At 33.6% G+C, this 106,392-nt stretch overlaps 2 protein-coding genes and 1 pseudogene across 2 annotated transcripts; 2 read left to right on the forward strand and 1 right to left on the reverse strand.

Annotated features, from left to right (window-relative positions):
* Positions 1 to 2,841: 2,841 nt before the first annotated feature.
* LOC145247558 (aly/REF export factor 2-like) lies at positions 2,842 to 39,651 on the forward strand. The gene is made up of 6 exons (XM_080109403.1): positions 2,842 to 3,176; positions 10,596 to 10,751; positions 20,298 to 20,445; positions 29,062 to 29,152; positions 32,701 to 32,887; positions 38,914 to 39,651. Exons 1-6 carry the CDS (start codon positions 2,943 to 2,945, stop codon positions 38,926 to 38,928), a joined length of 831 nt encoding a protein of 276 aa, XP_079965529.1. The 5' UTR covers positions 2,842 to 2,942; the 3' UTR covers positions 38,929 to 39,651.
* A 15,203-nt stretch (positions 39,652 to 54,854) lies between these two features.
* LOC145247559 (uncharacterized) lies at positions 54,855 to 97,703 on the reverse strand. Its single transcript, XM_080109404.1, has 6 exons — positions 97,589 to 97,703; positions 92,540 to 92,767; positions 75,393 to 75,580; positions 70,759 to 71,341; positions 61,183 to 61,498; positions 54,855 to 55,596 (listed from the first exon to the last, which is right to left on the reverse strand). Exons 2-6 carry the CDS (start codon positions 92,748 to 92,750, stop codon positions 55,161 to 55,163), a joined length of 1,734 nt encoding a protein of 577 aa, XP_079965530.1. The 5' UTR covers positions 92,751 to 92,767; positions 97,589 to 97,703; the 3' UTR covers positions 54,855 to 55,160.
* On the forward strand, positions 56,624 to 56,750 carry LOC145247638 (U2 spliceosomal RNA; annotated as a pseudogene).
* Positions 97,704 to 106,392: the final 8,689 nt, after the last annotated feature.

Here is a 106,392-nt window from a genome sequence, read left to right on the forward strand (position 1 = left end):
AGACGTTGACACTCTTCAGTGACTTTTTGCAATGTTATGTTAGGATCCGCCTCCATAATTGTTAGGATCCGTGAACGTATATCTTTGTCCCTTGGTGCTGTGAGACCTTGTACAAAGATTAAACATTTAAATTGGTCTGCGGAAATTTCATTCAATTTAAATGATTCGCATAAACAGTTCACAGTGCAAGCATATTCTAGATAGTCTTCAGCTTCTGCCTTCTGAATGTTCAAACATTTGTATCTAGAGTGAAATAGGCTATCCCTTTTATCAAATATTTTCGACAAGGTACTAATTGTTTCCTTGAACGAAACCTCCTCCGGTTTTTTTGGTAGAATTAGATTTGCATACTTGGTGTTTTCATCAGTACCCAGTTTTTGTAGTAGCAGGGTAACTTTTTCCTCATCGGTCCAGTCTAAACATCTTTTCGTAAAAATTGTTTCGTATCTTCTGTAGTATGCAGGGAAAGTAACACCAGTATCCGGGGAGTAACGAAATTCCGTTAGTGAATTTGAAATACCCTCGGCAGAAAAATTAGTCTTCTTCCCGGTCGACGTTAGAATTAGCTTTTCTAAATTCTTTTGCTGTGTCGACATTTGTCGTTGTAGTATGTTTGTTTGTTCTTGTTGTGCCTCTAAAGTTTTTTGTGTTCTTTCTTGTTGTTGTTGCAGCTGTTGCTGTAGCTGTTGTTGTTGAATTTGTTGTTGTTGTTGTTGTTGCGCTAAAAATTGTTGAGTCATTTTTGTCTGTTCCTGGATGCTAAGGGCTAGAGCCTTAGTTAACTCTGCTAATTGTTCCATGTTAGCTTCTAGTACAAAAATGTCTTTTCGAATTCTACACAATAATTCCAAAGAAAAATCGTAAATTTACGTATATCGTAAATTAGTAGCAATATGCAGACACAACACGTTTCAACAAAGTTCATCCATAGTAATTCAACAGGCTTTGTAAAATAATTCTTTTTTTTTTTTTTTTTTTTTTTTTCAACAACGTAAGTTCATACACAAAATATTTCTTACTTCCCACGACAAATAGTTCCAATTATTTATATAAAGGCAATAACAAACAATTAATTTTCCAAAAAAAAAAAAAATATATGGCTGCCGTTCCCACGTGGCATAAAATGGTACAATAGTCGTTGTATTTATATTTTTTCTTTCGAAACTCGTAATCCTTTAGTGTAGTTTCGAATTCAACTTGCGACCATTTTTTTTTTTTTTTTTTTTTTTTTTTTTACTTGTCAAAATAAATATAAATTCCACTTTACCTTGAACATGTTTCTATAATTTCTTGTGAGTTCTTTACGAAGAAAAATCCGTACTTTTCGCTACTTTAGGTAGGAAAAATTTTTAAATTCATTGACGCACGTGGTCAAAAATCCTTGTGTAGTTTGTTTTTTTCGTAAAACAAAAAATCCTTGCATTGTACACAGTCCTTGGTACGGTAATTTATCTCTGTTAAGAGAAAGAACATCCTTTCGTCGCCATTGTTATATTCCTAAATACTTAGGAAATAAAGACAAACGTGAGTTACACCGAGTGGTATGTGTAATGGGGTTTATTTATAATACAGAAACGTAAGGCTGCTCGCCTAAGGTAAATAGAAGTACATAGTAACAAGTATGGGGAAGAAAGTCTGATAATCAACACGTAAGACTATCCGTCTTACTGCGACTGCTTGTCTGCCGCTGTCTGCCGCTGTCTGCCAAACAGTCCAATATATATATACAGTTTGTAACCGGTGTATAGCCAGTTATGTTCCTTCACAACATTACTAAAACTCTATTGATCTTGATTTTTATCTTACTTCTTTCATTTTACCACAAGGTTGATTAATGTGTGTGTGTGTGGGGGGGGAGCATTAAACGTGTCAAAAAGGGGACATTCTGGTTGAGACAAGCATAAAAAAAAAATTCCCTCAATGGATTAGTATTTCTCCTCCTCTGACTGAGCACAAAAAAATTTACACTTCAGTCCCAGCTCAATGATCGAAGACCACATAGCCTGCTCGTGTTCATTTAAAACTTAATTTTTTACTTTTTACTTCTTCCCCACAAAGCAGAGTCAAAATGCAGATCATTGTGTAATTGTCAAGAATTTACTTAAAACTGGATGACTTCATAAAAGATAAATCGTTGTTGTCAAAAGTAGTGTGATGTCATAATAGATCTAATGTGGTTGCCAAAAGTTGTGAACATATTTGTTTTTTAAAAAAAATTTTTGTAGTGTTTGAGACCAACAGATATAACAGCTACTGACCCAACGGGTTAAGAGTGGGTTAGTTTAATTATAAAATCCCATTGTAATACCTCATTGTCATATAGTTTCTTATTGCAGTAGATTCTTTCCAAGAACTGCAAACTCTATTCCTGCTGACTGTTTTCCTCCTACCTACAACTGTGGTCTTTTAAAAAATAATGCCAATAAGCATCTCCTGTCTTTGCAAATAATCCGCTTTCGTCTCGGTCTCACCTTACATAGTTACATCACGCCTTATTTGGAGCGAATTCCATTAAAAAAAAAAAAGCATTCACTTTCTTAGTTTTATTAAATATTTTAATTTAATAGAACTAAGAAAGGTTTGTTTTTTTTTAAGCAAAGGGAGATAACTATTGATCATAAATTAATATTGATCAAGGGCAGATAATTCGAATCCTTAATAATCCCGCAAAGAAAAAAATCTCATTCACATGTGACTTTATTTATTATTATTATTTTAAATTATTAATTGCATTTTACTTTATTTTTTATTTTATTCATGCATGATATATTTGTTCCTATTTTATTCAAAATAATTTTTAATAGTTAAAATTGTTTTCTGAAATTTTTTTCCCATCATGCAACGCAAACGGTAAGCGCCATTTTTCTCCAAACCGTGCACGTTGTTCCGTTGGTAGGCTTCAGAAAGTACAGAAAAAAAAAGAAAAAACATATCTTGTAGAAATGGCCACTGTAGATAAGTTGGATATGAGTCTTGATGACATTATTAAGTTGGACAAAAAGAAAGGTGGTGGAACTGGAAGAAGGCGAGGTAGCGGTGTTCGAGGTGGTAATGCCGGCCGTTCTCGAGGCGCTGGTGGGAACCGAGGCCGGTCTTCTCGTGGCGGATTTGGATTCAGAAGTCGAGGTGCCATACAGAAAAGGAGAGGATCTACCAGACCGTCACCTTACGTTAGAGTAAGTAAAAAAAAAAAAAATATCAAAATATGTCTATATCGAAAGAATCAGGCCTTTGCCCTTTTTTTATTAGAAAAATAAAAACTATGGGTTCTAGCCGCAAAATGAGCCACGTATAGTTTTTGTGTTTCCACTTTAAACTTTAGGGCTTCACACACAAAAAAAGCAGGTATTTTTTTTTCTTTTTTTAAGTTTCTCTAATTATTTTTATAATCAAGTAAGTTTTATTAAATTTGTGCATCGCCTTTAATATTTTAACCTAAGCATTTTATTATTTATCGAAATTCAACTTTTTTAAACGTCGTGTTTTTTTTTTTTTTTTTTTTTTTTTTTTATTAAAAAAAAAAAAAAAAAAAAAAGCCGGTTACCCCCCCCCCCTCCTTTTGTTTCCTTATTTGTCTCTTATGAAAATATTAAAAACATTTTTTTTTCTAATGAATCGAATTTCTATAGGTTATTGTTTTGATGAATTATAGACTAAAATAACAATTATAATTTACTTTAAATCAACATTTCTACGCTAAGAAAATTAATCATTGTTTAAAGATTAACTGTTTTCCATTTGATTTCGAGTTTAACAATTTTCTTCCTGTTGGTAAAAATTTTTAGAGGCAAACTAATATATATATATATATATATATATAGGCTGGATTTTGGGACCCCATCTTGTTATATTAACCAGCTTGATTAATTAAAGAATAGTGATTTAAAACATGGTATTTATGCATTTGTTACCGCGCTGAAATAACGTTTAGAAAGCCATTCTTAATATGCGGAGGGGAGGATGTTTTGTAACTTTTCCTGTACTTTCACCTGGCAATTTAATAAACAAAAATATAAAAATTAAATTTAACATTTTGTTTTAAAATAGCGCAGTAACATAAGTGCATAAACACCGACGGATGTCGATCAACGCTCGGCTAAGATCGTGAAATCGGTGGGTAAAATACTGCAGGAGTACCAAAAATTAAATTTAACATTGTTTTAAAATAGCGCGGTAACATAAGTGCATAAACACCGAAAACATTGTTTGGGTTTAGCCAATTAAATAAGTGTTTATTCTGATTTTTTTTTTCTTTTCAAATTAGAGTTTGAGGTATTTTCGCAGAATAAGGACTTATTTGTTTGCTAGAATTTTTAAGTCAAATTCAATTTTACCTGTATTTTTAAATAGGCGAAAGGCAAAGGGTAAATTTTTGCCTGGTTTCCATCTTAACATTTTCCTTTAAAATGACAACTTTTAAGGTTTTCGGGTATGCTGAAAACGAATATCGCATTTACATTTTTTCGCAAATAAATAGTTTTCAGGGTATTAAACAATGTCATTTTTTACTGGTGACCATCTTCGTACGGCGTACGCGCGTGTGAACGCAACCCCGAGAAACTACGTGCAAGCACGCGCCTACCAAGATGGCCACCAGCAAAGCAATAACATAAGAAACGACATTGGTTAATATCCGGAAAACTACTTATTTGCGGAAAATGTTAAATGCTATATTCGTTTTTAGCATACTCGAAAACCTTTGTCATTTTAAAGGAAAACAAGGTGGAAACCAGGTAAAAAAAAACAAAAAAAACGGGTTTGTATTACTGTACACAGATTCGAAAAAGTTGTCAAAAAAACAATTATATAACAAATAAATGTTATCACAGGCAAGATAAGTTATTTTTTTTTTTTTTTTTTTTTTTTACCGAACTGGATCATTTTCTAGTGTTTTTATTTAATGTAACATGTTTATTCAGCTCGAAAAACAGTGTTTACTGATGTATTGGAAAATTTTAAATGGCGTCGGACTCTGTTGAACACAGTAAGTTTAGGAAAAGGAGTTATAAATAAAAAAAAACTAGAAAAAATACTATTAGAAACTCGCTCAATATATGTTACCATGACAGGCTGAGGCTGACATATATTCGGTGGGTTTTAACAGTATTTTGTATATTTTATTTTTAACTCCTTTTCCCAAACTTACCGTGTCAAAGAGAGCCGAGTGCCATTTTAAATTTTCCAATACATCAGTAAACACTGTTTTTCGAGCTTAATAAACATGCTACATTAAATTAAAACACTAAAAAGATTCGCAGTTAGGTAAAGTAACTTATCTTGCCTTTGATAACATTTATTTGTTATATATTTGGTTTTTGACAAATTTCTACAGTAATACAATAGGTGTCAGAAGCTAAAAAATATTGAATAATTAGACCCCCCCCCCGTCTTTCCAAGCTTATAACTACTCGAAAAATGTAATTCAACCCCTATTTTTATTTATTTTTTTCAATTAAAGGAGCAAGGACCAAGGTTTCATTTAAAAAGAAAAAAGTGATTAAAAAAAAAAAGTTTTAAACTTCTGACTTTACAAGTAAATTTCTAAAGAAAACTACTTTTTTTTTGTTGTTTTAAATTTGAATATATTATTTATTGATCTCTTATCTTCAATTTGTGATATATAAAACTTTGAATAAATTTACTTTTTAATAGACATTTCAAAATGGGGGGGGGTGAATTAAAAAAAAAACGTTTGTCTAAAATATATTCAGTTTATTGGAAAAGCATGAAATTTCACATTGACCCTGAAAAATAGAATCAATAGGAAAATTGATAGATTTTTAAAGTTTAAAAATTGAAAAATACTGAACTCGTAAAATTCAGTTAATTTCATTAGTTTTTTTTTTTTTTTTTTAAATAAAAAAATATTTCTATTTTTATACAACTTTAATAGTTTATTTTGGAAGTATAATCCATAAAGAAAACAAACAACCCACTTTTAAAAGTATTTTATTCGCAGTTTCGTGTTAGGGGTGTCAAAAATTCTTACAAAAATTCTGATACACACCTAGTAATACAAACCCAAAAAATTACAAGTGAAAATACAACAGAACGGTTCTTATACTGTATAAGTACTTTTTTGTTAATTAAAAAAGATTCACAAAAAAAGCACAAATATAGATTTCCTTGAACGTTCCTTTTTTTTTCATTAGATTTTTCTTTTTAATTTTTAACGGCTCTCTAAAACTAATCTTGTTTTGCGAAAATATTGTGACTTATTAAAGAGGAATATGCTAATTTGGTATTATTATACAAACACCGTGACAGCGAATTAGTAAAATCTTTTACGTAGTATTCTGTTACGTTTCGGTGTGCTGAACACGAATCTGAAAACTGGGTTAGGGTTAGGGTACATTTTTTTCTACTAATTCGCTGTCACGGTATTTGTATAAATTTACCGCTAATTTTTGTTGACTGATATTCAGGAGATCGTGTTATTAAAAATAAGAATTCCCATCTTGCTGGAAAATCTGTTATGTAGATAAATCCATTTTTTTTTTATATACTTGTAATTGATATTAGGAATTCGTTATGAAACTGAACTCCATTCTTGTCCGTCGGCCACGTGCTTTAAGTATTTCTTCTGATACTACACGTTCCTGTCCTCGGTCAGTAAAGGAGAAATCCTTCATGACTGAGACCATTTTTATTTTTGTTCCTATCCAAGGTGCCTCTTTTTTGGGAGCTGGATTTTCCCTACATGAAATACATAACTTGTGTCTAATTCTGCCCTCGTACGGAGACAGAAAGTAAACGAACACTGAACACGGTTTTATTTTATTTATTTTAAAGCATTTACTATTTCAGGCGCCTAAAGTAATTTTCATCATTATTACCAAACTTTTTTTAACTTTTTATTAAACTAGATAAATTAATGAAGTTATCGTTATGAAATTTTGTTTTTAATTTGCAATTGCGTTGTTGAAATATTTAATAGAAATTGTAAGCATTTTAAATTCCGTAAATATTTGGTCGTAATACAAAATTGTCATCTTTTGTTCAGTCAGTAAATGTGAACAAATGCTTACGTTACTTAGATCCGATATTTACTGAACTTAAAATGCAACTTCTATTAATTTTTTTTTTTTTTTTAACAGAATGTGACAAAATGCAACAAATGTATCAAAGAAAAGTTACTTTTCTATAGGCACGTTAAAAAAAATGGAAGAAAAACAATTTTTTTTTTTAACGAATTAAAGTCTATTAAAATCCAAATATAAAAGCCTAAATTTTTTTTTATGAAAAGAAGAATATAACACGTTTTATTTTTAATAGAATTTTAAATTTTCTAGAAAACACCATTCATCGCCATTTTTGTCTCGATGGATAACACATTTGAATATTTTTAAAAGGCTTTTGGGACCAATTTATTTATTTATTTTTTTTTTTTTTTTTGTATAAATAAGACTTAGTGATTTGTTATAAGAATATGCAAAAATATTATAAGTACCTGAATTTCGAATAATTCCATCTTTATCTTGCTCTATAGATTTTGCATGGCGAAATTTAAAAAATCCAAAATTTAATGATAGTTTGGAAGAAACTATGGTAGCCTTTACAAGATAAAATAAGTTCATTTAGTCCTGTAAATTTCCATGTATTTTTAACGTTTGTTTTGATGGTTAAGTGAAGAATCAACTTTATAAGGGTTTAATTCTTTTTTCATAAGCAACATATGTTGCCTACATAACCCCCGAAATTAAGCAGCAATGAAATTGGCCAGTACCAGATCGGTGACCATTTTGGGAATGCTAGGAGACAACTCCTTCGTCTAGTATCGTGCTTGATCGTCTTGACCCTGTCTTGCCATGAGGACCAAGTGTTTCTAGACGAGAGTGGTAAATGCAAGTCCCCCACACTTTAAACTAAGGTGCAAATCACAGCGAAAAGGGAGAGATGTGTAAATATGAACAACTGTGTGTATGGTCTTATGGTCTACCATAAGTGAAGCAATATCATGTAACAAATTGCCGAAATAAATTGTATTTTTAGCAAAATGCAGTTTAATTTATTTTTCTTTTTTGGTATCGATTCTTCAAAGCATTTCCTATTTAATGGTATATTAGCAATTATTAGGGTTTACTAAAAGAAATGTATTTTTCAAAGATTTAAAAGTAATGCTTTTCATAAAAATAATTTTTTTTTTTTTTCTAATCTGAAAGATAATTAACATATTCAACAAATTTCACACTTCAAAACACAAGATGAAAAATTAAACATCTTCAAAATTTTGATTTTCAACCTTAAAATCTTATATGTGCACAGTTTTTAAAAAATTTATCTACAATCCTCACTCTCCCCCACAATACAATATATTTTGTTTCGGCTGATTATTTTAAGCATATTTGTAACCACAAATAAAAAGGGGGTTTATAGTCAGAAAGACATAAATATCAATTATAAAAAAAAATACACTGTTATAAAGTTCATTCTTCACTTAATGTGGAGGGATAATTACTTGATTTTTGGTAGATTTTTTAAAGAGACTCCGTTAAAAAATACTCCCTCCTTCAGTTTTGGCTGTGCCTACCTTTTCTATCTACCTGAACAAGTTTGTGCTTTAACATATTTTCGCCCCCTCCCCCTTTTTTTTGTTTGTAACAAACCTAGTGTGCACTCCATATGAAAGGTCGCCCCAGAGGCAAAGATTAAACAAAATGCTGGTAGAAATACATAATAATGTCATCAATAGTGCGCAAATTTAATTTTCTATCATTTTGTTCGATTTTTGAGCGATTATCAAGGATCCTCATGTAATGTTTATGGTAACTATGGTTCCTTTTGAACTAAAAAAAAAAAAAAAACACTTAAAAGTTAGTTTATTTTTTAATCTTCAAATTTGAGATCAACAAAATTTAACATAGAAACAAGGGAGGCAATCCAATTGTTTGGAGTTAAAATTTAAATTATTTTTATTTGGAAAATAAGTATCTATTTTTCAAATAAAAAAAGAGAAAAGTTTCTGTCAAAATGTCTGTTATTGTCTTTGTCCTGAATGACTTTGAAAAGTTTGCATCTAAATTCTGCTAATTATTTAAGTATTGCTAAAACTATTTTGATAGGTTAAAATGCAAACCTTGAAAAACCAAGTATTTTTTTTTTTTTTTTTTAAACTAATCTATTTTATTTTAATTTCTCCAAGATTTTCAATAAAATCCACCTTAGTCATAGACTTTGCAATGTGTGTTTTTATGTGTGTTTAAGATTACCACCTACATGAAGGGGGGGGGCACATATTAGAAAGTCTATGATTAGGGTAGATTCTACTGAAAGTCAAATTATATAAAATGATTTTCATTTAATTTAAAATTACAGCATTGCTCGGGTTTCCAGTATTTACTTTATGAAATGATGCTTTCAAGAACGTGCTTGCTTCGATTCAAATTATAATTGTTTTTTGCTGTTCACGCTTTTACTGTGCATAGATGTCAAAATAAAGATGAAAAGAGGAAGTAAATTACAAATAAGAGGGGAGGGTAAAAGCAAACTCCTGATAATCAAGAAAAATATTTGAAAAGTCACAAAATGAGCTTTATTTTATTTTTCAATAGCATTCGAATTTCAGAACATGATTTTCAGGTAAACATTTTTTTTAAAGCAAAAATAAGACATTTCTGATTTTTTTAGATGACTACTGTTCTCATTTTGAGTGATTTTCAGAGCGTTTTAGTTACTGTAACCTTTGACCTTCTTAAGGTGTATCTTTATCCACTATACTTGCCAGTCCATGGTGTAGTGGATAAAGTACTTGGTAAAATTCAGTTTTACCTTCTAGAGGTTGAAGATTCAATCCTCAGTGCGGGTGACACTTACAATACAATTGCGAATTACTTAAAACATCCATGCAATCATGGTTGACAGAATGAGAGCATGTTACCCATGTGGATTAAGTAAAGCATTCCGTTTGAAATTCTGTGCAAATTCCAGAATCTTGCAAGATATACATGAAGGTTGTAGGTTATATCAACTGAAAGTATTTAAAAATCAGAACAGTAGTTCAAAGAATCCGAATGATGTTATCAACAAATGTGAAAGTTTTTACGTATATTTAATATATTCACCACAATATGTAAAAAATATATTAAATTGTATATTTAATATATTCACCACAATATATAAAAATATATATTAAATTGTATATTTAATATATTCGCCACAATATATAAAAAAAATATAAAAATATATATTAAATTGTATATTTAATATATTCACCACAATATATAAAAAAATATAAAAATATATATTAAATTGTATATTTAATATATCTAAGAAATATTAGTAAAAAAGTTCCCAAATGATAAAGTGATTAATAGAAATTCTCATGTCAGTTTTTCATTCTTCAGTTAATGGCTTTGATCAGCTAACAATGTTGGCATTGTATATTATTAAACTACTCAACTTTTTTATTTACTTTAAATTAGAATTCACTCAGTTTATATTGGATGTGGATCATTTTCAAATAAGGAAACTTTGAATTTTGTGTCAAGTTATATTTTCTGGATTCATTTAAAAATAAGCGTCTACATAACCAGTTACTCGATAGCAAAACCCATTTAATGTGTTGATTAAAACTATGATTTTTATTTTGTTTACAGCCGAAAGAACTTCCCGATGTCTGGCAACATGATCTTTTTGATGGTGGCACCGCTGGGCCAATCAAACGTGTCATTGGCGGTAGAATCAGCACAGCTGGACAAGGGAAATTGCTTATATCAAATTTGGATTTTGGTGTAAATGACTCGGACATACAGGTGAACTCAGTTTTTTATTTTGATTTGTTTATTAAATGTTTAGTTTTGTTCACAGAATTCCCCACAATTTCACATATCAAATTGGCGGAATTAGAATCTTTTTTTTTTTTTTTTTTTTTTTTTTTAAGAAATAACACAATTTAGTGGAGAGAGTGGTAGGGGATCACAAATATTCCACCCGTAATGTTGCCCCCGCCCCATTCTATATGGTAGGCCTAGAGAGGATAACTTTAGAATTAGAGGTATAATCAGGTTCAAATTTGTTTTTAGTGGTTAACGGCTCGTTGGAAACATGAAGACATTCATTGCAATCAAGTTAAAATTTTATGATTGGGAAAAAGATTGGCTTATTTTGCATCATGATCATCAACAGAAAAGAGACATGGAGTCGGAAGAATGTCAAGCAACAATCCTGTTAGCAGATGAGAATTTAATGATTTTATAGCGCCAACACTTTTGCAACAGAACAAGTTCAACAAATCAATCTCAAAAAAAATCTACGAGACTGGCATATTGTTTTAAGCAAATTACTCTGAGACGAAACAATGTGATCAATAGAATCGCATTCACGCTGAAAGACCAAGAGATGCATGACACGGTCAGATTATTTGTAACATCGAGCTAGATCATTTTCTGGAGAGCCAGTTGCAGTTCCATACGAAGATTCAACATCTGCCTTGATGGTGTGGAGCAATATCCGAGCAATATCCAATATTTGAGGTTGCATATTAAAAACGTCAAGTAATCAAGGTGTTGATAATTCAGATCAACAAATTTAAACGTTTGTTGATATAATGTAAAAAAATGTTCTCTTTTGACGTGAAAACTCTTGAATTTGATAAAGCTTACTGTTGATTCAGTTTGTAGCTCCCTTTCTCTGCAAAGATGCACTTTTGCAGCTTGGTCTAGAATAAGTATCTTTTTTTTTTTTTTTTTCCTTTGACTTCAACGGCAGGTAATGTGATGATGCTGCCTTGAAGAAATTAATTCCATCGAAATTAAGTTCATTCCTGCCTCCTTTCTCCCATGTATAATTAGCTTGTACTTGTAGCGGCTATCATCCTAGTCAGATTGAACCAGCTTCCTCCTGAGCACGAACTGTATCCTGAATCATCAGTTCTGTTTTATTGATCCTGGCTTAGGTCACACGATATGGCTAATCGATCCTGATTCTATCACTGGAGACAGACGTTTGCTCGATCGTACTGCCAGGTCATCCTTAATTGTTGTTACCAGGTCTTCAGCTGCTCATTAAAACCTTTGCCACAGCCAGAGGGTTGAAGAGGACTTTGGTTGACGAGCTGCACGGTCTGCTGCCTTCTGTCTCAACCAAGTTCTGGTCTCAATTAAGAAATAGGCTTGGCCATGAAGGAACGATAGTAAGGACCATCCTTTTCTATGGCTGTGAAATGTGACCTATGAAAGCTGCAGATCTGCACAAACTAGAAGTTTATGACGACTGTCTTTGCAGCATTTTGCATTGCTGCCGTAGAGATTTTGTTCCGGTTTCTACTTTCCGCCGAAGACTAAACCTATGCCCCCTCATTACCGTCCTTCAACAACGTCTCTAGTGGTTTGGATATAATAAACTACATTGTTTGAGCTAACCTGGTAGATGCTTTCCAAATCCTGATGTTAAGTGACAAGAACTGTAGTATCTCTGTTGCAAATTTTACTAATAATCTTGGAAAGGTGTTAATTATCGACATTAACAATAAGTTTTTAAGAAAATCCTCCCAAAGGTATAACAAAGTAAATAAATCTACCTTGGCAACACGATTGATTTCACTTGATAAATTGATACGATTACCGATATTCCCCATGTAGCGTCTTTAGGCAGTTGTTGATAATTTTGCAAAATGCAACAATTCTATTTTATGTGAGAACGTCAGCACATGACACATTTTTGACGTGTAATCTTGTAAAGCTGTGATAATCATGTAGAGGATTAACAGACGAAATGGTAACAAATGGAAAGTTCATCATAAAACATCTAACCTTAAGTTGAAAAATGAAATTGAAAAGATTTTACATTGTTGGTAAGAAATGAAAAAGAAAAAAAATGCCAAGTATCTTTTACACCTGATCAAAAAAAAATTTTTTTTTTTTTTTTTTTTTTTTTTACATGGTAGTCACCACTTATCAAGGCCCGGAAGCCACTCAGGGATAAGGGTTATTGCATGTCCAGTAATCAATGGGATAATATTGTAGTAATTGTTAGTAATGGAGACTTGATAAAGTGTCTTACTTAAGGGGGTGGTTTATCAGGAATTTGTTTATGTTGGACTTGCAGACATCCAAGTTGTAGTCAGGTGGGAAACAGGCAAGCAGAAGAGAGTTCCACAGGTGTGCACTTCTAAGAAAGAAGCTTTGTTCATGGAATCTTATGTTTTGATTTAGGCACAGATAAAGAATGGGGAAAGTTGACAGTGGTTTCAGCTAGACAGGTGTTTACCGTGAAAGATTGACGGATTGGAGCTCAGACGAACACTTGCCATGGAAATAACGATAAAACAAAGCTTTGATAATGTTTTTGAACCATTGTTAGGGTGTTTGGATTTAGGCGAACATCAAAAGATTTTGCAGCTTTAAATCGCTTTGCTGATTCAGGTGCAGCTCATAGCTAATATCAAGTCTATAACAGCATTCTTATATTTTATGCATGTGGAGCTTAGATTTTGAGTTTAGTATATACGGCATTAACTAACTTTAAAAAAAAAATTATGCTTATTGAAACTTGGTTAAAGAAAATGCTAAGAATAGCATAGCAAATAAGATTTTAAAGGGCTTATAACCTATATTTAAAAGAAAGTGTAAACATTAAAGGTTGTGGTTAGAAGAATGCAAGAAAAAATTTGAATCTGCTGCAAATGTTTGTTATATAATTAATATTTAAAATCCATTTCTGCATGTAAAATTGAAAAGCATTTTATTTTTAGATAAACATGACACCAGATAAAATTTATCGTTTTACTTGGACTTATTCACAATGTTGACCAATTTTCAAGTGTGGTTTTCTCTATTTTTACATGCATAATATTGGATGGATTTTAAATGGAAATGATTTAGTAATACATAACACAAACAATTGTTTGTAAAGAAATTTTTGTTGCTTTCATCTCTGATCACAACTGTTAATGTTAACCAAAAATTTTGTACTTTTCTATGTGAATCTTTTTTTCTTTTTTCTTTTTTTTTTTTTATGATTTATAAAATGAAGTCTTTTTCCTTAAAAAAATATTTTAGGAAAAATAACTTTTTCTGTAACTTGCAACATTTTGCAAAATTGTTGGCATCACTTTAGACATTTTTTTTTTTTTTTCCCCCTTTGATGTTAAGTTTTAATTGAACCCCTCCCCCCTTTAAAAACTCGAAATTTTGTCTATTTTACCAGATTTGTGAAACTTATGTTTTTTAAATTTGTGTTCTCTTATAATATAGGTGATTGATTTAAGAAAGAATAAACGGTGAACATATTTTTATCAGAAACCTTTTTAGATTTTTGAAAGCAAGCAACGTTTATAAAATGGATACAAAGTGAAGAACAAGCATCTGCATTATGAATTGAACTTTTGCTGTATTCTTCCATGTTACAAATCATTGAAACCGATTTGTAGTTTCGTATCTCACTATTGTACATGGAAAATAAACTTTGAATAGTATTTCAGTTTTTTATTTGTATATGTGTATATATATATATAACACACACACACACACACACTAGCTGTATATACCTAGCGTTGCCCGATCGAAACAGGTGGATGGATTATTCACATACTATTTAAGATACACCAGATAGCCTAACTTGTTACGAAAAGTGACCACAGATTAGAACATGTTTCTTAGAACTTTTTATATACTCCCTAGATTATAATATTTCCAATTTACGAAAGGAGGTCGTGTCTATCTTTTATTTGAGTGACTTCGGGTTCGAGCCTACCTGCCTACCAAAACTTTTCTTTTACACTTCCAAACATCCGGCAATGCCGGGCACCCCCAATTAGTCTATAATATAAATCTCACCTGTCTGTTTAAATGTATGTTTGTATGTCTCAGCAGAGGCGACTGATTTTTACGAGATCGGTACCGCTTTGAAGCTCAACCCTTCGGATGACAAATATCGGGAAATTGGCTAAAAACGTTAATTTCTTCACCCTCAACTGAGCACTTTTTTTACAGGGGTCACTTTTTCGATATTTTTGAAAGTCATCCCCACTTTTTCGATTGACTAGCCTTAATTTAAACCTATGTCACTTCCATTTTGGCGATGGGCGCAACAGCAAAGATGTCACTTTTTTTAAAGTTCCTTTCCTCTTTCGTGGTACGGGTTCGAGCATGCCTGCCTACTACCATTTTTTTTTTTTTTTTTTCCTAAACACACACCTCCAAACACTCGGGCACCCAGGCTAGTATATATATATATATATATTAGTAATTTATAAAATATATATGGCGATTAAGCTGCACTGAATATTCCATGTTTCATCCACTCTAGGACTCCTCAGGCTTATGCGCATAAATAAACCTGAGGAGTCCTAGAGTGGATGAAACGCGGAATATTCAGTGTAGCTTAATCGCCATATATATTTTATAAATTACTAACTAGCTCTACCTACGTATTGAGCACTTTTGAAGTAAATACTTAAAGTTTACACATATCTATACTTTCGTTTATTAATTTTATGTGAGTAAATGAAGTAGTTATATATATATATAAATCATACTGGAATGAAAGTGTATTATATAAGTCCGTTTTCAGAATGAAAATTTGTGAAACGGAGTACCTTTTGTACATATTAATTGCATTTGAACAACCAGACAGGAATATGACTTTATTATCTCTACTTTTATATAAAAGGAACTTTGTGAGTTGGTTCCCTATGGACTTGAAAACGGCTAGGTCAATTTTTATGAAATTTCACACAAATGTACTTTGTCTTAAATGTTTTGTATCGGAATGTCTTCGATGCGTATCGATAATTGAAATAATCCGATCAAAGAAGGAACAGGCGATGTTGACCGAAGTTAACACCTTACACAGCCTAACATCACAAGTGCATTTGTAAAGTTTTATTACCACACAAGCCGAAAGGCCTGGCATATATAATCAACAGCAAGTTCTTCGATATGACAGGGGGTGCATTAGAAACGAATGTTTCTATTTTGAGCACAATTGAAGCATGATACTTGACTTTTGCATTTTAAGCATTAATTCAAGCTGTTATATAAAAAAATAATTCTATAAAATCAACAGTAGGTTCTCTACAATGTATTGTGAACTAAGTCACTGTGAGAGGCATGTGAAGCTTCCTCCAGGTGCACCGCGAGGGGTCCCCAATTAGATTGGACAATCAATCGATTTGATTAAAAAATAGGCGATTTCACCGATTTCAATGACAATACAAATATGGGAGCGTGAAACATTCGTTGATTATCATTTAAATCTGGACAACATTTGGTCACTCTGTTAGTGATAAATTAGAAAAATGTAAGTTAAAAAAAATTCATTTTGCTGGCGTATAGTGATTATCATCACCTTGTGATAAATAGAAAATGTGCTAAAAATTAAATTTTTTATTATAAAACTGGTACGAAAAAAGCCATAACTAGTCGAATCATAGACTGGAATTGCAATAAAAGGAGCTCTCATTTAGCTATCTGCTCTTAAACCCCTGGTATACGTACTACGAAACATGTTTCAGAACGAGACATGGAGAAACGATGATGCACATAAGTTTGTCATTTTATCAAGGAATGCAGAATTTTTTATGTATATGCCCAAGTGTGGTTGCTAAAAAAAAAATGGATTTTAAGAAATTTGTCAAAACCATAAAAATAGGCGGTTCTTTTCTTTGAATTTGACTTAATTAAAAAAAAAAAAAAAAAAAAATACAGATAAATCTTTTTACATACTCATCACAATGAAAATGCCATATTCCAAAAATCCTATGAATTGATCGAGTTTTTTTTTTTTTTTTTAACCAAGAAAATCCAAAATTTACGATCTTTGGCATTTAATTTGAATACAAAGTCTCAGTATCCAAATTGAATTGTCACCCTTAAATTTTAAAACATCGCTCTTGTCTCACTCATCCAAAAATGTTATTTTCTTAAGTAAAAAAAATTTATCATGATTTTGGAATATGACATTTTAGTTGTGAGTACGTACATCATAAAGATTTAAATTTACTTTTTTTTTTTTTTTTTTTTTTTTTTTTTTTTTTTTTTTTTTTTTTTTTTTTTTTTTTTTTTTTTTTTTTTTTAGCCAAATTCTAAATAAGAACTAAATACTTTCATTTTTATTCAAAATATTTTTTTTTATTCAATTTCAGTTTTCGCCCCAAACAAGGCACAGTGTCACTTTGAAGTGGGGGGCTACTATCGGGGACGTAAGTTGCAAGGATATTATGAAGGGAGATAAGTAGCAAGATGTCTGTTCACATTACACTTTAACTTCTGCATGTCAGTACAGTTGGGAAAGCAGAATCTCGGAAGGGAGTTCCAAAGTGTAGCAGTTTTGGGGAAAAAACTATTTCAGTAGAAGGCTTTCTTACACCTAGGGATCTCTACTGTGATGGGGTGGGATTTAGCTTATATATGTCCAAATATAGGCATATGGATTCATACTCTTGAAAAATTTTATCTTTTTAAAAAAAAAAAATTCTTGTGAAGACACAATTATGCTGCCAATGAGTCTTAACTGTCTGGTAATTATTTTTAAAGTTATGGATTTCATATTTGCCAATCTGGGCACACAACATGAATTGTTTTGATATGAGTGAATCTGTTTTTCTCTCGATGTGAAAGTTAATTATTTTCCATAAATAAGCGAGCTTCTGTAAATATCATGGGAACGTGCTTGGTTGGTGATTCCTATGATTCTATCCCATATTGTGTGCTTTCATCACAGAATGATGCTAGTTGTTCAATAGTTAGACTGCTTGGATGTTCTAGTGCATTTCCCTAGCTAAGGCAACACCATATCCATTATGTCATTTCGTAACATCAAAATCTTGACGAAAACTTATAAAAACATTTATCGTGTAGAAACAAAAAAATAGGGATTAACTGAAATTTTTTTTTTTTTTTTTTTTTTTAACTTTAGAAGAATCTTAAACTCTTGCGGGGATTGTTTCAAAACAATATTTTTATATTGATAAAATTACATTTTTGTTTTTATACATGTAAATATAGTAAACCTTTTATTTAAAATTGAACATAAAGCATTTTAAGTTTTATTTATATGTATGTCAAGGCTTTTTGTTGCAAGTGATTTTCCCACGTGGCGACTAGAAATAAACGCTCATCTTTTGATGATTGTTTTCTTTTATTTACTGACAATTTTCCAAAGTTCATTACTGGGTGAAAATGTCTTTTCAACCTTTACTTTTTGTTAATAAAACTAACAAAGTCAAATTATTTAAATAAAAGTTTAATAGAACAATTTTTTATTTTTTTTAAAGAAGGCTGTTAAAAAAAAAAATCTGAATGTTTATAACTTCAAGTCTCAACATAAAATTCAGTGCATATTTAGAATTACATTTATTTAAAAAAAAAAAAAAAAGATACAGAAAAACTTTATGTATTCATCACCAGACAAAGATGTCATATTCCAAAAATCATAGTAACTTATCTATTTTGCCAGTAAACGAAAAAAAAAATTTAGTTGACAAAGGTCAACTAAAGATAAATTTGTCCGTAGTCCTGAATGGTGAAACATAAGTACATGTGCAATACGAAGCCGAACTAGATTGTTTTTACTGGACGATCAGATTTCACTTTTGTAATCCTTGATCTACGTATTCTTAATCGCTTACTTATGCAAATACTATATCCCCAAATCACCAGAGATTACTAGAAACTTAAATGCTGATGGACAAATGAAATTTGATGGAAATAGACCAACGTTTATATTTTATACCACAACCGTCACGTGAATTTATCTTAGAAAGTATAACTAGGATTAAATTCAAACAAAATCATAATCTCAAAATGAAAGACTACCACCAGCGGGTGCATGCACATTAAGCAAACAAACTGATGTTACATGGCCATTTGTTTGCGGTCAAGTAAACTAGTCGGGTGACTACTATATCAGGCTTTTTGAATATATCTGCTTCCTGACTTCAATGCACCAAACCTTGATGTTTCCCCTTTCCCTTTGCAAAACTCATGTTCTGCAAAGCCAAGAAAAATTTTTCTCTACAAAATGACGAAGCTAAACATTCTGGATAAATATTTGAAGATGTATAAAGAATTTAAAGCATAAAAACTTTTGCCAAAATGATGGACCTGACCTGAAAAGGGTTGATATGCCATTAAAAAAAGACAACCAAATTAAACAACTTCAAGCAAAAATAATTTTTTTTTTTTTTTTTTTTTTTTTTTTTACAATGTACTAAATTCGCCATTGAATAACCTGAAAAGGTTGATATGCCATGTAAAACAACCAAACCAAATAGTTCAGTGACTATAGGATTCATCAAGTTCCCACGCGTGGTTTTGTCTGTATTAAAGCATATGTGTTGGAAAATCTGTTCATCTGTATTTTTTAATGGGGAGATTTCAATCATTAAATGGCATTTTTAATAGATTTTTAATGTTCAAATACTTTTATTACTTTTAGTCAGTATCTTTTACACTTTATAAATTAATCTATGTCGTCAAATGCATGTAACTAAATATTAGCCGACTATTGAATCCCTGTGAATGATCATAAACTAACTAGCAGGGAAACCCAGCATTGCGGAGGTAAAAGTGTAATATATTTCTCGGAAAACTTCTCTCTATCCGTCCTATCTTACTCTTTTCCTCCAACTCCAATTTGCCCACCTCTCCCACTCTTTCTTCACCACCCAGCCCATTCCTTTCTCTGAACATAGACACACACATAAATTTCTGAAGGAATATGTCATTGTAATAATCCTCATCTCGATTCCAAAACAAACCTAAATAATTTTGATCTTGAAAAGTTTTCATTTGTATGTTATTGATGTTTAGCTCATGTTTTTTTTTTCTTTTTAATTTATAAAAATCGTGCACATGTAAACTTACATTGTTTCTGCATTTTTGAGATATGGCTTGATAATTCATTTGCATTATACAAATTACTGTTCTCATCTTGAGTGTTATATGTAGTGACAAGTAGTAAGATTATAGATCTAAAAATAAGAATAGGTTTAGAATTGTCTGCAAAGACTTGTGGCGTAATGCTAATAATGAAAGTACTTTGTAAATTCAGTTGTAAGTTGAACTTTTCTGAAGCTTGAAGGTTCAATCCTCGGTGTTGGCAATAATCAAAATATAATTACAAAATATTTAAAACTTATACCCAGTCATGGCTGATGGGACGAGGGAAAGCTACCTCTAGAAATTGAGGGTTCCATTCAAAATCCAAAGTTTGACATGATATACTTAAAGAAGTTTGAGGGTTAAATGGAGCGAAACATAGAAAATAACACTAAAAATGAGAACAGTAATCTAAATAAAGTATTTATTGAGTTAATATCTGACGTTTCTTAAGTCTATGTAATATATCTTTTCCAGGAACTTTTTGCCGAATTTGGTCCTTTAAAAAAAGCAGCAGTTCATTATGACAGATCAGGCCGATCTTTGGGAACTGCTGAAGTAATTTATGAGCGAAGATCTGATGGCGTGAAAGCATTGAAACAATACAACAATGTTCCGTTGGATGGTGAGCTTTTTTTTTTCTACCCTTCCTCTCGTCCACAGTTTCTGGATTTTCACTGATGAAATCAAGAAATCCAATCTCTAACACCTGTCACTGATGACATGCATTCGTTAAACGTAAAAACGCAGGTAACTTCATTTACCTAATTATTCTTCGTGACATTTCTTTAACTTTTTTAAAACTACGCAATACATTGGTTATTATTCTTGTTGAATGAAAGAAAATAGAATTCTGTTGGATCTTGATTTTTGGATGGCAACAACAAAGCTAATTCAGAAACAAACTCATTAGAATTAGTAATTGATAAGTTTTTAAGATTTTCTTTCATTTAAAAAGTGAACTTTAAAAAATCACAATTATAGGGGGAAAACCACAAAATAAACAAAGTAAAGTTGCAGTTATAGTTAAGACAAATTTAAAAAATATATAAAAACTAGCAAGCTGTCTGGCATTGCCCAATCATAAAATATGCATAAATATATTTTAATACAGAATTTTTATTTATATAAACAAAAATACCACAGGTATTAAATGTAATGTTAAATTTTTTTTTTTTTTTTTTTTAAATGAATTTAAAAAAACAAAACAAATGAAACTGAGACATGTGCATGCAAGTATTATGTGTTTTCAAAGTTAACTCATAAGTAAAAAAAAAAAAATTGAGCTAAGATCAAATAAAGACAGTGAGTCAAGTATGATAACCATTCACGATCTTTAAAGTGTTTTCAAACTTACTTATTCTTAACATAAGTAACCTCATATGAATGATTCATGCATGTGCATTCGTGAAACGGTTGACAGATAAAAATCTGATGGACCCCCCCCCCCCCCATGTACTCATTTTTCCATTTTTACTCCTTAGCAGCCCTTTTTTCTGGATGAAAACTGAATACCCTATATACCAAATTTCAAGTCTGTAGATCAAAAATTTGTTGAGTATATAGGTTGAAAAGTGTCTTCGCACATTCTCGCTTTTATAGATATAGATTACAATTAATATCTTTCACCAAACATCTTCAAATTTAATTTTCTACCAACCTGTATACTTTTAAAGTGAGAGATTGTAAGATTTGTCTGATTTTTATCAAAAGAAGTTTTTTTTCTTACGCTGTTCACTTCATTACTATTTTTTCAGTCTGAAATTAAGTAAATTATCCTACCCCTTAAGTTTTTAGTGCTGGCGGAAGTTTTATTTTATGTTTTTAATGAAGCTCCGTAGGGTCCAGCAGCTATTGTTTCTTGTAGACTCAAAAAGATTCTTTTGGTTAGGAGAAAAGGGCAAAGTTCTTAAGTGATATGAAAGTCTTAGTGAAAAAATTGTGACATGGAAGAAACTGGTTATTTTCATAACGAAATCATGAAACCCATCTCTTAACAGCTGTCACAATGACATGCATTGCTTAAACAAAAAAATGCAGGTAACTTGATTTACCTAATTATTATTGTGACAGTTCTTTGACTTTTTTTTTTTTTAACCAAACATTAATTACTATTGTTGAATGGAAGATTTGTTAAACAAGACAAACTTTGGTTTGATGTATTGAAACGAAATAAAGCTAAATTAGCAAAAAGAATCGTCATTAGAATTGGCTATAAAGTTTTAAGACGTTCTTGCATGTAAAATAAAAAAAAATAAAATCACAAGATAAACTAGGTAAAGTTTCAGTATAGGTGACAGCTAAGAAATTAAAGAAAAATAAAAATTACAATTAATAACTGTAAGAATCCGTAACATAGTGAATAAGGTACTTGATAAAATTCATTTGTAAAGTTACTCCTTTGGAGGTTGAAGGTTCAATCCTCAGTGCGGGCAATACTCAAAATACAATTGCAAATTACTTAGGACTTCTACCCAGCCATGACTACTCTCATGTATTAACTGAAGGGTTTCGTTCAAATTTCTGTGCAGATTTCTGAGTTGAGTTTTTTTTTTTTTTTTTTTTTTTTTTTTAACTAAAAGTCTAGAAGGTGCTGAAGCAGTATCTGATAGAGCTGTAAGAATTGTGAAAGAAATGGTAAGAGAAACTATAAGATGGAGAAGGGTATGGTTGCACGACACTCGAGTGTTGCAGAAATGTTAAAGGCTGCAGGCGAAATGATCACGCACTTGACAAATCAGATAATAAAAAAAAAAACATTATCCTGAACAACTTGAATCGTGGTATGAATGTGAATTGTTACAAACGTTAATGGTAAGCACTAGAATGGTTTTAAATTAAAAGATTAAGTCCATGCCTGGACAAAGTCCCACGTGTGCTATGTTTATCCTGTGACAAATTCAAGAAGTACGTTGGTAAGAATAACCTGAATCTGTTGTGCATCTGGAGAAAGCTTTTGACAATGCCAAGAGAAGTTGTATCAGTGAAATAATGTGCAAAAATGCTTAAAGTTGGGTTAGAATCACATTTAGTGACATGTTTAGTGTTCAAATTATTACTATATCAAGTTCTGTACTGACTCTTGTTTTTTATTTGTGTCTTAGAAGCATCGTTTCGTATGGGTTGTGTGAAAGATGCTGATGAATTAGTACTTTCCTTAGAAACAATTGATGGCCTACTTAAGAACTTGGAGGAATGCTATGGAAGTGAATGTTTGCAAAGACCAAAATGATGAGTGGTTATAGTATTGGAAAACTCACAAAGGTTATCCAGCTCGGTTTGTAGAAAGGGAGTTGGATGTAATTCAATATTTGGGGGACCGGAAGAATCTTGCTCCACTCTTTTTTTTTTTTTTTTTTTGTCATTTTTTCGTCTTTTTTTATTTTTTAAACTCCAAAAAGGCTACATTTGAGAAATTTGACCTAATACGTTCTAAAATGGATGATTGATTTGCTCAAACATTGCATTAGAAACTGAGCCCCCCCCCCCCCCCCCAAATATGTAAATATTGACTTTTTTTTTTAATAATCTGGTAGATTAGCATCCGTTCGATAATCCACTAAAAAAAAATAAAATAAAAATAGGAAGGGGCAAGATTCTTCAGGTCTGCAGTTTTTTTCTCCTGTAGCAGTTGATTATATAAGAAATGCACTGGAATTGTAAGTCAAAGTGATAACCATTTGTGTGTCAGAAGCATAATCCAATGGGGGTGGATGAGAACTCTGGTGTGGAGAAAATATATCTGGATGTTGCAGCTAATGAAGTTGAAATTTTGTTATGGTGAGTGGAGCAGATGCTAGTGTGATTGCAAGAATTAGAATTTCAGAACTTGTGCAATTATTAATCAGAATGTTACCACTGTCAGTCAAGGGAAGAGTATCAGGCATATGGAAGCGAATCCTGGACAGTGAAGGGATGATTGTATGTGTTATATGGGAATAAACAATGGATGTGTAATGTAAGACTTGAAGCCAGGCTTTGTTCTGCTGACTTCAGAGAACCATTAGGTTGATGGTATAGGGAGATGTGTGCAGAAGAGTAGACTTAGATGGTATGGTCACGTTGAAAGACTGGATGAGTTCTTTGGTAAGTAGATGTAGAACAGTTGAGATAACAGGTTCAATTCACAAGGAAAACATGGGGAAGTTATTAAAATAGATCTGAGAGATGAATAAAAACCTGGTCAGAGCTAGATTAGTTTGGAAATTGATTTTTTTAAATCACTCAGTGCATGTAAAATGTTAAACCAATGTGTTGAAAAAAATCTTCGGACAAAATTTAATTTTGAAGAAAAAAAAATGAGAATAGTTTTAGAATGTTTAAAGTATACAGGTTATTAAAAATTAAATTTAAATGTATTTGGTGAAAGTAAAGTTTTTATTTTATTTTTTTAAAGATCTTTGAACAAAATCTAATTTGAAGAAAATAATTTGAAAAGTTTCAAAATGTTTAAATTGTACAAGTTGTTAAAAATTAAATTCAAATTTGGTAAAAAAAATTTATGACTTTGCTGTTTTTCTACTAAATCTTTATATAAATTGTCTTGAATATAAGACGATATGAAGATGTCATTTTGATTGTCTTTTTGTTGTGTATGGCTGTCATACTTTTGCTCATTAAAGAACGATCATTATGAATATATACTTAGAACTCTACATGTGGCCTTTTGTCATTTTATAAGGTGGCCACTATTAATGGCAAGATAATTTGAGAGGAAGGAGTCTTCACCAACGTTAGTTTTGTTTTACATCTGAACTCTATAAAAATGACATGTTGTTAAATAGCTGTAAAAGGTGCAGGAACCAAATTAATTCTTTGGTATCCGACTTTGGCTTTTTTGGCTCTGAGCAAAGTATCTGATACTACACTTTGTCTTTTGGCAGTGAAGGAGAAATCTTTCTAGACTTGAGACTTAATTTTTGTCCTAGTTTTTGGTACACTGTCAAAGGAGGGATTGGACCTAGTAATTCACTCCTGTTCGTTTGTTCAAACTTTTCTCAATAACCACGCCTTAGATTTTTTGGAAATTTTACACAAACATTAGTCATGGTGAAAGTAAATTTTTTACTTGTGACTTGCATGCTCAACTTGTTCAGGGCCACATCTGGGTAACTGGATTGCCTCCACTTTAAAACTACCCTTGTGTCTAAATCTGCCTTAAAAGAACATGTTATGAAATAACTGTGCTATCTTGAATATTGGAAACTGAAACTTGAAAAATCTGAATCATATTTGGTGATTCCTTGTGCTGTAAATCATGGTTTCCCCTTTCCATACATTTATTCTGGATGTTGGGGGTTTAATGTGTTGCAATTTCTCGTTGAATGATTTTTATTCAATTGGATTTTAATTCGTTTAGTTATCCGGGAATCTTTTTTCTTTTTTTCAGCTGAAATTCAAATTTTGATCCCAAAAAGCAGTTTGTTGGCAGACGGAACATATCAGAAATTGATGCGCTGCACAAACTAATTTGATTTTTAATTTGATAGCAAAGCTCATCGTAAAAGCTTTTTTTAAACCCATTTCACTTTTTGAATCCTATTTTCTGTCTTTCTTAAACTGTTTTTCTATAAATTCAGGTTTGAAATGTAATTTCATAAAAATTAAAGCAACATTAACTAAAGGTTGATAAAAAGATTACATGACCCATAAACTGATGTTGTTTATTAGTAAAACCTTTAGTGCCCATAACTTAGAAGTACATCTATTTATTGTACAACACGTATATTAATTTTCTAATTATTTACAAAAGAATCTTCAAAGTTAAAAATTTTAAATTCATATTTTGTCATTTTTAGATAAAATGAAAATTACTGCCTGTGATAAACTCTGACTTTTCAAATACATTTTTTTTACCCATCAGTCCCTGAACTTTTGAAAATGGGGGTGGGGGGAGGTCCTAGTGACCTTGATCCTTATTTTAGAAAAATTTTTAGAGCAAAATTACTTTAAAAGATTTACTTGATTTTATAAGATGGGTAGAGCATTCATCCATCTAAATGAACAAATGCAAGAGTTTTTTTTTTTTTTTTTTTCCACTCTTATATCGACGTCGGAACGGGTTAAATCAATAATACAACGTAATTTAAAATCCTCTATAATAAAACAATTCCAAGACACTTATGGGGGATGATCTGTAGATTTTAGTTTTACTATTAGTTTTAAAATCACTAAATATTTTATCTTTTCTACTGGCAGCATTAGATTTTGTTTTTAACAAAATCTAATTAAAAAAGAATTTAAAAAATCGTTTCTGGCATCGGAAAATATGCACAAACTTTTTTGATTCCAATACCCTAAAAAGTTCATATATATATAATATATATATTTTTAATCATCTCAACACGATTGAAAAGTTATTCTTTGTATAATGTTTAGATTTTTGTCTTTTTTATTACAATTTTTAGTTTTACTAAATTTTCTTTAATATTATTCTAATAGTGACATTAAGTGTATTTTAAACTAGCAGACTGCCCGGCGTTGCCCGTTTTTAAAATATGTATAAATATAATTTAATTAATGCAGATTTCTATTTTTATAAACAGAAATATAAGTATTACATGTAATGTTAAATTCTTTTATAAAAAGACGTAAAAAAATGGAAAGAAACTGAGATGTGCATGCAAGTATGTTTTTCTAAACAGTTAATTTGTAAATAAATTAAAAAAAAAAAAAACTCCAGCGGAGATCAAAATCGAAAGACAGTGAATCAGGTACAATAACTATTAGACCAGCTTGCCACGATCTTTAAAATGTGTTTTCAAACCTACTTATTAACATAAGGAAGCTGTCGTGTTTCAGGACCACGCATGCACAATCGTGAAACAGAGATAAAAATCCGATGATACCCATGTGCCAATTTTTCACTTTTGACCCCTTAGCAGCCCTTTTTTTCCGGGTGAAAACCAGTTAAAGTTTTCCACATGTCTGAATACTCTATATACCAAATTTCAAGTGTGTAGATAAAAATTTGTTGAGTATATAGGTTGAGAAGTGTCCTCGCACACACATTTTCACTTTCATAGATAGATTTGTCTATATTTAGTGATAGAAGATATGAAAAAAATGTTTGGTTTTTTTTCTTCTTTAACTATTTAGGACAATTTGCAAGGATATTATATAGGGAGTTAAGCAGCGAGATATCTGTTAACATTATACTTGATTTTAAGCAAGAACCCCAAAGTGTAACAGTTTGAGGGAAGAAACTATTTGAGTAAAAGAATTTCTGGCATCTTGGAGTCTCTACAGCATAAGGGTGGGATTTTGCTGCTTGTCAGGTTAGTTGAGGGTATATTTACCTACAATGTGAGTTTGTGTGGCTAGTTGGCTTCTGTAATAAAAAAAATACTGCACTATTTTTGGCAATTTAAATCTGTTTCTGGTTAATGTTTGACTACCATCGATTTTGTTCTTTTTTTTTTTTTTTTTTTTTTTTTTTTTTTTTTACACAGAGATCACCACTTATCAAGGCCCGGAAGCCACTCAGGGATAAGGGTTATTGCAAGTACATTACGTTAGTGAGGAGATTTGATGAAGTGTTTACTTAAGGGGGCGGTTCATTAGGAATTTGTTAACATTAGACTTGAAGACATCCAAGTTGTAGTCCGGAGGGAAGCAGGCAGACGGAACAGAGTTCCACAGGAGTGCAGTTCTAAGAAAGAAGCTTTGTTCATGAAATCCGCGTTTTGATTTAGGCACAGATATAGAGTGGGGGAAATTTTTCACAGTGGATTCAGCTAGACGGGTGTTTTTCGTGAAAGATTGGCGAGGGGGGACCAGAGATTGGAGTTCAGACGAGCACCTGCCATGAAAATAACGATAAACGATTGTTCTTTCTACTTAATTAGCGAATGCCTTCCTTTGATCGTTTATTTTTATTAGACAAGGGCCACATGATGATGAATGAACATATAATACACTGACCGCCAAAGGTGAAAGGAATGCTCGAGATGATGATTTCACGATAAATGAACACTATCCATACTAACCGGAGTTAATGCCTGGGAGAATATATGATGACAGAAAATACCCCCACCCTATAAAAACTCGTCTCATGACAATAGAACAAATACTACAGTACATCCTCATTGAAAGGAGGATGCAATAGCTGAGATTAGCCACACTCACCTTAAAGAGGAGGTAATTCCAGGGATGTTGGTCTTATGACAACAGAATCAATATTGCCTGTACTTATGAAAAGATATCATGATAGATTAAATCATGGTTTTTTTATTTGTTTATTTAAAAATGCCTCGCCATAAAACTTTTTATTGTTCTTTGGCCTTCTTGTAAAATCAAAGTGTAATATCTGTTCTCTGCATCTCAACCACAGGCATTTTATCATCAATAAAAATGACAATGCAAATTATAAATGTATACTACAGAATATATTAATTTATTAGAAACTTTTTTTTTTAAGAAAGTAAAAGAAAACATGTAAATTAGCAATACTTTTATCAGTTTTGTGTGTTTGCAGTTTACTATATATACAGATGGGCTGGTGCATCTACCACTAGTCTCTCCCTCTTGTATAGGATCCAAAAAAGTCTTCAATCTAATAGGTCCCACTTTGTCAACTAAACTCCACCCCTGTCCCATCTCTGTAATGTTGCATCCCTGTGCCTGTTTTACAAGTATTTTAATGGAATATGCTGATGAACTCATTGCGCTTGTGCCCCCTCAAGGTACATATCCCCAACAAACATGCTTAGCAACAAAATCACACCCCTTCGCTGTTGAGCTTCCTAAATGTCAGAAAGCTTTCTCCTCTAATAGTTTCTTCCTTTGAGAAACTTTGAAATTCCTTACCTGCTTCCCTGACTGCACTGATAAGCAGGAGTTTAAATGTAATGTAAATCAACATCTTAATATTTCCTAGGCATGATCGCAAATAGTAGCCTCTTGCGTCCAAGTGGTGAAATGCCTTGTTAGAGGTGAACGTGAGTTAAAAAAAAGTATTTCTAAATCTTGCGTTACATCATACAATGAACCATGCATAACCTTTTTTTGATGTTAAGAAAAACCTTTTGCATTTATTTATTTAGATCGGGCTTTATCTTTTACTGTTTTGTTCTCAAAAGCAATTACAAATAGGTTGATTTCTGGAATCTAAACGATTTTATGCGTATATTCTAATTTTTAGCTCTTAAGATTCTTAATGCGAAAAATTTTAATTGATGTTAATCTGACTACTTGATTGTCATAAGTTTTTTTTATAACTTTTTTTCTTCTCCCTGTGCAGGTCGTGCAATGAACATTCAGTTAGTAGGTGCTGTCGCAACTGAGGGAACAAATAGACTTGGTATTAGTGGTCTTACAAACCGAAGAGCAGCGTAAGTTTTTCTTTTTTTTTTTTTTTTTTTTTAATAGCCTATCTGGTGTTGCTTGGTTGAAAAGTGTAACCTATTACTATTAAAACTTCTATCCATCTCTCTCTACCCAATCCATTCCTCTCTAGCTGGACATACATACACACACACAAACAACTCTCTTATAATTAATGAGTTAGTATTTTCTTTCCAAATAAGCACATAACACTGAAAAAAAAAAAAAAAAAAAAAAAAAAAACCCTTGAGGACACCTAGCCAAGTTGACTCCCAGAGAATATTTTTTCTACAGTTTAGATATTATTCATCCGGGGCAATGCCAATAAACAATATACCAACATTGTGGGTGTTTGTTTTGTAGTTTTTGACTTTTTAGCTGGACATAAGGACGTAAGCACTGACAACTGCCCTTTATATGATAGAAGACCAACAGGACTACCTGGCCTTGTCCATAGCTATAAAGCCTAAATGCTTAGAAAATGTTAAGTTTGTCACCTACCCTAGAAAAGAAATTTCTTTATGTAAAGGGTGACGTGGTAAAACTTAAAACCTCCAGAGCGCTAATCAATTAGCATCTTTTAATTTGAAAAAAAAACAAAAAACAAAAAAAAAAACTTGTTTCCTAGTGAAAATTGTATTTAATTCTTGATAACATTCAATTATTTCTTCAGGATTACAAATTAAATACATACCAACTTTGTAGAGATTTGTTGTGTATTTTTGGAGTTTTAGCTGAACATACAAACACAACCTTTTATGTAATGCTAGCAGGACCCGTTAACTGACGTTGCCCGGTTGTAGCATTATCCCCACGTAAAAAATGAAAGTATGATTAATGTTGTTGTTGTAGTCAAACCACCAACCTCCTCTTAAGAACTGCATCAGAATGAACACCCCCAACCTACCTATGTTAATTAAGAATGCAGATATCCCATTTTGTGGGTGTGGTTGGTAGGAAAGTAGCCCGAAATGTGACCTATTTGGGTCAAAAATTAATAACAAAACCTTCAATAATAGTTATAATAGATAAAAGTATGCACAAATAGTTTTAGACTTCAATGATATTTTGCTTTATGACGTATTTGTGTGTAAAAATAAAAAGGAAACATTTAATAAGAGGTAATCTCAGTGCGAGGTCTCCGAAAAGAAAAAATCTAATAAGAAGTAAACTCTTATAAAGAAATGTAAATAGCAGTGCTTACCCATAAAAATAAAAACTTAAAAAGGAAAAAATAGGGGGGGGGGTATCTGCATTATTGTTAGGTGAGAGTACATAATAGTTATAAAATACCTTCCCGTCCCCAGGTTAAGAATTGCTTTCTAAAAAATAACGTTATTTCAGCACGGATCAATAAGTGCAAACCATTCTCATTGGTTCTTTGATTTCACATGTACATGTGAAATTCGTATTATATACTGCATTTAGTGTGTGGTGGGATATCTATTTAAAAATCCGTAATATGTATGTGACTGGGTGACATTTATAAACAATTATAAACACTTTAAACATTGGAGGAGACACTTAAACCATAAAAAAATTAATCACTGTAACATAAGTGCATAGCAACATTGTCTGTTTGAAAGTTGTATGTTTGTAAAATCTGGCAAAAAAAATAAATTAATAAAATAAATAAAATAAAAAAATTAATAAATAAAAATAAATAAAATAATAAATAAATAAAATAATAAATAAATAAATAAAATAATAAATAAAATAATAAATAAATAAAATAATAAATAAAATAATAAATAAATAAAATAATAAATAAATAAAATAATAAATAAATAAAATAATAAATAAAATAATAAATAAAATAATAAATAAATAAATAAAATAAATTAAAAAAATAAATAAAACCATATAACAAAATAGGAAATTGCAAAGTTAAAGCCAAATTGAAAATTGTAATTTTTGATTATTGAATAAAAAATAATTATTAGAAAAAGAGCAGTCGTGTTGTCATGGAGCCTTTTTTTTTTTCTTTTTCTTTAAACAATAAAATAAAATTTCAGTTTTTCGGTATGAGCAGAAAGGGAACGATGCCTGCAACATGCTGCATAAAGCATTGTAGTCGGTGCATATTTCTCAATGGGGGCCTCACTCATGTACGTTCGGCCCGAATGTGTTCAGAATTAAACAAATAGGAAGGAAAAAAATCTTATTTTTGTAGTAGAAGTTTTTCACAAACAGAATTACGATTTTGAGGGGGGAAAAAAGGGGGATAATGTTTTGTAAGGAAAAAGGTATTTCCAGATCTGTTTTCGTAATATAATAAAGTATCAACATTTGTAAATGAAAACACGTGAAGAGGTTTAAATAGAAAAAAAAAAAATGCATAAATTACATCTTGTACATAAGAGGCGCAATTTTACAAAATCTTATTTTATAAATTTGTTTTGATTAAATCTTAACTAAGTTTAACTATTAGCTTACTTTGTAACAACATTCGATCTGTACTTCCACGACTTATTTTGTTTATTTGTGATAAAAGTATTCTGCAAAAAAATAGAATAGATTATCTCCTTTCTAAATAGTTAATAACGTTTACCATTTGTTTACGTGTGACAACAAAATCCGTAAAAGATTTACAACAATTAAAAGACATCTACACAAAATGAAAGAAGGATTCCTGACGAAAGGAAAACAGGAAAACAAACAGATTAGGAAATATCGGTGTTGTTTTTCTGTAAAAATAAATGATACTTCAGTGCGTGTTTCTCAATGTGGGCCTCAGTCGTGTACGTTCGGTCCGAACATGTTCCGGAGCAAACAAATAAAAAGGAAAAACTTATTTTTATTTATTTATTTATTTATTTTTTGTGAATAAACAAGATTTTGAAGAGAAAAAAAAAAGTATTTATTTGTCTATTGTTGTGTTCGCGTCAAGTACTTGAATTTCAAAAATTAAAATTAATGGTAATGTTTACGTATGGAAAATGGTGGCAAGTATTATAGTAGCAAACTTTTTATTTAATGGTGGTATGATTGAATAGAGGAATTTTAGAATGTATACTTCTCAACCAATCAGCTTGCAAGGGTTTCTGGATGGGAGAGATCATTGCGACTGTGTAGGATTTTCCTAGTCAGTTAATGACTGATAACATCCAGGAGAGTAAGATAAAGTATAAATGCACACGGTGTAGGAGGAGGGCGTAAGAGGACTTGTTGGTGTGGTGGTGAAAATTTAGCTACTTCCTCTGAAGGTTACGACAATGATGATAGTGATGTTTATCGGAATAAATTTAACGTTTTATTATAAAATAATGTCTGAAATTGCGGTCTATAGTTAAATAACGTAATGCATAATGGCGTAAACTTAATTTTTATGTGCCATCTGTTGTCAGCAACGTACAGTAATTTCGACCAGAGCGTAAAGATTGCACCTCTTTTCTTATATACAAGATAACAAGGATAGTCATATTTTTTTTCCTTGTCATTTTATGAAATAAAATCTTTTGAAATTTTATCAGCCAAATAATAAAAAAAAAAATTAGATTAATTTGTAAACTTGTATATTTTATTATTTGAAAAAAAATTTTTTTTCTTTTTCCAGTTACGGTGGTGGTATGAATTCAGGTGGCGGTGGCGGCGGCATGACTGGTGTCAGTCGAGGGCGTGGCAGGGGACGAGGAGGCAGAGGTCGCGGCCGAGGTGGTGGCAGGGGTGACAGTGGTGGACAGGACAGAAAAACACCTACAGCTGAAGAATTGGATGCACAGCTTGATGCATACAATGCAAGAGTAAGTTCTTGTAATTTCACTGACTTTGGTGCCACTAAAATTGCTTTGACATTTGTTATTTGTTGCCTAAAGGATGACCTTTTACGCCATTTATTTAGAAAAGGTCATCCGTAATTAATGCTTTAGTCACTTTAAACATCATACTCCGCATTGCTGTCACTAGCATGGTTGCTATCCTCCGAGGCCTAAATTCATGTAGTTATCTAAATCAAACACTGCTGTGTACATTTTGCACTGAATATAATTAAACTTTTTGTCATGTCAAACAATCAACCACTGGCCTGTAAAAGTTATGATTTGTGCATATGTTAGAAGGCAAAAGAGGCAGAGGGAGGTGGAGAGGAAATGTTTTTGATTGGACAACCTTCAACAGTTGGGGGTCCAGCCATCGACTTTCTCTGGACGGGAAGAAATGTTGAAACAAAAGTAATGTGGGTTCACAATCTGCACCAAACGGAAGAAACTGCTTTTGATAATTGTTCGATAAATTTAAACGGCATAGGGAAAAGATAACAAAATACCAACGTCTAATGTATGACAGGTAAAGAACTTGAAATCTTGGGAAGATCTCCATAATTCCAGTAATTATACGGCCAAGCGGACTCCTGAAAAAGAATTTCAAAAACTGTTTGGCAAATATACCCAGTGAACCAAGTGTCAGAAATACATGCAATTGCATTTAAAGAGATAGTTAGAATCTTAAAAAGATCTGTTAAATGTCTGAAATATCGACTGAATGTCTAACATTTGGTAAGATGCCCATCCCCAACTGGAATAAACATTTTTTTAAAGTCATAAATAACAATCAACACTTATCAAGGCAGAAATCTATTCAAGGAAAAAGATTAACGAGGTTAATGAACTGACAGTTTAATGTAAAAAAAATTACTGTTCTTTGATTTATGTTGGAGAGAAAAAAAACTTTTATTGTATTATTTTCCATGTTTTTTTTTTCAATTGGTTCTCCCGACAAAGGAGGGATCGGACTTAGTAATTCACTCCCGTTTGTACGTTCATTTGTTTGCACTTTTCACAATAACCACACCTTGGATTTATTTATTTTATTATATTTTTTTTTTTTTTTTTTTTTTTTTTTTGCACAAACATTAATCATGGTTAAAGTAAATTTTTCACTCGAGGAGGACCCTACATGCTTGGCTTGTTTTTTATAACGGAACTCACTAAATTAAAAATGAACCACAGTCCTTTTGTTTAAGGAAGAATATTTAGAAGATTGAAAATGATCAATTTAATGAATGAAGTTGGATTACTTATGGGAACTTGGATTTGAAGACACCATGTTGTAGTCTGGAGGGGAGCAGTTGTGGTAATAAGTTATAGAGATAGAAAATACTTGCAAAGGAATTCTGTTCATGGAAAATTCTATGTACGACTCTTATGTACATAAACTCTTGAAGTTCGTTGCGTTGTGGTAAAAATATGTTGAGAAACCGACTGAATCTTGCCTATCATTTTGCCTGGAAAGATGATAGAAAATGATTGTAAGAAAGGAATTCGAGAAAATAAAAAAGAATTACTCTTTGATGTTGGAGAGAACAAAAGTATGTTTTTTATAACAGGACTCCTTAAATTAAAGATCTATCACAGTCTCTCTCTCATATATATATATATATATATATATATATATATATATGAGAGAGAGATAAGAGAATGGTGATTTTCTTGGGCATTACTGGTGAATATCAGTATTTATGAATGCTGATAGCAATGGAGAAAGAAATGAACAAAAACAATTTTTTTTTTTTTAGATCTTTCACATATTTTTAACAGTAAATGTAAGATTTACTGCTAAATGATAAAATATCCGGGATAGAAAATTTTGTAATATGCTCCTGTAAATTTTTATTTTATTTTTTTTGTATTGATATTCATATTAAAATCTTTTTTTTTTTTTTTTTTTTTTTTTTTTCTATTCATTTAAAAAGAAAATACAACTTTATGTATTGATTGTGGAATTGCATTTATCTGCAAAATATCTTAACTAATGTGCATATTCTTTTAAACATTCATTCTAATTAATTCCCTATTAGTTTTTTCAGTTTTCGTATAGGATGATCATCTTTTAGTTAATTATTACATGTGATTATATTCATGCAGATATACATGATTTATACTTGTGTAATATTTGCGTAAAAAGATTATAGTAAACACAAACCTCTTTCTTTATGTATGCATATGTTTTAAAAAATTTTGCCAACCAAACTCTTGTCAGTTTTTGGTCTACATACATAAAACTTGATATATAAGATAGTCAAACCAGGCGAAATTGTTTGGGTTTTAGCCAGGGAAAATCAGTGAAAATCTAAAGAAAAAAAAAATAAAATAAATAAAAATGCAATTTGCCAGGTGAAGGTTTAACGTTGGCATTACAAATATACATGCGTAACGTAGTAGCTATTGGTTCATGTTTTTAATTTTTAGCTTTGCAGCAAACATGTCTTCATATCTCTGGCATTAACGTTAAAGAAAAAAGTAAATCATAAACTGTTTTGGTTTTCAGTTGTTGCACACAAGTCTTTTTTTTTTTTTTTTTTTTTTTCTTTAAGTCATTATTATAAATTGGGTCCAATATAATATAATTAGCATGAGTACCTAGCATTGCCCAGGTGTGGAGAGGTGGTATAGTAAGGCTATTTAGCAACCAAACGGCTAAAAAATTGAAAAAAAATGAAAATAGCAAGTATCCGTGTGAGCACAGAAAAAAAGTTCAACATAAATAAATTCCTGATAAACCGCCCCCTTAAGTAATCCACTCCATTACTAACAATTACTACGATATCATCCCATTGATTACTGTACACGTAATAACCCTTATCCCCGAGTGGCTTCCAGGCCTTGATTAAGTGTTGTCTACCATGTAAAAAAAAATAAAATAGCCGTAGTAGCCCACGCAACTTGTGATGTTACAGGCTTTCAAAATAACACGTTTTATACATACGTTGAGATCGTGAGGCATGAATGACTTTGCAAAAAATGTCAAAACTAAAACTGACCCCTCCTTGCAAAAAAAAAAAAAAAAAATGGCCTAGTTGACGAGCAAAGAACTTATATTAGGGACCAATTTTTCGATATTTGCTGTCTGAGATCGATCTTTCTAACAATACCAATTTTGTCAGTGTGGCGTGTGTCAAAAGTCTTTGCGAGACATACAAACACACAAACAAGTTTCATTTTCTATAATAGACTAGTGGGGGTGCCTGGGTGTTTGTAGACCTTTTTAAAAATAAAAAAGGTGGAAGCCATAGCGCGAAGGAGGAAAAGAAGGTGAAAGAGAGTTGGTAATTAACTTTTGCCCAAGTGGAGGAGACAAAGTAAAAAAAACGAAAAAGATAAGAGAGAGAAAGGTTTTTCTCGCTAACCATTACGCAACAGCGGATAGCAAAATGAATGAGTTGGTAATTAAGTTAAGAATTATGTCTTGCTGGAGACCAGTTAAGCTTCCCGCTTTCTGCCCTATTTGTTTCCCCACGATGTTGAGGAAAACCAGCTCCACCCAAAAAGAGGGAACTCTGGCAGTGTCCAAATAAATGGCAATTGTCTGATATGAAGGGTTTACCCCACATAGATCAAACCTAATTGCCTTCAAAACGTCCCCGCTAGGAAGGCCAGGCAGATGCCTTTGCTTTGATCAGTTTCGCTTTATTAATATGAGAAAGATAAAGAACACTTGAGATGAGCAAAGTTTTTAAAACTCAATCAAAATAAAAATAGACGATGGCTGTCTGCAAATTGGAGATATTACGATCTAAGAAGTATAAGAAAATTTTTCCATAATTGTAACTGACGCAAGAACCCCGACGAAAAAAGAAAAAAAAAGCCTTTCGCGGACATACACAACTGCGTGCGGCCATTTTGCCTTTTATATCATAAATAATTATAGATGATAAATACAAAATCTGCGTTAATCAAAATATATTAACCATATTTTACAACTGGACAATGCCAGGCGGCCTGCTATTGTTTGATAAAAAGTAAAATTTTTATGTCCAAGGGAGATAATTAGTCATGGTTATCTCCCTTTAATTATCATAAGCTAAATAAAAGGAAATATTAAGATAGTTTTAATTTGATTATATCTGACAATTATTTTTTTACTTTTTCTTCTCCCCCCCCCCCCAGTTTATAAATGGTACTAAATAGTTAAAAAAAAATTTTATTTTATTTATTTTTTTTTTTTTTTATCCAGAAAGAAAATATATTAAACACTAATGGCTGAACCTACACACCCTAAAACACTTTCACAAAATAAGTATATGTGTACACAGTATATATATATATATACATACATATCAGATAAAACATAAAAATAATACACAAAGTAACAATATTTTCTCAGTCTTGTTATCTGTTTGAGAGATTTTTTTGTTCTATCTGATTTGCAGCCATGTTAGATCTTACACTTTTGTTTTATTTAGAAATTGGTGGTGGTAGATCTCCCGAAATTTTTAAAAGTTGTTCCACTATCCTGAATATTTTAATATTTCACAAATCATATTTACTGATGTGCAAAGATTTTTGCTCAAATATAATTTTTTTTTTTTTTTTTCTCTGCATTGGTATCTGCCTTTATAAATATCTACATGCATATATAAGTAAAACAGATGTAAGTGTCCATCTGTAAATATTTAACCAATAAACTCTTAAACTACTGATCATATAACACTAAAATTAATAGCAAATACGAATTGTATGCCAATCATGGTTTATAACGAGTAAAATCCTTGTATGGATAAATAACACGTACAGACATATCAGCAAGTTGAAATGCAAACTTTTCACTTCAATTTGCACTATAATATTGAACAGAGAATTGGCTTTGTAATAATAAATATGAAATCTGCATGAATTAAAATATATTTTACGACCCGGCAAATGTATATTTTTTTTATTGGAATCCTTTGAGATGAGTAATTTATTTATTTGCGGACTGTTACCCTCCTCTTCATAGGTTTTTTTTTTTTTTTTTTTTATCACGTCTGACCTTCTTCAGGTGGTTAACTGCGACAAGATAGGAATGTTGAGTCATGACTTTCAGCAGCAGTTAGCACACACGGTTGATGGTGGCGCTACCATTCTCCATGCATGCTTTTTTTTTTTTTTTTTTTTTTTTTTAACATGAATCCGTGTTTATGGGGATGGCTGACCAGCTTCTTTCACACTGCCCTCTTAACTGTATCCTCAGTAATTACTGCCTTCCATGTTTTCTCCCCACATTTTGGCAAACTAATTCTCTAACCTGCTTTGGGTAGGATTGAAACTGCTATCACCTGGAACTGTAGAGACTCAGTGCCTCTATCCACTGTGCCACAGACCCTGTGGATAGAGGGGTTGAATTTCTATGGTTCCAGGCGAGAATTGTCTGAAGATAGCAATCCTACCCAAAAGAGGTCAGAGGATTAGTTGGCCAAAAAATGTGGTGAGACGACTATGAAGATGAGGATAAGTCTGCAAATAAACTGTCAAACATATGCTTTAATTTGTGTTAAATATCGAACTTGTCTGTCGTAATTGGAATTCGATCTTGTGAATCCGTCTGATCTGTAATATGCAATTTCAATTTAAAAAAAAAATTTTTTGTTGGTTTTATTAATAGATTAGCAAGCAAAGCTGAAATTTTTATTTTCGTTTTCCCTAATAGTTAAGCTTTAAGAATGAACAAAAAGAAAAATTTCATATTTAAAAGAATATAAATTTGAATTAAAAAAATAAATTTTGTTTTTTTATTTTCGTTTTCCCTAATAGTTAAGCTTTAAGAATGAACAAAAAGAAAAATTTCATATTTAAAAGAATATAAATTTGAATTAAAAAAATAAATTTTTTTTTCCAGTTTGCTGACATATTTTCACTTTATGAATTGAAAACATTAGATTTCTTTTTTTCTTTTCAATTTCCCTTATTGAAATAAATGTATATTATGCCTATGTTAGATCTTTATTTTGCCAGTGTTATTTTTAATAATACAAAAGTGTGATTGAAATTATTGATGTGCAAATTTTCTTTTGTAGATGGATACCAACTGAATCGACTGATTTGTATTAATGTGGAGTGCAGTATTTTTCCTGCTTTCCAAGAAAAAAAAAAAAAAATGGGTGTTCCGATCGCAGCCGAGCATCATCATTTTTTTATGTCCAGATTCTCCCAACTACAGCATTAACTGGCTGATCTCATCATCATGACTTTCTGCAGCAGTTAGCACACGCGGTTGATGGTGGCGTTACCATTCTCCACGCAACACGGTTTTTTTTTTTCTTTCTTGTAACACGGATCCGTGTTTATCGGGCTGGCTGGCCAGCTTCTTTCACACTGGCCTCTTCACAGCATACACAACATTCATAAAAAAAAAACTGGAACAAATATTGCAGCTGCTGGACATGTATATATATATATCTATAATTATTTGGCCACAAACATCACCATCACCCTCTTCCATAGTTTGAGAAAAACTGCTGGTGACAATAGAGTAGTCTTTTTAGCAGCAGGGTCTCATGAAATTTCATAAAGTTTTTCTTTTTTTTCCTCTTCATATACATTATTCATTTTTACCCTCCCGCCATCTTTATTTGATTTTTACCCAAGAGATATTAAACTTGATGAAACTAGTTGAGAAGTTTCTCTTCATCTTGACACTAAACTTTATAGCTTTAATGAAGAGCTATTTTTATTAGAAATGTAGTGTTTTCTTGTTCCCCCTCCCCCCCACACACACAAATTTTATTGGCAACATTAAAGATTTTAAAAGAAAATATTGGAAATTAGTTTTTAACAATTTATTTTAGTTAAACCGATTCATGCACGTTATGTATTTGCATTAAAAACAATATGAGCGTGCAAAGTTATCATTACTAGTCATCTGTTACATGTTTTCTTCTGGAAGTAAACTCCATATTGATGCCCTCCACTAACCCAACCACATGCTAACACTTAACATACTTATATTTAACTGTCATTACCCGGAACAAACATTCTACATAATTGCTACCCCCCTTCTCTCTCTCTTTTTCCTCTTCTCCACCCCTTTTTTCTTCACTCGGTCCATTCCTCTCTCTAGACATACACACACTCAAATTATGTGTGTAGTGGAAATAACTATTTAAAAAAAAAATCAGTTACTTTTTTTGATAACATTAAATGATATATATATATATATATATATAATCTTATACATCCAGGGTAACACTGATTAAAATCACTAACTTTATGGATGTGAATTTTTCAAGTTTTAGCTGGACATTGTCATTTGCCTTTTTTTGTTAAATGATTGTTTTTAACATAAATACATCATGCATAAGCAGGGAAACCAAAATGATTATTTTGCACTAAATTCCCAACCATATTTCCATTAAAATTATTTCATATTGCCAATCATAACATTTGCTTTTTGTCATCCTCATCTGGATTAGGGGCCACTTCTTTTCTGTCTTTTGATATTCTGACTTGTGAATCGTGAAAAGCAAATGTGTCCAATTTAAAAAAAGATAAAAAGTACAATTTCAGATTTGCAATAGAATGTTTACATTACAAAATTCAATGTTGAAACTGACTTTCCGGCATGTAAACGAGTTGTCTTTCCTTTCGAATTATTTGAATTCATCGGACTACTCATCTCATCTCGATGAACCCAAATAATACGAAAAAAAAAAAAACAATCGAAAATTCAGAAATTCTTTCCGTTTGTTTTAATTTTCAAACGTCGATACAGATATGTTGGTGAAACATATCAGAAATCCTCAAGTGTTTTTGACATATTTATATTGTGAATGGGACCCCCCCCCTCCTCATGGTTTCTAAAACAACATCAGGATGTTTTTAGACTCAGCAAATTTTATTTTTGTTTGTAATGGAATGATGTCACCCTGCTGACTCTGTTAATATTTTTTACATTCTGTCATTCAAAAAGCTGACAATTTATTGGACACATGCCAAGAATAGAATTGTTTATTTGGAATTCGACTTAATTTAAAAAAATGAAAGAAAAAAAAATACAAATCTTTATGATGTACTCATCCACCACTGGAGAAAAATGTCATGTTCCAAAAATTATTTAAATTAAGTAGGACTTTTTTTTTTTTTTTTTTTTTTTTTAAATTCAAGGGAAACAACTAAATTTGACTACCGAGATTTTTTGTATGCAAAATGATTAAAACTTTTTAATTGCTAAAAATTGTAAAATTTTTTTTTTTTTTTTTATTATTTTTTAACTACTTGATCAACATACCTGATTTTTGGAACATGACATCTAGGATTTTTCTGTATTTTCATTTTTTTTTTTTAAGTTGAATTCTAAATAAGTACCCAATCCGTTTACATTTTTTTTTTTTTTTAGTTTGATCATCTGTCAGTCAAGAGAAATTTGCGATCCATTTAAAATTCTAGGACCAAATATAAATTTAGTAAACAAAACTAGTTATTGATTCACAAACTCTAACTATTAGCAAGGTTTCTTTTTTAAATATTTTGCCCTTTGGTGCTGTTTTGTAGAGCTTCTCAAGAATTTTCAAGTATTTTTGAAAAACAAATCCAGCATTTTTTTTTTAAGTCTCTTCTAGATCTTTTTGTATTTTAATTTTTAAATATTTTATATACTCTCCTTCCCTCCAATCTGATTTTTAATCTTGTCTCCCTGTTTACCTATCCCTCTCCAAGCAGTTCCTCAATCTTTGCAGTCTGCGTTTGTGGCCTTAGATTATTTCACTTTGTTTAAAAAAAATAAATACCAAAAACTGAAATTACCAAATGGTTTCACTTCCTTTTTTTTTTTACTTTTCTTCATTAATCATTTTAATAAAAAAAAAAAAAAAAAGTGTCAACCGGGATCAGTTTGCTCTTAGTTCAAAATTGCTAACTCCTCTAAAACTGAGGCAGTGTTGTTCATTTAAATGTTTGCTATGCCTTTCTTAAATCCCAATTTACTATTCCATCAGTAAGACTCGCCCTCTACGTCGTATTCTGCCGTCCCTTTCCTTTTTGACCTTTTTAAACCATCTCTTTCAGATATTGCCTAAGATAAAACATGGCTTGTGTTTTTCATTTTCATGAAAAAATTTTTTTTTTTTTCTTTGCAAACTATTTATTTTTAGGTACATAGACGTGTGTGTATTATTCAAAGCGAAAGTTTTAGTATTTACAGATTTAATCCTATCTTGAAAAAAAAAAAAAAAAATCTTGAATATTTGAGATAGAGCATCAACATATCGGTGGAGGTTGGGGTTTTTAGCTGATGCAAATGAACATTTACAAAATTGTTCAAAACAGAAAATACAACATACAAAAGATTGTTTCCTTATTCCATGGATAAGGAGATAAACTAGTATTTTAGATAGAATTCACCCGTCGGGTTTGTTGAGTTGGTTCCAAGTGAATTTGTCGCATCATGAATTAAGGCAGTCCATCTAGGTCCGTTTCCTGCATGCTCCTCATCATATCTTAGCTATTTGCAATTCTATCACCGCACACCAGACGTACGACTATAAAGCAAGTTGGCAGCAAGATGTCTGTTTGCATTAGATTTGAACTTCTGCATGTCAGAAAATAGACATAAAGACCTGGTCAGAAATAGGTTAGTTTAGAAGTAAATTGTCTTAAAGCCATCCAACACATGCCAACATGTAAAATTATTGGGAAATCGATAATGACCTCTTGCTGCCCAACTACCCACTTATGTTGCTCCACTAAAAATCTGACAATATACTTTTTTTTTTTATTTTGCAGTGAATAAAAGTTAAAACAAAAAATGTAACTTCTATTTGACAGTTTAACGGTTTCAAAATTACTTTCGAATTGTAAAAATATGCCAACCGTTTTAATTTATTATTAACTAGCGGGGGGTACCCGGCGATGCCCGGGTGTCTTGAGGTAAATCGAAACTCCAGGGAGGGGGGTTAAATAATAATTAAAAAAAAAAAAAAGTTTTGGTAGGTGAGTGTATGAGGATCGAACCCGTACCCTTGAGTTGGAAATTAATGTGTGAAAAAAAAAAAAAAACGGGCGACGTTAACCATTAGGCCATCACAACATACAACTTTAAGCAGGTTTGAATTTATTTAACTATAAAAACAGGCGTGCGCAATAAAAGTTAACTCTGCTGCTTCCATTTGACCTAATTAAGAAGGTCAAATAGAAGTCACGCAAACCCAAATTTGACTGTTTCTTCCCCCAACAGATGGTGGGGAGGGGAAAGCAGCTCCCAATTGTCCAGACTGATATACAAGATTGATCAAAGCTGATTGCTTCTGGACGTTTTTCCCGGCACAATGCCGAGAAGACGTCGTTTGAGTTTAGTTTCACATATTTATACTAAAAAGCCCTATCAACACGCGAGAAGCCAAAATAGCAATAATTTTGTAAAAGTCGACGTAAATAAATCCTAGATGCGACGCGCTTTCCCAAATCGTACATATTATTTAGGACCCATATAAACAGTTGTAAGCTATCGTAACGACCTCAGAACTGTGTGCGAGAAAAGCCCTTTGAAGACATACACAAAATGGTCACACATTTTGCCTTTTATATATGTAGATATATACAGATGTAGCTCAACGCCCACTCAGTTTTGTTCCAACATGATATGTGCTCCGGTTTAACCGTAATCTAATGTAAGATGTTGATCAGCCAATCCATGCACTGCAAGGTAGCAGACACACCTTTTGGAGGAAGAAAAATCAATAAATTCAGTAAAAACACTTTCAAACGTTTTCTAACATTGTTGTCTACAAGATGAGTATCTCAAACTTGGATTAAATGTTGCCGACGCCGGAACATGTCGTTTTGCATTATCAAGAAAAAAATTTAATCGTTGCAAATAAAAATTGCGCGTTTTGTGACGAGCAGTGCATCATCACCAAGAGAGGATCGGTCAAGGATGGATGTGGCTGGAGATGTACAAGGATGAAATGCCGGCAGTGGACATCTATAAGGATGGGCATGTTTTTTCAGCATGCCAATCTGAAAATATTGACCATAATAAAATTCATTTACCTATATGGCAAGCCAAAAAATTTCATGAGAATGTGGGGTGGCGACTGGGCATACCATTGTGGACTGGAAAAGTTTCTACGTGACATACGTGTGGATTTATTTACTAAGACATGGCATGGGCCATACTGTAGAAATTGGCAAATTGCTATTTAACTGTCGGAAACATCATTGGCTGGCCACTCCAACAGCTATGACGCCGCGGTGAAGGAGAGTTTCTTTGTCACAGTCTCAAATAGGAATGTTGAAATCCTCCTTCCTATTCTAAAACAGTGTATTTCTGCCAGCGACCACAATCGTATCAAACTGCTGAAAAGCTTATAACAGTGTGGAAGGAGGAGGAGGGTTTTCTCATTTAACAGTGAACCAGTCTTCATTTCATTGACACTGGCACAAAGACGACCACGAGTCATGCGGAAGGAAGCCAAGCAATGCAAGACCAACCGGGAGCTTTTTTCACAGTTATCTTTTTGAGTTTGTGGAGACAGAAATTTTGTAATGATCTTTTCCTCTCCATCCTAAACCATATATCGGAAATCTATCTGGTTGCAAAGTTTCTTCCACATCTATCTCTTCTCACCCTACTTTGACATCATCTGATGCGACTGTAGAAAAGTTTATCTAAGCCTAGAGGAATATCCCTGCCAAAAAAGAAAACTTGTCCAGCCCCACCCTACAGGAAAAAAAAAACAAATACACGCCAAACACATTTTTTTATATTAAAACTTGTTCAAAAAAAAAAAAAAATGAGAAACAAAAATTTGGTTATCTGTTTACTTTTGTTCAATTTTATTGCCCCCCCCCCTCCCCAATACAACTTGTTTTTTTTCTTTTCCACTTTAAAAAATATTACAAAAATAAAACAAATTATTACAATAGTTCTTTTTTTTTTTTCTTTTTTGTGTTATTTTGTTACAAGAAAAGGGTTCCCTTTTCTTGTAAGTAAGAAAAACAGATAAGTAAAAATGAGATTAGGATAGACCGTGATTCGAACTTTGTAAGCAAAGTTCAGAAATGTAATGTAGAATTTTGCATTGTTCAATTTAATATAAAATAGTTGAGATATGTTTGTTTGCAAAAAAGAATTTAATTGTTCAATTCTTTTTATGAAAACTGAATTAAAATAAGGTCAGCTAGAAAATAATGAACAATGCAATTTAAATATGTGGAAAAATGGGTTACCGAAAATTCTTTGTTTGCAAAAATGGTTTGGGAACATGTGCCGAACTACGTATGTTTAGACCATGTGACTTACCCACGTGAGTGGGTCACGTTTTGACGTCATACATGACGTCATAGCAGAAAGGCAGATTCTCAATATAATTTGCTAGTTTTAGTGAAATTAGGCAGACAGTCGAGTCGGACGGAGACAGAGCTGACATGGTCAGAGGAGGGTCCCTTTGGAAGCGAATGGAAAATGTTTAACGTGTAGAAACGACTTTGAATTCCTGGATGTCATCACCATTTCGACCAGTCAAATGGAATAAAAGAACACCTCATGTATTTGTAACTGCCGTAACTGCGTGTCGTCTTTCCGCAAACTAAAGGTAATGTGTAATCATCTTATATGAACTTTGTTCTCACTCATCGTTATTAATGAACTTTGTATAACCCATCTAAGTAGTGTGTCCCCCCCTCTCCATCATAAGTAATGACTGTCCCCTCCTGTGATAAAAGAACTGATCACTCCTTCCCCCTCTCTCCTCTCTAATATGTCTTAAGAAACACCACAGAACTGTATAACTGTATCTTTCTTCTATCTCCCTCTAATCATCGTCTATCTTGTATTACATGTACCCGTTACATGTCTCCACCCTCTCTTGATATATGATCCCCAATATGAAACACCTGACTATACAATAACTTGGTTCTTCTTTTCCATTTTAAACATTTTCATTACAAAAATAAAACGGAAATTATTACAATAGGTTGTTTCTTTTTTTCTTTTCATTTTATTTTAGTTTTTTTTTTGTGTGTGTGTGCATCTGATGTTTATATTTAAACTAGCAGGGCTACCCGGCGTTGCTCGGGACCGTATAAACAATGAAAAAACAAAAGCAGATATTGAACATATGTTTTATTCTTAGGGGAGAGGAATCTTTCATCTCAAGTTTTAGCGTTAATGACAGGTTTTTTGGGGGCCCCCCTCGAAGATAACTGATCAGTTGACCAACTTCTAGTGGTCCGTTTGACGTGAAATTTCGATATTTGTCATCCGGGTGATGGGGCTTCGATATGATACCAAATTTGTCAAGTTTGGTTCCGTCTTTCAAAAGTTTTAGCGTTACAAACAAACATACATACATACACACAGACGTTTGGCTTTTATATATATAGACTAGCAGGGCTACCCGGCGTTGCTCGGGACCGTATAAACAATGAAAAAACAAAAGCAGATATTGAACATATGTTTTATTCTTAGGGGAGAGGAATCTTTCATCTCAAGTTTTAGCGTTAATGACAGGTTTTTTGGGGGCCCCCCTCGAAGATAACTGATCAGTTGACCAACTTCTAGTAGTCCGTTTGACGTGAAATTTCGATATTTGTCATCCGGGTGATGGGGCTTCGATATGATACCAAATTTGTCAAGTTTGGTTCCGTCTTTCAAAAGTTTTAGCGTTACAAACAAACATACATACATACATACATACACACCGATTTTTGCCTTTTATATATATAGAAGAAGATAGATGTTTCCTTCAGTATTTTTCTTAAGTAGCGTTTGTTACGATTTGATAATCAGCAAAAGCTGACGGTTGGTTCAAATTCTGCACATGCACTGACAATTTATAGGAAAAAGTATTTTTGGCTTATTTGTGATTTATAAATAACTAGCGGGGGTACCCGGCGTTGCCCGAGTGTTTGTTTCCGGGACGGGGGGGGGGGGAGAGTTTTAAAAAATGTTATGGTAGGTAAGTAGGAAGGATCAAACCCGGAGTCATGAGTAAAAGTAGGAAAATAAAGTGAAAAAAAAAAAAAAAACCCATCTGCAACGTTAACAGTTCGGCCACCAAGAAAAGTCCATTCCAGTTGTTTAGGAAAACAAAAAAAAAAAAAAAAACGACTACGGTAGGTCGGCGCGAACGTGAAAATATAATGTGAATTGTCCAGCACGCTAACCACTACGCCACAGAGCACTGCAGCTTAGTTTAGTGATTTTAAATAACTTCACATGAAAGAACTACGAAGCCAAACCGGTGTTCTCTTCTCAACTGTTCCTTGTGAACGATCCCCAAACGGTGTTAAGTGGTGGCAGGGGGAGGAGGAATTTATTAGAGAGAAAATATTTTACCACTTCCATTGATCTTAACCGATTTTGGCCGTGACTTCTCAGCAGAAAAAGTATAATCTAAGATTATCGAGGAATTTGAGAAATAATAAGCCTATAACACACCTCAGATATTGTTCTGCTGTTTGTGCATATTATATTTGCATGAAATATCTTGATTTTTTAATCCTATTAATGTCAAAATCATACGGGGGAAAAAATGAGTTCATTTTATTTATATAGAGATAATGTATTTTCTTGTATTTTTACGTCATTTTTAGTTTGTATTATTTACTTTCATTTGTACTTGTGACGGCATTCACTCGAGTTTGGTTGAGTTGACGCCAATTGAATTTACCACATCACAAATCAAGGCTGTCTATCCAGGTGTGTCTGCTGCTGAGTCCTCATCATATCTTAGCTATTTACAATTATATCGTTGCACACTGAAGACGTGGGGGTTGGTCATAACTTCCAAGTCAACTATAACAGTTGTGAGCCACGTCTTCAGTTGACCACTTTCCATCTTGCACTATTCCTGTGATCGTGTTGTTGCTATTGTTTATGAACCAGTTGGACAACAAAGGGCATGTCCAAACCATCGGAACCTCCCAATTAGAAATGCTTCCTTGAATTTAGGAAGCTTAGATCGTGCATGGATTCTGGCGTTTAGGATCTGGTCAGATATATGAATCCTGAGAATGTATCAAAGATATCACCAATCAAAGATTTCCAGCCTTTGAATGCTGGCTACTCGTAGGGTCCAGGTTTTGCACCCCTAAAGAAGTATCGGGCAAACAAGGGCCTTTAGGTCGTTAGCTGGATTTCTTTTTGCGATTAAAAGAAATTATTGAGCTGACAGAAAGCAGATCAAGCTCTGTTAATTCAAATTAAGATTTTTTATATACTCCTTAGATTATATATCCGATTTACAAAAGGAGTCGTCTCGGTTTTATTTGAGCGACTTTTATTTTGTAAAATTCCCGCTTTCCTGTCTTCTCGCAGTTTGTGTTTTTTGTATAAATAAAGCGAAAGTATTTGCATTTCCTTGGCCCTCTTCTGAGGGACGTCCAGAAAGCAACAAGCTTTGATCAATGTGGGAAAAACTGTCATATCAGACAACTGCTATTCATTTGGACTCTCCCCCATAAGGGGAGCTGGTTTTCCCCAACATCCTGTAACATTTTTTTTTTTTTTTTTTTACATGGTAGTCACCACTTATCAAGGCCCAGAATCCACTCAAGGATAAAAGTTATTGCGTGTCCAGTAATCAATAGGATAATATCATAGTATCATAGTAATCGTCAGTAATGGAGATTTCATAAAGTGTCTTAAGGGGGCGGTTTATCAGGAATTTGTTTATGCTGAACTTGAAGACATCCAAGTAGTAGTCAGGTGGGAAACAGGCGTGCACTTCTAAGAAAAAAAGCTTTGTTCATGGAATCTGTTTTGATTTAGGCACAGATAAAGAATTGGGAAAATTGACAGTAGTTTCAGCAAGACGGGTGTTTTTCATGAAAGATTGGCGAGGGGGGGGGAGCAGAGATTGGAGCTCAGGCGAACACTTGCCATGGAAATAATGATAAAACAAAGACAGGCTCACAACATCTCTTCTGTTGGAGATCAGAGCGTTGATGATGTAAAGATAGGAGCTTGGTTTTAGATGCATTAAAAGTAACCAGTCACCTCTTCCCCCACTGTACCACGCACTCAAAATCTGGAGAGAGAATCAGAAAGAACTTTGTCATTTATGGCCTTTGATGTGTTGCCATAGATGGTCGTGTCATCAGCGTAGATGTCAACAAATGATTTAAGTTTGTTTTTAGGAGATCATTGATGTAGATCAGGAAGAGAGTTGGGCCCTCTTAGCATCATGGTAACACATCACCTTTTCTTTCACTTTCTTGTCCGCCTTCACCACAAGGCTTCAGGTTCGAGCCTACATGTCTAACATTTTTTTTCCCCCTACAGACACATACACACACACAGACAAACACCCGGACAATGCCTGGCACCCACTCTAGTATATTATATAAATCTCACCTGTCTGTTTAAAATATATGTTTGTACGTCTACCTAAAACTTTGGACAGAGATTTTGCACGAGAGCGGTATCGTTTTGAAGCTCGACCCTTCGGATGACAAATATTGAAAAATTGGCTAAAAACATTAATTCCTTCACCCTTAACTGGACAGTTTTTTACAAGGAAGGTCGGCTTTTTTGCAAGTCATCGTATCGGATGGAATGATTTTACCAATTTCAATGTCCCAAACTTCCGGTCACGTCATGGAGTAGGGGTATGACGTCAGGTTTTCTTTCACTTTCTTTTCCGCCTTCGCGTCACGAGTTTGAGCCTGCCTGCCTACTACCACTTTTTTGCTCCAAACACCCCGGGCAACACTGGGCATCCAGGCTAGACTATAATATAAATCTCGCCTGTCTATTTAAATATATGTTTATATGTCTGCCTAAAACTTTTGACGAGATCAGTATCATCTTGAAGCTTGACTCTTCGGATGACAAATATCGAAAAATTGGCTAAAAACATTAATTCCTTCCCTCTCAACTGGGCACTTTTTACAGGGAGGGGGTCGCCATTTTCACGGATATTTTCGAAACTAGGACTAGCCTTAATTTAAACCTTTCCTACTTCCGGTCGGCGATGGACGCAACGACAAAGACGTCACTTTTTTTTTTTTTTTTTTTTTTTTTTTTTTTTTTTTTTTCTTCTCTCTCCACATTCTTCTTCGGTACAGGTTCCAGCCTGCATGCCTACTACCACTTTTTTATTTATTTATTTTTTTTATTTTTTTTGCTTAACACACACCTCGAAACACCCGGGCAACGCTGGGAACACAGACTAGTTTAAAATAAATAAAAAACAGGTAAATCTTTGATATACGAACCCATCATGAGACGAAGATGTCATATTCCAAAAATTACGTAAATTGATCAAATAGATTATTTTAAGCGAATAAAATCAATTTTTATGATGAGTAAATTGAGTTGACATATTTTAGAATTTTAAAATTAAAAGGCCGCCAACTCAATTCGACTACTGAAGTTGTTTGTATTTAAAATCAAACTTTTTTGGAAATATATAAAAATCGTAAATTTTATTTGTTTTTTTTTCTTGGTTAAAGCAATATTTGATCAATTTACTTGATGTGGTTATGTACTAAAGATTAAGACGCCAGAAGTGGACTCGATTTACTTAAATATGGCACGGAATGAAAGTCACTAAACGAAATACGAAATCATATGGAAATGCCTTATTTAAAAAAAATTATTTTAGTTTTAACACTTCTTGTGTTGTCATGAAATAATAAAAAAATAATTTTTATTTCTATAAATTTCTTGTTTTAACATTTACCACAAACAAACCTAATGAGAAATTTTTTTACATTTCTAAAAAATGGTGTTTTTAATTTTCACAAGTTTTTTTGCAAAATTTTGCAATAATGTACGAGAGTTAAACACTTCCTGTGTTAAAAAAAATAAAAAAACTTAAACATTTGTATCAAAAGTTTTCTTAAATGAAATGGAATGAAAGTTTAAATTACTTTTTTGAAATAAAATATTTCCATCTATAATATAATCTCACCTCTCTGTTTAAATGTATATTTATATGTCTCGCAGAAACTTTTAATAGAGGTGACGGATTTTCATGAGATCGGTATTGTTTTGAAGTTCGATCCTTCGGACGACAAATATCGAAAAATTGACCAAAAGCATTAATTCCTTCACCCTCAACTGGGCACTTTTCTACAGGGAGGGGTTGTTTTTTTTTTTTTTTTTTTTTTTTTTTTTTTTTTGCTGATATTTTCGAAAGTCATCGCCTCTTTTCGATTGTCTAGCCTTAATTTAAACTTATGTCACTTCAGGTTTGGCAGTGGCCGCAACAGCTAACGTGTTACGTTTTTTTTTTCCACTTTCTATTCCTCCTTCGTGGTATGGGTTCGAGCCTGCCTACTACCACTTTTATTTATTTATTGATTTATTTATTTTTTGCTCAATACACACCTCCAAACACCTGGGCAACGCCGTGCTCCCAGGCTAGTATGAATATATTTTAAATATTAAAAAATTTCTTTAATTTTTTTTTGTTTTATTGTTTCAAAATAAAACAAGAAATGGTTTTGTATTTCGTTTCATGCTTAGTGAATTCCATTCCATATTTGAGTGTACAGAGTCCATTTCTGGCGTCTTTATTTTGAGTATTGAATTTTTTTATTTTTAACCATGATTTTTTTTAATATAACCTCTTCGTTCTGTGACGAGTAAAGACATCATAGAGCTTTTCCTTTATTTATTCATTTATTTTTATTTTTATTTTTATTAAGTTGAATTAAATATTATTTTTATTAAGTTGAATTAAATGTAATTTTTATTAAGTTGAATTAAATGTAATTTTTATTAAGTTGAATTAAATATTATTTTTATTAAGTTGAATTAAATATTATTTTTATTAAGTTGAATTAAATATTTTTATTAAGTTGAATTAAATATTTTTATTAAGTTGAATTAAATATTTTTATTAAGTTGAATTAAATATTTTTATTAAGTTGAATTAAATATTTTTATTAAGTTGAATTAAATATTTTTATTAAGTTGAATTAAATATTATTTTTATTAAGTTGAATTAAATGTAATTTTTATTAAGTGTAATTAAATATACTTTTTATTAAGTGTAATTAAATATACTTTTTATTAAGTGTAATTAAATATACTTTTTATTAAGTGTAATTAAATATTTTTATTAAGTGTAATTAAATATTTTTATTAAGTGTAATTAAATATTTTTATTAAGTGTAATTAAATATTTTTATTAAGTGTAATTAAATATTATTTTTATTAAGTGTAATTAAATATTATTTTTATTAAGTTGAATTAAATGTAATTTTTATTAAGTGTAATTAAATATTATTTTTATTAAGTGTAATTAAATATTATTTTTATTAAGTGTAATTAAATATTATTATTAAGTGTAATTAAATATTATTATTAAGTGTAATTAAATATTATTTTTATTAAGTGTAATTAAATATTATTTTTATTAAGTGTAATTAAATATTATTTTTATTAAGTGTAATTAAATATTATTTTTATTAAGTGTAATTAAATATTATTTTTATTAAGTGTAATTAAATATTATTTTTATTAAGTGTAATTAAATATTATTTTTATTAAGTGTAATTAAATATTATTTTTATTAAGTGTAATTAAATATTATTTTTATTAAGTGTAATTAAATATTATTTTTATTAAGTGTAATTAAATATTATTTTTATTAAGTGTAATTAAATATTATTTTTATTAAGTGTAATTAAATATTATTTTTATTAAGTGTAATTAAATATTATTTTTATTAAGTGTAATTAAATATTATTTTTATTAAGTTGAATTAAATATTATTTTTATTAAGTTGAATTAAATATTATTTTTATTAAGTTGAATTAAATATTATTTTTATTAAGTGGAATTAAATATTATTTTTATTAAGTTGAATTAAATATTATTTTTATTAAGTTGAATTAAATATTATTTTTATTAAGTTGAATTAAATATTATTTTTATTAAGTTGAATTAAATATTATTTTTATTAAGTTGAATTAAATATTATTTTTATTAAGTTGAATTAAATATTATTTTTATTAAGTTGAATTAAATATTATTTTTATTAAGTTGAATTAAATATTATTTTTATTAAGTTGAATTAAATATTATTTTTATTAAGTTGAATTAAATATTATTTTTATTAAGTTGAATTAAATATTATTTTTATTAAGTTGAATTAAATATTATTTTTATTAAGTTGAATTAAATATTATTTTTATTAAGTTGAATTAAATATTATTTTTATTAAGTTGAATGAAATATTATTTTTATTAAGTTGAATGAAATATTATTTTTATTAAGTTGAATGAAATATTATTTTTATTAAGTTGAATGAAATATTATTTTTATTAAGTTGAATGAAATATTATTTTTATTAAGTTGAATGAAATATTATTTTTATTAAGTTGAATGAAATATTATTTTTATTAAGTTGAATGAAATATTATTTTTATTAAGTTGAATGAAATATACTTTTTATTAAGTTGAATTCTAAATAAAAACCTTATTCACTACTTCTGCATTTTATGAACCTGCGATTTTCACAAAGTTACTTGGGTGTGCCCGGTAGATGACGAGAAGAACCAGAAACGGTTGACAAATAGTTTTCTGGATATTAAGATATTATTTTCTAACGTATTATAGATTTCAGTGGCCGTCGCCATTCTTGACATGGGGAAAGGGTGGGATGGTTATAACACTTTGTGTTTTTTGTAATAGGCAATCCTGTAATCCTGTGTTGCACTAGCTGCTGTTATGCTGAAGACTTTAGGTGAACAAATCCTCTCCTACACTGATGACTTCGCTTTTATGAATGAATGCACACATAAACTTCCAAGTTTTTGTTAACGTATTAGCAAAGAATGCCATGAAGATAGGATTAGAAATAAACCAAGAGAAAACAGAATGTATGTCTACAGCTAAATCACAGTTTAACTTAAATATAACTATTCACAGTAAACCTATTAAACAGGTCAACCAATTCATTTATTTAGGGCATAAACTGACTTTCCCAATGATTATGAGATGACATCGAAACACAGAATCGGGCTTGGTTGGGCGGCTTTCCAAAAACACGGCACCATTCTAAAATCAAAATGGGTGCCGATAACTTAAAGTAAAAAGTTTATTTAATTTATAACCTCCTAATAGTTTTATATTGCCTTGAGTGTATCACATGGACTAAACAACTAACCAATCACATTGAGGTATTTCAAAATGTGTTTCATTACGAGACATTACCTGATCGAAAAAAAATAAAATATCTATCCACCATCAAACTACTTCCCTACTCCCTCTATTTAATAAAATCAAAAGTAAAACCCTTAAACTTTTTCCCCGTGTGAAACGATCAACCACTGGTCTGTCAAAGTTATGCTTTGAGGGTTTGTTAGCGGACAAGAGGCAGAGGAAAGCCAATGCAAAGATGAAGAGAAAATGATTTTGATTTGACATCTCTCAACAGTTGGGCGTCCGTCAACCAACTTGCCCTGGATCGATAGGAATGGCAAAAAAAAAAAAGAAGTCACATGGAATCACAATTTGCACCAAGCGGAAGATGCGACTCATGATGTAATAAGGCTCGCCCGGTTCTTCCTGTCATCTGCCCGGCACAGCCAAGTAACTTGGTGGAAATCGCGGGTTCATTAATACAGAAATATCCCTTATCATAAGTGTGTGAGGACACTTCTTAAACTTTATATTCAATGGAATTTTGATCTACAGACTTGAGATTTGGTATATAGGGGATTCAGACATATGGAAATTTTTTAATCAGTTTTCATCTGGAAAAAACGGGCTTTTAAGGAGTCAAAATTGGTACGTGGGAGTTATCGGATTTTTATCTGTTTGCAAACTGTTCTACAAGTGCGCAGGCATGAATCGTTTACATGACAGATTTATTATGTTACAAATAAGTACAATGTGAAAACACTTTCTAAAGATCGTGTCAAGCTGGCCTAAAGGTTATTGTACTTGACTCACTGTCTTTAGGTTTTGGTTTCAATCTCAGGCCAAATATTTTTTTTTTAAGTTACAAGAAATGTATGATGTACACACCCTTGATGGAAAGAAAATATCATACACCGAAAATCACGTACATTAACCAAGTAGTTTTATTTTTAGTCACGTGCAAACGACTCTAAGTCACTCCACCGGTCGGTCTGTCCGTAACACTTTTGTGCTTGGCCTTTTTGGTTAAGATCAAAGATCTGTTGTTAATAGATGCTGTTCTTAGCTTTTTAAGTTTTTTGTTCAAAAACAAAAAAACAACAAAAAAAAAACAATACTCGCATGCAAATGTCTCAGTTTCTGTATGAATTAAAATATATTTAAGCATATTTTACGACTGGGCAATGCAGGGCGGCCTGTTAGTTTTTCTTCTAAAATGTTTTCACATCAGAAGAGCAATTTTTTTAAATAGATTGGACGAATGAAAGTAAGGGACGTTATGTTGGATCCTTTGCTGGAAATGACGCATTCTTTACGGACGATGAAATCGTCGAGTGCTTTCAAGAGCATCTCTGGGTCAATTGTGTGTTTCTTTGCAGCAAATTCTGGTATACTAACTTGAATTAGATCGTATGATTCATATTCGGTGCTTCTTCTTTTCTCCCACGCATATGTTTTTTTGTACCTATCGGGCGTGTAAGATAGTTGTAGCCGGTTTGTATTGAAGACAGAAAGGAGTTGCTGCTGCGAGAACATTTTTGGGTGATACGTGAACGTCTTGATTAAACCACGCCTGTGGCGGGAATGGAACAATGCCGTCTTCATCTGGATGTTGATATCATCCTCCTCATTATGGTCATCGATGAAGTGTGCATGCTTTGATCTGAAAAATATAATAAGTCATTAGTGCTTGTCTAGAATATTCCCACCCTAAGGAAAAAAAAATCTGGGGTACTTGTTAAGTGGGAATTGACAAATCGTCTTTTTTTTTTTTTTGTTTTTTTCTTAATTTAAAAATTTTTTTTTTTTAATATGTACTTTTAAACAGAAACAACAACACTTAATTTTCATGTCGAAAATAGTAATATATCCCCAAATTATGGAAATTAATCAAGTGGAACTGCTATGTTTTTAATAAAAAAAAGTCTATCGCTATGGTCTAAAACGGTATGTCAGCCATCAAATAGGGAGATATGTTCCCCTGTATTCGCAATCTTCAAGGTGTTCACATCTAAGGAAAATGCAGTTTCATCCAATTTTCCATAAAAATTACTTTTTAATCATAAATAATTTTTCTACTCGAATTTTCATAATTTTTGGGTATATTACTATTTTCGACATGACAATTTAGTATGTGCTGTTGTTTTTGCTTAAAACCACTTAAAAAAATATCGATCTTTCGACTCTATCTTAACAAGCATCAAAATCTGTATGATGTACACACCCTTGATGGAAAGAAAATATCATACACCGAAAATCACGTACATTAACCAAGTAGTTTTATTTTTAGTCACGTGCAAACGACTCTATAAGTCACTCCACCGGTCGGTCTGTCCGTAACACTTTTGTGCTTGGCCTTTTTGGTTAAGATCAAAGATCTGTTGTTAATAGATGCTGTTCTTAGCTTTTTAAGTTTTTTGTTCATTGTTGATTTTCACTGTATTTTTAACATGAATAAAGGATTTAATATCTCAAAGTGTAGTATCTGTTCCGGCAGATACTGCAAGCAAAGACCATATGTAGGGTTGCCCCCACATATAAGACCTTGGTCAATGTAGGGACAACCCTTCATACCAATTGTCACTATCCAGCTCCCCTACTGCCTGGGGAGTTGGTCCCCATTTCCCCTTCACTTCTCACATTAAAAATCGGCCTTGTGCCTAATTTGCTCGGTGGGGGAGCAGATAAATACCTTTTTCTTGGTCTTTTGGCCAAGATCAAAGTGTAGTATCTGTTCTTACTACATGCGGTACTTATTGTGATATAAAGTGGGGGATCACTTTTTTGTATTAATTTAATGTAAAATGATCACCCATTTTACAACCAGTCAGTCTCAAAGCCATTCAAGTCATTCTCCAGATCATTCAAGTTGTTTTTGAAGGATTCCAGGTATTTTTTTAAGCATTCAAGTCATTTTTAAGGTCATTCAATTCATCCTTAAGTTCATTAAAGTCATTCTAAATCATTTACTTTTTATTTAAGTCATTTCGGCTCATTTTTCAGTCATTTTAGTTTATCTTTAAGAGTTTCATGTCAATCCTACATTCACGCATTCATTCATTACACAAGAGCATGCGACTAATGGCTATCGGCCTTGTTATGAAGAAAATCATTTTTAATTTATATCATCTTAAAAACAATCTGAAATAAAATTTTACTCTTCATATATAACATAGTTCTCTGGATCTTGCTATGAAAATGGGCAGGCTTGACTGCAAACATGTGGAGAGTGTCATGAGGAAAGATTTTCATACGCTGAGGTGATATCACAGGAAACTGGAAGACTGGATGCTGTTGCTGATTTAAGATATAAAAGTGAAACTGTCTGTGTGTGTAAATTTCCCTACTAAATTACTCTACCATTTTTCAGTCTACAGACTCGAGATATGACATAAGGTGTATTGAGATTTGGGAAAATCTTTTTAATCAGTTTGCGGCCAGAAATTTGGCTGTCAAAGGGTCAAACTTCAACGATTTGACCGTTGAAAACTCTACCAAACTCCTCCGCCAATTTTGAGTCTGAGCACTTAAAATTTTAGATGCAGGTTACTTGGACATGGATCAAACTTTTTAATTTGATTTGAGCCCCAAACAATAAATGCTAAGGAGTCAAAATTGGGGTCAAAGTTTATAAAAATATGACCTCTCGGCCAATTTTTAGTCCAAACATTTGAAATTTTACATCATCAGACATAGGGCAAGCTTTTTAATCGGTTTTTGGCCGAAAATTTGGCTGCCAAGGGGTCAAAGTTCCAAAGATTTGACCTTTGCAGTCTCTAGAAAACTATTCAGCAAATTTTGGTTGTAAACATTTGAAATTTTACATAAAGGGTATTCAGACATGCTTTTTTAATCAGTTTTTGGGCGAAAATTTGGCTTCCAAGAGGTCAAAGTTTAAAGAGTTGCCCTTTACAGACTCTACCAAACTCCTTCGCCAATTTTGGGTCTAAACACTTGAAATTTTAAATGTAGGTTACCTAGACATGAGTCAAACTTTTTAATATTTAGATATACATACGCACATCAAGTTATGAACAATATATAGGGCCCGAGCAAAGTGAGCTGAACTGCTAGTATATATATATATATATATATAATCATTGACATGCAGTACTGTTTCGTCATATCACAACTGATCAGTGTGGCTAGATAAGCACCTTTCCCCAGCCGAGGATCGAACCTACAACCATCGAGTTGACAGTCAACAGCTCTACCCACAAGGCTATGAATCGGTGCCTGCAAATATCCCTCATCAAGTGTTTATTAAACAAGCACGTGCCCATCGCTTCAGTGCTCAAACTGCTAGTTTGTTTACAAATAGGCAGTGAGCTTTGCTTGATTACCAAACGAGGCATCAGGTGAAAGTACATTTGCAACAGTGCTCAACCCAAAGGGGAGGGGGCTTTAATAGTCATCCACATACAATACTGTTTCGTTGTATCACAACTCATCAGTTTGGCTATATATTATTGATGGTTATTATTATTAATAATAATACCATAGTACCTTTAATGTACATATGTGTGTCACGGTTTTCAGATTACAAATTATTCAATCAAGAGATATTATTTATTAAAACGGATGATAGAATATAATATACTACGAACATTAAATTAGCTTCAGTGTCCGCTTCCTCTTTCTAAGACATTCACAGCAAGAACTTGTCTCGTTACAACAACTTTGTAGCGTCAGCATAATGCAGAATTTCCACAAACAGAGCTTCTTCAAAACGATTTCCTGTCGGTGGAAAACATTACCACGGGACTACTTCCCTGCAGATTACAATATGGCCGTCTTCAAAACTGATGTGAGAAAATTCTTGTTATAAACCGTCTTCACAAGTAACGAAGCTCAGTTTATTCTATAATTCATCCTCAATCCTCTCATTATGTTCTTCATCTTTCAACTAGCAATCATTCCTTATCATTACGCCTTATCCTTGAGTGGCTTGTTTGCCTTCATAAGTGGCGATCTATGAGTAAAGATGATTAATCACAACATGAAGTGATGAAAATGCTGATTCTTTTAATCAAATATTTGTGGATGACTACATTTGCTCCCCACTTATGGGTTGAGCTCTCTAGTAGAGTAATAGCAGTTTCCACTTAGTATAAAACGTTAATCTTCATATAGAATAGAGTTCTTTGGATCTTGCTATGAAAATGGGCTGGTTTTGGTACAAACATGTGACGAATGTCACAAGGAAAGATTTTCAAATGCGGAGGTGATATCACAGGAAACTGAAACATCAGATGATGATGACGATGATGATTATCATCATCATTATAATTTGTATATTAATACCATAGTACATGCGTACATGTGTCACGGTTTCCAGATTATAAATTATTCGATTGGGAGATCCTATTTATTAAAAAGGAAGGTTATAACATACTACGAATATAAAATTAGTATATAGATAGTTATTTCCATGGAAGGTGATCGACTGAGCTCTTAAGATATTTACAGGAAAAAATAATAATTGTTAATGGAATTTGATGACTCACAAACTTTAATGGATAGTTATTCCACTATTTGGAAAGGTCAACAAAAGGTCAATTTGAAGAACATGAGCAAGAAACGCATGGTAGATGTATCAGATGTGGCAACAAGGCTCTATGCATTGGATGGCTTTGTAATGCTATAGGATGCTCTCTGGTGTAAGCCCACCTTCTTTGCAGCAGCCTTGGCAATGTCCTCAATGTATTTGTTCTAATTTATGTTTCCTGTGAATGTTGGGCCATGGATGGGCTCTCGGGTAGGGTGTTATTTGTTATGGCAATCAGTGGTTGAGAAGATTTTTTAGTAGTTTTTAAAGGAAAGCAGCTTTATCTAAGTAGCATGAAATGTTACCATTCACTTATGGCCCCATTACACTTTTCTGATACCAAAAACGATTCCTTTAATTATCTTTTTATTGTGATTTTGTTTAAAACAAAATCTTCCACTGCTGTTTGTAATAATAAAATAATAAATATTTGATTTTAAACTACCAGTAAATACTAGCAGACCTGCTAGCATAGCCCAGCTGTAAAATACGGATGAACATTATATTTTAATTAATGCAGCAACTGAGGCATGTGCATGCGAGTATTATGTTTTTCTAACCACTTCACTTCTTGGAAGTCGCTCATCAGAAATGAAGAACTTTTTCCGTTCCTTAAATCGTTCCGTTCCAGTAAATCTATAAATCATCCCCACCCCCAAGTGTGTTTGGATATTTGGAAAAAAATATATGCTCATTTAACATATGTTTTTAGGATAATCGGGGGGGGGGGAAATAACAACTCAAAAGTTAAGTATTTAGAGATTTATAAAGAATTGGAATTGGTACTTGCATCGGAATTTTAAACAATAAGTGAAACTAAAATCTAAAGATCCCCCCCCCCCAAGAGTGTGTTTTTACGTTTGAGAAAATATCTATGCACTTGACATGTGTTTTTATGGTCATCGGAAAAAAAAAATAACTCTCTAGTTAAATATTTAGAGATTTATAAAGAATTGGAATTGGAATCTGTAATTGTATTAGAATCGGGAATTTAGTATGGAATCGGTAATTGTATTAGAACCAGGAAAAATATTGGAATCGTCCCATCACTCTAATAAATCAAAGCAAAAGTGAAAATTGTTAATGGAGTTCGACAGCTCACAAAATTTTTGCCGGGTTTGGTAATTATTGCATGACTCTGAAATCTCAACAAAGGTCAATTTGAACAACAAAAACAAAGCAAATCTTATAAATTTTCCTACTCTCTGTGTCTGTGTGTCTGTGACGCGGTTTATCTCAGCCCACAGGCATTCCACCCAGGCAAGTTAGGTACCGAAATGAAGCTTATGGCCCAGTGGATGTTTTAGTGATATGTATATCCATATTTGGTGTATGGAAATGCAAAAAATGCAAACAAATAACGATTTACTAAACAACGTTTTATTTACTGGATATTTTTCCGGTATTCACCGGAAGTTATTATCCCCCTTAGTAAGTTGGATTTACTGTGTGTGCGTGTGTGTGTGACGCGGTTTATCTCAACCTACAGGCAACCCACCCAGGCAAGTAAGGTACCGAAATGAAGTTTATGACCCAGCGGATGTTTTAGTGATATTTATATCCATGTTTGGTGTATGGAAATGCAAAAAAAATAACGATTTACTAAACAACGTTTTATTTACTGGATATTTTTCTGGTACAAGAACCCAAGTTTTCCCAGCTGGGCAAACTTGGGTTCTTGTGACGAATAAATACTCTTACCTTATCTTTTCAACTGTCGGTTTAGTCAACGTCTTTTTTCTAGTGGAATATACCAATGTACGGTAAATTGCTGGATTTTCCAAAATGCCGTTCACTAACGTGGTAAAATTGTTTAGGTCTTTGATGACCGTTATGTTCTCAGATTTTTTGCTTGCTTTCTTGCGTGTCAAATCTTCCACTTGTTCTTGCTCTGGGGTTTCGGCATTCACTTTCCGCGTTGCTTTTTGAAGTCGTTCATCAGAAAGGAAGAATTTTTTCCGTTCCTTAAGCGACATTTCATTGAAATTTAACGCCTGTTCACGTTCCATTATTTTACCTATTGTAAATTAAAAAAACAAAAACAATTATACTCCTTTCGCTGGAGGAAGAGTAGGAGTGGAAGATCGATTTATACATTTGCAAAAATGGTTAGAGACTCAAACTGACAATCAGTCAGCAGCACCCTAGACAGGTTGAACCAGCTTCCCCTAAAGGAGGAAGTTCCTAAGGAATATTAAATTCACAAGCAGTCCCCAGTCGAAGGTGTCGACGTCCTCCTACATACAGCACCTGGTATTCCCAAATGGTCACCCAACTGGTACTAACCAGGCTCAATGTTGCTTAACTTTGGTGACCTAAGGAGAAATTGTGTGTCAACGTGATTATGCCGTATACAGTGACTCAAACTTGGTACACTGAGGCCATAGGCAACTATTACACTAGTGGCGTTCATTAAACAGTCTATAAAAATATTATACTAGCAGGCTGCCCAGCGTTGCCTGGTTATAAAATACACATAAATATCATATTTTAATTTATACAGAAACTGAAGAATGTAAATGCGAGTATTATGTTTTTTTCTAAACAGTTCATTTCTTGTAAGTAAAAAAAAAATAATTGAGCTGAGATCGAAACAAAAACCTAAAGGCAGTGAGTCAAGTACGATAACCATTACGCTGGCTTGACACAATCTTTAAAAAGTGTATTAAAACCTACTTATTTTTAACATAATGAATCTGTCATGCGAACCATTCACGCATGCGCATTTCATCTCAGCCCACAGGCAACCACCCAGTTAGCAAACAGATAAAAATCTGATGACCCCTTACGTATCAATTTTTAAATTTTGATGCTTTAGCAGCCCATTTTTCCGGATGAAAACCGATTTAAAAGTTTTCCACATGTTTGATTATCTTATATACCAAATTTCAAGTCTGTACATAAAAAATTTGTTGAGTATATAGGTTGAGAAATGTCCTCACATGCACACACACACACACATTCTCACTTTTATAGACCTATAAAATAGACTAGCAGGTCGCCTGGCGTTGTCCGGTTATAAAATACCCATAAAAATTTAATTTTGATTTATATAGAAACTGAAACATGTGCATACCAGCGTTATGTTTTTCTAAACAGTCCATTTCTTGTAACTTGCTCATCAGAAATGAAGAATTTTTTCCGTTTGGAGTCATGTGGCGTGACCACAACCGGGAGCGGCAAGGCTCCCCATAGGGGGGAGATTAAGACTCCCGAAACACTGAAGAAGGCCGGACAACTATGCTTATATTAATTGTTAAGCATTACTGTGTGGCCGGGCAGCGACGGCCAACCTTGCTGAAAGGAAGAGTTAAGTTATGAATTTTATTGTGTTTTTGTGCAATCGACATATAAATTTTATTGTTTGTTGGAAAATTGACCATTCAATGTCATTTTGAAATCATAATGAATATGATTTTGGTTCTGGGGGACCGACGAAGGGTCACGGGGGTCAACCTCCCTGTTCGTAGGAACAGAAATCTGTGAGCATTCGTAGAATCACTAGTACACACACACACACACACACACACAGGAGATCAGGAATTCCCCTGGGATGACGTACTGATTGGCGATTGGTCTAGTGAGCGACCATACCTACCCTATCACCTCCCAATATAAGCGAATACTCACGCTAAAATCAGTGAGTTGGAGAGTTGAAGCTGAGTCTTGAGAGAATTTAACACTAATCAGTCGTCATCACACCCTTCTCCGTCCATTGCCACCGCAAAATACGGAGAGTAATAGTGTGTTTTGTAAGAAATTAACATTGGATATTTGTATATAAGTTTATATTATATTTTGTAAATTTGAGTTGAATTAATTTGTAGAATAGAGAAATCTGAGTTTTTTTTGTGTGTGCATGAAAATCTATTCACTTCCGGCATGATGTAGCATATCAACCTGAAGGTGAAATCAACACTGAAACCGACCAACCAGATCCTGCTGCGCCAAGAGAACTCGCAGAGAATTCTTAAAGACGATCAAGATGCATGTGTGAGGGTTCATACCTATTACCAGTGACAATTGGTGAACTGTGACAAGAGCTCGTTCAGTCAAACGAGCTCGAACAAGAGAAATGGGCAATTTATCAGACGATTTTGAAGAACACATGCCATAATAATATTTGTAGAAAAGACTGAGACTAGCAACATCACGTCTGCGAGAAAGAGGTTTCAGAGAAGAAGAAAGTGTGGGCGATTTAAATTGTAGATACGTTTCTGCAAATTTATTACGAACCCTCAAATGAGACACAGATTCATCAGTCCAAATATGACGACAAAACTCCATACATGGTTTGATAGTAGACTTGTAGAGAGAGAGAGAAAAATGCATCAGATGTGAGAAAGTGTTTTTAGAGCGGTAAAGACAACCTACTTTACGAGAAGCAGAAAAAGCAATGGATCAAATATATGAACTCCAAGAATGATTTGATGAGAAGAGTGTTGCACAAAGCAATCCCGGGCGATACCTGATAACCATGCAAGTTAGGATAGATTAATTTATTGAGATAAAAAATTGTTGTTGAGATAAATTTATTTGAATAAACTAGAAGAGTCAATGTTTACATAATATAAACAAATAGGTTTTGGTATAACAATAATTTAAAAATAGCTAAACCTCGCAAAATCTGACGTAGAAATAACTTTCAGCTGACGTGTATCTTAGGAGGATACGTGGTCAGTGAGAATATAAGTTCAGTCTTGTTTTTGTTGCCAACGAGAGAAGATGGGTTTTCCAAAATGACCAAAGAAGCGGGTCGAGACAACAGATGTAGAAATGTGATTTACAACGGTGGTTGTAATTTATGGGAGATGGGACGATTCCGGAATAAAGACCTGTATGTATATATTATCAACATTTCTGGTTGATCTCTCTCTCTCTCTCTCTCTCTCTCTCTCTCTCTCTCTCTCTCTCTCTAGGAGAAGAAGAAATTAAGTCTTTATTTCAGTGCAATGATCCAAACAGCTGAATCGGCCAACATGGAAATCGTTGAAAAAAGGTATGACCTCATTTAATGTTTTTACAACATTTATAATGCATATCGATTTCAAAGACACTCATGAATAGGCGATCATACGTATACACATTTCATAGAGAGACGTATTTAAACACTCATCTCTTCTTATGACAAATATAACATCCGCCATCTTTCTGCCGTTTATATACACACGACTATAAAACAAGAAGATCCAGAAGTTTCAGGGTCAATTTCTCCTCAAAAGCAGAACCATCCATGAAAATGTCCGGCAGAAAAAGGTGCGCGAGCCTTTTCTGGTCTCACACAAAAACATGTGTTTACATTTCAAGCTATATTACTTGCCATATACATACGCGCACACAAACATACGTGCCCACGTCCACACACGTACATATATTCACGTTCGTGTACATACACACACACTAACGTGCGCACATGTAAGCACAGATGGACAACGTCACTTCCTTTTCAAAGGAAATCCACACATGCGCAAAAGACCACCGGAAACAAGTATAAAAGCAAGAGACAAGCTGTTTCCAGCCATTTCCGACTTAGCTCTCGAGCTGAGCGGTTGTCGGACCATTCGACCCCCCCCCTTTTGGGGCGCCCGCGCGCGTCGCGCCCCCTGCGACTATGTATGGGGCACGAGCTAACAAACAGTACGTACACTTTATACGCTTTCTATCTCCATGAACTGGATTGACTTTCACACTCTATCTCCCCTTCGGCTTTGGTCCATCAACACAGACATGTACGCGACTCTCTACTGAGCTTAACCCTCTCTTTCTACAGGCCGGCTTGCCACTTCGCGTTTCTCTATTGCATTCCCTTTTCCTTCCACGCGCATAGTCGTCAACGGCTGAATGAACACGTGTACACCTAAGACTTTCATTTATCAACAGAAAATAAACGACATGTTTATTTTATTCCAGCATTTGAGTTATTTGTTTTCTTCATTCAATTCGTTTCATTATTTTTTCTTGTAGCGAGTTAGGGTATTTATATCCTGGTTCGCAACAAAGGACACGCCTACAATTGAAAGACACAGCTGAGTTTTAGAAGGATTAAACGAAACAATTCCTTGTGAAATAGTCTTAAATTAGTCAAACTGGGAACACCGAGGCCATAAGCAACTTGTAACATCACCGGCGCTTGTTTTTTTTTTTTTTTTTTTTTCTTCACTAAATAGTTATTTTTTTAAAAGTCCTTTTCACCTCAAACAAAGCGTATTGCCACTTGGAATGTAGATGAGTAGTCTTTGGGATCGTGTCTAACAGGGGACTGTGGGGAGTTGAGCAGCAAGATCTGTTCACATTACATTTAAACTTCTGAACATAAGTACAGCGAGGGAAGCAGGAAACAGGAAGGGAATTCCAAAGTCTATCAGTCTGAGGGAAGAAACTATTAGAGTAGAAGGATTTTTGGCTTCTAGGGACCTCAATAGTAAAGGGGTGAGATTCTGCTACTCGGCGGATTAACTGGCATATGTACATCGAGGGGGATACAAGTGCTATGAGTTCATCAGAGCACATTCCATGAAATAAAACAGGGATGTGATATTGTGGCAATGGGACAGAGGTTGGAGCTTGACCTATTAGATTTCAGACTCTTTTTTGGACTTTGTATAAGAGTGAGAGGGCAGTAGTAGATGCACCATATGTTGCAACAAGGTTCCATGCATGGGCGAATTGTGGCTTTATATATTGGATATTGGATGCTCTTTGATGTGTGTAATTTTCTAGCATGGTAGAGGAGGCCCACCTTCTTTGCAGCAATCTTGGCAATGTCCTCAATATATTTGTTTCAATTCATGCTACCTGTGAATATTAGGCAGAGAAGTTTGAAAGATAGGGTCTCAGGTAGGGTGTTATTTGTCATGGTAATCGTTGGTTGATAAGTAGATTTGAAGAAATTTTTATTCTTCATTGTTAAAATTAAATAAGGGGTCGGATGGTGGAAGCTGTTTACACCAAATTATTGACAGCAAAAAGCGAAAACAGTTTTGTAGTTTACATACCATAATAGTTTGGAACAGGATTAGGGATCTTTGGTCTAATATTTACGGGCAATATGAATTGGAGCAAATATATTGAGGACATTGCAAAGGCTGCTGCAAAGAAGGTGATTTTCCTCTATCGAGCTAGAAGCCTACTCACACCTGAGAGTGTCTTGTACCTCTATAAGGCCACTATTGAAATATCAGTTTCAACCTCTGTCCCATCACCGTAATGTTGCATCTCTGTGCCTGTTTTACTAATATTTTAATGGAATGTGCTCTGATGAACTCGTTGCACTTGTGGCCCCTTGATGTATATATCCCAGTTAATGCAACAAGCAGCAAAATCTCACCCCTTCAATGTTTAGATCCCTAAATGCCATAAAGCTTTCTACTCTAATAGTTTCTTCCCTTGAACAACTAGACTTTGGAATTCCCTTCCTGCTAGCTGTTTCCTTGACTGTAAAGATGATATACAGAAGTTTAAATGTAATGTAAACCAACATCTTGTTAATCTTTCCTAGGCATGGTTCCAAAAAGTAGCCTCTATACGTCCAAGTGGCGATATGCCTTGTTAGGGATGAACTTGAGTAAAAACAAAAAAGGAATTAGGAGACAATGAATAGAGAATCAATAAATAGCTTCAAGAATTCCAGAAACTCCTTTCCAAGAACTGCAGAAAGTTGTCGAATGATATTACATAGAAATTACATAATTTGTTCAGGACATAAAACTGAGTTTCTGATCAGTCAAACTTGGTAAGCGAGGGACGACGCGTATCCTGAAAATCTAGAGAAACACTAAATGAATGTCATTCCAATGATGTTGTCTGCGTCTCGAAATGTCCAAGTAGAAAAAGAAGTAATCGGAATTAGATTGGTTTATCCTCTCTTAAAAAATTCTTATGCGTTAGGTTTAAAAAAGAGTACACCAAAATTTATGCAAATTCATCAAGTATTTTTAAAACAATAAAAAACACATTTTAACAGCGAAATGTCTGGTCTACCATTTTTTGCTTACATTAAAATCAATGGCCAAGGGACATAATTCAAGACAGAGACAAAGAAAAGACCAGCAGTCACCGTGCACATATGTAAAAAAAAAATACTTTTAACATTTGATTTGTTTCTTAAATGCTCACTGGCAAAACCCCACAAGTGCGCGGATGCATGAAAAGAGCATATGTGAATGGTTCGTCTAATGTTCGTTTGATGTGTATTTGATGTTCATTTGATGTCCGTTAAATTTTTATCTAATGTTTGTTTGTTATGAAAGCGTTACAGCAGATGTTTCTTTTATTTTCTATTTTCTTCACAATAATTTCTAGTAAAACAGGAAACATTGTGATAAAGTAGGTTACAAATAGTTGGACTCAGGAATGGAGCAGCCGCGATTACAAACAACCGCAACAACAGCCGCAGCCGCAATACCTTGTAGTTTACAAATTTGATTCTTTGTTTTTTTATAAATTGGTGAAGAGAAAATCCGTGTGTCATGTGGAATCATGCTGCCGGGGTTGGGAGGGCAAGAAAGGATCAAGATGGCAGCACCCAAAAATTTTATAATCAAGCAAAATCTCACGGCTTGTGTACAAAATCCCGCAGCTCAACTGCATAAAGGGAGGCCGCGGGAAGAACGAGGACAAACAGTTGCGAGAATCTGGGGAGACAGTTCCTCAAAAATCTGTGGAGATTTATTGCATGGTGCTGAGTAACTTTGCTCTCTTGCCTTTTTCTTTTTTCATTCTGTTTTTTTTTTTTTTTCTTACAATTGGTGCAAGGTTTCATGTAATTATTAAAAGAAACAAGCTTTGTCTTGGCAGCATTGAACGTTACCATCCATTTTTGACCCCATTCCACTACAGACTGAAGGTCTTCCTCTAGGGTTTCGCCCATTACCTTAGCATGTGCTCATTAGTTTTCCCCATGTGCCTGCTATAAAGCGTGGTGTCATCGGCAAATATACCCATCTCAGAGACAATTTTATCAGGTAAGTCATTTATGAATATCAGAAATAACAAAGGTCCAAGAATCGACCCCTGAGGTACACCCGCAATTATATCAAATTTTTTGGATGTATGCCCATCGAGGACAACCTGGATTCTTTTCTCATTTAAGAAGGATCTAATTATTCTAAGCATTCGTCCAGTAATACCATAGGATTTTATCTTCATCAGAAGGTCATCGTGCCATACCCTGTCAAAAGCCTTAGATATATCAAGGGCTACTGCCCTCCATTGCCTTATCCAGTGCTCAGAGATTACAGTTAAAATATCTGCAGTAGAACGGGCTTGCCTAAATCCATATTTGTGGTCTGACAGAAGTTTAGCAGCTGTAAGGTGTTGGACTAGAGCTTGATTAATTAAGGACTCAAATATTTTGGCAAAAAGAAGGAGGAGGCTAATTGGGCGATAATTTAATGGGCCAGTTCTTTCGCCAGAGTTTTTGTAAACTGGTACTACAGAAGCAGTTTTTCAGATTTAAGGCATTTGTTAAAGAGTTTAGAGAGAACAGAAGCGAACTCAGCTGAGCATTTTTAACAGCACAACTGGAATGAGGTCAGGTCCACATGCTTTTGTAGGTGTCTAGGTTTTTTTTATAATATCATGTACTTGGGAAGGCGTGATCTTCAGATCATCTACCGTGGTTTCTCTCTGCAGAGGAAAATCAGGAAGAGAATGGCTTGCTGAGTCCAAGGTAGAGTTTGAGGCAAACTAACGGACAAGCATGTTCGCTTTCTCAATTGCTGTGCAAACAACCTCATAATTGTTTGATATTGTCGATTGCCCGTTATTTAGTACACTGTTGTAGATTTTCCAAAAATCACGAGTTCCTAATTTTTGCGCTTCAATGCATTTCCTGGTGGTTTCAGCATATTTACTCTGAGCTGTTGCTACTTCTTTCTTACAATTATTTCTAGCTTCTATATACTTTTGTCTGTTTGTACAGGACTTATGCTGGATAAATCTACGGTATGCATGTTGCCTCTGAGCAATGGCAGCTGCGCATGCAAAAGTAAACCATTGGGGAGAGTGGGTCTTCCTGAAGAACTTCCGTGTAGGAACATGTGCATCAATTGCCACTTTGAACCATTCAGTAGTCTCATTTGTGCACTGTTCTGCTGGAAGAGAAAAGATATTTTCCCCATGGGGCGTAGCTCTGCACTCTTCATGAAGCACTTCTGTTCTATCCTATCTACCCATTTTACTCCTTTTTCAGATGTGTTACTTAGATCTACTTCATTTAATATCCCTCCCCGTTCCTCCTGAAATTCCCGTTTTAATTTTACTTTTATTTTTGCATGTGTAATTCTGTTTGCTCTTTTCCTTTTTCACACTCTATTCGCCTATTTCTTTCACTTGAGCTAGGCAAGAATAATTCACACACACACACACACACACACACACACACACACACACACACACACACACACACACACACACACACACATTCGCATGTGTGTTCTTTCGATCTAATTTTTTTGTTGATCTTATGTCTATCTTTTTCTCAGCGATTTAAATGTAATTTATTTAAATGTAATTTATTTAAATGTAAATGAGGTTTCTATTTCGTCTTTCTATCAATTCGTTTGTCAGGGAGACTGACTGAATCTGAGATTGGAATTAAAATTAATTTCTCTTTTCAAAAGTGATTATTGTTGGGTTTTTTCACACTCTATTCGCTTATTTCTTTCACTCGATATAGGAAAGAATAATTCACACACACACACACACACACACACACACACACACACACACACACACACACACACACACACATTCGTGTTCTGTCGGTCTTACACACTTTTCTTTACCATTCTTCTTTTACATACACCTTAACAAAGACGACCAAATTGTTTCGAAATGTTACAATGTGACTTCGTCTTTTTCCCCTACAGGAACTTCTTTTCTTTTTTCCTTTCAATTACTTATTTTAATCGACGAACACCCATCTAGCTACAACCACTATCAAACCCCCCCCCCACTTTCTATCTGTACCTAAATCTAGATGCAAGTTCCATGAACAAAGCTTCTTTCCTAGAACTGCCCACCTGTGGAACTTTATTCCACTGGCTTGCTTTCCAACTGACTACAATATGGTCGTCTTCAAGTCCAATGTAAACAAGTTCTTGTTGAGCCATTCATTTAAATAATCAAATTATACCCAATTTCCACCACTAACGATAACTATGCTGTTGTACCGGTGACCACCTTACGCTTATTAACTCCTGTCCTCGAGTGGCCCTCGGGCTTTGATAAGTGGTGACTTTCTTGTTAAAAATACTTTGTTAAAAAAAGACTTACCTAAATTAGTCAGATCGATATCAATCGAAGTCGGCTTCAGTAAATTCTCTTTTGACTCGTCTTTCAGAATTACCGCATTTTCTTGAAACGTAGTTATTTTCCCTGACGACTTTGTCTGTTTTTTGTCCGTTTTCTTTAAGGCATTCGTAAACATGATCTTCTTGGTGGGAGAACGTAACTGTTTATCTTCTGTGGTTGGTCTCTCTTTGGTCCAGTGGTCCCCTTGGATTTCATTTTCCAACACATTCGATTCCGTCTCAATGCTGTTCTCGATATCCCAGGAAAGAATGCAGGGAAAATGTTCAAGACTGATGTTGATGGCATTTTTTTGCTGGCTTAGAATGTTGGAAGTGATCACCTCTTGAGTGCTTACAAAATCTTTTTCACTTCCCGTATCGAATAGATCGTCACATGTCGAGTTTCTAGCAGCAGCAAAATCTTCGGAGGCTGACTTTTGACCTGGCGAGTTTGCGCTTCCAAAGTCGAATGGAAAATAGTTATTACTGATCGAAGAAGACGATGTGGGATTGCTTTTTCGGTAATAAGTAAATTGGACTTGTATCGTCTTAGGGTTGAGGTCGAACTGAACGGGGAGAAAATACAAGATCCATAGATTAGCAATTGAAAATTTTAATCGTGTTCTTTGGATTCTTCAGACTCTTGTTCTCATCTTGTTCATGGCGTAGTGGATAAAGTACTTGGTAATTGACAAACACTTGTCTAGCTACAACTACTATCAGCAATTTCCTCCATTTTCTATCTGTACCTAGTTCCCTGGACAAAGCTTCTTTCCTAGAACTGTCCACCTGTGGAATTTCATTCTACTGGCTTTCCAGCTGACTACAATATGGTCGTCTTCAAGTCCAATGTAAACAAGTTGAACCGTTCATTTAAATAATCAAATTATATCCAATTTCCACCACTAATGTAAAATTCAGTTATAAAGTTACACTTTTCGTGAGGTTGAAGGTTCAATCTTTAGTACAGGTGATACACTAAAAGAATACAATTGTGAATTATTTATGACTTCTACTTAGTCATGGCTGACAGAACGAGAACATGCTAATCCTGAATAAAGGTTTCTGTTTGAAATTCTTAAGTTCGACAGAAGATTCCTGAGTACGACGAGATACACTTGAGCAAAATTGGAGGTTACATCAACCGAAATGTTGTGGAAATGACACTCAAGATGAGAACAGTAGTCCGAAGAATCCAAATAATATGAATAATCAATCCTCATCTCAAAAGTTCAGAAACGTGAAAAATTGAACTTTTTTTTGCCTTCGGCTGAAGCAATTTTTTTAATTTAATGTATATTGCTACAAAGCATGAAGCTACTTGATGTTGTAAAGAACTAAATAAAAATTACCACTTCAATGTCAAAAAATAGTTGACAAATGTTATATGGATAAATTCCAACCCAGAAAACAACAGTTTTTCCTCCTTTGTCAGAAACATCGTTCATGCAACGTAAGAACTAAAGGATTATAGGAAAAATACGATTTCAGAAACTGATTACAGTAGTTCCTTACGCTTCAGTGGGCTTATGCCTTGTTTGGAGTGAAAAAAAGTATTAAAATAATAATACAAAATTTTTAAGGCTTCAATATGACATCACATCTTTATTTGATCTATGAACTGGATAAGCTTGAGTTGAAAACTGCATTTGCATGGGTAAAATGCTGAAATGAAATTATGATACTATCGTTGTTCCAAGTGTTGGGAAATAAAAAAGAAGAGAAAACAAGTTTATCAGCAGAATAATAGAGAGGAAGTTATTCATCAAGGTACACAAAAGAAAGCTGAAATAGGATTGTTAATCAAAGTGTGACGGTCAAAAGATCAGACATAAAGGTTGATATTAGTGTTGGAACGATTATTCAGAATCAGGAATCGGAAAAATTGTAATGGGGGGGGGGTATTGGAATCTGTATCAGAATCTGAACAATTTGTGTCTTTTTTCCAATGCCAAAAACGATTCTTTTAACTATCTTTATTTTATTTTGTTTATTGCAAAAAATATTTTACTGTTGGAAGTAGTAATAAAATAATAAATATTTATTAATTTTAAACTACCAGTAAAACTAAAATCTATAGACCCCCCCCCCAAATGTGGTTGCACATCTGAGAAAATATCTGCACTTATAGCATGCATTTTTATGGTGATCAGAAAAAAAAAAACAACTCATATTTAAATATTTAGAGATTTATAAAAAAATCGGAATCAGTAATTGTATCAACATCAGGAATTTAGTACGGAATCGGTAATTGTATCGGAATCGGAAAAAATATTGGAATCATTCCATCTCTAGTAGATATGTATTTAGAGTTAGTTTATAGGCAATTTTAGTTGAGGACAGTGTCCAGTTTGGGTCAGTTGGTGGACCGGAGGTTCCTCTGAGAGAGATTGAAGCTAAAGCTGAACGCGAATAGATTGGGCTGAGAAGAAAATCACTGGGGACTGATGCGACTGGACAGCTAGCAATGCACAAAGTTTAGGGTTTCTCTTTTTACAAGTGACGGTATCACACACACACACACACACACACACACAAACATGCACACATGCATACACACACATACACACAGAAACACACACACATACGCACATATAGTTAAACATACACACATACACATACACACATGCACACACCCACACACACACACACACACACACACACACACACACACACACACACAACACAAACATGCACAAGCACACGCAAACACACACACATGCGCATACACACAAACACACACAGAGCTTAATTAATTTACATCAAGTTTTGTGATGCTTTATTATAATGTGATCCACAAAATGGACACATTTTTAGAATATTTTTTCTTTGGAAATTTTTACTTGCAAAATGTACCATTGAGTGGAAAACAATACACAAATATTGAATATAGAATAGATTAACCCATTAGGTACAATAGTAGATGTCCGTGTTAGGCAGCAACAACTGGGAAGTGAATTGACAAGTAAACCACTGAGTCTTTGTAGCTTAACTTGCATCTTCAACACATTTTTTGAATATTCCTTCATTTATGATTTTTACTCAACAAATATCCCCCAACTCTATAATAAAGCCCAATGTGTATATAAAATAAATATTAATCTGTTCCATCGCATAAAAGTAGTGATTAAAACATGTGCCTTTTTATGGCCCTCTTCCCTCCAGGACAAAACCATTTCAAGTGAAAAGAAGCAAGAAAGCAAATAGCAAGTCAGACAACCACTACTGCCTAAAATGAATATGGAAAGAAACATTCACTTTAAATTAAAACTTAATAGTGAATGTTTTTTATTAATTTAGGTCACTAGAAAATAATAATAATAATAATAATAATAATAATAATAATAATAATAATAAAAAAAAGAAGAACTACAATAATAATCAGAAATAATAATAATAATAATGATAATAATGATAATAATAATAATAATAATAATAATGATAATTTACATATAAAAAATTTAATTCTACGATTTGATGTGATAATTAAAAGAATACCTGCACCAGGACAGGGAAAAGTAATTCCCAGAACAACTTTGCACCATTTTTATGTTGTCTTACACTAACCCTTATCCTTGAGTAACTTATCCTTGATAAGTGTTGACTCATTAGACTGGAAGAATATGTGTTCTTGTTCTTTCGTTTTATTGTTCACTTTGTCTTCCATGAAATTAACAAAACCCTGCCATCTGAACACTAGCTCAAAAGCCTTTGCTCTCACCACAGGGCCACACGTCCATCTTACCCAGCCGCGTTCTTCTTTCTCCCGACCTCACGCTGGCCATAGCCAGCTATTTCTTGCTTTCGACTTTACACGTCCATTTTTTCCGGCGAGCACTTTGCTTCTCTGCTGACCACATGCTGTCCTTTTTTCTTTTCCTTGTGACAGAAGCTCGTGTACACTTGCTAATTTGCATACGTGCTGCTGTTGCTGCTAATCCATACAATAGCCATCTATTCTTCAGTTGCTGCTGATATTTTCACATGCGCTCTGCTACATTTTCATCAATAATTAATTTTCTACTTTATCATTTTTCGTAATTTTGGGCTATTTTACTAATTTCGAAATGACAATTCAATAGAAATCAGTGGTTTAAATTAAAATTCAATTTTTCGATATTTTTTTTTTTTATTCAATTTTCACCCCAAACAATGCACAGTGCCACTTTGAAGCAGGGGGCTACTATCAGGGACTTAAGTAGCAGGGTCATTATGAAGGGAGATGAGTAGAAAGATGTTTGTTAACATTACAATTGAACTTCTGCCTATCAGTGCAGTTGGGAAAGCAGAATCCCGGAAGGGAGTTCCAAAGACCCGCAGTTCTGGGGAAGAAACTATTGGAGTAAAAGGCTTTCTTGCACCTAGGGATCTCTACTGTAAAGGGATGAGACTTAGTAGCTTATCGGGTTTAGTTACGTCGGGGAGGTACAAGTGTTTGCAGTTCGTCAGAGCATTCACCATTAAAGTATTTGTAGAACAGGCAGAGGGATGCAACATCTCGTCGATGGGACTGAGGCTGAAGCCTAGATGACAGTTCAGGACCTATCAGATTGGTGACTCTAAGCAGCAAAACTTTTGCGAACATTTGAAAAAGTGAGGATGAATTTTAAACATTACCTGCAATTTTTTGTGCTTCTCTTCATTCTTCACGCTTAAATATGCAACGGTGATGTGTCGTGAAATCTTGTTGAGTGCAAGCATTTCGTTGAGGCAAATATCCAAATCTGTGAAGAGTTCTCCAGGTAAAACGCGAAGAACAAATTTGTCATCCCAGAATTTCGAGTAGAGAAAATCCCAGAATTTATCTGGAAACAAAAAAATTCGTTCTCTAATAATTTTTATTAATATATATGAATAACTTTTTATAAATATGAATAACTTTTTAACGGTAGAAATTTATATAGTGCTTTAAAAATAATACACAGAAAAAACTAGGGGCCCTTTTTTGCCAACAAATTCATCATGAGTTAATCGTTGGTATAACACTGAAATGTAAAAATGAATTAAATTATCACGAAAGAGCAAATACTCAGGGATATTCAAGGGAAAAAAACGAATGGGAATTTGTGTAAAATAATATATACTAGCAGTTCAGCCTAGCTTTGCTCGGGCCCTATGTACTGTTTATAGCTTTATGTGCATATATATATATATATATATATATATATATATATATATATAGATATATATATATATATATATATATATATAAAAGTGAATGTGTCTGTGCGTCTGTCTGTGTGTCTGTCTGTGTACATTTCTCTACGCAATAACTCTGTCAATTTTTAGTCTACAGACTCGAAATTTGATATATAGGGTACTGAGATTTGGGAAAATCTATGTGATCGGTTTTCGGCCAGAAATCTGGCTGCTAAGGGGTCAAAGTTCAACGATTTGATCTTTGAGAACTCTACCAAACTCCTCCGACAATTTGAGATCTACACACTTGAAATTTTAGATATAGTTTTCTTGGACATGGATATAACTTAATAACTTAGTTTGAGCCCAAAACAATGAATTTTAAGAGATCATAATAGGGGTCAAAGTTAAAAAAAATTGACCCTTTTTGCTCAGCATACACCTCCTAACACCCGGGCAACGCCGGGTTGAAATGCTAGTATATCTATAAAAGTGAAAGTGTCTGTGTGTGTGTCTGTCTGTCTGTATACATTTCCCTACACAATAACTCTGTCAATTTTCAGTCTACAGACTCGAAATTTGATATACAGGGTATTGAGACTGAGGAAAATCTTTGTAATCGGTTTTCGGCCAGAAATTTGGCTGCTAAGGAGTCAAAGTTTAACGATTTGACCATTGAGAACTCTACCAAACTCCTCCGACAATTTGGGGTCCAAACACTTGAAATTTTAGATATAGTTTTCTTGGACATGGATCTAACTTAATAACTTGATTTGAGCCCAAAACAATAAATGTTAAAGGTTCATAATAGGGGTCAAAGTTTTAAAAAATCTGACCGTTTCGGTCTCTAGCAAATTACTCAGACAATTTCTGGTGTAAACATTTGAAATGTGACATAAAGGGTATTCTGAGATAGGGCAAGCTTTTAATCAGTTAGGGTCGAAAATTTGAGTTACCAATATATAAATGTATGTATGTATGTTTGCATGTCTACCTAAAACTTTCGACAGAGGCAACGGATTTTTACAAGATCAGTATTGTTTTCAAGTTTGACCTTTCAGACAACAAATAGCGAAAAATTGGCTAAAAACATGAATATCTTCACCTTCAACTGGGCATTTTTCTACAGGAGGGGTCGCTTTTTTCGACGATATTTTCGAAAGTCATCCTCTCTTTTCGATTGTCTGGCCTTAATTTAAACCTACGTCAATTCCGGTTTGGCGGTGGTCGTAACAGCAAAGACGTCAGGTTTTTTCCCGTTCTTTTCTTCCTTTGTGCTACGGGTTCGACCCTCACTTCCTACTACCACTTTTTTCTTTTTGTTTTTTTTGCTCAACATACATACACCTCCAAACACCCGGACAAGGCCAGGCACTGATGCTCGTATGTATATATAAAAAATTTTTGACTCATGTCCAGGTAACCTACATCTAAAATTTCAAGTGTTTAGACCCAAAATTGGCAGAGGAGTTTGGTAGAGTCTGCAAAGGTCAACTCTTTCAACTTTGACTTTTTGGCAACCAAATTTTCGCCCCAAAACTGATTAAAATACTTACTTCACGTCTGAATACTCTTTATGTAAAATTTTTTTTTTTTTTTTTTTACATGGGGGTCACCACTTATCAAGGCCAGGAGGCCACTCAGGGATAAGGGTTATTGCGTGTACAGTAATCAATGAGATAGTATTGTAGTAATCATTAGTATTGGAGATTTGATAGAGTGTCTTACTTAAGGGGGCGGTTTGTCAGGAATTTGTTTATGTTGGATTTGAAGACATCCAAGTTGTAGTCAGGTGGGAAACAGGGGAACGGAAGAGAGTTCCACAATCATGCACTTCTAAGAAAGAAGCTTTGTCATGGAATCCACATTTGGATTTAGGCACAGATAAAGAGTGGAGAAAATTATTGACAGTAGTTTCAGCCAGACGGGTTTTTCTCATGAAATATTGGCGAGAGGGGACGAGAGATTGGAGTTCAGACGAGCACTTGCCATGGAAATAATGATAAAATAAAGACAGGCTTGTAACGTCTCTTCTGTGGGAGAGAGGCTGCAGGGAAGAGAAAAGGGCATCCCCCACCAAACCACAAAGTCTATTTTGTACTCTGTCAAGGCAGGATAGGCTGTTTTTAGCAGCTCCTGCTCAGATGTGGCAGCAGAACTCTATCCTTGGATGTACTTGGCTTTTATATAGACAGAGAATTGCATCAGTAGTGAGATATCTTCTGGAGCGGTAGAAGGATCCCACCATTTTCCCAGCATCCCTGGCAACAGATTTGATGTACATGTTCCATTTCAGATCAGGAATAAAGGTTAAACCCAGAAACTTGTCAAAACATGGAGCCTCCCCAAGATGAGAGCCATCCATTTCAATTGATGCCAGATGGGGATCAGAGCATTGATGATGTAAAGATAGGAGCTTTTAGATGCATTAAAAGTAACCAACCATCTCTTCCCCATTGTACCATGCGCTCAAGATCAGAGAAGAGAGAATTAGAGAGAACGTTGTCATTTACGGCCTTTGATGTGTTGCCATAGATGGTCGTGTCATCAGCATAGATGTCAACGAATGATTTAAGTATGTGTTTTGGGAGATCATTGATGTAGATCAGGAAGAGAGTTAGGCCCAGGATAGACCCCTGGGGGACTCCAGCATTAATACTGTGGGCCTCTGATTTGTGCCCATCAACCACTACTCTTATGAACCTATCAGAGAGAAATGATTTAATGATTGAGAAAACATTTCCAGTAATACCGTAGCTCGAAATCTTGTGAAGTAGGCCCTTATGCCATACCCTATCAAAGCCCTTTGATTTGTCAAGAGCAATTACCCTGGAAAGGAAACCTTTGTCAAGAGATTCACTAATCCTATGGGATATAACCATTAGCACATCTGCTGTAGATCTTGCAGAGCTGAAACCATATTGCATGTCACAAAAAAGGTTGTTTCTGTTGAGGTGGTTGACTACTTCTTTATTTAATATGGATTCCAACAACTTACTCATGACACACAGAAGACTTATTGGTCTGTACTGAGAGGGAGATGACTTTTCACCTGAATTCTTAAATACAGGGCATACTGATGAGATTTTCCAGGGTGTTGGAAAGCACTTCTCCTTAAGGCAACGCTTAAACAGTTTTGTAAGTATGGGGGCAAGTTCTGGTTGGAGCTTTTTCAGCACTATAACTGGAATGCCATCCGGGCCAGTTGCTTTACTGGAATCAAGGTTCTTGATTAGCTTGGCGACCTCATGCACAGATCCAAAATTGGCTGAATAGTTTGCTAGAGAACGCAAAAGTAAAATCTTTGGAACTTTGACTACTTGGAATCCAAATTTTCGGCCAAAAACCGATTACAAAGTATGCCCTATGCGATAATACACTTTATGTAAAATTTCAAATGTTTAGACAAAAATTGGCTGAGTAATTTGGTAGAGAACGCAGAGTTCAATCTTTTAAAACTTTGACCCCGATTTTGACCCCTTAACATTTATTGTTTTGGACTCAAATCAAATTAAAACGTTTTATCCATATCCAAGTAATCTATATCTTAAATTTCAAGTGTTTAGACACAAAATTGGCGGAGGAGTTTGGTAGAGTTTTCAAAGGTGAAATCGTTGAACTTTGACACCTTGATTTCTAAACCAAAAACCGATTACAAAATTTTCCCGAATCTCAATACCCCTTATGTCAAATCTCGAGTCTGTAGACTGAAAATTGACAGAGTAGCTTGGTAGGGAAATGTTCACACACAAGCAGACAATTTCACATTTATAGATATACTAGAAGTTCAGCCCAGCTTTGCTCGAGCCGTATGTACTGCTCAGAACTTTATGTGCATATATATATATATATATATATATATATATATATATATATATATATGTATGCATATATAAGGTAAATACGCCTTTAGCCTCCATGTAGTCGCCCTCTACACCACAGTACCTGCACACCCAGCAGTAGATCTAATCACCGATCACATATCCTTCTGCAACTTACACTGCTTCGGCCTCACTCCCTCAGACATCCACAAACTCTGACTTATAATAGTAGACAGCACATATTTCACCTACCAACGCCAAGCATACAGACAAATTACAGGACTGCCCATGGGTACCAGCCTCTTAGGAATACTGGCTATCTCATACATAAACAGACTTGAACGCCGAACCCTCAACACGTGTAACTCAGTCATATTCCTCTTGAGATATGTCGATGATATCCTCATCCTCACATCATCACGCGCCGATGCTGAGAGCATTTACGGCATATTCTCCGATACCGACCCACACATATAATTCACCATTGAACACCCCAGTGATGACGGATCCTTATCATTCCTAGGAACCGTCATTACTAAATTCTACCGAAAAGCAGCTAGCCAAAGTATACTTGTACACTACAAGTTGGCCCTCCCTACTAAAGCCATTATCTGATATGCTAGGAATGAGATCATCCGCATCCAAAATAAGTGCAGCAAGCCAAAAGACAAGACAGAATGCACAAAACAGTTCCACCAGGTCCTAGAGACAAACGGATACCCCAGCACTGTCATTAAACACCTCTGCAACACGAGAAAACGTGTAAGAAGCTTCCCCACCAATACCTGCTTCCTTAAAATGCTCCATCTCAGTGACAAGATCACAACGGCTATCCGCAGGGCTATCAGAAGAGAGGGTCTCACTATACAACTAGCCCACTCTGAACCATCCCTTAGACAGAAGCTTTCTAAACGCAAGCACAACGAGGACCCACCACCATGCACACTGACAAACTGCCCCATATACCCCGCAACCACCTGCCAACGCACACACGTAGTCTACAGACTAGAATGCTCTGCCTGCGGAAAATTCTATGTGGGCAGCACCACAAGACCCCTACACATAAGAATCAAGGAACACACACAAACACAAGCATCATCATTCCACAAACACCTCAACACCTGCAGAAACACTAATACATCTATTAAAGTCGATATTTTAACCACAGAATGCAATATTGGGAATCTTCGCATAAAGGAATCATTACTAATATCCAAATTACAGCCAGAACTCAACAACAGCATGGAGCTCGGATCATCATTCAGTATATAAATTTACATACGGCTCCCACCAAAGACTTACCATTACAGCCCTAACCCATTAGAACAGGTACACCATTGCACACCGCTAATACACCAACTCACAGTCCAGACAGGGCCTTACTACAAGTCCCCTCCCATATAAATTATATATATAAAAAATAAAAATAAAAATAAAAGAAATTTAATAAATAAGTAAAAAAGCAATATATATAAAAACAAAAAATAAAAAAAGATAGTTAATTGAAGTAACATAAACCAATTGAAAAAAAAAAACTTTTGATTCAAGCTAACCCACCTATTCAAACCGTAACAACACTAACAACAAACACAAATAAATTAATAAACAATAACAATAAAGAATTAAATGAAAAAAATGTCCCATCTATTACCACTTATCGTTTTATGAAAATAAATAAATTAACAGCTCCCAAGGAATGTCAATCCAGTGCCCCCCTTCCCACTAGGTGTATCAGAATTTTAGGCGGAATTTTTGACACCCCCAACAAAAAACTGCGAATAAAATATATAAAACTCGTAATTTCTGTTTTTAAAGTGGGTTGTCAATTTTCTTTATGAAATATACTTCCAAAATAAACTATTACAGTCGTTTAAAACATAATAGAAGTATTATTTTTTATTTTTTAAAAACAATGTTTACAAAATGTCTATGCACGTTCGTAGACATTTCGTAGACTATATTTCATTGCTCGCATTGTGATAGCCTTCTAAATCTCTACTACATACCTATCCCACACAATGCTTCAAGCAAACTACATATCAATCCTCTCTCTCTCTCTCTCTCTCTCTCTCTCTCTCTCTCTCTCTCTCTCTCTCTCTCCATATATATATATATATATATATATATATATATATATATATTTGGTAAAACTGGTAATTAGTAAAAACTTGAAGAGAGTGCTCAATACTATTGCAGAACAAATATGTTTTATTTTTTATTACCGTTTTATCTGTTTGGCTACATATGTTTCAGATGTTGGACCATGTTTACGATCCAACAGCCTCGTCAGGCCTCGCATAAGTGGTTGTTAGTATTTGGAAAAAAGTGATTTTAAGAAAAAAAAAAAAAGAAAGAAAAGGGGAGAGGCAGGTGTTGACAATATTTCAGTTTTGAAGGTTAAAGATACATTCAATTGTAATGTGTGTGTTTGGGGGGGTAGCAGATTCAGGTAGGCGTGAGTGGAGATATATGGATATAGGGAAGGGGGTTGGAGAGAGAAAGAGAAAAGTGAAGGGGGTAAGGAGAGTAGACGGGGAAAGTTTCAATATTTTGTTTTTTCCGCAAGGTATATTAAATAGATGGGAGAGGGAGAGAGAGGGAGATCGAGAGGTAAAGAGAGAGAACGAGAGAGAGAGAGAGAGAGAGAGAGAGAGAGAGAGAGAGAGAGAGAGAGGGGGGGGGGGTAGTGTAGATGTCATTTTTTTTTTTTGACACGTACGGGGTTCGTTTAAACGTTTGTAGTCGTTACACGTCGGCTTATTCTTTGCCGTTTCTAAAGGCATCCACATACAGACACATACGTACATGCACATATATATAAACAAAGTAAATGCAGACATACATGGTTCATAAGTAGACATACACATATACACAACTGTTATACATATATGTACACTCACAAAATATATAGGCACATATGCACATATATATGCATACATATACACACACGCCCACTTATATACATATATGTGGAGATAAGGTATCCAGTAAGAAATAGATGTACATACACACACACATACATACACATACATATGCATCCACTCTTACACACGCATATGCAATTACATAAATATAGATATTAATAAAGATATTAATAAATGTTAATAGAAATATAAGCACGTAGACATATATAGATACACACACAATTATACACACACACACACACACATATATATATATATATATATATATATATATATATATATATATATATATAAGTTTCGTGGTTAAATTTTAAATTCTGAAAAAACAACATATGGAGACATATATTCGATTTAAGAATTTATTGCTTGATAAAAGGAATATATAGAAGACGTTATTTTAATTTATTCATATTTATACAAGCATGTCCATATGTATACTAAGTAAATAAGGTAAAGTTAGGACAAATAGACAATAATAGATAAAGAAATAAAAATAACAATATAAAATAATGAAGAAATAAAAAATATAAAATTTTAAAATTAACAATTTTAAAATATAAAAAATATTTGAAATTAAAAAAACAAGCAGATGGTTGTGGTATAGGTATATTTATATCTGTATGCTTGCGTGCATCTACCCGTTTATGCCTATGTATATGTGTGTGTATCTCTACAGGTATGCATGGCTGAACAGGTGTGTGCGGATACAGCTGTACCTGAGTTTATGTGCAGATTTGTGTTTATATGTGTGTGTGTGTGTGTGTGTGTGCCTGCATCAGCGATGCATTTAGCACCGAAAGTGAAGTCAAACGAAACCACTGCCCAAGGCGCCAGGTTGGTAGCCCACCCCATGTGTGTGTGAATTTTACGATGCATCTAACCGGCCCCTCCTTGTTAACTGTACCCATACATTTATTTATTTATTTATTTATTTATTTATTTATTTATCATTATTATTATTATTATTATTATTATTATTATTATTAATTAGTTATTTATCCTAGCTTTGCCTTGTTTGCTTGGTACAGGTAGGAGCATGTCTGTGTATGCATGTATATGTATGTATATATATGTATATATATGTATGTATATATATGCCCAATGCACCAGGTTGGGGGCCCACCCAGTGTATATGTGAACTTAGCGATGCATCTGCCCAACCTCGCAATATAACCACAACCATCTGCTTACTTTTTTAATTTAAAATTTTTTTAAAATTTAAAAATTTAAATTTTTAAAATTTTATATTTTTTATATCTTCATTATTTTATATTATTATTTTTATTTATTTATCTATTATTGTCTATTTGTCCTAACTTTACCTTATTTACTTAGTATAAATATAGACATGTTTGTATATATATATATATATATATATATATATGTGTGTGTGTGTGTGTGTGTGTGTGTGCATGTGTGTGTGCGTGTGCATATAATTGTGTGCGTGTGTCTATATATGTCTACGTGCTTATATTTCTATTAACATTTATTAATATCTTTATTAGTATCTATATTTATGTAATTGCATATGCGTGTGTAAGAGTGGATGCATATGTATGTGTATGTATGTATGTGTGTGTATGTGTGTATGTATGTGTGTATGTACATCTACTTCTTACTGGAGACCTTATCTCCACATATATGTATATAAGGGGGCGTGTGTGTATATGTATGCATATATATGTGTATCTGTGCCTATATATTTTGTGAGTGTACATATATGTGTAACAGTTGTGTATATGTGTGTGTATGTCTACTTATGAACCCATGTATGTCTGCATTTACTTTGTTTATATGTACATGTGCATGTACGTATGTGTCTGTATGTGGATGCCTAGAAGTGTACATATGTATGTATATGTATATATGTGAATATGCGCGTGCTTTAACCTATGTGATAAAAAAACCATTAGAAACGGCAAGGAATAAGCCGACGTGTAACGACTACAAACATTTACACGAACCCCGTACATGTCAAAAAAAAAAAAAAAAAAATGACATCTACACTAACCCTTTCCCTCTCTCTCCCTCTCTTTATCGCTCGCTCTCCCTTTCTTTACCTCTTATTCTCTCTCTCTCTCTCTCCCATCTATTTAATATACCTTGCTGAAAAATCAAAAGCCAGTTAAAATTTAAAACCAAAATATTGAAATTCCCCCTTCTCATCTTACCCCCCTCACTTTTCTCTTTATTATCCTCTCTCCAAACCCCACTCCCTATATCCATATATCTCCACCCACGTCTATCTGAATCTGCTACCCGCACACACACAATACAATCGAATGTATCTTTAACCTTCAAAACGGAAATATTGTCAACACCTGCCTCTCCCCTTTTCTTTCTTTTTTTCTTTTTTTCTTAAAATCACTTTTTACCAATGACTAACAACCACTTCTGCGAGGCCTGACGAGGCTGTTGGATCGTAAATATGGTCCAACATCTGAAACATATGTAACCAAACAGATAAAACGGTAATAAAAAAATAAAACACACACACACACACATATATATATTAAAATGTTTGGCTCATGTCCACATAACCTATATCTAAAATTTCAAGTGTTTAGACACAAAATTGGTGGAGGAGTTTGGTAGAGTCTGTAAAGGTCAACTCTTTCAACTTTAACGGCTTGGCAGCCAAATTTTCGCCCAAAAACTGATTAAAAAGCTTGTTTCATGTTTGAGTACCCTTTGTGAAAAATTTCAAATGTTTAGACCCAAAATTGGCTGAGTAGTTTGCTAGAGAACGCAAAAGTCAAATCCTTTGAATTTGACACCTTGGCAGCCAAATTTTCGGCTCAAAACCGACGAAAACGCTTGCCCTATGCCTTAATTTTTTTAACTTTTTTTTTTATTACATTTTCACCCCAAACAAGGCACATTGCCACTTTGGTGTAGAGGGCTACTATCAGGGGCAACAACTACTGGGGTACTATGTTGGGATTTGGGCAGCAAGATGTCGGTTCACGTTACGCTTGAACTTCTGCACGTCAGTACAGTTGGGGAGGCAGTGGCCTGGAATGAAATTCCAGAAGTTAGCGGTTCTGGGTAAGAAACTACTGGAGTAGAAAGATCTTTTACATCTAGGGATCTTTACTGTGTGGGGTCGGGATTTTGCTGCCTGTCGGTTTGTCGAGGGTGTCTACGTCGTGGGGGCACAAGTGTCTGCAGTTCGTCAGAGCATTCACCATTAAAATACTTGTAGAACAGGCAGAGGGATGCAACGTTTCGTTGATGGGACAGAGGCTGAAGCTTAGATGTCAGTTCAGGGCCTATCAGATTTGTGACTCTCTTTTGAACCTTGTCTAGGAGCGAGAGACTGGTAGCAGATGCACCAGCCCAAATGTGACAGCAATACTCCATACATGGGCGAATGGTGGCCTTATAGAGGTACAGGATACTTTCAGGTGTTAGTAGTTTTCTAGCACAGTAGAGAGAGCCTACCTTCTTCGCAGCGGCCCTGACAACGCTTTCAATGTAATTGTTCCAACTCATGTTTCCTGTGAACGTTAGGCCAAGGAGTTTGAAAGATGTACTCTCAGATAAAGAGTCATTGGCCATTGCTATTGGTGGCAGAGAAGGTTTCTTGTAATTATTGAAGGAAACCAGTTTAGTCTTGCCAGCATTGAATGTGACCATCCATTTTTGTCCTCATTCCACTACAGATTGAAGGTCACCCTCTAGTGTTTCTGCCATTTCTTTAGTTATGTGTTCATTTGTTTTCCTGTCGTGTCTGTTATAGAGTGTGGTGTCATCAGCATATATACCCATCTCAGAGGCAATTTTGTCGGGGAGGTCATTAATGAATATTAGGAACAATAGAGGTCTAAGGATAGATCCCTGAGGCACTCCCGCATTTATATCATATTGTTTAGATGTACGACCGTCGAGGACAACCTGGATTTTTCTCTTATCTAAGAAGGATTTAATTATGTTAAGTATTCTACCAGTGACACCGTATGATCTAATTTTCCTGAGGAGACCCTCATGCCATACCTTGTCAAAAGCCTTAGATATATCTAGAGCTACCACTCTGCCCTCCCCCGCTTTGTCCAGTGAATGATATATACGTTCAGAGATTACAGTGAGGATGTCTGCTGTGGAACGGGCTTGTCTAAATCCATATTGTTGGTCAGTCAGAAGTTTAGCATCTGTAAGGTGATGGACTAGAGCATGGTTAATTAAGGTCTCAAATATTTTGGCGAAAAGTGGGAGGAGGCTAATGGGGTGATAATTAGATAGGTCAGTTCTTTCACCAGAATTCTTGAATACTGGTACTACAGAAGCAGTTTTCCAACAGTCCGGAAAGCAAGATTCATTAAGGCATTTGTTGTAGAGTTTGGAGAGAATTGGAGCTACTTCGGCTGAGCACTTTTTTAATAGCACAGCTGGGATGAGATTGGGTCCACATGCTTTTGAAGTGTCAAGGTTTTTTATGATAGCATGCACCTGAGCAGGGGTGATTTTTAGATCATCTAGCATGGCGTCTGTCCGCAAAGGAAAGTCAGGCAGGGGATGGTTGGAAAGGTTCAGTGTGGAGTTTGAGGCAAACCGACTGGCAAGCATATTAACCTTGTCCGTTGCTGAGCAAACAACCTCGTGATTGTTGGTTAGTGGGGGAATTGTTGATTGCCCATTATTTACTACACTGTTGTAGATTTTCCAGAAGTCACGCGTTCCTAATTTTTGTGCTTCTATGTGTTTTTTAGAGGTTTCACTTAATGCACTTTATGTAAAATTTCAAATGTTTAGACCAAAAATTGGCTGAGAGGTCAATTTTTTTTAACTTGACCCCGATTTTGACCCCTTAAAATTTATTGTTTTGGGCTCTAATCAAATTATAAAGTTTGATCCATGTCCAAGTAACCTACATCTAAAATTTCTAGTGTTTAGATGCAAAATTGGCGGAGGATTTTAGTATAGTGTTCAAAGGTCAAATCGTTGAACTTGAAAGCCAAATTTCTCGTTGAAAATTGATTAAAAAGATTTTCCCGAATCTCAATACCCATTATGTTAAATCTCGAGTCTGTAGGTTGAAAATTGACAAAGTAGTTTGGTAGGGAAATATAGACAGACAGACAGACAGACAAACACACACACACACACACACACACACAGACAATTTCACTTTTATAGATATACTAGCAGTGGTGCCCGGCATTGCCCGGGTGTTTGGAGGTGTGTGTTGAGCAAAAAAAAAAAAGTGTTAGTAGGCAGCCAGGCTCGAACCTGTACCGCAAAGAAAGAAAAGAACGTGAAAAAAAAAAAACGACAAAAAAGTGACGTCTTTGCCGTAGCGTCCATCACCAAACCGGAAGTGGCGAAAGTTTAAATTAAGGCTAGTCAATCAAAAAGAGACGATGACTTTCGAAAATATCAGTGAAAAAAGCGACCCCCGTCTTGTAGAAAAGTGAGTTTGTAAGTAACCTACAGCTAAAGTTTCAAGTGTTTGGACTCAAAATTGGCGGAGGAGTTTAGTAAAGTTTTCAAAGGTCAAATCGTTGAACTTTGATCCTTGACAGCCAAATTTCTAGCCGAAAACCGAGTAAAAAGATTTTCCCAAATTTCAATACTCCTTATGTCAAATCTCGAGTATCCAGACCGAAAATTGACAGAGTTATTTGGTATGGAAATGTACACACACACACACACACACACACACACACACACACACACACACACACACACACACACACACACACACACACACACACACACACAAACACACACACACACACACGCACGCACACACACACACACACACATAATGTCACTTTTATAGATAGATAGATAGATAGATAGATAGATAGATTGAATTATATAAAATGTATGTACAAATATATAGGTCGAACCTTTTTAAATTTGAAGAATTTGAATATTAACCAGAATATCCCAGCAAAAATTAGACTGAGCAAGCAACGTCGCTCTCATCCCTCTTACATCTTGGAATCTGCCATTGGTCAACACCTAATCGAAAATCCAGCTTATATGCATATAAAATGGTCTATTTTAGAATCTTACACCGAGCTTACTCTCAAAATCATTTTTAAATTTTGGAGCCAGTATCGATTATTTCATGTAGGCCATCTTTATGTTGACAGAAGGAATTTATTAAATCATAGGACTTGCTTGAGGATATATTTTGATCGTTCCCGTACCTCCTCCATCTTATTTGTACATACATTTTATATAATCTATATATCTATAAAAGTGAACGTGTCTGTGTGTCTGTCTGTGTGTCTGTGTGTGTGTGTGTGTGTGTGTGTGTGTGTGTGTGTGTGTGTGTGTACATTTCCCTACGCAATAACTCTGTCAATTTTTAGTCTACAGATTCGAAATTTGATATACAGGGTACTGAGATTTGGGAAAATCTATGTGATTTGTTTTCGGCCAGAAATTTGAGTGTTAAGACGTCAAAGTCCAACGATATGACCTTTGAGAACTCTACCAAACAACCCGACAATTTGGGGTCTAAATACTTGAAATTTTAGGTATAGGTTCCTTGGACATGGATCTAACTTAATAACTTGATCTGAGCCCAAAACAATAAATGTTAAGGGGTCATAATAGCGGTCAAAGTTAAAAAGAATTGACTTTTCTTTTGCTCAGCATACACACTCGAACACCCGGGCAACGCCGGGCCGAAATGCTAGTATATCTGTAAAAGTGAAAGTGTCTGTGTGTCTGTGTGTCTGTATGTCTGTGTACATTTTCCTACGCAATAACTCTGTCAATTTTCATTCTACAGGCTCGAAATTTGATATACAGGGTACTGAGATTTGGGAAAATCATTGTAATCCGTTTTCAGCCAGAAATTTGGCTACTAAGGAGTCAAAGTTCAACGATTTGACCTTTGATAACTCTACCAAACTTCTCCGACAATTTGGGGTCCAAACACTTGATATTTTAGATATAGTTTTCTTGTACATGGATCTAACTTAATGACTTGATTTGATCCCAAACAATAAATGTTAAGAGGTAATAATAGGGGTCAAATTAAAAAAAATTTACCGCTTTTTTTTTTTTTTTTTTGCTCACCATATACCTCCAAACATCCAGGCAACGCCGGGCTGAAATGCTAGTCGTATATATATGTTATTTTACACGAATTCACATTCGCCCGTATATCTCTGAGTATTTGTTCTTTTGTGATCATTTAATCGTTTTTGTATTTTTGTGTTATCTCAACGATTAACCTATATTGAGTTTGTTGGCGAAAAGGGACCCTAAGGTTTTCCGCATACTCCAAAAAACAATTTACAAAGTCCTTATTCCATGGAGTTTCAAAGAATGCTATTCTTGCTATTCTTCTCATCAGAGGACATAAAGAAATCAGCAAATTATATTTGTAGCAATGCTAGAATTTGCTAGTTAAGGCATTAAGTGCAACCGCAATTTATTGTAGTTATAAATTTCCAAATGAAAAAAAATGTTGGATATGTAAAAAACTATATATAAAAACAAACCGCGTATAATATTTCAGCTTGCATGAAAATCCTCTCAAGTTGATCCGAAATGCAAAATAGTTCTTTAGCGAGAATGGATTCCAAAATAAGTCCAGCCTGACTATGCATATAATCCGATTGGAAAGTTTTCAAAACAGCTGAAAAAATGAAAATTGTTTTTTTCCGGGCAGTCAAATGAAACCCATTTAAATAGACTTCTCTTTGGGCTACTGAGTGTCCCAAGTTCGAATCCAATTTATTCCACAAAATCACTTTCACTTAGGATGTTGGCAACCTTCACGTGGCCCTTCCTGTAATCTCCAGTCTTTCTAAAAATAATTCTGACGAGAAAAAATACCGGGAAAACCAATGCCAGCAACAGAATCTTCGGTTTCATACAATATGATGATGAATTAGACATATTCTTGACCCATGCGTACAGAAGTTACCAGTCATTGTTAACATGATTATTTCACCGATTGTAATGATATAATGGCGATTTCATTTAAATATAAACACGAAAACATGTGATATTGATCCTAACAGCTGGTAGCCCAAAGCTAAAGTTCGCAACATCTGGAAACAAACGGTAACCAACAGCCTGATCACTAGTGAAAGAACCATTGCAGAACAAGCGGTGACCAAAAACTATTCAGGAAGGCCAGTAAACAAACCTCAACAGACCACTAATACGATGCACCTACCTTCAGCTATGAAGTCTGCAACCGACAATATAGGTCGAAGATAGGTTTATTCATCCACAGAAGACGATGTTCAATCATCTCTACAGACGCAACTACATAGTCTTCTAGACTGACGGATACCAACAACTATAATGGCGATTTCTACAAATTCATTTCTAATACATCTCAAATCGCAAAAGTTATGAATTCGTAATTTCTGAAAAACCTAAAATAATATGCTGAATCAACAATTCCTCAACTATTCAGCCACTTGTGTTACGTAGCGATGTGTGTGTACGTAACGGGTGTGCTGTGTACGCGTGCACATATTCTGTGTGTATATAATGGTTACACCAAATTATGCAGTTGTTATGTTGTCGGTGGTAGGTCAATCTTTATAGACGTATAACGTGTGCTGTGGTGCTGACACAAAACGATGGCGTGGACGTATTGACAATATGTTTACAAACGGTGAAGAGACAATTACTTGAACAAACGAATGATTGCACGTGACGACGAAAGGGACACGATTTCTTTGATGAATAACGAAGACAGTCTATATATTAATAGACCGTTTATATATTTAAGATGTCGAACGGTGATGATATATTCAACAGTTGCGGACAGTATGTGAAAAACAGTTCATTATAAATGACAAATAAACACATACTGGTTTTTCAAAGACGGCATGATACAATAGTTATATTTATATACTAGCATGGGTTCCCGGCGTTGCCCGGGTGTTTTTAGGTGTATGCTGAGCAAAAATAAAAAAAACAAAAACCAAACCGGTCAATTTATAACTTTGACCCCTGTTATGACTCCTTAAAATTTATTGTTTAGGGATAAAATCAAGTTATTAAGTTAGATCCATGTCCAAGGAATCTATATCTAATATTTAAAGTGTTTACACCCAAAATTGTAGGAGGAGTTTGGTAGAGTTCTCAAAGGTCAAATCGTTGAACTTTGACCTCTTAATCGCAAAATTTCTGACCGAAAACAAATTACATCGATTTTCCCAAATCTCAGTACCCTGTATATCAAATTTCGAGTCTGTAGACTAAAAATTGACATAGTTATTGCGTAGGGAAATGTACACACCCACCCACACACACACACACACACGCAGAAACTTTCACTTATATATATATATATATATATATATATATATATATATATATATATATATATATATATATATATATATATATATAACAACATTTATTCTCTGGTTCCGGTCGGACATCTTTAGAAAGTACAACGTTCTGTTCACATTTTGGCTATCTTGGAATACACCGCTTCCTAACGCCATAAGAGAGACTAACTCTTCTCACAGCTTCTAAGTCCCATTTGGACTATCTGACATATCCCCTTCAACTTCTCTTTCAATTAACTTACTTACTTGTACATATTAAAACTAATCCTTTGTGCTTACGTCATTTGACTACACAAAGACCTAACAGATGACTTCTCAGTCACGTTTTCTCGGGCCAAATTAACTGTTTATACTTATGCATAAAAACTTATTTTGTTGATGTTCACTACATTCTAAAACTTATAAACGTTATTTGTCCTTGTAACACAATCTAATTTTCATACCGATAATCATAATAATGTTCTTTCGTAATAATAAATTCTTTAAATAAACATCTAACTTTTAATAATAATAGTCGATCTTACAATCAACTATTAGCAAGGCCACCCCTGGCCATCGATTCGCCTTCAACTATTGATATTTACGTAAAAGCTTACCTTGTTCAACGTCGCAGGGGATGGATGAGCTGTAATTCTCTGCCTGGATATTTGATGTTTTGAATGAGTCATCAAAACGATTTATGTAAATTGATCGATTCATGAAAACAGATCTCTTTCTTTTGGCGGAAAAAGTAACAGATTTCGTGAATTCTTTAATGTCCAGCACTCGTGATGCTTCTGAGTAGAGGAAACTTTGAACTTGATCCATTACGCTATAGCCGAAAACTAAAATAAAAATGATTAAATGTTAAATAAGCAAACTGTTTTGAAATCACGTTATTTTATTTTATAAAAAATAATTTAATTTTTTTTTTAAACTTGAAACGTTTCTTTTTTTTTCACCAATTCTCATAAAAATAAGTTATTAATACAAATCTTTTTACTTTTTATTTTTTTTTTATTAATTCACTGTTCTATTAATGAGTGTTATTCTTGTAACGTTTCGGCTGATGTAATCTCCGACTTTCTTGTCGAACTCGGGAATCTTTATATTGAACCTGGGGGGAACTTGTAGCACAACGGATAACTGTACACAATTATTTGCGGGGAACTAAAAATGCGGAAGATTTTAGCGAATGCACCAGTCATTAACTCTATCTGTGTCACAGACTATTTGACCAAGATGGGCATCAAAATAGTTCCTCATCCCCCGATAGTCCAGACCTTGCTCCTTGTGACTTTTGGTTATTCACTAAGCTCAAGGAAACCCTTAAAAACTGTCGTTATGAGATAATTGAGTAGATGAAAGAGGTTGTGACGAGTGTAATTGACACGAAGATGACAAGAAGATTCTATAGGGCCTTCCCCTTTGGACCAAAGTACTGTAGGCTTGCAACAACAGATGCCACATACAAATTTATTATGCCTAGACTATTAACCACTATCTTATGTAACTTTAGAACAGCATTTTAGACACATTTAGTCGTTATAATAAAATTCTACACTGCATTCTAGGAGCAACAGCATCATATTCGCACCATCTTAAGAGAAAGTAGTTCCTATTTTTCCCTCTAAATATCAAGTCCTGCTACAGCCACCAGTCAACACCGGGAGGAAATACACACCTTATACAGATATGATGCTGTCACCCTTCGTAACTGGATCATAAACTCATACACATGCAATAATCTTCTTCATTTCCTTTTCAAAAATAATAACGCCCCCCCCTTGCCAAAATCCACCATTTCTGATTGGCCGAGCGCTGAACATCTTCATATTCAGGAATCGGATTCTTTTGAATAAACGAACACGTCCTAACATTAAGACATGGCGTCACTTCTCCACATGTTCTAAAGTCAAAATTTCTTTTTATTTTACATTACATTACAGTATACTTTTCTGTTGCGCTTATGCTAACGTGCTGTTTTTTAGCATCGTATTTACAACTTCTTAATCGTATTTTTGTTTTAGTGTGTGTGTATGTGTGTGTGTCTGTGTGTGCGATTGACTAAAATTATTTTTTAACGCTAAATAACTGTTTTTCGTTTAAATACATCGTAGATGTGTATAATTCTTTTTATTTTATGTTTAATACACCATTAATTGTTCTTATGCACTTATGTTACCGTGCTGTTTTAGCATCATTTTTATACGCTCTTATAATCGTGTTTTTGTTTACGTTTGTGTGTGCGCGTGTGTGCGTGCGTTTGAATAAACTTATTTTTTAAGCTAAATATTTTTTTTTGTTTCGTTGATGCTTATAAGCCAAAAAATCTTTTTTAGCATTAAATACATCATAGATATTAATTGTTCTTATGCACTTATGTTACCGTGCTGTTTTTTTAGCATCGTATTCACACGTTCTTACAGTCGTGTTTTATGTTTTAAGTGTGTGTGTGTGTGTGTGTGTGTGTGTGTGTGTGTGTGTGTGTGTGTGTGTGTGCGTATTCTTGTTTTATACGCTAAATAATTTTTTGGTTTCTTATGTTACCGTACTATTTTTTAACGGAAAAAAAATGATTACATGAATACTATAGCCCAAATCTTCTTATGTGTGATTTTGAAGCCTTTAAACTGTCAATTTCTTACTATTATCAAAGTGTGTGTGTGTTTGTTTGTGCGTGTGTGTGTGCGCGCGTGTATGTGTGCGTGTATGTGTGTGTGCGCATTACAATACGATTGACTAAAATTCTTTTTTATACGCTAAATAAATCTTTTTTGAGTTTATGTTACCGTATTATTTTTTAATGGAAAAGATGATTACATGAATACTATAGCCGAGTCCTGGAAATTGCCGAACCAATCTACGCAAACGATATAAGTTAGCGAAACAAGTTAATTAAATAACTAAAATTAATACAATGGGGCAACCAAAGAATGTTGTATGAAAAGAGAAAAAGATTACACGAATGCTATAGCTGAGTCCAGGAAATTGCCGAAGCATTTCAAAGTGAACTATAATGTTTGACTCTAACATTTAATCATAACCAGAAATTGATAGTTTAAATACTTAAAAATCTCCTTATGTGTGATTTTGGAGTCTTTAAACTATCTATTTCTGACTATTATCAAAGTGTGTGTGTGTGTGTGTGTGTGTGTGTGTGTGTGTGTGTGTGTGTGTGTGTGTGTGTGTGTGTCTGAGCGATACAAATCAATCTGATACTTGCGTTAACCAGGCTGAGCCACAGCAACGCGTGGCCGGGTACAGCTAGTAGTGATATTTCAGAAGAAGAGAAAAACTCTTCTTTCAAACTCATACGTTCTCCCACTGTCATTTACTAAAAACCGTGTTTTATTTAATAAAATACATTTGGGAGAAATGTATAGCATCATGGGGCGATCTAGGGTGTTCTTATGATTATCAGCATTTATATCATGTAAAAAATTGTTTCATTTTGGTAAAAAATTAATTTGTGTAGTTTTACATGTAAAAACGTTCAATTCCAACCTCGTTTCATTTATTATTTTTTCAGTCGTTTGTGTGCGTACGTATGTGGGGGTCTGTTTAAACATGCACTTTGGATTAGTGTTAGTGCTAATGACAAGGTTCCAGTGCTTTTTGTGGTATAATGAAAACTGCAAATGGAAATCGAAATTTGATAAATTGAAATTAGGCATATTTACGAAATATTAGAAGAAGGAGGAGGAGGAGGAAGAGGAGGAGGAGGAGGAAGAGGAGGAGGATGAGGAGGAGGAGGATACCTATGCACTTATGTTACCGTGCTGAAATAATAACGTTATTATTTAGAAAGCCATTCTTAACGTGGGAAGAGAAAGGTGTTTTGTAACTATTCTGTAATTTCACTTAACAATTTGATAAAAAAAGATATTGTAAAACTTCAATTTTAACTTGAAAATACAATTAAAAAATAGTACGGTAACATAAGCGCATAAGCACCAGAAGGAGGAGGTGTTGGTGGTGGTGGTGGTGGCAGTGGTAACGATATTCTTTATCGAAAAAGGGTTACAAATCGGAAATCTACTAAAGTAATTTGACGAATGAATCAGATTTTCCGAATATCTATCTTCACAATTTATCGTCTGCATATCTCGGTATTTGCCGCCGAAACTCGTGAATTTCCGTTAAATTCTTAGATGATCATTCTACATTTATACCAAGGGATCATAAAAAAGAAAACAAATCAAACATTTTTTTGTAATTTTACATCTTAGCTGTAAAATATTATGAAAAAAAAGTGTGTATGTGTTAGATTAATCACTCCTGGAATATTAACTCGATTAGTCAAAGAAAAGTGCTGAAAAAAAATAAAAATTAAAAAAAACGCTTACAAAAAAATTTGGGTAAACGTCATAACGACGTTGTTTTTTCGGTATTATTATACAAACACCGTGACAGCGTTAGGGTTAGGGTTAGGGTTAGGGTTAGGGTTAGGGTTTAGGGTTAGGGTTAGGGTTAGGGTTAGGGTTTAGGGTTAGGGTTAGGGTTAGGGTTAATTCGCTGTCACGGTGTTTGTATAAATTTACCGTTTTTTCTACGGTTAAATGATCTATTTCCATGGAACGCTATGGACATACGATTATACACGGATTTATTTTATGAATTATGATTATGAATTTATCGCAGACCTCCACCATGAAATTCCTCCAGTTTGCAACAGTAAAGAATTGGCGAATGATACATTTTTTTTAACGTTTTTTTTTTTTTTTTTTTTTTTTTGTAGGAAGCCAGGCGCTTCTGCATTTACCGACCCGTGATTTCCACGAAGTGTGCTCGGGATCGTTCAGCAGCTGACAGAAATAATCAGAAAAGGTCGCCCGAGCGTTCCTCAATTTTTAACGAATGCGCTATGTTTTTAGCTAATACGAATGCATGTGTTGGAAGAAATTAAAAAAAAAATTTTTTATCGCGCATGGTTAGATTAGATACATGTTTGTAATTTTATGTTTTTCCTGTATATCATTATAATTTTATTAGAGCGGTTTAACGTTGCGCGAACGTTGCGCGATCGGCCACTTCCGGTTATTTCCGTTACCGGCCGAACACGCCCGATAAACTTTGTGGAAACCGCAAATCGGTAAATGCAGAAGTACTGGAAGCCATCTAATACGATTAAGATTTTCCGACGATAACCGAAAATCGGTGATGTTTTATTTATTTATTTATTTTTTACTTTGAAGCTCACCGTTTATCAAGGCCCGCAAGCCACTCTAGGACAAGTGTTAAGAAATGTTAGGTGGATGGTGAAACAACACCGTGATGATCAGTAATGGTGGAACTTGGATAGTGTCGAATTATATAAGATGACAGCTGAATAAGAACTTATTTACATTAGACTTGAAAACGATCACGTTATAGTTAGCTGAGAAGCAGCTCCACAGTATTGTGTTCCACAGACGGATAGTTTTAGGAAAGAAATTTTGCTCATGGAATTATCGTTTAGTTTTAGGCATTGATAGAGAGTGAGAGAAATTATTGACATTTATTGCAGCTAGACGAGTTTTTTTTTTTTTTTACGAATCTTTTACTGTGAGAAGGGAGACTTAAGAGACTTCAGTCAGACCCACCATCTATTTTTACCACTGAGCGATCACTCGTAATGTGTCTCGAAAGTTTCTAATGAGTAATAAATAAATAAATTGACTGACCAGTAAAATAAATCTGACGAAATGAAAATCATTAAAAAGAAACGTAACTCCTCGCAATGGCCATTCGAAATTTGAAAATGGACAAACATTTGTGAAAGAAGCTCCATGACGTCATTAAATGACGTCACCTGAATGTCAAAGTGTCATAAATAGTTCTTCACTGTTTTTTTTTTTTTTTTTACATAGGAGTCACCACTTATCAAGGCCCGAAGGTTACTCAAGGATAAGGCTTAATGAGTAGACGATAGTCGTTAGGACAATAGCGTAGTAATATTTAGTAGTGCTAATTTCGTATAATTTGATTATTTAAAAGGACGGTTCAACAAGAATTTGCTTACGTTGGACTTGAAAACAACTATATTGTAGCCAGTTGGAAAGCAGGCCAACGGAACAGAGTTCCACGGGCGGGAAGTTCTAGAAAAAGAAGTTTTATTCATGGAATCCACGTTTAGGTTCAGAACGGAAAGGAATGTATATTTGAAAATATATATCCGTTCCGTCACATAAAAGTTAACACGTACAAAATTACCAGTGGTAATTTGATTATTTATGAGGCCAACGTACAGTTTCACGGGTGGGCAATTCCAGGAAAGAAGCTTTGTTCACGGAATCCACGTTTTAGTCTCTCGCTCTTAGACAGGGTTCAAAAAAGAGTCGCCAACCTAATAGATATTGAACAATCAACTGAACTCCAAACTCTGTCCTGTCGCCGAAACGTAGCATCTTTGTGCCTGTTTTACAAATATTTCAATAGCAAGTGCTTTGACGAACTCCAAGAACTAGTACCTCCTGAATGACAATATCCCCGATAAACCCAACAAGCAGAAAAATCCCATCCCCACACTGCAGAGATCACTAGATGCCATAAATCCGTCTACTCGAATAGCTTTTTTCCTCAGACTGCTGCACTTTGGAATTCCCTCCCATACTCCTGCTTCCCTGACTGTAGGTCCTGGATATGACCTTAAACTATATCCAATGGTGAGGCCCCAGCTTGTGGGCTTTGGGGAGTGTGGAGCCACCCTTTAATTGCCATTGCTCCCAGGTCCACTCTGACCCGGAGTGGTAGTACCTGTTAGGGTCCCAACTATGGGTTGAATAGAAACCGACGTGAAAACAACAAATATATTCTATTAAAAAAATGTTTTCTTCCGAATCTTTGGATTTGGCATAAAATAACCCGAAAAGGGTTGATATGCCGTAAAACAAAAACCAACCAACCCTGACTGTACTGACATGCAGAAATTCAAGTGTAATGCGAACAGACGTCTCGTTGCCCAACTCCATAAATAGTATCTCTGCAAATCTGGTCCCAAATAGTAAATACTCACAAATAAGTGACTCTCTGCCTTGTTTGAGGTAAAACGTCAAAAAAAAAAAAAAAAAAAAGTTTAAAAAGAGCAATGTATATTTATTTGAAAATATATATCTGTTCCGTCACATAAAAGTTAACAAGTAAAAAATTACCAGATGTAATTAGATTATTTAAGTGGACAGTTCAACAAAAACTTGTTTACATTGGACTTGAAGACGACGATATTGTAGTCAGCAGGGAAGCATACCAATAGAACATAGTTCCACAGGCGGGCAGTTCCAGGAAAGAAGCGTTGTTTGTTGACTCAACGTTTAGGTTTAGAACAAATATTTATTTGAAAATATATATTCGTTCCGTCACATAAAAGTTAACAAGTAAATCTATTTCCATAACGTTTTTTTCTTTCTGCGTTCTATACCGATTTTTATGTTTTCGCCCTCTTTCTTTCTTTCTTTTTTATTTTTTTAATTTCTAGCTTTCCAGTTTGAGATGTATTATTGTAATATAGTGTATATGAGAGTGTGGGGAAATATCAGCAGCAACGAAGGATGGCGGCATGCAAAGAGATTAGCAGCAGCAGCAGCAGCAATAGCCGAAAAACGTGCATATGCAAATTAGGAAGTGTGCACGAGGAAAAAAAAAAAAGAGAAAAAGGACAGCATATGCTTGGGAGAAAGGAAGTTGGCATCGAAGAAAATGGACGTGTAAAGTCGAAGTCTAGAAATGGCTGGCTACGACCGGCATGAGGTTGAAGAAGAAAAGTATAGACCGGGCGAGATGGACAATGGCGAGAGACTTGTAAGTGGTGTTAAAACGATTATAACGGTAATAAAACAAAAGTTTTGTTGAGAAAGGAAAAAATGCCGACCCGGATTATATTTATATGTATTTGTTTCGTTTGTTTGTTGATATAAAATTGCATTATTTTTTGTTTCTTTACGTAAGCGACGTTTGTTTACTTTTGTTTCTTACGTCTTTGATGTTTCTAACATTCGGTGTATTAATCATTCCCTCATATCTCCCATCCGACATATTTTTAATGTCTTGTAGCCTTCTATTTCCCAATAATCAAAAGAAGCAAATTTAAATAAAGTCAAGGTTGGTATGTTTTTTTTTTACATAGGCATCACTACTTATCAAGGCCAAGAGGCCACTCGAGGATAAGGGTTAAAGAGTGTACAGTAGAAATTGGACAATATAGTAATCGTTAGTAATGGAAATTCGGTAAATTTGTTAACAAGTGGAACGGCTCATCAAGAACTTGTTTACGTTAGACTTGAAGACAACCATATTGTAGTCAGCTGGAAAGCAGGAAAACGGAAGACAATTCCACAGGCGTGCAGTTCTAAGAAAGAAGCTTTGTTCATGGAATCTACGTTTAGGTTTAGGCACAGATAACGAGTGGGGGGAAATATTGATAGTGTTTTCAGCTAGACCAGTGTTTCTTGTGAAAGTTTGGCGAGGGGGGACCATAGACTGAAGCTCAGTGGAACACTTTCCATGAAAATAACGATAAAGCAGAGACACACTCGGAACATCTCTTCTGTGAGTCAGATGTTGCAGGGAAGAGAAAAGGATATCTCCTACGAGGCTACAAAGTCTATTTTGAACCCTATCAAGGCAGGACAAGTCCTTTTTAGCAGCTCCTTCCCAGATGTGGCAACAGTATTCCATCCTTGGACGTACCTGGCTCTTGGAAGATCATTAATGTAGATCAGGAAAAGAGTTGGGCCCAGGATGGACCCCTGAGGGCCTCCAACATTAATACTGTGAGCTTCTGATTTTTGCCCATCAACTACAACTCTTATGAACCTATCAGAGCGAAATGATTTAATAATTGAGAAGACATTTGCAGCTATACCATAGCTAGAGATCTTGTGAAGTAAACCTTCATGCCATACCCTATCAAAGGCCTTATATATGTCAAGAGCAATTGTCATAGAAAGATTGTCTCCGTCGAGAGATTCACTAATCAATGAGATGTAACTGTAAGCATATCTGCTGTAGATCTAGCAGAACGGAAACCATATTGTGTGTCACTAAAGAGGTTATTTTTGCTGAGATGGTTGATTACTTCTCGATTTAACACAGATTCCAACAATTTACTCATGATGCACAGGAGACTTATTGGCCTGTACTGCAAGGGAGATGAACGATCGTGTTTTTTTCTTTCGATCATCAGAGATGACTCGCAATAGTTTAGTCCTATTGATATAATTAAAAAGAACATTAGAAATACAGGAACAGCAAATAGCAAATCAGATATTCCCACCTTCTAAAGTGAATTTAGGAAAATCCTCATTCTAAATAAAAAAAAAAGATCAACAGTATTCGTTGTTTCTTTTTCTTTAGATCATCAGGAATGATGATAATTTAGACATGAAAATTTTAATTACTAACCTAATACTATGGTTTGATATGGATAGGATTTCGCAAAATCCTTTAGAAGCAGCTGTAAAAAAATTGAACTTTCAGCACGGTCCATATTCCACTTAATACCTAAATTTCAAATTAACCTATATTCCCTACTTAATTGATTCAAGAGAATACAAGGGAATTATATAGACATTGTTTATCTTCTTCCCACTTTATCTACTATTAACTATTCAGCCATTAATAATTCTTAGCAGCTCCCTCTTAATTGTTAATTACGGTTTAATGTTAGGCAAAGTATTATTTGACCTTAATTATTTTAATTTCAGTTCTAGTCTATCAAAATTCTAAATCATTGATACGATATATATCTCATTCTATGGATACAATTTTGTATAATTTCCTCTTTTTTATTTATCAAATTTTCCTTATATGTTTCTGTACAGAAGGATTCCAAAATGCACAAATTACATTTTTCTCTTATTAGATATATATTTGTTTGCATTATCTTAGTAAATTAAAATCAAATTAATATTGATTTGCTTAGTGCTATTTTAATTAAATAATAAACATTTTAATAATATTTGCAGGATTAGAATTTATATGAATACAACAATTTTAAAAATGAACATTTGTTTACGTCAATTCTTTGTTAACCGATCAACTTTATTTACATAGTTTATCGTTAGCTAAATATATATATATATATATATATATATATATATATATATATATATATATATATATATATATATTCAGCTAACAATAAACTATATATATATATATATATATATATATATATATATATATATATAAGTGTTGGGATAATTATTCAAAGTCGGAATCGAGAATCGGAGGAAAAATCGGAATTTTAGGGGGTATCTGAATCTGTATTGGAATCTGTATCGGAATCAGAAAAATTTGTGCCTATTTCCAATGCTAAGAACGATTCCTTTAATTATTTTTTTTTTCATTATGGTTTAAGAAAAATCTCTCACTTCTAGTAGTAATAATAAAATAATAAATATTTATTGATTTCTTCTAGTAAAACTAAAATCTATAGATCACCCCCCCAGTCACAAGTATGTTTTTACGTTTGATAATACATATGCATATTTAAGATGTGTTTTTACAGTAACCGGGACAAAATATAGTTAAACATTTAGAGATTTGTAAGGAATCGGAATCAGAATCGGTAATTGTATCGGAATCGGAAATTTAGGATGAAATTGGTAATTATATCGGACTCGGGAAAAATATTGGAATCGTCCCATCACTAATATATATAAGGAACCAACCAAGTTATGTGTTCATCAACGTTTCATCTTTATTGTAAGACTTTTCCTGGGTGAATAAATTAAATAATTGCACGGGTATTTAATTTTCTTAATTTCATTCATCCAGAAGAAGTCTTAAAATAAAGACGAAACGAAACTTGGTTTGTTCCCTTTTTTATCTCTCCAACATCATATTGTGTATTTTCTTATGCGTTACAATTGTTTCATAACTAATTGGCCAATTTTAAATATTATATCATTTAAAAATATTCCAAATTAGCTACTCTTTAGACGGCAAAGTACATACATATAAGAATACATTCATAATCTCTATTTTAACCAAAAAGTTAGATGTTATACAAAACTGTCTTCATAGAAATAAATTCCTGTAATCACGCCTAAAACCTGATTAAAATAAATTTAAAAAAGGAAAAATTTACAGAATATGTTAAGAGTTAAATGTGAATGTGGAAAGAGAACGTTAAATTTAATACTTAGATTTTAAAATGGTGCAATAAATAAATATATCATCAACTTAACGTATAGAAACTAAAATGATTATAACCTAAATAGGAGAAATAGAATTAATTTTAATAATAGTTATGGATAACAAAATAACACTGGAGTAATTTCAATGACACAAAGATTAGGATAGATCAAAATAAATTTTTATCAAAATTGAAGAAAACTAAATAAGAAATTGAACTGAGATTTATTAATCAAAGTTGATTAATAAATATTAATATTAAAATCAAAATATTAAAATATTAATGCATGGGATCTCTTTAAAGTGAGAAACTGATAAACATTTATTGAGTAGTTATCTTCCTTAGAACGAAAAGATTTTATGGGTGATAATAAAGAGGAAATATAAAGATTAAAATGAAATACTTAGATAATGATTAAAAAGATAAAATTAAAATTGAAATTATTGGCATAGCCAGTATGCTACAAAGATAATTTTAATAACCTTTTAAAAATAATTCCTTTTTAAGAAATAGCATGTTAAGCAAAAAGTAATCAGTAGATCTTTAAATGTAATCAAAATTTATACGAAACTATCGTATGCTGAGGAAGAAATAATCGAACAATTAGGTATGAACTAAAATTTGAAGAGGTGGATTAGTATTTGGAACCGATTCAATTAAATAAATAAATTGGGGATAAAAATAAATAAAAATGGGGATAAAAAATAATTATTAAAATAAAAAATACAAAAGATTAAATTAATATTTAAAATAGGTAATTGGTTGAAACATCATTTAAAAAGTAAAAATACGAAAATGGGGTGATTACTAAATACGAAGTTTATCGAAAAATCAAAAAACAAAATAAAAACAAAATATAAGGATGGTGTGTAGGTAAGTCTAGCTGCTTGATCTCTAAAAGAGAGATTATGAGTGCATTCTTATATCTATAAATAGTGTATTTTGCCGTCTGAAGAGCAGTTATTTTGGAATGTTTTTAAAAGATTGAAGATTTAAAATTCCCCTAACAGTTATGAAACAATTGTAACACATAAAAAAATACACAATATGATGTTCTCATTTTATATTTGGATGTCTTGATTTTTGCGAAAATAATATATGTATGATCGATTACGAAACCTGATTACCATGAAGTTTAATTAATTGAGTCAATTAATATTGACTTTTTATTGGTATATGAGCGTTACCGAATTTTAATATATTAAAATTTTGGTTAAAAATATTAATAATAATAATAATAATAATAATAATAATAATAATAATAATAATAATAATAATAATAATAATAATAATAATAATAATAATATATATATATGTATATAATATATATATATATGCTGTGGTTTGCTTGAAGCATTGTTAAACAAATAAAAGGTGTGTTTGAAGGCTTGTCAACGTAGGAATTATTCAGTCGTTGTAAACAGATACATAAATAATAATAAATAATAATTCAATAATATTTTTATTTACCTGATTATAGATGGTATATTTCGACTGCAGATGGTACTTATGGAAATAAAAAATATTATTGAATTATTGTTTATTTATCTGTTTCCAACGACTGAATAATTCCTGCATTGACAAGCCTTCAAAGACAAAGACACCTTATATATATATATATATATATATATATATATATATATATATATATATATATATATATATATATATATATATATATATATATATATATAATTAGTTTTTTTTGGAAAAAGAATTCCAGCAGAGTGCTCAATTAAAAGGAAAATCCAAATTTTAAGAGCGTACTTATATTTTGTGTACAGAAAGTTGTTAGTTGAGACAGGTCATTGGTACCGTCGGTTTCAAGCCCGATAATAAGGACCGTTTAAGGTATACTTATCAAGCTCTCTTCAGCCAATATTCGTCTCTTAAACTTAAAACGGGCCTTATTATCGGGCTTGAAACCGACGGTACCAATGACCTGTCTCAACTAACAACTTTCTGTACACAATATATATATATATATATATATATATATATATATATATATATATATATATATATATATATATATAATTATAAGAAAACAATTATCAATGACTTTTTAATCATTTTTTGTTGCTTTTTTCGCGTTTTGCAAAGTCAGCTTCACAGACATCAATAACCCAAATCTTTCCAGCGACGAGGGTTTTCGCGATAATCGTGACCTTTTGTGAGAGAAGAAGCCACTGGCAACGATCAGCGCCCAGAAAACCAGTCTTGGAGACAAAAGTACTGTTTTAGTATCTCTAAAAACCTGTTGATGTGAAAATTGTTTTGCCACACGGACTTAAGTTCTGCACATTTTTGTGCGCACCTCGGAGCTCAATATATGCGTGGTTTCAGTGAATTTCTTAATACATTTAATGGGTCCTAGACTTGACTATGTTACATGTGCGATCTTGCAGTTGAGGAGATCGTATTTAATTTGTAATACACCGTGACTGTGGACAATAGTCCGTATGACATAAGGGCTACATTAGTAACGTATGTTAGGGACGAAAACACCGCAGCAAAGTTAGTTCCCTCAAATATTGCTGAATGATTGCGACGTATTTCTAGGAGGAGAACAGGGAAGACGCAGAAAAAAATGTTGCATTAGAATCTCATGCTACATTCTGGAATTTTCTGATTGGCTGAAAGAAACTAACTGAAGATTTTGTCCAATCTCCTGTCGATATATAAATACAACATTCCTGTTGCTGCTACTATCGATCAATGTGAAACAGCGTTACTCTCTTTCTATGTCTTATGTCATAATTAGGGCTATGACAACAGCATATTCTTTTCATTGTTTTGACTCTCGAGTATATATCCGACACAGTTAGACACAGTTAATCAACCGAGAACAACATCACTATATATAAAAGTATATAAGATATCAACGGATACATACTCGAGAGTCAAAACAGTGAAAAGAATATGCTGTTGTCATAGCTCTAGTCAAAATAGAATGCTTTAATGTTACAAACAAAAGTTACATCTCTTGCATACACGATGATGTATTAAGCAATTTTACTTATATTTTATTCCTTTAAACAAGTTGCTGGCTCTTATTAAAAACAACAATGATTATCGCCTTAGCTTTGGGAGTGTGTGTATGTGTGTGTATGGGTGTGCATCGTCAACTAACGTAGAAAAAGTAACCCCAATCACTGTCTGTTGGACTCAGTGATTATATTCTCTGCCCGATATGTCCTCACTCAACTTTAACGTCAATCTCACTGATATCTCTTAGAGTACCACCGAGCCGCCAACCGTTATTAACTGACAAACTAAAAAACTGCTGTAAAACTAATTCTAAATATATTGACTTCAAGATCGGAAATCCTATGTCCGGATCTTTTGTGT

Source organism: Euprymna scolopes, chromosome 25, assembly GCF_053919585.1.
Source record: "Euprymna scolopes isolate OS-2025 chromosome 25, ASM5391958v1, whole genome shotgun sequence".
In the NCBI taxonomy this organism is placed as follows: domain Eukaryota; kingdom Metazoa; phylum Mollusca; class Cephalopoda; order Sepiida; family Sepiolidae; genus Euprymna; species Euprymna scolopes.

Coding starts and splice junctions, on each gene's coding strand:
- LOC145247558 (XM_080109403.1), top strand. CDS start 2,943: ATGGCCACTGTAGATAAGTTGGATATGAGTCTTGATGACATTATTAAG. Junction 3,177..10,595: donor GACCGTCACCTTACGTTAGA/GTAAGTAAAAAA, acceptor TTTTGTTTACAG/CCGAAAGAACTTCCCGATGT. Junction 10,752..20,297: donor TAAATGACTCGGACATACAG/GTGAACTCAGTT, acceptor TATCTTTTCCAG/GAACTTTTTGCCGAATTTGG.
- LOC145247559 (XM_080109404.1), bottom strand. CDS start 92,750: ATGGATCAAGTTCAAAGTTTCCTCTACTCAGAAGCATCACGAGTGCTG. Junction 71,342..75,392: donor AGAAGCACAAAAAATTGCAG/GTAATGTTTAAA, acceptor CTCCCCGTTCAG/TTCGACCTCAACCCTAAGAC. Junction 61,499..70,758: donor TATCGATCTGACTAATTTAG/GTAAGTCTTTTT, acceptor AATTTACAATAG/GTAAAATAATGGAACGTGAA.